The following is a 144,179-nucleotide window of genomic DNA, read 5'->3' on the forward strand; positions in this document are numbered from 1 at the left end:
GTCTCTCTCCGACCGGCTTATTTCACTCAGCATATCCAGTCCGGGTCCATCCAGGCTGTAGGACAGAATTCTTAAGGATGCCCCTCTCCCCATCTCAGCCCAAACACCTGCTCGTATCACGTCTTCATTAACCCAGTGGATCAGGCCTAAAAATTAGAAGTCTTATCTGACTTTTCCTTCTTCCCTCTACCTGACATCTAATGTTAGCAGTCCTGTTTGCTCTACCTGCAAAACATATCCCAAATACCCCCTTACTTTTACCATGTCACCGCTGCCATCGTAATCTAAACTGTCACGGTCTCTTTTTTGGAGACAGCAAAATGCTCCCAGTGAGTTTCCCCTGCTTTTGAGTCTCTGCCTCCAACAGGCCAATTTCCTCACAGCAGCCGGAGCAGCTCAACTATACACCAGATCATATCAATTCCCTGCTTAACACCTTCCAGAGGCTTCCCAATACAATTAGAATAAAATCTGAACTACTGAACTCAGGATTATATATGATCTGCCCTGCTGACTTTCCAACCTTAACTCCTACTGTTTTCCCCATCACTCTCTCCACTCCAGGCAAGCTGGCCTTTTTCAGACACACCAAATTCACTTACAAGCTGTTCCCCGACTGGGTATCTCTTTCCCCAGATTTTAGCAAGGCTAGTCAGGACATGTTGCCACCTCAGAGAAACCCATCCATCTAAGGCATCCATCCACCTAGTTTTATTCCAGTGACTTTCAACCTTGTTCATCTCATGGCACAGGTGAATTACTAAAATTCTGTGGCACACCAAAAATATTTTTGCCAATCTGACAAAAAAATAGGTATAATTGTGATTCATTCACACGGGATGGCTATTGTGTTGGCTGTTGTCATTTTTTTATTTGACAAACTAAGGGAAACGAGGTCGGTGCCCCTAAGTAGTCAGGTAGTGCATGTTTTAACAATTCTCGAGGCACAGCGGTTGAAAAATCCCTGGTTTATCCCAATGCCGTTTTATTTCCTTTACAGCACATACAGCCAAATAAATAGTTTACATGTTCAATATCTGTTTGCTATCAGTCAAAGAAGATCCCATGAGGCAGCACGGACCCTCTCTTATTCACAGCATCTAGAGTACTAACTAGTGCTTAGTAGGTATTCAAGAAATATTTATTGAATCAATTTGAAGAAAATAAAAACAATGTATTCATTTTTTACTGTTGGAGGTAAATGAAAGTCTACCCTAAGCAGACAAGTTAACTTGTTTTTGGTGTATCATCAGTCAAGGTTGGCACGTTAACCAAAGTCAGTTATGTAAATCAATTATTGCTAAAAAGAATATTTGTACATCTTATCAGAACTACCATTATATAAAAAAGAAACAATTTTGCCTTTCTAGGTACTTTCCCCAGGATAAGTTTCTAAATTAGATAAGGTACTGAACACTGAAAACAACTGAGGCATCTCCTAGATAAGCAGACACGAAGCTAGGACTCAAACACAGACTTGGGTCTATAATACTTGTGTCCTTTCTATTGGATCATGAATTTGATGACACTATAGGTTACCAAGATATTTCAGAGCAGTTCCTATCAAAGTAGTAGCAGAAGTCAAAAAGATAGTTTAAAAACCACAACAGAAATTTCAAATGTTGTAATGTACTGTAGTTTGTAATGCCTAACATATCAAGTATATTGACTTCAAGGAAAATTGATTCAGGTTAAAAACACTAATATCATGGTAATCAGGTATGTTGACTGGTTTGAAGAAAAATGAGATTTTAATAATAGATGAAGTTTGGTAGTCAAAATCTTTTAAAAATGTCTCATTGGTGTAGCAAGCAGGACCTCACAAGCCCACAGGACCAAGTCTGATTCTGCAGCACACAGAGCCTCTTCACTTTGACCCCGGCTTCATTCCCAGCTACCTTCCACCACGTGTCCGTGAGTATGGTCAGCCTCATAACCATCTAGAAAATTCCTCCATAACTTTCACCAGCTCTAATGTAACCTCCTTTGTAGCCTTTCTTAACCCATTCATAGCTGAATCTATGTTCCCATATGAACTCCGAACATAATTTTAAGCATAGTATATTATAGCATTTATTCTGCTGTTTTCCTGGCTAGGCTGTAAATGTTTGCTCAATTAAAGAAATATATAATTTAAATTCCTAAATCAATATGCAAAATATCTGTCACAGAGTAAATGTTCAATTAATATTGGTTCTAAGTCATTAATTATTGATTGAATGGAAAGTCTTATTAGGATGATGTTTATGGCTAAAAGGTGCCTAAATGACTTAATCTACTGTGTGAATGGAAGGTTTCTTAGAGATGGTAGCTATATCTAAAACCCCAGGAATTCAGGTCTATGCACACTATGTTCCTGACATAAGTTTATTGCTACGTTGGCAAGTTCTTCACTCTCTCTCTATAGGTAAATTTACTCAAGTAGAATGATCATCTGTAAGTTTCACTGCATCTAAGAGGTTCTGAGAAAAATGGTCAGGCCTCTAAATCTCACCAATATTTTGGTCGAACAAACTCTACTGACTCCTCCCTAACTTTCTCTGCTTAGAATTTTCCTAGATTTCTGATGACATGAATACTCTCCAAAGATCCCATTGCTGTTTTCTTGCACTGATCACCACCATCGCAGGTTAATCACAAGAAACTTGGCAAATGACTGAAATAGCAGAAACGTAGAATATATTCTAAATAGGAATCACTTTTGAATGAACTTACTGACTTTATATTGCCACAACAAATTTTCATTTCTTGACGATCCCCTAAAAAAGATACAGACTTTTAAAATTTAATAGAAAGTGCTGAGTACTATTTTACTAATCCTTTGTACTACTATCCTTAACATTTATTAATAAGATCTATGATCTCAACTTCAGTAAAATATCACTTAACATTAGTATTAAAATACAAGAGACTGATAATCCTAAATTTCAAAATTAACAACCTAACTAATCACAATATATAAGTATTTGTACAAAGTACAAAATAATATCAGTGTCTCAAGATTACTAACATCTAAGATCTAGAGCACAAAATGTTTTTAAATTTCCTTTCAAAATCACAATCCTCATTTTGTTATAAAACATGCCTTCAGATATTTGTTTAAAAATATTTACATAGAGAAGAGAGATCAAACAAGACAGCTTTTGATTACTGTAAGATTCTAACTCACTCAGATTCTTCTAAGAGTTATCTTGAACATGCCATTTAGAAGTGCTTGTTTGAATGATTTAATCTTAATCTTATGTTTATAAGTGTAAATACAAATAAATAGCATAGAGTATGAAAGAACACAGGAAAAATTGTTGGTTTTATTGGTATCACAGTGGTTTTAATACAAGCTAAACACAAACACAATTGTTAGATATTCAGTCACTTATCCTTCAAAACAATATGCCAAGATCAAACTTGAAGCATTTAAAAAGTGAAAATGTATAAAATATCTTCCTTAATAAACTCTAAGTACTCCATATATAAATGCAAAAATTTGAACTTGTCAATAATCACATCAAATGCTGAGCTACCGACTGAGCAGTAAAAAAACAATTTCTGATTTTAAAGTTAAATATCTATAGGTAAAAGCATGCAATTTCCCATGTCTACTATCTTTGTATTCTGCAGAGAGTTCCAAGGCAAAGGTTGCTTCTGGCTTTATGGATTACCAGAGATGAAGACCTGTGTGGCTGACTTATCACAGGCCGTTTAGTCTTCTTTCCTGGTAGATCCTTAGCTTCTTTGGGAGGAGGCATATGAATTGGTTTCCAGGGAATTGGATTATAAAAGGCTGGTTCTGGATAAGAATTTCCACTGTAAAAACCTAAAATCATTTAAAAAATCAGAACAAAACAAAACAAGAAAAAAACTTGAGATCAAAGAAACTAGTTATTTTTAAATTCCTAAAAAATGTTAAAATATCAAAAGGTCAAAAATATCAACTGATAAGCCAATTTGACTCATTGAAAAGGAACTCCTGAATACTTTCAAACACGTAATACTTCACAAATACAGTAAAGATTGCAGTAAAAATTAACATGTAAATGATAGAAATTCTAACAGTCCAAAGAAATGTTAATGTTATAATCTACATGAAAGCTCATATAAAAAATGTTACTAAGAATTTGTTTAGAACCCTTAAATTGAACAAAATCTTAATTTTCTTAACTAAATCTGGAAAATCATTGACTATATACTAGTTTCTCCTAGTCACACACTGAAAAATTCACATTGCATAGGTAGCTAAAGTGAGTCAAGACTCTTATTCAGAATCACTGAAATTCTAAAGTACCGGCACTCAAATTACTAAGATTTCATAATATCATTGTAATTTTGATTGCTAATTATGGAATGTGCTCCTGGTAGAATGTATATGAAGTGTTTAGTGAGTTGTGATGTCCAATATCTAATAATTCTGAAGGAGGAACATTTTGCGAATAATAGGCAAATCCTCCAGTCACTATATGCACATAAACTCCTTTATGCCATAATTTGTAAAAATGATTCAGGCAAAGAATAGCGACTTAAGAGCATTTGCAGACAACCATGATGCTTATTAGAATAAAACTCATTAAATGTAAAAAAGTAAGATATAAGAATTCATTATTTTAGCAATTAACTTCTAGTCAATATGTATAGTCCCTCTGAAGTTTTATCTTAACTACCCAATCGTTTGGTTAAAACCACTGCTTACTGCATTTTTTTCAAAGGAGAAAGAAAGAAAATGGAGCAGCCAATGCTCAGTAGCTGTGGGGGCTGACCTCTGTGACATGCAGGAGGCCTAAAGCCTGACAGCAGGAATGTGTCATTCAGACACTGGCAGCCCACTTTGCCTGCACAGATATGTCAACACACACTTCACCAAGATGGTCAAAACAAAGTCTGGAATATGTTCTATTGTGTGAACAAAACAGAATGGGAGTATTTTTAATAATAAATCACTTAAACAAGTGAAGGCAGCTGTCAGCAAGGTATGAGCTTCCAACATGAAGCACAAAGGAAAACATGCAGCACCGTTTATAATCGGACCGGCCGGTTTTGCGGCTGGCTCGTGTGGTGCCTCGTATTCCACCCTGCAAAAAGAATGTGTCAGACACTGGGAGCTCTGCCTTGGAGAGGGTTAGAAGGGGAGGAAAAATCACCCCTTAAATATGTCCCACTTAAGGCTTTAAAATCCAAAGAATATAAGAAAATATAACTAGTTTCTTAATGTTAGAAATCTTACTTTGCAGGTTTGCAACTATTGCCTTTCAAATATATCTAATTTATAGAGAATGACAATAAATTTGTAGTATCTCCATAGGAACATAGTATATTATAATATAATCTTCCAGAAAATAGTGATTTGAAAGAAAAATGATTTTTACACATTTCTATTTCTGTCAAGAGAAGACATAATGTATAATATTCATTTCTGAAAGCCATATTTATGTAAGCCACATAACATAAAAACCAACCTGTAAGTTTTCCATTGGCATAACCGTAGCTTTTTGCAGCTGGACGAGGTTTATTTTTTGCATTTTCCAACCATTCCTTAAACTTTTTTTCTGCTATTTCTTTTTTTTCCTGTAATTCAGCTTGACGTTGTTTTTCTTTTTCCTTAAAATGACAAGACCAAAGAATCCCCAGGGATATTCTGTAACTAAAAGTTCTACTGACTTTTCCCCAGCAGCTCCCCACCCCAGTGGCTTACTGATAATAATTACTGAATCATATTTCTCTAATTTGAGAGCAAATTTTAACATGATCAGGGATGTGATATGAAGGTGGCTGCCTCTGTACAAGACATCAAACCGAAGAAGAAAAAAGCAATTTGCTGTTTTAAAACAGAATAGTAATTTACAATAATGTAATAAAAAGTACCACCGAAATTTAGCATTAACAGTGATAAAAAGTTTGAACCTAACTGTAAAAATATCAACAGGCTTGCTTATAGACATTTCTCAACCTAAGAAAACCACAAGTGCATAATCATTTCTGAAGCTTCAGCATAGTATAATAAGTAGAGACAGCTTCACGTGTTTTACGCTGAGACAGTGCCAATTTCCTGTTAGGAACTACTCAGGGCGTACAGCTGGTGCGTATGAACACCGAGGCTGTCTTCTAACTGCGCACTTTCAATACCTTTTCTTTCTTCTTCTTCTCACATTCTTCAGCATTTTTCTTCTTTAACCATTCTTGATATTTTTCTTTTGCTTTTTCTTGCAAATGTTCTTTCTCCAGTTCCTTTGCTGCTTTTTCCTCCATTTCTTTATTAATTTTTTGTTCCCTTTCTTTTCTTTTCTTAAATAAAAATAAAGGAATTTGAAGGAGTGTTATCTACAGTAATCTTCTAAACTTCAGTTATTTCTTAAAACAGGTGGAACCACAGCAGTTGACACAGTATGGTTTGTGAAAACACGTAACACGCCTGCAATTACCTGGTCAATTTTAGGCTACCAACTCGGCTCTAAGATTCGCAGGGCAATAATAAATACCTTATTCACCAACGTCTACTCAGAGCCTGAGACAGTGCTGAGTAAACAGCAGGTGCCCAATAAAGACTTGAATAAATTAGTGAACAGAAATTACAACCTGTTATCCTGAATCTGTGTTTCTTAATGGATGTTTATCCTCTAAAATAGGAGCCATATATGTACACATTTCTTGGAAGGTCTGACAATATGAATACTTGGATAAATCTTCACCATCAGTGAGTTACAGAGGACAAATAAGTAACATTTTGGCCCACTGGCTATTGCTATAAGGGCACATACAGACAGATTTTTAGTTATGTAATTCTTTTAAGTCTTACACAGAGCACAGGTTGGCAAACTATGGCCTTCAGGCCAAATACGGTCCACCTACCACCTGTCACCTGTATTTTTAAATAAAGTTTTATTGAAATGTGGCCATACCCATTTATTCTCATATTTATTGTCTATGGCTGCTTTTGCACAACAGCAAAGTTGAATAGTTGCAACACAGGTTGTATGGCCTGCAAAGCCCAAAATATTATCTGGCCCTTTACAGAAAAGAATTTGACACAGACTATAACTCAATGTTTTTTCCTTCCTCATTCAAAAGATAACCTACTAACATAGCTAAATTCTAAATGGATGGCGTGGCTAGCTCTCTGTAGTAAAGGTTTAGAAAATAACCTACAAGGCATAAATTGTATGCAATACAAATACCATATACATCACCCATCATGGAGCAAAGACATATGAGCCAAGAAAATCAATTCTTCCCTTGAAACCATCTTCTAGAATATTTTAATATAAGTGATTCAATTAACCCCCAAGTAAAACACATCAGTTACCTACAATATATGTTCAGTGCTGTGCAGGAAAGGCAGGACTTAAAAAAAAATCAAAGCTCAAGTCATTCCCCAAGTTGCTATACAGTATTTCCTTCTTGCTGGGCAGCCAATAGCTGCAAAAAGGAATCCTTTCTGAGAACTCAATATCCACTGATTTTTAACCATTTTGCACTGTCAGAAAATCTACAAGGTTAAAAGGATGTTGGAGCATATCTCAATTAATCTCTGCCTGACTCATGAGTCTCCTCCATGACCTCATTAACAAGGAGTCATCCAGTCCCTCCATTGTTTTCAATTATAACAGCTAACATTTATGCAGTGCTAACTCTGCCTATTACTATTCTATACATTTTATACACATGCACTGTCAATTAATTTTTATAACCACAATATTAGGTAGGTACTTTTATGATCTCATCTTACAAATGAGGACACTAAGGGACAAAGATGCTAAGTAACTCGCCTAAGGTCACAGAGATGGTAACTGGCAGATTACTACTGAATTGAGAGATGTTAAAAACACTTTTATGCCAATAATTTCAATTTAAATAAAATGTCAAAATTGCTTAAATATGACACTGTCCAATACTGATTCAGGAAGAAATCAGTATTTGAGTAACATTAAGGAAGAAGTAACACCATTTACTAAAAAATTATTTTAGGAAACAGAAATACGTAAAGGGAACATATCCAAGTTCATTTTAAGAGCCCAATATTATTCAGATATCAAAACCAGACATAGAAATTATGAGATAACATCAGAAATATGACAAGATAACTATTTTCATCTTTGAAAACATGAACTACTTGGAGGTACAATTAACAGAAGGTGAGTAACACCCTGTACGCTAGAAGCTAAAATACATTACTCAGAGAAATTAAAGATGGTCTCAATAAGTAGAAAGAAAAGTTATGTTTACTGATTTAATATTTGATACTATTAAGATGGCAATTTTCTCCAAAAGGATCTATATATTTAATACAGTCCCAACAGTGTCAGGCACTATTCAAGAAAGCATGACTAGGAAAGTTGATAAGATGATTCTAAATTGCATATGGAAAGATGCAGAAAAACTAAAATAGAAGAAAAAAGAAGAAAGGATGGAGGATTTATACTGCCTGATTAAAAGAATTACACATTCAAGAATTATAAAACTATAGTAACAGGCTAGTGTGGTCCTGGCACAGAATATAGATCAACAGGACAGAAGAGAGTCCAGAAATAAACTCACATATGTGAGTCAACTGATTTCAAACAAAAATATCAAGGTAACTGAATAAGAAAAATATTACCTTTTCAACAGTGTTGCAACAACTGGATATCCATATACACAAAAAAATGAGCCTTAACTCTTAACTCTAACCATACATTAAAATTAATTCAAAATACACATACAGGTAAAAGCTAAAGTTACAGAACTTCTAAAAGAAAACAAAGAAAAATATTTTTACATCCTTGGCATTTTTAAAACAGGCCAACACTCCCACAAACTATAAAAGAAAAAATTTAAATATGAAACTTGATCAAACTTTAAAACTTTTGCTCTTTAAAAATTACCATTAAAATAAATGGGAGGGAATATCTGAAACACATATATGTGACAGGACTCAAAACTTAGTAAGACACACAATCCTTCCACAAAATGGGCAAAAACTTAAGGACAAAACAAGAAATATAGAAATGGTAGAGAACGCTATGGACTGAATTGTGACCTCACCCCCAATTTCTATGTTGAATCCCTAATCCTCAATGTGACTATATTGGGAGATAAAACCTTTAAGAAGTAATTCGTCCACTGAGGTTGTAAGTTCATAGGATTGGTGTCCTTATATGAGGAGAGACACACATCAGGGATGCCCATGCAAAGAGGAAAGGCCGTGTGAGGGTAGGAAGAGAGAGTGTACATCTGCAAGCCAAAGAGAGAGGCCTTAGAAACAACCAAACCTTGCTGACATCTTCATTTTGGACTTTGAGACTCCAAAACTCTAAGGAAATAAATTTCTGTTGTTTCATACCCAGCCTGTGGTATTTTGTTATGGCAGCCCTAGCAGACTAACACAGTGTATAAGCTTATGAAAAGATGGTAAATATCAAAAGATCTCAGGGAAATGAAAATCAAATGACAGTGACGTATCACTACACACTGACTGAAAAATGACTTAAAATCCAACAGATTGACAATGTAAGGTTTGGCAGGGATGTGATGCAATGGGAATTTTCATACAATAGTGGTGGGAATGTAAAATGATACAAGCACTTTTAAAAAGTTTGGCAATTTCTTATAAAGTTAAACACATACTTACTACACAACCCAGCAATTCAGTTCCTAGGCATTTACCCAATAGAAATGAAAAGAAATGCCTACAGAAAGACTAGTATATAAGTTGTCATAGAATTTTATTCATAATACCCCTAATCAGAAAAAACCCAATTGTACATAAACTAGTGCATGGATAAATGATCTGTGGTATTCCATAGAACAGAATACTACTTAGCAATAAAAAGGAACTATCTTAATACATGAAATAGGGAATTTTAAAAACTGAAGAATACATATTCCATGATTCCGTTTATATAAAACTCTAGAAAAGGCAAATCTAATCTACAAGGGCAGAAAGCAGACGAATGGCTTCCTTGGAGCTGGGGCTCATTGGGGTGGGAGCAGGAAATGTCCTGTATCTTGACTGTGCTGCTGGTTATGCAGGAACATGTTCATCAAACTTCAAATAGGTATATTCTGTTGTATATAAATTATAGCTCAAAAAAGTTGATTTTATAACATCAGACACGCTCTCCATAGGATTTAAACTAGAGAAGAGAGAATGGAATGCCTTTGGTTAGCAAAAGGAGAGCAGAGCCTGCACTCAGGGAAGTGCTGAGAGAGTAGCCAGCCACTAAGTGGCTTCAGGTTTTCTGGCATTCCAGTTCCATACCACACAGAGCACAACAATAAATCTTCCCTCTGTGAAGATGGTGCCCTGAGAGAACCTTTGTTTCTTCAAACTAAAGGAAACTAACAAAACAACTGGCTATGGTTTCTGAGTTTCTACTCTGGTTCCTCACTAGTACCCGGCACAGTAGAAGTGTAGAACACATGAAGGATACACTGATGACAGTGTTACCAGTCATATGCTTTGTTGACCCAAGTTTATTTTTTACATTAAAGAAAATCAGTTCCATGTTTTGAAAATTAAAAATATCTTTATGTTTAAATAAGTTTTATAAACAATAAAGGTAAAGCCCCTTTTCCAAAATATGTGATAACACATGCAAAAAACAAATCTAAAAAACAAAGTAGTATGGCGACACAAATATAAGGGTACCAGATGAGATAAGCCAACTTATTTGAAACAGATTTAACAATTTACAGCCATAGTATAAGAAACTAGCTTTGCTAATGGATACATAAATCCTTTTTGTCTGATTTTTTGATAGAACACAGTGAAATGACTTAGAGAAAATAAGGCCACAGATACAGCTAAAATGTGAATGAAGCTGGAGGCAGCGGAGGACCACACACCATGAAATGTAAACAGAGGAGAAAAAAGCTAGATGCCAGACAGAAAGAGAAGAACCAGGAAAGCAGTCTTTACATACAGAGGTAAATGTAACTAAGACTGAAATAAGAAATCTGATAGGTTTTAAAGAAGAAAAAAATTGAGTAATCAATTATTTCTTAACATGCACAAGACTCCTACAGAATAAGTAAACTTAATTTCTCATGGTTCCTTTGTGAACTACTCTCAACCTTGTGGAATCCTGCTTTCAATAATTAATGATTGATGTCAGGGCATGCCATTTCCCCCCAAAAGAAAAAAATTTTCTCAAATAATTGGATTAGATCTACTGCCACTAATTAAAACAGAGAATATATCATTTCTCAGTAGTATCTTACATTCTTAGACAAACAACAACTATGTTTGATTGGCATGGTAAAATGAGCTTAATGGAGTTAGAAGATAAGAAAAGCTTTTAGAGGAGAGAGCATGCTATTATTATGTACATGTAAAACTATTTTATTTTTCAGTTATTTCAAACAAGTATCACCCAAAGCTTGGTAATGGTCACAGACACTTTATTTTTATTTTGGCATTGATTCACAAAGAACTCTTTCTTGTTGAATTATGGGAGGATACTAAATTAATAATAGTAACAATGATAATAATAATAATATACTTCTGAAGTAAAGAACAAATTATAGTTATAGCACACATATGTCTTGCTAATGTCCATCTTACAATACCTGGAAGAAGAAAGCTATGTCATCTTCAATTTATTGAAATGATTTACTAGGCACTCTTACTAATATCACTGGGCATTAAATATAATAGTTAAGTATAAAAATTTAGAATTTAAAATTTTGTCCTACAATTTAAATATTTGACTAAATTCATAAAATTGGATTATAATAAAAAACAGTATCATTCTAAATATGTAAAAATCATTACAGATAACAAACTGACAAGTATTTTAAAATTTTTAAATTTGTGATCTAATACAAGAATATGTTAAAAAGCTTCTGCACAGCAAAAGAAACCATCAATAAAATGACAAGGGAGCCCACTGTATGGGAGAACATATTTGCCAGTGATACATCTGCTAAGGGGTTAATTTCCAAAATATATAAAGAACTCATACAACTTAACAAAAGGAAGGCAAACAATCCAATTAAAAAATGGGCAAAGAGCCCAGCCAGCATGGCTCAGTGGTTGACCATAGACCTATGATCCCAGGAGATCTCGGTTTGACTCCTGGTCTGGGCACATGGAGGGGGGGGCTTGATTCCCAGCAGGGGGCATGCAGGAGGCAGAAGATCAATCACTTTCTCATCACTGATGTATCTATCTCTCTCTCTCTCCCTCTCCCTGAAATCAATAAAAATATATTATATTTTTAAATGGGCAAAGGACCTAAATAGACCCTTCTCCAAAGAGGACATACAGATGGCTAAGAGACATATGAAAAAATGCTCAAAGTCACTAATCATCAGAGATATAAATTAAAACGAGGTATCACCTCACACCTGTCAGCATGGCTCCCTCAACAAATCGAAAACAACAAGTGCTAGCCAGGATGTGGAGAAAAAGGAACCCTGGTACACTGCTGGTGGGAATGCAGACTGGTGCAGCCACTGTGGAAAACAGTATGGAGTTTCCTCAAAAAATTAAAAATGGAGCTGCCATTTGATCCAGTGATCCCACTTCTAGGAATATGTCCTAAAAATCCTGAAACATCATTCAGAAAGAACATATGCACCCCTATGTTCACAGCAGCATTATTATAAATAATCTGGAAACAGCCCAAGTGCCCATCAGTAGATGAGTGGATAAAAAAGCTGTGATACATTTACACCATGGAATACTATGCAGCTGTAAAAAAGAAGGATCTCTTACCCTTTGAGACAGCATGGAGGGTCCTGAAGAGTATAATGCTAAGTGAAATAAGCCAGGCAGAGAAAGACAAGTATCACATGGTCTCACTTATATGTGGAATCTAATGAACAAAATAAACTGATGAACAAAATAGGTCCAGAGACACAGAAGCATGGAACAGACTGATGAATCTCAGAGGGCAGGCAGGGGAGTGGGGAGGAGGTGGGAGTGGGAAGAGATTAACCAAAGGATTTATATGCATATATGCATAACCCATGGACACAGACAATAGTGTGGTGAAGGCCGGGGGTGGGGTGGGGGTGGGGGATGGGTGCGGGGTGAAGGGGGTCAATGGTGAAAAAAGAGAGGGATATCTGTAATTCAACAATAAAGATACATTTTATAAAAAGAATACATTAAAATTGAAAGGAATACCATTCATTCATTCATTCATTCCAACAACAAAAGGTTATTGTATTATAAAGCATTGTATTAAATATTATAATGAATTAAAAATATAAAAATTAATTCCTATCCTTAAGTCTTAAAATGACAAGGAAAGATATGTGCACAATACAAAATAGCAACAAAATATATACATAATACAAGGTAATACATTTGAACAAGGATTCAGGAAGGAAGGAGTTTCTAGCATGTGATCAGGGAACGCCTCCTATAGGAGGAAATGCTTTGAGTTGGATAATAAAAGGTAAGGTGGAGGATCTAATGAGATTCCAGGCTGATAAAATAACATATAAAAAAATAAGGAAGTGAGAACAGAACAAAATGTTCTTAAAATTTCTCATGAACACATATCCCTGGGGCCTGGACAGTACCATCCAAAGCTCAAAATTTCTTTGAAATCTACTGTTTATCTTAAAAAGCATGTAAAATTTATGTTCTCCTCCATTAAATATCTGTGCTTGCTTTAACATAAAAATAACATTTTTCCTCTCAAAATTTTCCAGTAAAACTAATACTCCAAGAAGATGGGCCATGAGTATCCCATGTGTACTCCCAAAAGAACGCCAGCAAAAATCAACAGCACAGAATAAAGGAACCACAGGTAGAAGACATGGACGGAGGGCAGAAAGCCCGGCTAGAATTGTTAAAATGTTATCCAGAAGACACTGAGGAATCATGAAAAATATATTTTGAATTGGGAAATGACATTGGACTGTTTCAGCAAGATTAGTCTGGCAAGAACACAGAGGATGGATCCATCCATTCAACAAATACCTTGGGGCATCTATTAAGTGTCAGATGCTGATCTAGCTGCTGGAGAACTGAACAAAAAAAGCAAAAATTGATGCCCTTATGGAGCTTACATTCCAGTATGGGAAAACAAACAAAACAAACAAGTTGAAAGATGTAATGAGACCAGACAGGAAGAGATCACAACAGGAGAGTGGTGATTACAAAGGAAAGAAAGGGATGCAGCTGAATTCTGATTATGCCGAGGTGACAGATAACAGTGCAAATAACAGTAATCGAGAAGTTAGGAGAAGTTCTATCGAGAGAATGGGCAAAAATGGGCTGTTTTAGATGTGCAGGCTCAGAGGTGGCAGCCAACCTTAAAGTTGGGAATCCAAGACTCCAGAAGTGAGGCGTAGAAGGTACAGGCCTCATGATTACCTGTAGTCAGATACAAGTGGAAGCCACAAGAGGGGAAAGGAAGACGAGCAGAGAGCAAAGGGCAGAAGACAGAAACTCCATAAATGTTCATGAGGGTAGAAAAAATAAATCAGGCCAGGGAAGAAAGAATCTAAGAGAAAACAAAAAAAATCCAGGTAATGAGGAGTAACAGGGAGAACACTTTGTAAAAGAGATGTCAGTGTGTGTATATGCACATTTTTTTCTCCTTACCTGTTCATTCTTTTTCTGAACCCATTCCTTGTGCTTTTCTTCAGCAATTATCTTTCTTTTTTCACGTTCTTCCTTTTCTTTTCTTTTTTCTAGCTCCTGATTTAATTCCTGTGAATTTTATTCAAACAAAAGGCAACATTTAACAGAAGTACTCAAATCACATATTTTTTAAAAGGCTGAGGTTAACCAAATTAAACAAGAACATAGTTTCCTTTATAGAAAATATACCATTGGTAACAATAACTTACTTAAGTAACTAGACTATGATGAAAAGAAAGCATTGGTAAAAAGTATAAGTCATTTTTCAGAAATGCAAATAATTGCTTGGCAGCAAAACACTAGTTTCTTAGACTAAACTTCAGCTAAATTACCCTCATTGAAATCAACTTTCCCACACATAAATTTTGGCATCACTGTACACTCTTGGCAGAAGCTCAAGGGAATTGCAACTTTTTTTACAGTTATAAAAAGCTTCCAGATTCTTGAGGAAGATAAAGGATAGGAATTAAATAATCCCTAAATTTAAAATTTTAATTCAGAGTCATACCAAAGAAGAGATGTACAGAAACCATTCAATTTTCTTTAGGGAAAAAAAATAAATCCAGATTTTTCTTCACTTATTTTATATCTGCTGGAGTGTAAAACAAAACCACATTCATATCCCATAGGCCTTGCTGTCACTGGAATCTACACGTTTGGGCATTTCCTCAGGAGAAAGAATGTGGAAGGTATGGCCAAATAAAACTACAAGCTCAATGCCACCACTCTGTCACTCATCGGTTAAATTACTGCATTAGTTGAAAATGCTGTTCAAACTGGACTCCTAGGATTCTACTACCATAATTACTAGTTATTTCTCTTCTCTCTCCTTAGATACTAATAATCCGGTACTTCTACATATCTTCCCCTGGACCTCACTCCTCCTTCCCTCCCCTCCCTTTCCCAAAGACCTACCAACCTGAGCATGGTTGGCAGTGGAAAGGACAACTTTTCAATTCTCAGATACTCCTGGTGTGTTAATGAAATGAAGATAAAACTTGACACCAAGAAAATATCTTTTGCACTTTACAACAAGTGACGCACAGGATACCTGTGGTCCAGGCCCCCTCATCCCAAAATTCCGCTGCACAGAAAATAACTGCCCTCACTCATTCATGAAGTCTTCCAACCTTTAAGCATTATACTCCCCACCAGCCTGAGCAAAGAGCCATCTTGGTTTTAACATTCTTCATTACCTCTGCAGCTGCTCTTCCTTGATTATTTGCTTAATACTTTTTTTACGGAGTGCCTACTACAAAGATAGCATGAACTGAGACACGGGGATGAAATTCCAGAAGCCTCTGATCTAATCTGCTTCTACACACACAGAAGAATTCAGTGCTACATTGTGAAGTATTACGTATAATATCAGCTAAGAAAAGGGAAAAGAAGGGAAGGGAGGGTGAGAAGAGAAACAGTGTGGACAAGGGTGGTCAACAAGGAGAAAAATGAGCACCGTGAGAGGAACAGTGAGCAAAGGGCTTGACTAGAAAGGAGAGATTGGGGGTGATGGGCTGGTGTGGTAATGAGGTGGAAAAGGGACTTTTGAGACAGGCAGAGTAAAGGAACACTATGAAGCAGGAACACATGGCACAGGGATGCTTTAGAACTCAATGATAAAGGTCCAAGACTGCATGAAAGGGACCAGAGCTACTGTGAGGGAGACTGGCTAGGAGGTTGCCACAGCATATGAGTTGTAAGGGGAAGAAGGTCTGGACTTGTGCCAGGAAACAAAAAGGAGGAATACATGTACGTATGTGTGTGTGTGCATGTGTATGCACACGTGCACGACAGGCTAGATACAGATCTAACAATCATAGATCCAAAATTTCCCTATACAGTCCTCAATTTTATTTTCAAGAAAAGTCATCATTTAAATAGACAACTAAAGATATGACTGATTACACTTATGTAACCTTTTAACATTCTTCATATAATTAAACTCAAAAATCAGAAAAAGAAATCAGACTTTGTGTTCCTATTTTATGGCTCACAAATTTAAGTTCATGTTGACATAAGAGTTAAAGATAAAGGAAGGGTCAAAAGCATGTAGAAAATACTACCACTGACCCAGACAGTGCTCTAATCTCAGGATGTCTGTTCAAGTAATTTGCCACCCCAGAATATACATCACATTCCGAGACGTCACCCTCCCTTTCCAAGGCTGGCCCTCTCAGCATTTCCCACCCTGAATGCCTCCATCTGTTCGCCACCAAGGCAAGCCTCTTCCGACACAGCTGGAGCCTTCTCTCACAAGGCCCCTATGTCGTCTTCTGGTACACCACTGAATTTCAACAGGATTACAGCTATTTTCCCACAGAGAAAACACTTGATTATAGAAAACCAAAATCCAAAGAGGATCCAAAACAGCACTTTTATTTCAATAGCTTTTGTCAACTTTCAAAGAACGGTGTTTACCGCTGGAGGTAACAATCACAAAAACTGACAGTTTTGAGTTTTACCAACTCTATATCCTGCCCTATTCCTTCATTAAGGGCTGATGAATGAAATGGCCAAAGGCAAGATGATGAGGGGGAAAAGCACTTGGATTATTCACAAACTAGGTAATTTCTATAATTTAGAACAGATTGTACTAAAATGTTAAAGCAAGTAAAAAAATTAGAATTAACAAAGGCCACAGAGAATTCAGGGCAGTCTGTTAAAGCATTATTTTTAATAACAAAAATTTAAATAAAATTTATATGACCTACAAGTCTTTCATAATACTAACATTCAACATTTATCATATTTATCATTTTAATGTAATTAAAAATTTTAAACACTTTATAAGGGGGTAATTTTGATGGGTTAAAATAAATTCTTAACTCAATCTTATAGAGATGTCTGAAACAAGCCTAAATTCCTATTACTGAAATCAAATTTATAAGAAGGGGTGAATTTTTAATGACCAACTATCCTTTAGATTTTCCTTTAAGTTTTTAAGAAAGAAAATAAGAAAGCCAGGAGTGCAAAATTAAACACTAAGTCTGACCCATTTACTTCTAAAATACATCTTGGTATTATGGAAAAAACACTTATTAAATTGGAAGTCAAAAAACTAGGATCCAATTCCAGCTTAGCCACTAACTGAAAACCTTGGCAAAGTTACTTTCTGGCCCTCATGTTTATTAGGAATCTGAGATGAATTGTTCCTTATGGTTAAAATTCTGTACTTCTAATGATACTATTTATAAACAAATTACAGAATGCAATAAATAAGGACAAAAAATAAAGAAAGCCTAACTTATAAAGTAAAACAAAGAGAAAGGCATGAAAAGAATGGGAATGCCGCAGCAGCTCAAAACAGCTTGTAAAAGTGAGGAGTTGGCCTGCAAGTCATATCACTGGCATGACTAACACAATGAGATTCATGCTAAAATACTTTAATTGCTTCAGAGTTAAGTAATGATGCAGAAGTTATGATATAAGAAATGTCACACTACTAAATACATAAAATGGTTTTAATCTTTAAATGAATTATATTCTGCTACAAGTTTAATCACTGTGGTAGGGACTTTATATCCATTATTTTAGTCTGCTCTCAAAACAAATCTTTAGTAGTTTATTATCTCCTTTAACACAAAATAACAATTAACTTTCACTGAATGCTTCCTATATAGTGAGCTGTTTCCTGATGCTCACTTAGTCCCCACAACACAACGAAGTAAATACTGTTTCCCCACTTTCACTGGTGAAGAAATCAAGGTGGAAAGAGGTTAAGGATTTGCCCAAGGTTCAAGTTTTGAATCCAAGAAGTATGGCTCAAGCATTTACATTTTTAACCACTCTACTACTGTTGCCTCTCTAACATTTGGCTTACAGATGAAGAGACTGAGGCTCAGAGAAGTTCAGTAATTTTCTCAAGGCCACAGAGTTAGAATGGCAAGGCTAAAATTTCAGCCTTGTTCTCTGTCACTCCAAAGCCCAGGCTCCCTTTATGAATTTAATTTATTTTATTGTATGCTAACTCTAAAAATGAACTGAAGTGACCTTCCTTTTCTTAATGTCACAAGTGACTTCTAGTAAGGCTAGAGATAAACATCATAAACTGAACTCCACTTTCCACTGACTCACTAGATCAGTGTTTTCTAAACTGTGACTCTAAAACCAGTTTAATGGGTTATGACCGCCTTTAAAAAAAAAAAAAATACCAGATTTTGCAAAAATTAAGATATTATTTCAAATATGTGTGTGAGACAGAGAGAGAGAAAGAGAGGCATGAAGCAAAGTAGATTTCTCACCATGGACAAATATTTTGAAAGCTACGGAACCAAGTAATGGAGGGTCTGGGGTCTCAATAATACAAACTAAGTCTGAAAATAAGTGAAAAAGCTTTAGTGAGGCTGTGAATAGCATATCAATAGCAATTAAACACCACCAGCCATCTTTATACTTTGTCTCATTTAATCCCCGTAAAGCTCCTGTGACACATACATGGTTTTATCCTTACTATACAAATGAGAAAACTGAATGGAGCATCAAGTTTAAATAAGCCTGCCTTATATCAAACCTTAGGGTCTTTCTCAGACTCCGTGACCTTCCAAGAGGAAACAAATATTACTGTGCACTTTTCCAGGAATATATCTTGTACTTTAGAATACCCAGTATCAGGCAATAGGGAAACAGCAGAAGGTATTGGTTTCTATAGTCATTTAAATCATGCCAAGCCTACTGAATATGGGACTGACTACCTGGCTAGTAACCCATTACAGAAATAACAACTGGTTTTAAAACTGATACGGAAAATTTATTCCAAAGATGAGGGAGGGCAAAGTTTTAGTTCCAAGAATTTTCATGACAACATGACTTAATAAACTTAAATATCCAACAATAGTGAACCCATTAACTATATTCTAATATATATTTAATACATTTTAAATGTATTTTAATAATCTTAGCCAGCCATTTAAAAATGACACTGTAAAAATATTTAATGGCCCTGGCCAGTGTTGCTCCGTGGTTAGAGCATTGGCCCGCGCACCCAAGGGTCCTGGGTTCAATTCCTGGTCAAGGGCATGTACCTGGGTTGCAGGTTCAATCCCCCTCCTCCAGTCAGGGTGCGTGTGGTAGGAAACCAATGGATATGTTTCTCTTTCTTTCTTTCTCTCCCCGGTCTTTTAAAAAAAAAATGCAAAAAATATCCTCAGGTGAGGATTAACAACAACAAAAAATATATTTAATGATACAAAAATATATTAATAAATGTAACTAGTAGAAAAAAGCAGGTTACAAAAGAGTTTGGTCCTATTTCATTAAAAACATGAAGTATCCCTCACCACTCAAAACTATTTGTTTTCTGTATTTGGAAAGGGAGACTTAAGATAATGAGTCTAGGTATGCGGGATGCCAAACTATCCAATCTATGTGGCTGCTAGGTTCTAAAGAGCAAATAGTAAGAGTTTAAAGAATGAGGGATTCTTGTGAAAATGTATCTCAAACTATTATTTGAGCCTGGAGAGTGAGAGTTCAGAAAGAAAATTATAAACAGAAATATCCACAAGCAAGGCAGGGAAGCGCAGAGAAACTGAAAAACCCCAAAAGTCCAGCAGATTCCAATCTCCCAGCACAAACTCACTCTAGGGCACATGCTTGCATGTGGGTAGATTCCTATCTATTTCAATTTTTGTTTCTCTCCTTTCTTAAAAATTTTACCAAGTATATGCAGTTGAATTTGCTTCAGTTAAATGCACCTATGGTGAAGCTCCTTTGTATGTGTCTGTATATATACACTTGTACATGTTTATTTTTTTAATTTACATGGAAGAAAATCTGGAAGGCTACACACCTTAATATTAACAGTGGTTATCTTCAAGTAGTGAGATTAAAGATGACTTTAATTTTCTTAATTATGCTTAGCTGTATTTTCCAAATGTCCTTATAATGACAATGTATTATTTCTACAATAAGAGTTACCGACACAAACAAATGCAAAAACTTTGTTTTGAGGGATAATATTAACATTTAATGGCCACGGCAGCTCTACTCTGAGCTCAGGGATTAAATAAAGAGAACGCTGTCTAGTTTTACCTCTAGAGCTTTGTGCTGCAGACGGTCACGTTCTTCTTTTTCTTTGCCAACAAACCACACTTCCCATGGTGTCAGGCTGCTCTCTGGTAAGCGCACCTGTTTCTGTTCTTCTTGGTTATCTTTGGACTCAACCACACTACTGCAAAAGACAGGACACTACAGCACTTGTACTCTTTGGCCTAACAGTCAAAATCACTTAGCTGCACAGTAAAAGCATAATGTTATAATATAGTTACAATACTGTGATTTTTATAAGTAAATATATATGAATTACATATAAATGTGCACTTGAAAAACCACAAAAAGGAACTCCAGTATTTGAATTAGTTTACCCATCAAACTGCCTTTGAATGCCTTTATCTTCTAAAATCACATTATTTTAAAAACCTATTGGGATAACACACACCCAGTTCATTTGCCTCAATGACAACAATATCTTATTCTTAAAAATCTCATATATGGACAACTAATTACAACACACGATCCTCAGCACTTCCCGGAGCAGACTTTTCCCTTCTCCTCCCTAAATAGTTAACAGAAAAGAATACATGTATATATGTAAAATATGTATATATAAGGCAAATGTGTTAACAATTAGGGATTATGGATGAAGGGTGAACAGAAATTCTTTAAATGCTCAATTTTTCTCTAAGTATAAAATTGTTTTGAAATAAAAAGTTACGTAAAAGGATTCAGCCATTGTATTCTTTAACACTCTGGTTGACGCCCTCTTGCCAATTATCAGACAGGGTGTGCATGACGACTCTCCAGTTTTGTTACCCCCACCATGCTCACCATCTCCACCATGTACCTCTCTCATTGTCTTTTCTGGGGATGGGGAAAGAGAAGGGGGGAGGGGAAATACAAGTAAATAAAGAACACAGGGGTTTGGCAAAATACACAAGCTTCTTAAAACAGGAAAAGCTGATCAGCACCCACGGAAAGAAAGGCTGTTCAGAACCCAAGGCGGCTCTAGAGACTCGATTATACAGACTCAGCGCCTCTTCTTTCCTACTTCAGCAACTAACTGCCTAACCAGCTGCAATGCACACCTTTTTCTACTTCATAGCTTCAGTTGTTTGTTTTGTTCTGCTGCTATTCCTCATTTCACCCGTGGGCCGATGGAATTTTTTGCTAGAAGGAAAGAGATACTAGATGTGTTATTTCTTATAAGCATCTTCCCTTCTCAGTCTTGAGGACAACCTCACCTGCATTAGTTTCAACTATCGCTACATGCTGACAATGTGCACAACAGTCATTCCAGACCAGATCTCTCTCCAATGCTCCAGGCCTTTATTTCCAAACATCTGACAGAGACTCCACTTAAATATCAAACTCAATCAGTCCCAAATAAGTCTAATCATCTTCCACCATGCACCCACTACCCTCTCTCCACACCAAGAAAAATTCTGCTCTTCTTCTAAACCACCCCAGTGAAGGGTACCGCCATCTACCCAGGGAGCCAAGCCAGGAGCCCGGACCTTTGACTTCCTCCTCCCTGTCCGCATCTGATCCCCTCCCCCACACTCATATAACCACCAGCCACGTCTACCCCACTTCTTTCTGTTTTCTCAAGCCATTCTCCTCTCCTCCAACCTTACGGCCAATGTCTGGACATAACTGGCCTTTCTCCCTTTTTCAACTCATCCTCCGCCCTGCTGCCACATTCATCCTTCAAATGCATCAATCTACCGTGTCACCACCCATCTCAAAGTTCTTCAGTGGCTCCTCTGCCCACAAGATGAAACAGAAACTCCCGACCCATGAACGGGCCCTTGCCTATTTTTCAGCCTCCTCTTTCACCAATGGCTGATCCAGACTCTGCATTTCAGTCTTGTTTGAACTTAGGCAGACTGATGAATGTGCCATGTCCTTGGTGCCCTGCAGCTTTGCCTAAAACTCTGAAGTCCTCTCCTCCACCTCCGCACATGGCCAAAGTAAGGGCTTATGTACAGGAGTAAAACATTTGAGGTGAATCCCTACTTACTTCTTCTTAGTGTAATTTTTAAACCTCTTTAAGCCTCCATTTCTCATCTGTAAGATGGAGATAACAGCAGTGGCTACCTCAGTTACTGCTGGGTGAGACAGTCCATGCTAAAACACTGAGTACAGTTCCCAGCACGCAGTAAACATCTGGTACATGTCATTTAGAAGTAGGAGGAGGAGGAGCATGGCTAATTCCTACTCTCCCTTCAAGATGCAACTCAGGCATTATCTTGTTGCCTCATACTGAAACTCTCTGCAAAAAATCTGGACTAAGCACCTTGGGCTTTCTGTCACTTGTCCATCTCTGCCATAGGCTGTGAATTCCTAACATGTCTTAACCCATTCTTTATTTCAAGAGTCTACCTTAGGGCCTAGAATATAGTAGGCTCCTAAGAAATGTTTGTTGAGAGAAGAAATTAGTGAGATCAATGTTTTTTGGAAAACGACACTTTAAAATATTAAATTTCTTGCCTTAACGTTTTTAATAAATGTGTTCAAAATGTTTGGCATATACACAATAGCTCTATCCATAATTAAGAGAGGCTTGATAAGCAGCTGTTTATGACCAAAACATTTATTAAGACATGGGTTTCCTAATGGATAGAGTGATATAAAAACCAGGATAAAGCTCAATAAACAGCAGGCCCAAAACATATTATAAAAGACTCCAGGAAAATACTTCTCATTATCTTGTCTGAAGTCAACTGTGAGCTTTACCTCAGTCCACTGGAAGGTCAACATATCCTCTAAGCATGGCCCTATTTACACCTAACATACTGTGAGTTCACATCCATCATGTGCAGCTGATGCCTGAGTCTAGCTCAAAAAAGCCTTACCCTATAAGTTTTACAGTCAGATCACCGTAGCAGGTGAAGGATGGGAAAAGGCATCAAGTCCCAGGCAGCTCTACGTTTACTCCCTGGTCCACAGAGAAGATATTCATGACCCAGAACTATGGCTGGACTATGACTCACGATGCCTGCTCTCACCCCATCACCCCCAAACTATCCAGGGCACCAACTTAAGGTTAGAAGTAGGGAGAAGAGATGAGGAAATTTTTTCAACATTTATCCTTCCTGAAAAGAAGTGCTAGGTTGTCTGAAGCATTTGAAAACAATCACAGCATCTATCTGTTCTCCAGTAAGTGGGAAATAACCATGCAGTCAGCACACATTTACTGAGCACCAAAATAAGCATCTCACACGTGCCACATACGAGGCCTGACAACTCCTGTGTTCTTTCCAGACCACGTCCCACCCATTCCTTTGAATCACAGGGAATGAACTGTGGTAAGGAAGGCAGCCTTAGCCCTAGAATGCCACCAGCTCATTCAGGCTTTGGCTAAGGGGTGACATAAATCTGTCCAGCTCCTCTAGTAAGCTACATCTGGTCAGGGCTTTGGAAAGGTCTCAGTAGCTAAGCTGTGGTTTTGACCCCCAGCAGCCCTTAGGCTGCTAAGCTGTGTCTACATTGTCTTGTTGATTAGGCTCCGAAAGTATTTTCCAAAGCCTTGAAATTTATTTTAAAAATCTTTGGAACCAACTCAGTGCAGAAGAATCCTTACAAAGGCCCTCATGAAAATGAATTCCGGAACGTCTCATTCTACCATTAGTTCTACCATCAGGTTGATCAAAGGCTGCTTCTTGTTGCTACAACCAGTCTGGACAAGTGGCTTAATGGTTCTTCTTACTGATTTCCATTCCCACCAATGTACTTCTCATCCTTAAGAGTCTCACTGCTGTAACTGTGTATCAGAGTCACTTCATGTGGTTCCCTGTTCTATGCCCTCTGGTTATGAATGCCGTATATGAAGAGGACTATCCTGCTGATTAAACATAAAGCATGGGTCTTCTGGTCTGTGTTTCTTAGATCTCCTGTACGCCTTACACAGATGGACAATCAGAAACTTGTAAATGTTTTCTGAACATGACAAAATGAGCCTGCCCCAGACTAGACGTGCACCACTATGCCTGCCTCAGAAAAATATATTCAGGGATAGGCCCCTTGCTCCTATTCCCATATATCCAGTAACAGGCATCTAGAACAAGGGAGAGAGAACACAATCACTACAGCTTGGTGCGAGGCCCACCCAGCTCTGCAAATAACCGGGTGTATGCCTTTGAATCAGACTTATTGGTATTCTGAGCCAGTTTTATTATCTGTAAAATGAGCAACTTGATCTAGGCTTAAATTCCATGAGAGCAGAGACCATGCTTTATCTTGTTTATAGTCCTCCGGGATGCAGACTGACGTGTGACACAAGCTAAATGTTTGCCGAAAGCATAACTGCAGAAACAAACAAGTTACGGTGCTTTTAATAGTCTCTTCGGTTCTGACAGTCTCTAATTCAACGACTTCTGTTCCGCTGCTCAGTGCTCAGACCTGACCCAACGTGGTCTCTGTATGACGAGGTTGACACTGTTAACCTCTCTGCTTCATCTCCTTATTTGTGACATAAAAACCATACTGCTCATGACAACCTACTTCACTGGCAATCAGATTTTTTTTTTTTTTAATTTTTCCAAAATAACTACAGGTACTACTGAGGTGCCGTAGGGTTTGGACAAGCGCTCCGGTGCCCACAGTAAGACTTCTGAGTATTCATACAGCTCCTGAAACGGTGGCAAAATGCTGTGTTTGAGACTTGGGTACGTTTTTCTGGGGGGGTGACACTGTAGCCATCATCATGTTCTCTGTGTGAAAGGGGATTAGGGATCATAGAAAACGTGAGGTCGTTTGTAAGAACTGGCCCAGGACTCTGCAAAAAAAAAAAAAAAAGGCGCCCCCCCCCCCCCCGCCCCAAGAGGGTGCCCCCAGCCTCGGGGCGGAAGAGGCGAGGGCGTCGGGCCGGCGGGAGGTCCGTGCGAGGGCCTGCGGGGTCCTGGGCGCGGCTTTACCTGGCGCACGCCGGCGACTGCACTCCTCCCGGGCTCGGCCCCGGGGCCGCCGAGTCGTGCGCATCCTCGGACACTTCCCCTTCATCCTCCCCGTCGGCGTCGGCGTCGTCAACCCGGAAGCTCTGGTGGTGGAGGGGCGACAGCAGCGACCTGGTGGAATTGCTGCAGCTCACCGGCGGGGACGGCGACCACGCCGCCACCGCCTTCGGCCCCGGCCCGCGGTCATCCGCCGTGAGGACGGAGAAGGTGCCCGAGGAAGGCCGAGACCCGGGCGTGCCGTCAACCCGGAGCCGGGCGTCGGAAAGGACCCAGGCAGCCCCCCACCGCCCCGCCGCCCACATCGGGCCCGCCAGGTTCAAACCGGCCGAGCGGCGGCGGCGACGTGCTCTCCCAGCAGCCCCCGCGCGCGCCGCGCCTGGCCAATCCGGGCGGGAGCAGACCCCGCGTTGCCGTGGCGACGCGTGGCCTCGGCGCCGGCTTTGTGCGGCCTGCGGAGCGCGGCTTCCTGCGCCCGGGGCCGGCCTGGGCCGGCCCTTCCTCCCGCGGCCCGCGGCCCGCGGCCCGGTCGACTGCGCTTCCGCCCGGGGGCCAGGGCCGGCCGGCTCCCCGCGGGCACCTCCGGGGGCCTGACCTTTGTCGGCGCTCGCGTCGCAGGTCACTTTTCACGTGAACCGGGCTGCACTTTTCAAGTAGGAGGCAGAAGCCCAAACTAGCCCCGTATCCTTGCCAGGCCAGGAGTATAAGCCTCAGTCGTGGTTTCTTTCCATACAAGGCCGTGCTTTACCCGGGCAGGGGGCTTCATCCAGCTGCACGCGAGCTCAGGAATGCACTCTTTAGGGTAATCTTTTGCATTTTGGTTAGCATCCCCTCTGCCTGCCGATCCGTGTGAATTCGGGCCTCCGAGCCCCCCGTGCGCTGGGGCCTGTGCCGGGCACTGGCTGCTCGAGTCAGATAAACCTGCTTACAAGTGCCTCGGGCCCCTGTGGCGAAAACCGTGCCACTGTTCTGTGGTGCATTTTATGAGGAAAGAGAACATGGAGGGCCTCCGAAAGAACACTCTTAGGGACTGGGGACGGGAATGGCAGCAGCAAGAGGGAGGGGACAGCAGTAAATCTTCCCGCTGGCAAAACCATGCGCACGTCTCAGTCCACTGGTGAGCGCACTGCTCGGGAAACATCCCGGAGCGAGACCTCACGGTGGCCGGAACAGCACACCCGCGATTCGTTACCGCCCAAAGGAGGGCACCGTCTGGGATGAAACAGATCTGCAGCGTCTGACAGAGGAGAACTGGAAACGGCAGGAACAGCAGCAGCCGCGGGCAATTCAGGAGGCAGCGGCTGCAATTAGTAAAATGTGACACGGCTAAACGGTTTCAGTGGATGCTAATTTTGTTTCATTCTTCAGCAAAAACAATAAAAGTGCAAAAGAAAATAGGAGCAACTTAAATAAGGGATAAAATGAACCAAGGAATAAAACTTCACGGAGTTTTCATTCTCTACCCCAATTATCCAATATTGGCATATTTGTTTAAAACCTTTTATGAGAACATCTCTACGATCAATAACAGCATCATCCAAAGGCCCGGGGCCACGGTGGGGCGTCAGAAGGAGGTCAACTTGAAAAGCTATTCACAACAGACATGATCCGACATAACTGAAGCCCAGTAGAAAATCCCATTTTAGTATGAAAGGGACCTGGGTTAGAATCAGTGGTTTCCTCTCACTAGGTTTCAGGTTTCCTTAAACAAGTTGCTTAGCCTTTCCAAGTCCTTATTCCTCTACACAATAAGGACGCAATCTACCTCCCCGTTATATTAATCCCCAAAGCTGCTGGCACAGGACCTGACGGAGAAAATGGTAGATGGTCAGTTATGTCCCTTAAGCTCCAAGGTTTTTCCACTTTCATCTCTTGGGATGGGGATCTAAAAAGCCATATACTTCTCTGCCTCCTGAAAATGTTTTACTCAACAAATTACACCCTTTCCTTGATGCCTCAGAATCGTGGTAATGACCAGCTGTGGCATTAGGCTGTTGCAGCACTGCAGCTACGAGGCGAAGAGCCGCACGGCGCTGGTCGCTGAGCATCATCGAGCCCTGTGGTCTCCTCTCTCTCAGTGCCTTTTCATTACCAGGACTGAGAAGCCGTAATCAAGTTTTGTAGAATTATATATAAATGTATAAATAAGCTCAAAAGATGGCCTCTCCCCTTATGTTTTAGGGTATTGACTTAGCATCTTTGCTTCTTACTACTCGTTTATTTTCACTTTCATGATATAGGGGGGGTTTTTTTGTTGTTTTTTTGCTGGCTTTGTAACCTGTAAGTAGAGTGACTTTTGCTTAAAAATCTCTTATGAAAATAACGTCATTACCATTTAGCCGTGTGGCAATCCATGATGCAACTTTAAAAATGTATCCCTAGTCATATTGAAATTTTACAGATGAAACAATAGGATGTCTGAGATTTGCTTCAAAATAATCTAAGGGCCAAGGGATTGGAAAGGGTCAGTGAATGGGACGAAAATGAAACAAGAGTTACCATGTGCCCTTGATAATTGCCTAAGTTGGGTGGGTGATGGGTACTGGAGGTGAGGAGTGAGGGCTGAGGGAATGGGAAGAGGGGTAATTACATGATTCTACTTTTCGTTATGGGAATTCCAAAGCCATACTCAGGTTTAAATCAAAACAAAATACTAGGGCTCAAATTAAGATTAACTGGGTGCTGGTTTGGGTTCTAATTTGCTGTGTGGCTCAGGTATTAAATTTCATTAAGCCCTGTATTTTCTCATCTGCAACATGAGAACTTGATGATTGTGAACACTGAGTTATTTCTAAGAATTTGGGCAACTGGTATTATGCAGGTTTTTAATCATTTGCTTTTAAATAAAGACCTAACTGATGGTATTCTCATAAATTTCACTTTGTTTTCTCTTAACTTTCTCTTAAATTTCAATTTGTTTTCCACCAGTATGGTACAGACAGAATAAAATCTTATAAATTTCAGCAAAGTGTTCTAACATTTCTTCTAACACTCTTAAGAAATATTTCACTTTACTTTAACACAAAGCAAATTCATTATACCTACTTATATACTAAAGCAAAGCAAATTGCTTTGTGGAAGCTTTTAATAATTCAAAACACTGGGTATAATATTGTATTTTTGACCATATGTATAGCACAATTTACCACATATGTTATATATCTGCTATTCCATTTTTAAATGAATGCAACAAAGTGTTCAGTAACTTGAATTTTGAAGGAAATAACTTTTAGCTATATTTTTACCAAGTTATGATTTAATATTTATCAATGTGTAAATATACAAACATGATAGCAATTTTAAAAACTTGTGAATAGTTGGCCTTACAAAATTACAACACACTGTAAATAAATCCCTCCCACATTTTATACAAATTACATGATTTTGATATACAAAGATTCTGTTTTTATTACACTGACAATGTACAACCAAGACTATTTACAATGCAAAAAAGTATATAAACCACAATTTAACATCCTGCTACTGGCAGCCACTATAGTTTAGGAGGTAGCTTTAATTAAACGAAATGAACAGAAGCCACATTTCCCAACTTGTGTTCTAAAAATAATTTACATAAGATAAAAATTCATTATATGCACAGTATATACAGTTTAATTATTAAACTGCAATCTAGCTTAATGTTTTTTAGTATATCCTGAAAAACTAATATGGCAGTGGGTTTGCTATTGATTTAGCATATTGTTCAAAAAAACATACTGAACATTTATAACTTTAAGACCCCACCTCATGACATGTCAAACGTCCATACGTGAGAATCAAGTAAAATTTTTCATTTTTAAAGACATAGGCCTAAGCTTTATTCCTGTTTTTATTCTTTCTTCTTCATCATCATCTTCTCCTTTTTTAATGACACGTGTCCTATTTTATGAAAACACAGTATCTGAACTGTTGTTGCGCAGGCTCTTTTGTAAATTACAGTAAGGGGAAAACGTGCGGAAATGTCCATGAAATAGCCTAAGTTCAGGGGAATCCAGCTCACTAAGAAACAAATGTAAGTGCTCTGTATCATAATTACTCCTGATTTCTTCCAATTAAATGCAATTACTTACCACAGTCTACTTTCTGTATAATTCAAACTATAAGTAGATAACATACCAACGAAACTAGGAAATACCAGTAAAGCAATGATATTAGGAAGTATTCATTAATGGGAAGATTACAGAGCCATCAAATCCCTCAGATACTATGAAAATCTGATGTTAGTTAGTAGTTTAGCCAAATCTACTAAACCCACCCAGCAATTAGCCCTTTACTTTTTCCTAGAAGTGTGATGACAAAACACTGAAGGGAAAAATGATTGCGCCAAAGCGATGTAAAATGACTAAGAACAAATGTTCATGCTATTCTTGTAAAATCTAACAGTTGTTAATATTGTTTTAAAAACATCTTCAGGTTTTATGATTTACAAATCTCTTCAAGAAAATTTATGATTCTATTATGCCAAAGATGGAAAACAGAAAAATGCTACATTTACTCTCACAGTCCTACCTGGGAGACGATCCCCTTTTTTTTTTGGCCCTGAAGTAAGTTGTCCTGAGATTAATGATCAAACATTAGGTAAAATTAGCAAGACTTTCTTCAGTTGTGTGAAATCCCATTGTAAAATATTCTTAAAAAAAATATTAACAGCTGTTCTTTTATCTGGTGCTTAATTCAGAAACAGGTAAAATTTTGCTTCTTATGGATCAGAAAAAGCTAATGTTATAATGCCAGAATATACATAAGAGCTTTTCAAGTTACAGAGTGGTTCCAAATTGACCGCATATCGCTTGGACACTGTGTTTTTTCACCAATTGATAGTTTAGGCACTTGTTCTTTGAAAATGTCTGGTTTAAGAAATAAACTGCCACCTTCTCCTCCTTCAAAGTGACACCAGGCAGTGATCACAGAAGTGCTTCCCAGATGAGAGCTCAGACTAGGGTTCACTACAAACACCGCCCTCTGGGTTGATGGGGGAGACCATCAGACACGTTCATTCAGTCTTTAACTCTTGGCAGGTTGTAAGCATAGCGCACCAGAGGGAACCCCCGGCTCTGATAGAAGCAGGCCCGTCCGCAGGCCTGCACCTGGTCCGAGCTGTCCGAGACGAAGGAATCTTCCTCGTCGGCATAATCGGAGTGGGCCGACTGCGTGCCACAGTCAGACCAGTAGCCCTCTGGTCTCTGGCAAGACCCCACTGCCAAGGCGGGACAGCTGTGTGATTTTATCAAGTGTTTGCATGACACTGGCTTTGTCAGGAGGAAGGATTCGCAGCAGTCGCACACGGCCAGGTTCCCCTGCAAATGCGAGTACATGCCGCAGTCGTAGTAGAAGTCCTGCTCCACGCAGCCCGCCTGGCTACTGATGGAAACCGAAACCGAGCCGCTTTTCTTGGTCATGTGTCGCTTCAGCAACTTCCAGTCTTCTTTAAACTTCGGGTTGAAGAACACGTACAGGACGGGGTTCAGGCAGGCGGGCAGTGGGAAGAATATGAGGGTGACGGACTTCATTATCTCGGGGCTGATGGAGATGGCGGTGATCAGAGGCGCGAACGAGAAAAACGCGACAGGGCAGAAGAAGATGCAGTTGGTGAAGATGAGCCAGGCAACGTGCTTAATCATGCTAGAGTGGGCGTTCTCGGAAAGGTCCTCCTTCTCCAAGTTGCAGTAGAGTTTAGTGTAGATGATGGCCATTAGTAAAAACGCCAGCGAGTTTAAGAGCACTAAGGTGACCGTAAATCCCAACGACGGCGTTTCTCCCGTGGGGAAGGGCAAGCACAGGGGGGACGCAGAGTAGTCCCCTCCGTGGAAAAGTGGGAAGCAGCCTGCCACTGAGGCCCCCACGAAGGCAAAAAGGGCAGCGGCCCGGAACTGCCTGAGATGATTGCTTTTCCCATTTTTCATGATCTCTTTTGCAGATAAGCTTCTTTCGACAGCCGCTAACATTAATAAAAAGATGGCACTTTCTGAGGAGAAAACGGCAAGAAACCCAGCTAGTTTGCAGCCACTGCCGATCTCCCACCAAATGCCAAATTCAGCAAATCTGCCCCAGGACACGGCATCCAGAAAAGTTAAGATGCCAGTATAGGCTCCCATGAGTAAGTTAGACACAGAAATCAGGCCTATGAACAATTTGGAGGCAGGCAGTGGTGTACAAGGCGCAAATGTTGTTACAATGACAAGCAGGTTGAAAAACAGTGCAACCAAGAAAATGAACCACACAGTAAGACGGATCATCCAACTTCCCAGTAAATATTCGCAGGGCTTAAAAGCACCTGAAATGCAAGAGAGAGAAAAATAAACATCCAGAGATAATTTAGGAAACATCCCATCCCATGCGCTATGGCTTAAGACACCAAAGATAATTAATTTAGAACAATTAAATTTGCTACCAAATTGAATTGAACCAAAATGAAAAGATAACTATTTCTTAGATATTTTAGTCATTGCACTAGACTATTTAAAAAAACAAAAAAACCTAATTTTTATTAAATATTTGGTAAATACATATAGTGATATCTAAAAGAAAAATCTCACTTTTTCTTCTACCTAAGTTAATACACATAGCACACTGTGTCTACCACATGCAAGGTACTTGATATACTAAGAGTCTGGAATTGGATAAACTATGGTTTCAATTTAGGGTTAACTTGCTACTCTTTTTCTTGAGAAAGCCACTTAAACCTCTCTAAATTTCACTTTCTCACTTGTGAATAATAATGCCCACTGCATAGAGCTGTGGGGCTTAAGTACAATTGCATACATAAGGTACCTAAGCAGGCTACTGGGCACATCATTGGACTCAATAAATATCAGGTCCTCTTCTTCTTCCTTCCTATTCCTAGTATACTTAATAATAATCATATATATATACACACACACACGTATGTATGTATACATATATTTTTTACACTTCTTATGGCTTTCAAAGACAATCTGATGAGGCAGAATAAGACAGGTATAATTATCTCCCTTTCTCATGCAAAGAAACTGAGATTTCAAAGTGTTCAATTGACCTGACAAAGGTTATTCAGTAAGACAGTCCAGGGAGGACTTAAACTACACTGATGTTAACTATTCGCACAAAGCCATGTCCACTAAAACCCTACGTAACTTAAAGTAGGATTGCAAGAACTAATTTAGTAGCTGAATTGTATGTTCCAGTAACTGACTTTGACATGCTGGGTATACCACAAATGACAACTGTTTTATCTGAAAATCAGTAAAGAAAAACAAAATTTTGTCTACAAAGCGTAAGAAAGTGATATATTACAATTGCCTAAAAGACGTGTTGTGACTTAACTTCCTGAACTGGCATGAAGTTTAATACATCCTATGAAGCGTTTTAATCACCGAGGTATTCACCAACTTAACCAACCAGGGCTGCACCATTGACATCCGACTTCCAAATAACACAACAAACTTTTAAAACTTGAATTTAATTAATCATTTAATTTTTAAAATTTTCCCCTCAGGAAAGTGTTAACAGGAAACTTTCACTTTTATCTTTGTATCTGAAGTCATCCTTCTTCAAGGGGGAACAGCTGAGCTGACCTGGGAGAACTGGACTCACCTTGGGACATGTTTGACTAGTGGGTGGAGTTGCGTTCCCTCAAAAGCCTGGGAAGCAGACCCCACCCAGTCTCTGTCTTTGGAAACCTGCCTCCTCCATTTCTAACAGAAGGTTCCAGCTCTCCTCCACTTCCAGCTTCTAAGTGAGCACACAGGTATCCATGTGTTACTACAACTGAGTGGGGGAGACAGGCCTGCAGTCCATCCCTACTGCAGCCAAGGAAGGTGAGCTGGCCTACTCCTGGTTGACCCCAATGTTCAAATTCAGTGTGAAGGACGTGGAACCTCAGCATGATCGGATCTGGTCTCCCCTTTAATAAAGCTGGTCCCTTCTCATTGGGCTGTCAGTTCCCAACGTACATTCTCCAACACAAGAATCCGAGGGGGGCAAGTGAGTGAGCTGCACCCCTTAACTTCCCACAATTCAAAAACTAGATAAATTAAAAGAAACATACATAGCTGCCTCAAGAAGCTCACAATTCAGCAGTAACTAGAAAATCATAATACGTGATCTGAGTTATAAAATTAATGTCCAGATTGACCTGTGTCAATATGCTAATAAAGGAATCTACTTCACAGCCTACGATTTAGTCAATTATTTAATTTTTTCTTTTATAGTAAAATTTGAAATCCATCTTCTCTGATAGATCAGGCAGAATATGATAGTACAGTCACAATGGTCAGTTTAGTGATTTTCCCAAGTCTACGAAGTTCAATGAAACAAAATACAGCAAAAAGGAAAGACTGCATAAAAAAAAACAAAAAAACGCACGCACACACCAAAAAAAACCAAAAAAACCCCTTATAGACCTGTAAGTAACTTAGAGAACTAGTCTGAGTGTTAAAGGAGCATTAAGAAAGTGCCTCTCAATCTTTAATGTTCATAAATAACCCTCATCCCGGGAGCTGGTCAACATAAAGATCCTGACTCAGTGGGTCTGGACTGGAGATTCTGCAAGAGATGCCTCAGCTTCTCACACAGAGACCACACACCGGGTCAGCAGGCTTGATGAGATCTACTCCCACCCCCATTCCAGAAATCACATCTATCCCCATAGGTTTCAGACACAGTTGCCTCATGTGTGTTTAAAGCAAGACTCTGCAGCAAACTCTGTTAGGCATACCTGTTGAGGGTGTACAGTGGATAATTATCTGACTGTGCTCTTCATTCTCAGCACTGCTAGTGACCCCTGCTGCATCAGCGGGACCTGAAGATAAAACATCAGTTGTGTTTAATTCAAGCTTTATGCGACTCAGAAGAACCAGAGTTTCCTGTGATCTCCTCTCTTGTACATGACGTACATTCAGCTTGTTCTGAGGCTTGCTAACATATTACAGATGCCAGGAACACAGTAAATGCCATTTTTCTCACAGATTTTGTACTGATCCTTCACAAACTGATGACAATAGGCACTTTGATTAATACCAGGAAGAGTGTTCTGTTTTACCAAGTACATGCACTTGCCTTTATCCTTTGCGACACTGTGCTCTTGGAGGCTTTTATCTTCTGTGTTTGAATGTGTGTAAGAGTCGCAACCCCAAAATGCACAGCACTGATAAGCATATGGTACAGATAACGACCTGGAAAATAATTGCAAAATCTACATTGAACAGCAACTTCACAGACATTCTTTTGTTTTGTACAAAATATTTTAGTCATTGAAAGCCCCAGCCTAGGAGTTGGGGAGACCTGACTGTCACATGCTTTCAGCTGGTCAGTGTCCTCTCCAGGCCTCAGTTTCCTCATCTGTAAAAAGAGCTCTGGTATCAGATGACACCATGAGTTTCTCCATTTATATAAGATATGCTTTTAAAAATTGGATTTAAATCAAACCAGGTTTAAAATGTAATAGCAATGCTACAATTTAAAGTAAAATTTTATCAGGCTCCTTTTATAAATGAATTAACCATACCCAATCTATCGTATGAAACTGGTAGTTTCACTTAAAATTAATGTCTCAAGTCATTTATGAATTTAGTTTGTTTATACAGTATAATGAAAATATTTATTCTCCTCTCCCACAATAATATCCCCACGCCCTCTATTATATCTAATGAGGTCCCCACTCTAATAGTTCATGTCTGCATGAAGTACTATAGCATTTAAAGCAATTTTCTATATAGGCTCCCACTTCTGTGGTTTCTGTCATCTTGTTGCTAATGACAAATCTACTATATAAAAAAAATTAATGAACAGCTATATTATCTCTTCAACAGCATCAAGGGATCCAATTCATGTTCTGAAAAACTATGGAATAATGTTCATGTTCTGTTTTTTACCAAATCTGTGAGGATTGAGGTAGAAAATACTCTTAAATTATAGCCTCCAAGAAAATCTGGGAACCACAGCAAAACACAGACACACACACACAAAGTAACACACTCTATAATTTAGGGGCGCACCCTAACTTCAACAAAAAAGAAAAATAAGCGAAAACACACCTGAGATTAACAAAGTCTTTTGCTGCTAAAGCTTCTTTCAGTTGAAAGTTGCCCACAAGTTTCAGCTGATTTAGCCCACTCAGGCCTTCCGTAGGAAATGAAGTTAATTCATTGAAACTTACATCTCTAAAACATGAATGAGATTTCGAATTAACTCCTAAGATGCAAATCACACAAAAACATCTGCCCATGTGTTAACGGCATAGATATTAGAGCTCCAGGAGGAATCTGAGTTGTGGTAAATGATAGATCTAGCATGCATCTTGCCATATTAGAAGCCGTTATTATATCCATGCAGCTTAGCATTTATACAAGGAAACAACTAAACAGAAAGATATTTTGATGGGTCCATGCTCAAACACGAGTTTCTGTAAAATATTCATTACTTTCATGATATTATTGCATAAAGTCATCAACTTACAGGTTAGTGATTGACCCAAGCTTGGCAAAAGCTCTGTCGTGAATTTCATGGATCAGGTTTCTACTCAGATCTCTACAATTATAAGAAGAACGTGTTAATCTTTTCAAATAAACTCAAATGGCAGTTAACTCTGAGGGTACTTTAGAGTCAGAGGAAGTCACAATACCCCTGGTAACAAAGACCTTTAATCTTGTCCAACAACATTTTCATTTGCACGCTGAATGCCTCTCCTTCACAAAATCCTACATCTTGGAATGTGTTCCATGGAGCAGTAATTGTACTTGGCATCTGTTTCAAAACAGTTGTGAATTTTCTCTACCTTATCATTCTGGTACCAGTTCAAAAATATAAATGATATGATATAACCTTTGGTACTATTAACTAGGTGAGAAAAAGCTCAGCTCCTGACAAAGCTGGAAATAAAAGCAGGTTTCATATTATTTGCCTTCTCAAAGGTCAGTGATAAGGCCCTGAGAGAAGACAAATAATCAATATGCAAACAAGAGCATTCCAGAAGGGCTTCAGATATCTTTTTTTCTTCCCAAGCAGGAAATAAAAATCCTATCAACGGCAGAAACATACTGCATTGAGAAACACACCCTGAGGAATTCTGATATTACAGAAATAGTAAAACAAATAATCTCCAACCACACTTAAACTGAGCCTTACTGGAAATTCAGAGATTGGATAAATTCATTCATTCCATGACACATCTCCTAGATAACAGGAAAACTCAACAAACTTAGTTTTGAATCATAAAGAAAAGGCCAGTTTTTCATTGTTGTCGCTTATCAGTGCTGCAGAAGTGATGGCAGCTAGGAGCCAGTCCCCTTCCTCCTGGTGCCCAGACCCACAATACGCCTGTCAGCAACAAGGAAAGATCCGGCGGCCCAACCGCCAATAAAATATTTTCTAGTAGGATGTATTTCTCATTTCTTAATGAGGATCTACTAAAAAACAGGACGCAATATATGTAAGTTCACTTCACTGTGAATTTTTCAAATTTAGTCTGCATCTCAAAAAACGTTCACTAACTTAGTGATTCGTGTTTTCTGCACTGAGGTTCCAGGAAGGCAATGACCAAGCTTGTCCTTGTCAGCTTTATATTCCCAAGTGCTTAATAGAGTAGTTGGCACAAATATACGCTCAAATACACATCATTTTTTTAACGAGTGCTTCTGCTGCACATTAGCTCTATTTGTCATGATAGATACAACAGGGCAGGGATCAAACAAACTTCTTCTTAGAAGGGCAGATGGTAAATATTTGTCACCTCTGGGGGTCCTGCGGTCTGTACTGCAAGCATTCGACTCCGCCACAGTACAGTGAAATGAGCTTCAGAAAATACTTCAACAAGAGGAGCATGGCTGTGTGCCAGCAAATCTTAATTTACAAAAACAGGAGGCAGGCTGGATCTGGCCCACAATTACAGTTCGCCAGCCCTGGCCTAATGAATTGCAAAGCTCGTTACCATGCATGACTTGAAAACAGACAAACGCATCTCTCAGGTTGTACATATTTTTCTCTTTTAATCACCAATGTACAACATCAGAGGTGAGTGGAAGTGAAAAATACCGAAAATCCATTATTTGTAAAGAACCGTGTGGTAAAGTTTGAAGGACAATATTTACACGTAATAAATCAGCTCTTTAAGTACATCTATTATAATAATAGGAATTGTACTGATAGATTTAAATTACAGCTTGACAAACATTTTACTTGTCTCTAAGAATCAGAGAGAAACTTACAGTATCCTTAGGGATACGAGGCCTTGAAAAGTGCCTTCTTTTATTTGGCGGATCTGATTACGTTGCAAAGAACTAGAAGAAGGCGGGTGGGGGTCCGGGGGGTGGGGAGAGTTGGGGAGGAAGGAGAAGAAATGAGGAGGAGAAAGGGAAAAAAGAGAAAAAATTACTTTCTATTGAAAAATAACATTTTTTAATTAAACTTTTTCTAAGCTTAAATAATCCTAAGTAACACTCATTGATCTTGTTGAAAGTCAAGGAAACTGTTTCCTTATCTTTGCAACGGAAATGGTTAGACTAATTGGTATTCCACCCAGCCCAAATTATCCTGGGTGTGTACATATATTATCTAAACGCCTCACCAACCCTGCTCAGGAGTGAGAGCAGAAACACAGGAGGATCAAAACTGGGAGTTAATGCCTCCCTCTCCCCACCTCCCTACCGATTTCCATCAGAGTTGTCCTATGTAGGTACACAGTAGATACCTTGTCTGGTTTCCCTCAACAGGCAGGGCCAGTTTTGTGGGGTTTTTTGTAGACACCACCTACCCCCTCATAGTGTCTCATAGAATTCCTGATGGGCAGATGTCTAAAAAATACTGCCTGCATGCACACGCCTGGTACAACTGGACATTTACTCATAAGGACACCTGATTATATGAATCTCTAATTTCTTAATAGTAAAGCCATTTATTTAAAATAGGAAATGCTCAAAGAATTAACAATACACCACAGCAAGAAGAGTACGACAAAGAACAACTTACATTTCTTCCAGAGCGTGGCAACCGTCAAAGCTTGGAAGGTCCTTTATATTGTTGTAAGATAAGTCCCTTAAAACAATGGAAATGAATACATCAATGTATGTTATCCAAAAACTATATTAAAAGAGCTGTGCTCAGAAGCATTGAAAGCAGCACTAAGATCTGTAATAAAGGGATATGGCTGAACAAGAAAAGCCTAAGACTTGTAAGCTTCTAGAGCTGCAAACTTCAAGTACATAATGCTGACTACAGATAGTATAAAATATATTTTAAAATGTTAAGTATATAAAATAAACATAAAATTAAAAATAAAGAAATAATATGGAATATATAAAAATCATATTTAAGTCATAGTTACGGGTTTTTTAATTTATATTTTACAATATTGTTTACACCATAAATAATTTCTATGTTGTTATTTCATTAAAAAGCTATAAAAAGAGTAGTACTCATATTTTTTAAGCATTTATATTAAATCAAATATTGGGATTACTTAACTCTCAGTTAATCCCACTGCAGTTTTTTTCTCAGTGGTAATTGTCAGGTTTCATACTCCACGACACCATTTAATTACTTGCTTAATCAATCACTTATTGGGTTACTATCTCTCTCCACTGAATACTTATTAACGACTTAGTAACTTAATTATTTGTTCTTGTGACATTTTTACATCCTTTATTTACTTTTAATTTCCAGGTCAGTTTAAAGTTTTTGGAAAGCTCCATGCTTAGCTGGTTCCTGATCTAAGACAGATTTGGGCTCTGCTTAGGTTACAGATGACAGAGAAGGATATGGAGAGCTGACTCTCTGGGGAAACCAGAATAAAAACAGGAGTCAGGAGAAGAAAAAATCAAGGAAGAACCTAGCTTGGTTTTTGTTTGTTCAATGTAAAGTCACAAGACGTATGAAAGGCATATAAGGGTGTCCCAAAAAAATGTATACACACGTTAACAGCTAATAGGGCAACTGACGTTTCTTTCTTTTCAGATTTAACCCATGGGATGACTAATTATTAAAAGTGTGTATACATTTTTTGGGACACTATATATATATGTATATATATCTCCCTAATACTATATATATATATCTCCCTAAAACTAAATTAAAATGCACATTACCTACTCTGGGGCTACTAAAATGATTGCCCATTTCCATGAAGGGAATAAGAAATCATTATACTTTAAAATCACCTAATGAAACTAGTTCGTTAAAACCGAAACTCAACACGTGTGAAATACATGAAAGAAAGGTATGGGAAGGAAAGAAGAATCCAACTCACAAAGTCCGAAGCATCTTCTGTTCCTGGCACAGATTACTGGATATACTGCTTATCTTTGTGCCTGTCAAGGTCCTGTGGGAAAACGTGGTGCTCTAATAAATGATTCAAGCCGAGATGGTAAACAAAATGCTATTCTCACAGAGACAAGCAAGTACTCACATATTTGCATATGGACTAGAGTCCATGCACCCCACTGCCTGACTGCTCCCTAACGTCAGGCACGTGGGAAGACGAATTAACCCTCCCTGCTGGTATCATTTCCATATCATCCAGAAAAGCTCATGATGCTAGATGTTAATATTGTCCAGACAACAAGCTTGATTTCTTACATGGACCATCAGAAAAATACTAACCCACAGTCATAGCCAGAACATGACACCTGCAAGTTCTGTCACCCCGCCCCCCCCCCCCAAAAATTTGAAACTTACCTGGTATCCTGCTTCTTTTCTTTCAGTCAACCTGACTCAATAGTCTCAAATTTTCTCTTACTACCCTCTCTTTCTCTGTTCCCATTTGCATTCAATCACCAACTCCTGTTCCTTCTTCCTCTGTAGTATCCCCAGCATCTGACCCTCTATTTCCATTTTTACTGCTACAATACAGATTGAAGGTGAGGTGACACAGAAAAGGGTGGAGGAATCTCAGGCCACAGGGAAGAGCCCCAGTGACGGATGGCAGACACAGAACTCTCCTGGTTCAATGCCTTTATTTAGCCAAGTGGATCATTCCCACGGCTTCCTCACCATTCTCCCTATCTCTGGTCTTTCTTAACCCATTTACAGACCATTAGGAAGCTTTGCCAAAACCAAATGTTCAGTGTTCAGGCTTGCCATTTCAAAACTGTGACCCAATCAATTTTCCAAATATCTCTGTATCACTCCCCATTTAGTTCTAGCTATGTCTGATCATATGTACACCATCCCTTTCCTAAATCCTGCCTTTCTAAATAAAAGACCCAGCTCTGAGAAACCTGCCAGTATTTAAATTTGAAACTTTCACCTCCTCTATGAAGCCTTCTCTGATAGCTCCATTGATTGCTCCGCGTCTGAATCCTGAATCACTGCTTCTAATTTGGCACTTGATTACTGCCCTATGTTTTCAGTGACCTTTTCAGATCTTATCTCCACATAGTAGGCAATACTCTGCCTGAGCTGACTGACCTCAAACCCAATATCCATTTCCATGCGTGATATTCACAAAGGGAGATTGTAGGAATCAACATAAAGTCTTCATCATCACCAAAAAGCACTGACACACAACTAGCAGGCTAGCATGCTATCTTTATGCAACTCCAAAGGGCCACACTTACAGACTCTCCAGATGGACAGTCCCGGTCAGAATGGGGAACTCCTGCACCATGCTGGCACCACGAATGACTCTAAGAAATTGGGAGAGAAAAAGTAATTTAAAATAAAAAATTCTCAAATAACATTTTATTTTAAACAGTTTAAAATTATAGCACTACAATACCTAAAAAATAAAATTGCTTTCATCTCTTGAATGTACCTGAAAGTAGGAATATCTGTCCAAATGTTCACATAAGTAAAAAAGTATCATAAATTTTCAGAATTATCCTTTGGACTTCTGCCCAAGGAATAGACACTAAAAGATTTTGTTTTCTGGAGCTACAATAATAAAGTCTAGTTTTCTATTAAAGCAACTGTATAAATATTAAGGTTTGTTTCAGAATTTATATACTACTTACAAGGAATGCAGATCAGATAAATTGTGAAATGCTGAGTTCCCCACAAAAGATAGAGGATTATCATACAAATGTCTGTAAAAATAACCAAAACAAAAAAAAATCAAAGTTTTCATAAGTTCATAAGCGCTCCGAAACTAAATCTATGTCCATAAAGTTCATATATCTAAAGGCCTGACATCATCTTCAGTCAGATGTCTGTTTGCCATCACACAGAGATAGCTATACATGGTTATACGTTAGAAGAAACTTTCAAAACTACTTACATAGTTCTTAAGAGTGGATTACCATCAAATGCTCCATCAGGGATAACAGAAATAGAATTACTATGAAATAACCTAAAAAAGATAGGAGAAAAATATTTTGAAATGCACATGTCCTTGTGAAATAAGTTAAACCCCAAGTATCTTCTCCTGTTCTGTACTGAATAGCATACAACTGATAACAACGACATGAAAGCTTAAAAACTGTGGGGAAACTGAACTTCTAGCTCATCTTTTTCAGGACCCTAGATAATTCTTTTTAAACCCACCGCCTAGCCTACTATCAATCAGGTCCCTCACATACACTTAGCTGTACCTTCATCATCAAAGAATTTTAGATCACAAGAATCTTATGTTCTGACCCCCAAATCTCTCTCACTATATCCTGCATTCAGACTTTAAGCAATTCATCCTAGAGTTTTAGCCTTCAACTCGTGATGCACAGTCCCTGTTACGCCATATACATTCCTATCGCTGCCCTTGACAAATCCAACATCTAAAATGCTCCGCTGTCCCTTCCATTTATTTAAGTATTTCCGTTGTTTCAAGTCCAGTGGAATTTCTCCTCTTTAGTGATGCCTTTTCCAATGACCTCAAGCCTCAATGAAGTCTTTTTCTAGAATGATTTCTTGATCCTACTCATGCAGCACTTATTTCTACCTAGAAACTGACCTCTGTCTTGTATGGCCAGCCTCCCCAATGACACTAAGACCACAAGCTCCTAAAAGGCAGAGCCCATATGTTACAGCTCTTCTTTCACCAGAATCTAGCTCTATATGGTAATCTATGCTCAGAACTATCCATGCAGCTAACATAGTCCAACCTGTATGATCATGTGTGTATGTGTTTTATGGTGTATGTAATGGAGCAAAAATGTCCTAAAAATCTCATTGTTGGAACATTCAATGGTGAGTTCTAGGGATATTAAGGCTAAAGAGAGCAAAGCAATACTTACAGCTCTTTTAGGCTGGGAAGGGCTTTAATGGCCTCAGGAAACTCCCCCAAGTTGTTATAATTCAAGTCCCTAGAAAAAAAATGGGGGGAATACGTAAGAATATTGAAGAGCGGTCATAATTTATAGGGCATTTTGGTACAAGTGTATTATTTAAATATCACATCCTCTGGATGATAATCTTTCTTTACCAACCATATTGCCATTCAAAACCCTGTAGGTTAATTCATTGAATTAACACCTTTTCTTAGAGTACTGAATAGAAAAAAAAAAAAGAATCGTAATCCTTCTAGGATGCTTTTAAATTAATTTTAAAGAATTCTCAGAATCACATACTAAATAAACAAATCATCTGAATGTCATGTCTCTGAAAACACACCATAAAATAAAATTTATTAAATTACCCATTATAAGTGACCATAACCTGCAATAGATGCTTCACCTGGGATTTAGAGTGGCTTCCAGAAATTCTGGCCTGAGGACAGCTGACTTCAGCCCTACCATCAGCAAGAAAGAACCAGGAAGAGTTCACATAACTACCGTCCTCTAGTAGGTTATGAATTGTTGAAAATGTTGCATTCGTTGGGAGAAAGATATGCCACAGTGATCTGTATTACAAAATCTTCATTCTGAGTATGTTTATATTTTAATTCTTTTAACCTACAAAGCATGGTGGCCTATGATTAGCATGGTGATTTCAGAATAAGAGTAAAACAAAATCAAATACCCAGTTCATCAGAGACCTATTTTGTTTTCCTTTTCTACTTAGAAAGAAAAGTGACAAATGAAAATTCAACCAGGAAGAAGAGGTTCAATTTTAATATAACTGCAGTAGTACAGTGTCCAGGCTTTAGGACACATTTAGCCTCCTGTTACACTGGTATTTACACAGAAAAGGAGAACTGAGTTTGGAACTGTCTTCTTCAAGAGCTTCAGCTTTCAAATATCCGTTGACGTTCACCATCCTTTAGTCGTTCAGACAGGAAAGTAGGTTGACAAAGCACTAAAATCTTCTCATTAACTGAGAGTTAATGAGAAAATTCAGTTAAACAAAATATTACAAACCCTAAGCATTTCAACCAGCTGCGACTCACCCATCTAATTGGATACACTCTGAATCGTTTAGTGCACCTCAATGGCGAATACTATAAATCTCCACATAAAGTCAACTAATATGAAGTAAAACGACAAAAATCAAGGTCCTACTCTCAATAATACACAGCTGCACAATGAATTTGGCTCACAGTATTGCCATATACAGTTGAAACAGCCAGAACTCCCAACAACTTCAACTAGTGGAGACAACAAAAGTGTCCTCAGCAAACTGGAAAACCTTATCACACTTAGCATATTAAAAGATAATATTCAATCCCAGGGTTAACCATTAACCGGCCCGTCAACTGAGTTCAAGGAAAAAACAAACAAACAAAAAACTTTTTCCAGAATTAATTTGATAAGGCTCAAAACGCCATAATTATCTACCATACATTTTAACAAAACCAAAAGCTGGGAAAGGTAATACAGTTTGACAGACTGAGCTGCTTTTAACATGTACTTTCGTAAGAAATATCAAGTTCAAACTTGTGCACCATTTTTAACCATACACTGAGATTAGAATTCATAACTGTGTTATTTGATGGCAAGAATTTAGTCATGTATTATAGCAAATTAATAATGAGCTGAACTCAAGACCTCTGTTTTTCCCTTTCTCTGCAATGAAATGCAAAATTGCACCCTTGAAGTGACAATGTGATCATCTGAAATATGAATTTACTTACAAAGTCTCCAGGTTATCTAGTCCATCAAAACAGTGTCGACCCAGGCTTTTAATTTTATTGTTATGAAGATGCCTATGGAAAAAAAGCATCAAAATGACTTTTACATCACCCAGTAGCAACTATTACAATGTTTTATACGTTTAAATTCGTATAGCTTAGAGAAATGGTATAGCAACAGACAGACAGCTGTTAGAGGGGAGGGAGGGAGGGGGCTGGGTGAAAATAGTGGAGAGATTAAGAAAAACACACACACACAACCACCAGACAAGAGTATGGTAATACCAGAGGGAAAGGGGGTGGGGGGAGGTAGGTGAGGGTAAGAGGGGGATAAATGGTGATGGAAGGAAACTTGACTTTGGGTGGTGAACACACAATACAATATAGAGATGATGTGTTATAGAGTGGTACACCTGAAAACTCTAAGTTTATTAACCAACATGACCCCAATAAATTCAATAAAAATAAAAAGGGAAAGAAAAGAAATAGTAGAGCTAAACATTTCAACACTCGACTAATGGAAAACAAACAGCACTGGGTAGTTTTTTCGATACACTTCAGACTCTGATTCCCTGGACAGAACACCAATGAAGAGGAAAATGTGTAGCGGGAAAGGGGTGCGCACATTAAAGATCCCTTCACATTCACCCCTATCAAAGCAAAAGCTCTGATGAGCTTTTAATGATACGAAGGGAAACCTGGATGAGTTCTCTTTTGGGGAAGTCGGGGAAATGACCTGGAAGGAAGCGAGTGAGCTTCCATCAAGAATTGGTGTGGGACATGGTGGAATGGGTCACTGGGGAGAAAAAGGGGCATCTGTAATATTTTAAACAAAAATAAAAATAATAATAAAAAAAAGAATTGTTACCAGATTTTTCAAAAAAAGCCATTTTATTATACCCAAGTTTTCAAAGATTAAAAACACACAAAAATCATACACAGTTCGAATAGGCAAGTTGGGAAAAGCATAAAAATCCCTGCAACTCTTCTATGAGCATCTCAAAACAATTCTGCTTCTTTCAGCGCTGAATAAATACATCGCTGATACACAAGCAAAAGCCACACAAGTGCGTGCTGAGTCACCCAGTTTCTTCTCATGATTACAAATGGCCACGTACTTTAGAGCGATTCAATAGTTATCCTCAGACGTGAATGTTTAAAATGATCGTGATGTTTTGCATTTTTAAAAAGTCATCACGTTTAGTTTTGCAAAAAAAAAAAAAAAAGGAAGTCCCCCCCCAAACCCTGGCTCTTCAGGAGCATAATCAGTAAGATACTTTTCATAATAACTTGTCCCCAGACACCTGTTTTTGCTCCCAAATGAACCTAAACGCATGGTATCGAATGGGGTGGGTACTTACAGAACCACCAGGCTGGACAGGTTGGTGAACGCGAAGTCGGGGATGCTGGAGATTTTGTTGAGGGCCAAGGTCAGCGCCTGCAGAGTCGGCAGGTTGCTGAGGGGGTGCACCGGCACCTCCGCCAGGCTGTTGTCATCCAGCCACAGGTGTCGCAGCTGAGTGAGCCCCTCGAAGCTGTCCTCGGGGACTGAGGTAATGTGGTTGGCATCCAGACGCCTGGCAAACAAACAGCCGGGGTCACTAATGAGTCCTAGTGGAACGAGTCAGTCCATGTCACAGGACTCGGAGTTATCAAAACAAACAGGAGTTATAAAACGACCGGGCGGCGACACCCTGATTTATTTAAGTCCGCTAGAAGTTCTCATCAAGTCTAAGGACTTTTCCAAGATCGGTTCTTTCCCTTCCCTCATAACAAAGAAATGAATCTAGATCTGAATCCTTTAAGAATCTTTGGCTGAAAGTAATTTAAGAGCAAAAAGATTTTTAAAAAACCCAAAAAACAAAACCTCACAAGACTTAAGTCAGAATGTTATGTTTCAAAATATATCAAAAGTACAGAAAAACAAGAAACTAAGATAAGCAAATAAAGCTACGATTTTACATCATAACTAATATTTTATATTAAATTTAATTGTTATTCTAACTTGGTACCAAAGGGGGGAAAATAAGAAAATATTTTTTTTAAATATTTTTTACAGTAACCAACCATTTTAATAGATTCTTAATCCTTATGACCACCAGCCAAGTTAAAAATATAGGTGTCAGATCCTAGCTAAGCAGCCTTGTCCTGTTCTCTTAGCACTGAGTACTTTTTTAAAAGTTAGTTTGTCAATATAAACAGTTATTAAGAAAAGGGCAGACTGTCCACAGAAAAAGTTAAACAGCTACTCTGATCAATGTTACTGTGGTTTTAAAGTTTCTTTGATTTTTCCAAATTCTTTTGAATTAAGGGCACCTTACTAATAGGATTTACTCATACTTAAAATTAAGTCTCCATCTGGAAATCTGGGAAACGAAGTCCTAAGTGCTATTGTTGGCACAGCCAGGTGTAACTGTTGGAATGATGGCTTTTCAACACCAAGACAACCTGGTATTAACATGATAAGGGACAGTCTGTGCCCAGCAAATCACAACTTTCTTCACAAATCCCTCATTGATATATCTTCACTACTTAAAGTCATACCGGACAGGGTTGGACCTCCCTGGTGAAAATTAGGGAACTATAACAACAAAAAACTGGTGAAAAGTAAAAATGGCAGCGTATTTTAAAAGAAACCAACTGTGACAGCGTTCCAGTTCAGGAAATTCTGATTTATAGGGTGGTTTTTGTGCCTCCTGTTTCCCTAGGCTGCTTAGCTGCAGGTCCTGCCTGAACTGTCCCTTTCCCCTCCAGGCAAGGACCAACTAACTGCAGTCTCCTTCCCAGAGGCAGATGGATTAGCAGGGGGTAAAGACCCTTGGTCCTGGGGAGGATCAGATAGAAGCTTTCTTTTGGACAAAGTCAAGATAACCAAAAGGACACTGAAAATGGGAGAGCTCAGGAAACCGAGTGGCTGCCTTAAGAATCCACTTAGAAACAAACACTTTTAGGCTTGTTCATTCCCTGGGATTTCTAGAACCTGCCTCTGAGAAGAGACAGGCATCCTTTATATAACAGACTGGCAAAGACCTGGCTAAGGAGCTGCTTAGGAGATGTGCTTTCATGAGATAGGAGTGTGTTCAATCACACGCACACTTTGCAACCTCCAGGAACTTCCATTTAGGGAGACAGAGACAATGAACATATAATCACACAGTTAACCATGTAATGTAACTAAACAGTCAATGCAATTAAATTCTATTTGTAGCTAATTTAATTATCTGCAATTCATTCAACACATTTGAATGGAGCATCTTGTCAGGCACAAAAGATCAAATGGTGAAGCCTGTCCTCGGGAGACTGACATTCTAGTGGGAAGATACACAATATGATAAATTAAAAATGACAGAGTGCTCAAAAAGTGCTATAAAGTAAATAAACTGAATACTGGATTAACAGGGGTTCAGAAAGAAGGGTTCAGAGAAAGAGCAAGAGGGTGTAAGAGCAAGTGGCAGAGGGAGTCGGGCAAGAAGTGTTAGAGGCAAAGGAAACATCAAGGGCTTAGGCAGTAACAGAAACGAGCCGGGTGTGGGCCCAGCTTCTCCCAGAAAGACAGAGTGATTAACACGGGAGAGGGAGGTAGAGAAGGGTCCACAGACACTCAGACAGGGATACAAATGGGGACCAGGTTACGTGGACCCCTGTAGGCCAGGTAAGGGGTTCAGGTTGTATTTCAAGTCCCTTCCTAGTTTCTCAGTGTTACAGCAGTTTAAAAGTTAAAATTGTTTATGTTAGCATATTGATGATAACATGCATTCATATTCAACAAAACAATGTTCCCCCACATACATACAGAAATCGTCACTTAAATGTCCTGTTGAGATGTGATCAATACCCTAACAAGGACAGTTGTCAGCACCTTTTTAACTAAGCCCACCGGGTATCACAGACACCAGTCGCGCTCCCGCAGAATTCTGTGCCATATATCATCAGAGGAATGGGACAGACTTTACCTAAAGCCACATAACCCGGTGAGTTTGGAGCTAAGACAGTAATGAAACTATATTCCGGGCAAAATAATAATACGACATTAAATACACAGACATAATTTCCTTCGTGCTAAAATTTTCCCCAAATTGTAAAAGTCGTACGTAAGCTGAGATCAAGGAGAAGGACTCTGGAAAATGAAACCCAGAACTTAAATGAGAAAAAGGGTTCGTGGTGATTCAAATGGTTAATCCTTCTACCTCAATTCACATGTGGGTGTTGGAGGCACACCCATAAATACAAAGAGCTGCACTTACACTGAGATTAATGTTTCACAGATAATTCGTCTTAGAGCTGTGGCTTTGTACCAAGGACCTACATTATTAATATTTATCCAACAGTCAAAGAAAAGACTATAATTGATTCATTCAGTAGATGCAGTAAATGGCATCAGATATCTCCCAAAGTTGGGAGATGATGTAGCCTTGGTTAAGGTATTCTGCCTAAGGTAAACTCCGTACAAACATGATTTTATTTAAGGGTACTTTAGTTGTCAACAGGTTAGCAATGTATTAACTGAATTCCCTTACTATTTGTCTTTAAAATATGTGTCTATGCCCTAGTTTCAAAAGCCTTTTTAAATCTCATCAAGATTCGCATACTGCCCGGCCGGGCGTGGCTCGGCGGTTGAGCGTCGACCTAGGATCCAGGCGATCGGGGTTCGATTCCCGGTCAGGGCACATGCCCAAGTTGCGGGCTCGCAGCCGATCAATGACTCTCTCATCATTGATGTTTCTACTTCTCTCTCTCCCTCTCCCTTCTTCTCTCTGAAGTCAATAAAGATATATATTAAAAAAAAAAAGACTCGCATACTTTTTCTGTCGTCTTAAATGAAATTACAATACCAAATAATTTTGTGTGATGAATGTCTACGATGTCAGTAAACTCCTTTATCATCAAAAGCTCTCCCTTCTTCTCTCTACTTTTAACTTACCAATAATGTAAACATTATCGTATTATAGTTTGTCAGCAGGTTCTAGTTTAAAGTAGTTATGAAATTCTGCTATTATGGAAAACCCAGAAAACTTCACCTTTGAAATCCTTTTGTAGTCAATGTAAGTGTGATCTAACGTAAAGAAAAAAAAATCCAGTGGGGCAAATTCTGACATGTCATTTTAATCTCCCGCTCAGGCCACGCGTTAGCTGTCCTCACGGCTTTGGGAAGGCTGTTCAAGCCCCTTTTCTACTAGTATCAACAATGCACTTTCAGATGCTATGGTCATCGTCACATATTTACATCAAACCATTTCTGTTCCATTTCAGCCCCTAGTGAACTTTGCTCCTTGTAAAGCACTACTTCAAAACCACAAGGAAATCCTTCGTGTAATTCTGGTCTAAAGATCGGATTTTCAAACTGACTCAAGTGCTGATAAGACTGTTATACCATTCTGACAGAATTTCAATTGCAGCCAACTTGACCACTACACCCACTATGCTAACAAACCCAAGAACGTTTCCTTCTCAAATGAAACAGGCCTGACACATAGTTCCTTGAGTTTCTAAAACATGTAAAAACTTCCCAATGCCTTTTTAATTTATTTATTTATTTTTAGTCTCTCCTTACTCCCACCCTCCCAATTTTGGACATAATTTAAACTAAGCAACTCACTCCATGAATGGTGAGCACAGTAGACTTGTCAGAAACATTCTTTTAGAGGGAAAAAACCAACGATTTCTGTGAAAAACACTTTAAAGCATCTAAGTTGCCAATAAATGTCATGTACACATTGATATACTTATTGACCACAAATGAGAAAGACTCTATTTGCACATTTTCTTGATAATTTTTCTGTTCTAAAGTTCAAAGATATCAGTCTTCTCTTTTTGAGCCTTCAAACCAGACAAAAATGATTAAATATTTTGATTGTCAAGTCTTGTGAGATAAGAACAATTATGTATGAAGGTCTTAAAGTAAAATGAATTCTGAAGAAGCAAAAGACACTAAGGAACTATTTAAAATGTCTAATAAATCCAGGTCTGAGGTGGGAAAGACGGCTCCCTCTGTGCACATCCGTCCAAGGCTGGGAAGGGAGGAGAGGCGGCAAAGTCACATTTCTGCAAAGGAGCTCCTTCCAATCAACTCACTGCAAGTTTACTCGGAGTCTACTCAATTAGCTATGGTGAAAATCAAATCCTTATATTCCATAACTTGGCCTTTTGGTGAAATGAGCTACTTAACCAACATTTCTACCTTGAACTGCTATTTAAACTAGACATTAAATGACCGGTATCCCAGATACTCCTCTTTTATGACATTAGATACTCTTTTTTATATCTATGACATTAGATTCATTGTAAAGTTTAACTGTTACAGCATAAGATATGCTTTATTAGTACATATCTTTATTTTCGCATTCACTTTCCATTAACTACTAGAATATCTAATCTAAAATCAAAAGGTAATCTACAATTTACAATTTCCTGTGATGTGTTTTGGGTGTGGTTAAAAATGGTTTTATAGTAGCAAGTGGATGGGACAAGCAGCTCAACCACTTTTGCCTAAGTCTTCCATTCTATACCTCACACGAATTCCCTCCAAAAGCTTCCGTTTATAGTTATTTTAAAGGGCGAGCAATTAAAAAAAGGAACAGATTAGTATATAAATACGTTAAAATCTAACTTTATAACCTATAACAGATAAATGTGGTTACTATTACAATTTTTTATTTGGAGTAAATCTCAAAACTTCCGTGTAAATGAGAATTACCTGGACAAATTATTTGAAATATAGCTTCCTGGATCCCACCTTTAAACAGAAAATAACATTACTTCTAGGGATCTGTATTTTAGGGACATTTCCCCCTAGTGATTCTGTGGCAGATGGTCAAAGAGCCAGACTTTGAGAAACCATGGCCTAGTCCCACTGTATATAGTATTAGGAGATGAACTAAAACCATGAACGTTCGTATTTGTGCTTCCAGTAGAGTAGCAAATTAACAAAGTTCCTTGTTTTGAAGAATACTTTTTCATCAAAGATGTTCCCTTTCCTTGTTATGAAAATTGGGTAATGAAAGAAATGAAAGAAAGGAACTAATAAAATATATCATCACTGTTCGTATTAAAAGATTCTGCCGTGTTTATTGAGCACTTGCTCCATCAGATATCGTCGTCAGTCCTTTTTACCCATTCAAGTACGTGGTGATAAGCAAACTACTGTACGGAGAGTTTTAAATAACTTGGCCAACATCACACAGCCGGTAAATAGCAAAGTGGGGATTCAAAACCGAACAGAATTCCAATAAATCTGAACCTGCCTGGATTTCTTTTCGAAAGCGATGCAAACATTCTGACATAAACATGCTTTTCTTAATCTTGGCACGAGTCATATTACAATAAACACACCCTTCAGCTGAGTGCTTCTCACCTCTCTCCTTTCAAGTGCCCCACAAGGAACTTGATTTTCTACCCCAGGGATAGAGACCGAAAGGTGTAGCCCTAACACTAGTCCGTAACAGGCATTCTAGTCACTAACAACTATCTGGTTATTCAATATGAAAACAGCTGTTTCTTCAAAGTCTTCTGCAGATGTGCAAGGTCCCTGATCCACACACTAGAGGCAGAAGAGGGCTGTGCACACCCAAACCACAGCAGCAGGGATTGCCATTCTCCAGGTTCACGCACGTACACATACGCACACACACACATAAGGGAAAGAACGCAGAAAACCAGAGGAGAAGATAAATCTCCCTCTCTCCCTGGAATCCCAGGTCTCCACACGTGTAGCAGCCACATGGCCTAAGGATTCAAGAATGCAGAAAACCAGAGAGCTACTTACAAAGACTGCAGAGCACTCAGTCCTCCAATGGCTTCACTGGGTACCGTTTTCAGCTGATTGTTCTGGAGGGTTCTGGAAGGAAATTTTTGGTTAGTGAACAAGCAATTGTTACCATTTTTTCTTAGAAGAATTCAGAGTCATTTCTTTCCAAAAAAAAAAAATATATATATATATATTTCCAATGGCAGGAAAGGGGAGAGGTCAAGGTAGAAAGCACCCAAGACAACAGAATTGCAAAAAAAAAAAAAATAGCAAGAAACATTTGTTGTGAAGCCAGAAACGAAACCCAAGTCATCCCCTCATGCACACATGCTGGGTTATCTACATTTCCAGGGGCTGTTTCACTCTCAGGAATTAAGGCACTTAATTAACCTTCATCACCCCAGTTCACGTTAACTGGGAGGTACAAGTTAACTGTGAGCAATAATAGCAACCCCACTGGGATCCTTAAGGCCTTTTCAAATTGGAATAAAGCAGAGCACAGAATCATGGACATTAGGTAAAGCCAATTTTGATAAGAGGATAGGAGACCCTGAGCTCTTGGGGGGGAGCAGCTACGTCCTCAGTGAACACAGGGCATGGACAGCAACCAAGCTTTAATCATCTGAGAGTGACGGCCTGAAGCTTGAAGGCAATGGTCAGAACCAAAACTGAAGTCCTTCTAGTTTTCATTCCTAGGCACATTAATACCATAATTGCCTGACATGAGTCATAACCACAGGACGGGATGGTAAAGGGCCCGCTGAACCAGAGAGGTCTAGTGGCTTGCAGATGGTCACCCAGGACTGCAGCAGTAGAAGTGGGGCTGTAGAAGTGGGGCTGTCAGTCAGTTTCCTGGCTCCCCAGTCTGCCACACTCTGAACTCCTGACCACTGCCAGGTATTTATGTTCTGATCCCTCACAGGCTCACAGACGTCACCAGCATCTCAATTCCCTTTAGCTCTAAAATGATTTTTACATTTGGAACTCTTGTAAGCCTTTTTCCCTTGAGGGTCAGCTAATTCAATGTTCTTATAGCTATAAAATAGGCAGAAACAAAACCCAAACAGTGAAGCTTAAATATGAATTTGATTCAGTGCATCAGCCACATAAAAAGTCTAGCATTCAACTATAATGCACTAGAGGTCAGAAGACCTATTATTTAGATTTTAACTTATGTTATCTGGACCTGAGTTTGCCTAAATCAACCCCTAAGCCTCCCAACACTAGCCCACTAGCCACTCCTTAAATCTTTTAATCCTGAGCTAAAAGAAACTGTGCTTAACCCAGCTCCAAGCATGTTGACTATGCAGAAAGAAAATACACAGCCAGCTGCGAAACTCTAAAATTGCATTACTTACAGAACTTTGAGTTCTTTCAACCCAGACAAGGCCTTTGGGTGGATAAAAGAAAGGTCGTTGCCAGCCAATCGTCTAGAAAAAGAAAAGTAGCAAGAGGGGGGAAAAATTGTAATTCAGACTCTTAAAATTCAGGACTCACAATAACCTAATCTGTGATTAAAGCTCTATGTTCAACATTTCTCAAGTCTATCTGACATTAAACATGGACTTAAACGCGATCCCAAGATTCTTCCAATGAGACAAACGTCTCTAGATTTTTTTTAAAACTCCCAATACAATCATTTAAGCAGGAACATTTTTATTCTGGGGAGGTCAAGCAAGCCAAAACACATTAAACCAAATTAAGTTTGCTTTTCATGGTCACTCTCCGCAGCCTGCGCTGTTTTCCAAGCGCCTCGTAAACGCAGACTGCTGGCCAGTAGGCAGGAGTGTCTGTTCGGATCAGAGCAAACCCGTCTGTCAGCGGAAGGCCTTCTGCAGGCAAGTCGCCTGTCATCTCTCCATAACCCAGGGCAGCATATTCCATGCAAAAGAGAGGCAAAAAGCAAAAGTCACTGCAAGCATAACTTTCCCAAAAACGGCCTATATATTTTTTTAAATAAGCATTGTTCTAAATAATTTTGAAGTGATAAATTTAAGTGGGAGTAAGCGTGGAATAAGAAAGAACAGAATTAGTGGGTCATTTTGTAAAAAAATCTGAGCACGCCATTCATACTGAGCTCCACTTTCCCATTTTCCCAGGCACACAGAAATGGGAGGAAAAGTTGAAGAGAGGCCTTTACAGAGAAGCAGGAAATGGGACCGCAACTCATAGAAGCACCTTACAAAGAGGTGAACTGAAGGAGCTTTCCACGTCCTGGCTTAAAACGATAGCTGTGCGCCCACAGGATTACACGCAGCACGGTCCCAGCTTCCTGGTTCCGTCAGAGGTACTTTTCCCAAGCAATGAGATTCTATATCCATTTTTTTTTTTTTTAATTCTCTCTCCTCCCCATGTCTTAGGATCACATAATCACCAAATCACATTAATTCCTCCTAAATGGCCTATTTCCATCATTCTTCCTCTTTTCTCCGCAGCAACCTGCACCCCTGAGTTTTATTCGCCGATTCATTTATTCCCTAAAAAGTTTCACTCATTAACAGATATAAGTGCCTACTAAGCGCCAGGCACACAACATTCTTTTCTTAGACTTCACATGTCCCCTTGCTTCCAATCTGTTCCTCTTACGCACCTTGACTTGTTTCCGAACAATAGGATGCTTTTGGCATTGAAAAGGCTAACACTTGATTCTGACCTAGTGTTAACATAGAAACGTGCACTGAAGATGTGTGTGTGATGGGTGTGGGTGTGGGTGTGGGTGTGGGTGGAGGAGTGAACCGTAAAATAATCTGAGGGCTCGGAAACCAAGAGCAAGTGTGTCACTTATTCAACAGCAAGGATAACAATGCTGGATTTTCAGGCAACACCACAGTTGTAAAACAGGATTTAACACATGGTGGCCAAGACATGGAAAGAACTAAAGTGTCCCTCCATAGATGACGGGGTAAAGAAGACATGGTACATATATATACACCATGGAATCCTACCCAGCCCTGAGAAAAGAGGAAATGCTGCCATTTGCGACAACATGGATGGACCTTGAGAATATCAAGAGAAGTGAATAAGTCAGTAAGAAAAAGCTAAGAACCATATGATTTCGCTTATAGGTAGACTATAAAACTGAAACTCACAGACACAGGCAACAGGAGGATGGTTACCAGTGGGAAGGTGGGGGGTAAATATATGGTGACGGAAGATGATCTGACTTTGCGTGGTGGGCACACACTGCAATATACAGATCATGGATCACAGAATTGGGCACTTGAAACCTATCTAATCTTATTAACCAATGTCACCCCAATAAAGTTAATTTTTAAAAGGGACAGGATTTAACGCAGTTTGAACACATGCCTCTAAACTAAATTCTTCCTAAATAGCCCTCTCACCATGCCCTTGGTTTCTCACAAGGCCCCCCAGCACCTAAGCTCTAAACTGCCTGCCTTTTGAGGTCCCCACAATCCAGGCTCATGACCTTTTAGCTCTTAGAGGTCACCCTATGTGCAATGACAGCTTGCCGATGAAGGCCTCCTCAGTGCTTCCATTTTAAAATGTTCCTCCTCAGCAAATCCTCTTGATTCTAGACCACCATTTTCACCACTCTGTCTCCCAATGCATCACCTCTCAACCTCATCATCACCCTTAAATACCCAACTCCAGTTCCTTCCTGTGAAAATTTCAGTTCTAATGAACACGCCTGGTGTAGGAATTCTTAGAACTCAGCTGAACCTGGTCACAGGCTACCTTCTAAGGTTATTCTGTCAACAGTAAGCTTGTAGGCCAAGTACAAACACTTCCAAGAACAGGGCATGCATCTCACCCCTCTGTTACCACCCACCAACATGCCAACTCAACAGTAAACAACTGCTTTCTCAGAATTTGTTCCTCAAAAATGCTTCCATTCCAATGCCATAGCATCCCACAGTCTACACCGCTGTGCAGGCTTGCTGCAGGCCCCTCTCAGGGGCTTTCTCCCCCCATCTCCCCCCCCCCCCCCCCCCCCCCCGCCAGGCTCACTAATCCAATTCAATTGATAATGCTCACAGCTGTAATGCAGTGTTTAAAAGATCAAATTGAACATAAGGACCATAAGGGGCAGTAGCCTCCTTCCCCCCAGGGCTGTAAGTAATCCCATGTCTACCTCCATGTTATCTGAAAGACTAGCCTTCAATAGTCAAGTCTGCCAAAAAACAAACACGTAAACACACTGAGGCTGTTACAGGATTCTTACTCTTCTGTCTCTAATATTAGCTTTGAATGTCCCCATATCTACGGACTTTCCTTGAGGAGTTCGGTCTATTGCATTGGAGCTCATGAAAAAGAGCATTTTACAATTTAACAAAGATGGCAAAATGCAGAGAACCTGATTACCTTTACTTGTCAACAGAAGAGAGTGCTTAACCACATGAGCCAAAATATTTGCCTCCTTTTTCCAAACCTCTGCCCTTTTATGAGCCATGGGAAAACTAAAGTAAGCCAACTTCAAAAAGCACCCTTTCTTTCTCCGCGATTTATCGTTCATGGAAATGACCGAACGAGCTCTCTGTGTGTGGTTTATCCTGAAATGCAAGCCCACTATCTAGAGAAATCAACACCACTAGGATGTGGTAGATGGCGATAATGCTGAGATGGGGGCGCACTGCCTCACACCACCTCGGATTACTTCTTTCTTCCCGGGGTAAACATATCATGGGGAGCCTTCTGGAATGCCTCTACCCACATTTACCGAGCTGCTGCTAATGAATAACAAACTTGTTGAGGGCTTGGTGAGGGCTCTGCAGCTTCAGCAGCTGCACCCTCTGAAGCCTCTTTGCTTATTTTATGGGCCAGTAATTCCTACAGCAGACCCTGGGGATGCTTCATGTTCAAAAATCTCAGATCCAGCCCTGCCGGGTGTGGCTCAGCAGTTGAACATTGACCTAGGATCTAGGCAATCGGGGTTCAATTCCCGGTCAGAGCACATGCCAGGGTTGCAGGCTCGATCCCCACTTGGGGGCATGCTGGAGGCAGCGATCAATGACTCTCTCATCATTGATGTTTCTATCTCTCTCTGAAATCAATAAAGATACATTAAAAAAAAAAATCTCACATCCAGAAAGAGCAAAGTGAGTGCATAACAGGGTTGGGGACAAAGTCCCCAAATCTCTGGAAGGAAACACCTACTCTGTAACAAGCCCACAGTGGTCACAAGCACAGTGATAGTGGTTTACAGACACTCCTTTTCATTTCAATCATCTCATGACAATAGCCACGCTTCTCTGAGTCCCTAAGAGGTTAGCTGACTTGGCTTAAGTCACATGCTGGTAAGCGGAGGAGCCAGCATTCCTGGCTGGCTCCAAAGCTTATCTACTTTCTCTGCACCTCAGTGATGCCTCTGGTGTGTCACCAAGAGATTGGGAAACAATTCCCAGAGAGGTGGAACACAATGGACTTGGGCAGTAGCCTTGAGTTGCAACAGTTCTCACCCAGCTGACCAGAGCTCACAAGCAGGGACTGTGGCATTAGGAGCTCAGACCTGCAATTTTATAGAGGAGTTACCAACAGGCTAACAGTACTATCCTTCTTGTAGCCAAAGATGATGGGAGGGCAGGGATCCCTGGATGCCCGACGGTGCAGGGCATGCCCTAAACCAACTGGGGCTCTACTGGGACATAGAACATTCTCTGCTGTGCTTTTTCAGCAACTCCCAAGGAAAAACAGGTGGCTGATCTTGAGGAAGAATTTGTCACCATGGGCCCTTTCCAGGCAAAGACCAGCTACTTCCCATTCCGTGCCTGGTGTTGTCTCTGCAGGACCCAACAGTGTTCTCAGCCTCTCTCCTCATGAGGACCTATGGGCTGGCTCCAGAAAACCTTTCTCATTTGGTAAATGATGCTATTTATATATTTTGCTTATTTTTCCAATGGCCCTGAAGCCCTAAAGAAAAAAACTGAGGGAGAGAACAGAAGGCTGAAGGTGGTATGGTCTTCTGTGTCCTAAGGGTATACGATCTCAGGCAACACATTCTTTTTTCCCCTCTGCACCCTGAACCTTCTGTCTCCAGAGACCACAGAGAGCCTGGCTGCAAGGTGTCAGCCAGTCCGTCTACTCTTACTCTTCTCACTGTCACCTTCGTCTAGGCCATCATTTTTTCTTCTCCTGTATTATTGTTGTGAACTTCCACGAGACTCCAGCCTCAAAAGGCTTAAGTATACCACAAGATCTAAACCTTAAAAAGCACAGCTCTGAGCATTTTCTCTGCTGAATGAGCCAGGCCTTCAGCATGACCCTTTCTTTCTCCGGTGACCCTTGTATCTGCAACTTAGCACGCTCTGCTTTTCCACCCCCAACTCTCTCCTCATGACACTTCCTTCACCTGAAATACCCTCAACTCCAGCCTCTGCCCATCAACCTCACTGTCCAAGTTGGATACCACCAACAATGTGATCCCATTACGCTATCACCTTCCTTGGATTCCACAGGCATCTGTAGAGCCAACGTTCTCTCTGGTTATTTTCCTCTGGTTACTACGAACTTGTCGTATCTCCTTCAATTGTATCACACGTCCCTTAGGGAGCAGGGACCAGGTTATATTCATTCCGCACCCTCTTGCGTGGAACCTGGCATGTAGCAGGCCCTTGGTATTGGCTGGGATGCTTCAGCCAAGCCCCAGCCTAAGGCTCCGGGTTGGAGAGGTAGCACTGCTACTTGACGAGCGGCAGAGCTTACTGATTATCTCCCGTTCCTGCATGTTTGCGCCTCGATTCATTTCAACTCCCCTCTGCTGTCCTAGCAGGAAAGAACTATTTGGCTAGATTTTAGAGTGCTATGGCAACAATTTTCTTTCTTAACATATTCTGGGAGGATATTTTCTTAAGGGGAGGAGGGTGGACTTTAAACATGGCAACACCAGTCCATTGGTCAACAGTATTATCTCCACACGCTCCGGGTCGTGCACATGATCACGCAGATTGAGCACAGGTCCAGCAGGACTTCAAATGGGACCCAGGCTACCTGGAGGCAACTCCTGTTTATTCTGCTTGTTGCAACAGTCCCGGAAGCAGAGAGAGTAGAGCTGGAGGGGGGGGGCCGAGGAAGGGTGGAGCGATCCCCTAGACTTCCGCCCTCCCACTGCACTTGGAGCCCTTCCAGGAGGCAGGATACAAGTGGCTCAGTGTGTAATGCCTTTACGAGCTGGTTTTGGGTGTATTTATTATTCATAAGGTCCATGGATTCACATTAGGGGCTCCTTTCAGGGGAAGCTGGAGTTTTCAGTCATATCCTCTATGCTTAATGCACAGGCTACATGATCTTTTCCATCTGGCACCCCTCCCAGGAGAGGGGAGGCAGGCACAGTGCTGGCTGAACGGGCACTGGTCAGTGGGGTGTATGAACGAGCAGGCCAGTGGCAGAAGGTAATCTGTGCGCTGAATTCGACGGGGGTTTCTTCACTTGGGAAGCCATTGAAAGAAACAAGAGGGGCAAGTGTGAGACAGAGAGTAAGCCAATGAGTGTTTATTTCTCTGAGAAATGCCTGGATTTAGGTTTCTTCTAGCCTGTTAAAAAAATAATAAAAATATTTCATTGTAGCCATTTGGCTGGAATCCTAGCCAAGCACAGTAGAGTAAGGACGACAATATACACTGACTAGACATATGCACAGAGCTGGGGGAAGAGCAGATGAGGGTTAGTAACTCCCAGCAGCTGTTGTGAGGAGCCTGGGGTGGAACAGGCGGAGGGAGGCGAGACAACTGTAGCAGTAAGGCCCAAGCACGCTCTCCACACAAACCATAGAGAGCTTTACTCACGGCAATTTCTCCACCACATTATGGAGAGGTTGGGGGATAGGTGACCAAGTCAGAAAGAGTGGCCACGGCCTCCCATTCATTCACATGACGACCTTCATTCTGCAGAGGTGGTTTACCAGATGGCCCAGCATTGTGCTATTATCAAGTCCTGACAGAAGAGTATTCGAGCACCGCCCCTCCCTACTGAGCTACATTTATCTCCCCTCGGCAATGCCTTCCCTCCTCCCCCACCATTTCTTTCTACACCTACATTTCCCCACCCAGAAGATCTTACTTTGAAGCCACATGTATGAACTATCACAGATTGTACCCAAACACGTCCGAGCTGCATCTCCTGCAATGCCGTTCAATTTTCTCAAGTAAGTGGATCAGCACCACATCATGCCATGTGCAAAGCACAACAGACACAAGCACTAGCCCATGACACTGCCCTCAGAGAAGGTATTTCCAGGTCAACACTGAATGGGGCAAATATTGCCACAGGAAAGGTGAGTGACATTATCTTATTCAATGTTATTTGAAACCAGCAGTATCCAAAATTTGGACAACCTTTTAAAGTAGTTATAATACATACTTCTAATATAAGTCCTTCATCATATATTGATTTACATGTTAAGGCCCTACTATGGGCTCAGAACTCTGCCGCCTCCCATGAAAAATAAAGACCTCAAGAGGTGTACTGGTTCCCATTTAGGGATGTTGGGTACCATAGTAACAAAAACATAACACTTCTATAGCACTTTTTATTTTCGTAATCCTACTACATTGGCCCTTAAAACAACCCTGGGTAGTGGGCCAGGCAGGCTTAGTGTCATCACATCCCCTCCTGTTTTGTTTTGTTTTTAAACAGATGAGGAAAGTGAGCCTCTGTTTCCTCCACACCCTGCCCAAGGCCCTACAGCCCAGCTAAAAAACAAAGCCTAGAAATAAAGCAAGGTAAATAAAATAATGGAAATTCTAGAAATGGAACAATGTCATCTTATGTTGTTTTCTATGAATGACTTTAAGAGAACCAAAGAATGCGGTTAGTTTCTTAATGAACACAGGGGGCTAACAATTAAATAGTGTACTGTACAGTTCCCCTTGGACATTCTTTGATTATCAGCATTAAATAACCCTCATCTGGTACAGTATACCAGAAAGTTCTCAACCAATAATGTTTTACTTCCCTATTTCTTCACATACCAGGAAGAGTTTTACATCTTCATATAACTTTTATGTAAGTATATGTGAAAACTAAATATGTGTTATGCAACATACATGTATTAAGAATCTCCATTACAGAAATTCTCAAGGTTTTAAAAGTAGTCTTCCTTCACAGAGGACAATTATTTCATACACACACACACAGACACACACGTATATCATATTACATATTTCTGTTTAAATGCACAAAACTATAGCAGTAATGCTTATCAAAAGTAAGCCTGTTCCTGCTAACAGTCTGTCTACAGGCCATCTAGAACTCGTGTACATACTAAAAGAGCTTATTCAAGTCAAAGAAACTTAAGTTCCACCTGCACCAACTGGCCTTTGTATCTTCCACTTCCTCTTATAGTAACCCACAGAAGACTTATTTTATGGGTAGATCAATAAAAACCCTGGCAATAGTTACATTTCCTGAGCAAAGTTATCCTGACAATCCAGTCATTTACTCTTGCAATAAATACATGCAATACCCACCCATATGAGGAAATAGAGCTTTAAAAAATTTTTTTTACAGCTTTAAAAAATTTTTACAACCAACATCAACCAACAAAATTGACCTTTTACTACAGGCCAAAGCACCACGGGTATGGCAAAGTAGGTACTGAGTTTTACTATGACATTTCTCATTTCTTATAAATGACGATGATTCATTGAACATGAAACTTCAATGGAATTTAGTTTTTATATAGTCTGATAAGGTTTCTCACTTCAATAAATTCAAAATAAATCCTTCATCTTACCCCCTCCTTCAATTTCAAGTTCAAAAATGTGGTCACTATCGCCAAAGGTCATACAGGAAAGTGAGGGGACAGGCTCTGGTCTTAGAAAAAAGTCAGTGGAGTTGAAGAAACAAGTACATACTGACACACCTACAGCACAGAATAACAAGGCCCTTCACCCAGCGTTAAGGTGAGCAGCAGAGAAAGCGTAAGAGGGATTTGCGAAAGAAAAAACAGGGAAGGCTTCCTATGGCAGAAAGGGCTCAAATGGACTGTATAGAATGGGTAAGGCGTGAATGGGACAGGAACAGTAGCAGGCACTGTTGGATGCCTACCAAATCTCCACTCACGTCTCCTGGCAGAGCCTGCATTTGTTCAAATACCTCCTCCTTCACAAGACTCAGCTCCGTGATTCAGCTCCAACTGGCCTTCGCCAGTCACGCTGGTTCCATCCCAGTGACTAGTTTAGGGATGGACCTGGGACTCCAGTTCTGGTTACAGAAAGTCTGCTGGGGGTTTCTGGGAAAAGTAGCTTTCTTCCTAAACAGACATACACTGGAAGGATGACCCTCTTCTCTTCCTGGACGCCATCAAGTCTGAATACAGCATGTGGAGCGGCTGCAGGCTCGGTGCTGGCCTTACAGGGGGGAGCAGACTAAGATGGACAGACCTGTGTTCTTCAGGAGACCTAACAGCTCCACTGACCAATCCTGGAAGAGTCCTATCACCTTGTTACGGGTTTTTTTCTTGTTATGCAAGATGATACATTTCCTCACTGTTTAAACTACTTTGAATTGAGTTTTGTTACTTGCAGCCAAAAGTATCTTAATTGCCTAACTGGTTGATAACCATTTTTACCTTCTTACTTAGTAATAGTGCCCTGATTTTAGTCCAGCCAACAATATGCCCAGCTCAAAGGTCGTATTTCCCAGCATCACACTGTTGACTGTGGCATGTGACTACATTCTAGCCAATGAGATGGAAGTGGAGTATTGAATGGTATATTCAGGCGGCTGGTTGACTCTGGAAAATATCCACCTCTGTCTTTATTCCTTCACTCTCCCTGCTGCTGAGAACCGGCTCGTGATGGCTGAAGCTCCAGCAGACAGTTATTTTTTTTATCATGATACGGTAGCTATACACTGAGAACTGCAGGGCAAAGTATCGTGGCCTAGTCCCTGCTGACTTTGTGATGCACCACAGTGGCTGTGTGTGTGTTGTGTGTGACCTAATGTGCTTAAGTCACTGTTATTTTGAGTTTTTGGTTATATACAGATACGAGGCCGTGGGGAAACTGCCCATCCGATGTTGGTGAAAGCAGCACAAAGTGCATTTAATACACAAAGATAGGCAGAATAAGAACGTTTCTAAAACTGCTGTTCATAATGACACAGAGTAAACAAACACTTGATCAGTATGAGATCAGTTACATAAAACGTGAAGCATCCAAATGATGAAATACTATACACTCATGATGGCAAAACTAGATTTATTAATATGGAAACATTATAAAATGTGAAACAATAAATACAGTACAAATAATCTATATGGTAGAATTCCATTTAAAAAAAGAAATTGCACACATGTACTCAGCAAAGTCTGGAAGGATATACACCCACAGGTGTCTCTCCGTGGTGAGATAATGGGTGGGTTTTTTTACTCTCTTCTCCTTATCTGAGTCCAGATTTTAAAAACTGAATATCCATTTAATCTTATAATCATTTCCTTAGTAAGAAAAGTATGTCTTTGATACAAATATTTCTAGCATCTCCAACATAATATTCTGTGATAGACCCAACATAATATCAAAGAATATATCATACATCAAAGAGTATTGTTACATATATATATATTCACATATATATATATACACACATATATATATATATATGAAACTAATAAGTAGTGAACGGGAAATAATGAACAAATTCTGAGTTAAAGGTTCTACTAAAGAGCATAATACTGTGTTAAATGAGCATGGCCTGGCTTAGAATGAACAATTCATGAAAGAAATGACTTAGCCTATTTCCTTGCTGGAAAATTCAAACTTGCTACTAGAAAATCAAATATGTTTTCATTTACTTGTAGTCACTACTATTTTTAGTCAAAGGACAAGTCGTTAGCTTTGGTTAAAGTAAATAAATGAATGAGCCAGCAAGCTCAGTTTTCCTCTCCACGCTTTCTGAATCCCATGTCAAGCACTTTAACGATGAATTGCTTGACTCTCCTGCTTGATTTCTCGTTTCCTATGAAATCCTGACTTTCCCAACCCAAATTCTGAGCACACCACATCTTTCATCGCCTCCACATCTAGGCTACTAATCACCAGAGGACAGTTACAGAGCCCTCTGGTTCAACTCTACATTTAAATTAACTGGGCTTCAATGGGACATTTCTATTCTTGCCATCCTTTATTCATTTTAGATTGACCCAGTTAAACAGATAACCACAGTGTGTCTAGTCACTAGATTCTAGTGAGGTGTCATAACTAGAATTTCTTTCTCCCAGGCATGTCTTCTTTCCCCCTTCTGCTTCCTTTGGGGGAGGAAGGGGGACTTCTCCATCCGAGTAATTCTAGTGCGGATGAGTCCATGACCCCGGTTGGCCCATACCACCCTGAACACAGTAGAGAGACTGGTTCAAGGACAGGCATGTGACGCAAGTCTGGACAACCAGAGTCCTCCCAGGAGTTTTCTGCTGAAAGCAGGGAGGAAGACAGTAGGTATTCATTTTGGATTTTAAGATGCAACAATGTGCTTGGAGCTACCAAAGGCTGTGTTTCCCACTATGAGGAGAGAGGCCTAAAGCCAAAATACAAAAGTAGAGACAAACCGAAGCGAAGAAATGTAGAGCATGAGAAAAACTCATAACTTTTAAACCCTGAGAGCCAGGACCAGCTGAAGTCAACCCCACCTCTGGACTTCCTAGTTCTATGTGAAACAATCAATCCTCTTGTACATTTCAGTGGGGTTTCTAGCTCTTAAAATAACCTGTGGACTCCTGTCAAATGCAGTCTAGATTCCAGCCTTTATCTTTTCTCCAAAAACCAGAAACCACCTACTAGCAGTCCCCAAATGCCTGCTTCCTGATGAACTTCTTTTACCCCGAAGTCTCTCTCACAACCCTACTGAATGGTTCTTTAAAAACTTAAATTCCAGGCCTTTCCTCAATATCTGGCCACGGGCCCCTCTCTCCGGCGCGCTAATGCTGATTCTTCCTTTCTTGTGAAAAGCCTCCCCTCCCACAGCTCCCGGGGCACAGCTCTGCCCTGATTCTCCCGCTTCTCTGGCGCTTGTTCTTACCACACCCTGAGTCAAGTGTTTCCCAAGGAGTTGTCTTTGGCCTCCTTCCCTTTTCATCTAGCCTCTCTCCCTTGGCAAGCTCTTCTAATCTAATGTTTCCAGTAATCGCCTCAAAAGAAAGACTCCACCATCTATACCCATGACACTATTCTGTGGCCTATCCCCATGAATCCCCACTGTCAGCTTCACACCCGATTTCCAGATGCCCCTACCCAGATCTGACCTAAAGCCAATAGGTACGTTCAAAAATACACGCAACATCTTCTCTCCTGAAACAATTCCTCTTTCTGCATTGGCTTTAACTTTGTCAAAGCACCACCAGACTCTCTGAATTACCACCTTAAAGTTAAGTGCTATCGATGACACCCGCCATCCCCGCTGAGACGTCCTCCTGATGCTCTTTCCACAGCCTCTTTTCCACGGGCCCTTCCTCCCTCCTCCCGCCTCTCCCCTGCCCTCGTAAAGACTCTCGTCACCCTCACCTGCCCACTGCCCTCAGCATCTTCCTCTGGCCCCTGCGCTCTCTCAGTTCCCACTGCCCTGCTCTCTGCTATGGGATGACACTGATTGAAGGCCAGACGTGATCAAGTCATTTCCCAGCTCAGAAACTTCCAATAACCACGAAAACGTTGACATTCCTCGTTAGCGTGCCCAGAAACGCCCTCAGTCTGGCCCCAAGCTCCTTCCTAGTTTCTTCCCCCCAACTTCCTTTGACAAATTCAGTGCTAAAACAAACCAAGCCCCACACCATTCCTATCGCCTATCCCAGTTGTCTCCGTATCTCTGCTCATGCCTGTTTGCCTTCTTTCCACATGAATAACCCCCACCACCCCTCGGGGCTCTCCAGAAATGCCAACTCTTAGATGAGGTTAATCTGTCCTGCTAGAAGCTATTTCCCTGCTCTTATGAGCTCCCACAACTCCAGGACACCCTTCACCTCTCTTGAAGGCAAGAATCCCATTTAATTCAACACGGAACACGCTGTTTTACCTAACAAAAAGCTGCTGAATTAATGAACTGTCTAATAAGTCATTCCACATCTACAGGAGCCCAGTCAGACCTGGAACTGAAACCAGGTCCCTTACTAACAAGCCACGTGGCCTTGGAAAAGTTCCGTAACCTCACTGAGGAAAAACTCAGCCTCCCATAAGTAAAGTGGGAGCCAATATAGCTCCCAGAGGTTATGAGTTAAAACAAAACAATGTTTGTTCTAGGAGGCCCTATCTGGTACATAGTAGGTCACTTAGTTCAAGGTTTCTTCCTATTTCTCTCTTTTCACCCTTACTCCCTAATCTGAGAAGTCCCCAAAGGACACATAGAAAATGGTATGAATCAGACAGTTTACACTCCTCCGTGGGCTCCTGTGTACTCCCGACAGTAAGGGCGGTGATCTGCGCTGCCCTGTCATCTTACCAAAGCACTGTGAAGTGGAATAAGAGAATGCTTCCGAGAGCACAATGTTTTTAACTGTCAAGTATCGCTAGAGCAACTGAGGAACTCTTGCTTTTTCTGGGAAATTACTGCAGTTGGTAGAGCTTATTATCTGAGAAGCCTTCATCAAGGGAGTGTTGAGCAAGTCCAACTTGTCTAGTCTAGAGGCAGAAGAAATTCCTTGTAAATATTAGAAGAGAACAATCCTGTAAGGCTATTTGAGACCATGTAAACACTGCAGAGACTGAGAGGGTACAGCAGAAACGACACTGAACTCTACAGGTCTCATTCCGGCTCAGTTACATGCTCACCGCGGCGCTTCAGGCAAGCCACTCACCTAATCTTGGGCCTTGATAGTTTCATCAAAAAAAGTGGTATGGCTGGACAAGAAGATCCATTCGAGGAACAACTCTTTGTTAATAAATTTTGGGTTCAATGACCTGACTCAAGAAGTGTTGGGCAGCCAAACCACCTTTGATAGTTAGCTATGGACATACTTAGAGTAGTGAGTGGCTGGTCTCCTAAGTTTCCTTCCAGTCCTGTGCCTCTTGAGGCAATATTATGGCTTAGAAATTACAAAGACTTGAATCACATCAATATATATTTAAATCCTAGCTCTGCTATCTACTATAGGACCACAGTGCGTTTTTACCCTCTCTAAAGCCTCCATGCTCTCATCTATAAATGGGGGTAATAATAAATTCTAGCTACCTCATAGCGAAAGGGCCCTTATGAGCATGAAATCAGGAAGTATGTATTACGTTTTTAGCACATAATAAACTCTCAATAATTACTGGCTGCCATTATTATTTCTCTTGCACCCTAAAATAATTTCCCTTTGCCTGGCTTGACCAATTTTAATTATATGCATTAACTCAGATAGAGACCACAAAAAAACAGTTATAGAAATTTAAAACAAATTATTAAGACAGTAACCAGAGGCAACTTGTGGATGTATACTGCATCTTCAACCAGAAATTTGTTGCTTTTGCTAAAAAACAACAACAAAACATTGGTGAAAAAGTTGCTGAATTTGAATAAGAATTACAGATCAAATTTTAAAAAAAGAAAATATGTATCGGTGCTAGTTTTCTGAGTTTGACAAATGTACTGAAGTTATTTAAGCAAAAATCCTTATATTTTTGGGATAAATAAAATATTTAGAGGTTAGGGAGCAGTATGACAGCAACTTACTCTCAAATGGTTCAGAAAAAAATGTACATATATTTTACATTTTATAGCATGTGTGTAGAGAGAAAGAGAGAATGTTAACATTTGTGTAATCTGAGTAAATGGTATGTGCGAAAATTCTTTATGCTTACAAAATTTTGTAGTGAATTTTTATACATGTGTGTATGTATGTGAGTGCACATATATATTATGTATATGTATGTATTAGCTAATACCTATATATCACTAGTTTTGACCCACTGTTTGTATTTTATTTGAAATCTCCCTGTTGAAATTATTTGCTAGTCCTCTTGTAAAAGAATGCCTCCATTTAGAATTAATTGACCTACAGATGGGAAAAAAAACCCAATGATCTTGATTAATATTCAAAGACCCAAGTTTCACTCAAGCATTGTGAAGAGTTCCAAAGTCAAAGTACATTTTGAAACAAATGAAATTATCCTAGTCTTGTAGTGCGCATCAAACAATAGCTGTACAAGTGCCAAAGCTGGCAACGGCTTCTATTGCTGTTGCAACATCCAAGCTCAAAGTAACATCCACAGATTTTTTAGTGGTCGCCTATGGGAACGCAGTTGGATACGCCTTCTACTGGTTCTAATTAAATCAATTCCACAACGCCACACTTCAGCCATTCCCCAACTGTCTACCAAGGCCCTGACAGGTCTCAAGGAGGGCCGGACATAGTTGTGGCCGCGTGACATCAGACAACAGAGCCTGTCCACGCTAAACAAGCGTTTTCCAAGGATTCTGACTTTCCTTTCACATCACTAACAGAAACCTATATTGGCCCACTCCAACGCCCATCCCCACACAAAACAACCTCTCCGCCAAATGCGTTAAGAAAAAGAAAGACTGCGACGTTTAAGAGGTAGAGTGGACATAGCATTTTATGGTCACAAAGCACTGTGACAAAAATTACCCCATCTTCCATAAGGAGTCCCATTTTATAGAGTATAAAACTGAGGTGCAAAAATCAAGGCTGTCCCAAGATTTCACACTTTGTGTGTAGAATTTAGAGCCAGAACCTATGTTTCTGTATCCTCTGGGAGACGGGGGGTGGTAATCATTAGGTGATGATGTTTATAAACTATAAAACTTTCAAAAGTAGGTTAAATGTGTTCATTCCACCCCTTCCTCCAGACCAGTGATTTCCAACCTGTGTGCCACAAGCATCTCTAAAACTTGCAATACCTACCTGCCCATTTAGTCGGGGGCACTGGCCTCTTTCCCCTTAGATTGTCAAATATAAAAATGACAACAGTCAGCACAACAACAGTCGTCAGTGTGAACGAATCAAAATCATACCTGTTTTTTCTTGTCAGATCTGCAAAAAATATATTTTTTGGTATGCTGCAGAATTTTAGTAATTAGCTTATGTGAGCCGTGAGATGACAAAGGCTGAAAATCGCTGCCCTAGACCATTATTGTCCAGTCGAACTTTTTGCAATATTGAAAATGTTCTGCATCTGTACTGTCCAATACAATAGCCACTAGCCATTTGAAAGACGGCTAGTTCGATTAAGGAAATGTTAAGTTTTATTTAATTTAATTATTTCAAATCTAAATTTAAAAAGCCACCTGTGGCTTGTGGCTGTGGTGTTGGACAGCACAGCTCTACATAGACTGTCAACTCCAAGGACAAAGACCACACTGGCTTGTGTTGGTATCCCCGGCACCACCACGGGATCTGACACACAGCAGGATTCAGTGTTCGTCACTGAATGTGTAAATATCTATAAACACTTCTTATCTGTAGCTGGGAACTGATTCCACCCAGTATTTAAAGCATTCTGGATTATCATAAAATTTGGCCAAACTGATCACATCTTGTAAGGCTCACCTCATTATCATGAAAAAAAATAAAAAATAAAAAAGCCTTCAGTGAACCATTCATTTCTACAGACACAGGGACTTCAGCTTCACAATGACTCTTAAATGACTTCCAGATGACTCCTTGACTAATGGCTGTTTATGAAATATTACAATAGTCATGGAAGCATCATTTTGGAATGTCGAAATCAACTACAATATTTTATAAAGAAAATACATGGGCTTTTTACCATGCTTATATTAACACGGAAAAAAAATTCCCTTTAATGCCTGAAGTATTCCCAGAGTCTGAAAGACCACTCTGACCTAGTCTTGGAAATTAACCATTGGCTCTCCTAACTGAGTGTGTTTTTAAATCCCGTGCAATATTTGGAGAAGGCGTACCGGCTTGAGCTGATGGGCTCCCACCACTGCGACAGCAGAATCCAGGGAAAATAAGACCTTGCTAACAAAGAACTAGTGGTCACATTCAATTTGGTTCCAATTAAAAGTCTCGGTTGACAGCATTCATGGGCTTGACATGAGCTTGGTCATTTGAGATTTTAAGAAACCTAAGATGTGAACCTCACAAAGCACAGCTTAAGCAGGTTAGACTCCACACCCAGGTCCTACTACAAACCCCTCAGAGTGGAGCTGGCAGTCGAAGGCCTCAACAAAGGCGGTCTGCACACAACCACCCACCCAAAGAAAGGAGAGCTTCTCCAGGCCCCGCCCGGTGGGTGACACATCCCACCTGTTAACGTCCTTTCATTGCATCATAACTTCTGTAAAGGGAGACTAATCCTAAATCTAAAGCTATGTGTGAAACATAAAGGAACAGGTAAAGGCCCTGGCCAGGTGGCTCAGTTGGTCATCCCGTACACTAAGAGGTTGTACACTCGATCCCCAGTCAGGGCACATGCCTAGGTTGCGGGTTCGATCTCCAGCCGGGGTACGTGCAGGAGGCTACTGATTAATGTTTCTCTCTCACATCAATTTCTCTCTCTCTAAAATCAATAAAAACATCCTCAGGTAAGGATATTAAAAAAGAAATAGGTAAAGCATCGTAAAGCTTGAGTCAAAGTAAGGACTGGGGCTTCAAATACATAGTTCACTCCTTTTATTATCTTTTTTTTGTGACTTTTTTTTTTTTTTTAATATATCTTTATTGATTTCAGAGAGAGGAAGGGAGAGGGAGAGAGATAAAAACATCAATGATGAGAGAGTCATTGATCAGCTGCCTCCTGCATGTCCCCGACTGGGGATCGAGCCCACAACCTGGGCATGTGCCCTGACCGGGAATCGAACCCCAATCGCCTGGATCCTAGGTCAATGCTCAACCACTGAGCCACGCCCGGCCGGGTTAGTTCACTCCTTTTAAATTCAATTAAAACTTTTAATTAAAAATAAATATTACAAAATAATTAATGTTCACTAAAAAAATATATAAAGGCTAGAATAAAACATACATTTAATCTTTCTACCCAAAGATAACATTTGGTATATATGCCACTGCTTTTTCTTTTCTTTTAATGCCCTTTTAAAATAGTAAAATAAGTACTAGCCAGCCTTTCCATAACCCACTCTTTGTTTCATGGACTGTCCTAAGCGTTTAACATCTATTAATTCATTCTGTCTTCACCACAATACTATGAGGGAGGGGCTGTTGATATCTGTACCTTATAGACAAAGAAGCTGAGCAGAGGGAAGTTAAGTAACTTGACCCAGTTCACAAGCTTGGAAGTGTAAATAATCCCTGCTCAGTTTGGGCTGTGGGAACAGTATGTTCAACTAAGTAGTGTGGGAAGAAAACTTTCTCCTTAACTTTATTAAATCCTTAACTGCTATTTCACTACTCGGTCAGAGGCAGGGAGCACAACCTGCCTGTGTTGCACTCGATTCCTGAGCCCTGGCTGGGGGAAGGGCCATCTAAGACAGGAGGCACTCACTGACTTGCATCTAATACGCAACAGCTGGGCTCGAGGACTCCCTCTGCAACATGAATTTAGATTCCTTCAGGGCTGCATCTCTTTGATGTTCTTGGTATCAAACTGTCATCTTCCTACCTCCACCCACTACATAATCAATTAGCTTGGTCATTTAGAAGTCTATATTTAACTTGATTCAAGTCTGATTTTACTTTTTTCACCTGGCTTCTTAAAATATGACAGAGTTCCCAATTCCTTTAAAATCGAAACATGCCTATTTTAACGAGGAACTGCAAAAAAATGGGGAGAGCAAAACAAAATGGAAGTAAAAACAAGTGGAAAGAAATTTTCCCCAATGTAAACGGTTAAACTGGAAACGTGACATGCAACTGACATTCTCCACATTAAAGGTGTTCTCAGAGACCCAGAAGGTGTTCCATGTCTTCACCCGTCCCCAAAGGTCGCCTGCGCGTGTCCAAAGGGACCCACACTCACTCCTCTGCTCGCTTGCGTCAATATTGTCCCTGACATGCCTTGTATTATTTTTTATGGCTGCGTTACCCATCCATACAGCAACTCCTTTGGCAACAATGGTAATTACACAGCAGCCTTGTTATCTCAAAATAACACTGTAATTAACTTGTGTCACTACAGCCTTCATGATTATAATAATTGCAGCCAAAAAAAAAAAAAAAGCCTCACAGAAGTAGCATTTTTAGTCAGGCTTTCAAAAGTAACTTCAACAATGACACTGCTTTAAAAATCAAGTTTGTGCCTGGCCTGCATGGCTCAGCGGTTGAGCATCGACCTAGGATCCAGGAGATCACAGTTTGATTCCCGGTCAGGGCACATGCCCGGGTTGCGGGCTGGATCCCCAGTAGGGGGCATGCAGGAGGCAGCCGATCAATGACTCTCTCATCATTGATGTTTCTCTCTCTCCCTCTCCCTTCCTCTCTCTGAAATCAATAAAGATATATATATATTTTTAAATCAAGTTTGTTTCGTCCCCAAAAAGCATGGTTTCCTCTGCACAAAGCCCACTGAAGCATCTGTATGTCCCCTAACAGGACACTCTCTCTGTTGTAAGCTTCCAAAGATAAGAGAAAAAACAAACAACAGTTCTCAAAGTGATACTTACAGCTCCTCCAGAAAAGGGAAGTTCTTAAACGCATCCTCTGGTAATTGAGTAATGTTGTTCATACTGATATCCCTGGAAAACAAAGTTAAGGAGGTTGTTAACTCAGTGATACCAGACTTGAAGCATTTAATTGAACAGAAAAATTATTAGGTGCTGAGTGTTTGCAAAGAAGCAAGGAAAACAAGCCTGGAAGACAGGCACAGGCCTCGTCACAACTTGGCTTCAGAATGCGGAAAGCAGAGAGAAGTTAAATCTTTCAGCGTAAGTTATGTCCCATAATTTAGAAACATACCCAAATCCTGGATTCCCCCCCCCCTTTATGGATCCCTGGGGGAAATGTCTCAAACTACATACAATGAGGGGGTCGGTGTGGTTTCCCAGTGGTATGAAAAGTGCTACATCTGATTAAAAATAAACAAATAAGCAAATAAATACCCGAGGACTTGATATAAACACACACACACACACACAGATCTGCTGGCAAGGGCGGCTTCTCAAGCCACTGTCAGGAACAATAAAACAGGCCCTAGCTGTACCCTCGTCGTACTTCTGCGAAACCTATAAAAGTCCTCCAGGTAATAGCTGTAAGCGGGTTTCATTTTCAGCCCATGCACAGACGCAGGCCAGGGACAAGTGCACACATGACAGGTATGCAGTCCGTTCCGTTTTCCCTTCGAGAGGCAGCAGAAAGGACAGAATTCACCTGACAGTGTGACTCAAGAATTCACTACTCAAGCAGCAAACACACACTGGATTAACCATTTCCTTCTGCCCTGGCAGCTGCCTGTTAAGCTGGCGTTCTCCTTCCATACGCCACTTATCATCGACGCCGTGAACGACAGGCTAAGGCAGCCTCCCGGGGGACAGTCCCAACACGCATGCAATGGGTCGGTTGCCTCCCTCGGGTTCCTCTGCCTCCGGCCTTGTGATAAAGCCTGTGGCTGAGCCCTCAGGTCTCTCCTTTCCGCAATTCACCATGAAAATCCACACCCGTGGCCTTCCCTTTACCAGATTAGGCATGCTGGCGTAAGAAGGTGGAAGAGAAACGGAGCACACAAAAATCAGATCACAGTGACACTTCGGGCGGGTACAATTCTCTTTTCAAGGAGGTGGCCCCTTCAGTGCCGTGGTAGGTGAGTGCCTTCTCCCCATCTTTCCTCCCACTGGAATTGAGAAACGGAACTGGCATCCCTTCTAGGTCCTAGCTCTCCCCAAGACAGGTTTGGAAAACTTTGGGAACAACAATAATCGTGGCAGCAAAAACGGCAACCACAGTAGGAGGTACCATGAGGCTACACATAAAATCTCCCTTTACAAAGGGGGACGCTGAGGCTTACTGACCTAGTCATCTCCCCAAGGCCACCCAACACGTGGTGTAACAACAGAGCCATGATCTTAGCTGCAACTCCAAGCCCTCCTAAGCAGCATCTGAATCCTCCCGTTGTAGTCCAAATATAAAGCAAACCCTCTGTCCCATCAAGACTTTTTTTTTTTAAAAGGAGGGACACTGCCCCCCCGAATCTCAAGAAGAGCACTTTTGTTTGACAATTAGAAAAAGGACCCTCAACAGCTTTAGCAATTCAGGAACCAAAGGTCATATCAATTTCCTAGAACACGAAAGTTCTCTGAGATGAATCTGATGACCAGCGAGATTCACACGCATTCCAAAATTTTATCATCACTGAAAACGACTCATTCTATTAAAGGGAACTTCTAAGAAAGACAAAATTAAAATACTTCCCCAAGAATATTTCTCCTCCATATTTACAAACTAGTACATGTTAAAGTAACACATGTTAAATCATTCTGCTCAAACGGGCTTCGACACGACTTTAGCCAGCCACCTTTATCCCTGGAGAAGGGAAGGAGAACCACTTGTTGCTTTTTTCCGTGGACACTCAAGCAAGATTCTGGAGCAATGGCACCAAAATAGGGGGCGGGACAAGCAGGCTCGCCTCCCGGCGCTGCTGCGAATACATCAGGCTCGTAAGCCAGGCCTCAGTTTGCTCATCTCCGAGGGGAGGGAGTTGACTGATTGGCTGGGTGGCTTCCACGCCTGACATTATATACTTCCATGATTCACCTTTTTTTTCTGTAATTTCATGGAGGGGCACACCCTTCCCGATGAAAATACATGAGAGCTTCATTTTATGGAAAGGGCATGTTTTTGAAAAGTTTACCATAATACAAAATGTAAAGGCTATGAATTCGGCATTATAAAACTGAGGGACTCCCAATGTAAGCACGTTTGGCCTTCACCAATAAAATCGTTCTTAAGGATACAACGAAACTTTTAAGCATAGGGAAAGGCAAACCGACAGCCTGAGTAAGAAATGATTCTATAAAATATCACGCAATTTCAGTGCTCTTGAGTCATTCCAGTAAAAGGAGAAAGGACAGCCATAATTTATTACTGTGCAAAAGGAGGCCCTGCCTACAGCTGCCTGTAAGTGTGGCACACCTGAATTCAGGTGCGTATCCCAGTAACAGAAAAACTGATTAATTGCCTCACCAGAAAAAGACACATAATTGGAGAGAATTTACACCACAGTGTTCTCTGCATTCCAATTTTTTAAAACACATGCACCTATATTAAGTCTCTCATGCCCCCCCCCCCCCAGAGCAACAAGACATAACAGGCCGTTTTGCTGTGAGCTATAAGTGCAATTAGTGGGGACTCCATATTTACAAACTAATGTATGTTAAACAGGACATGAAGTTTTGTTTCAAAGCTTCGAATTCAGGAGCAACACTTGTTTTCAAATAGTTCTGAGTTTCACACACCCAGAGAGGTTCTCTCTTTATGTGTTTTCTCTCATACTTTTTAGGCTTCAGTTACAAAACATTTGTGAGTAAGGTTGGGGGGGGGGGGGTTGCTACAAGATATTATCTCCAAAGAAGCTCTGGAAACATGTGGTTACAGAGTATAAGGTGGGTGGGTACTCATTTAAAATAATGAGGGCTAATGGTGATAAACAGCCGACAGACAGCCTGCAGAGTCGATCCCAGACCTGACATCATCACCACCACTGAGGGAGCTCGGAGGTTGGAAGGAATGCTGGCGGAGATGAGGTAACTGCAACAACTTACAAATGGAAGCCCTATGCCCCTAATTACAAATACATTAGGCTCGTAAGCCATAAAAATTATGAAAATACATAAATAAAAGAAAGCCGTATAGAAAATTTTCAACTAGAAGATACACCTCCAGATCCATGCCTGACACTCATTCACATGAGCATCAGTCTTACCAATAACAATCTGAAATTAAACCAGTGATTTGCCATCCCGGGTTCCATTAAGAAAAGAAATCTAACATAAAAACCAAAAAAGCATACAAGGCCAGAGCACCATCAACTCATAAACACCTCCGAAGGGTAATGTCAAGAGAGCTGACGGCCTTATTTGAAGGTAGGCAGCCTGGTGTAGCTGGGAGTGTACAGGCGTGGGAGCCAGACAGACCAGGGTTCACCTGTGGATTCAGTACCTTGGGCAAGCTGTTCATCTTTTCTGAGCCCCATTTGGAAAAAGAGAAGCAGTCATAACTAAGCCTTGCAGATTGCTGTGAAGATCAGAAAATGCCAAGTCACATATAAGAAGCCAAGGCGTAGGTATTATCTTATCAACATCCATGTTTTTTAATCCAAGGGACTAAGAGTCAGTCAAACATCACACCACCTTAGGCGGCTGTCATTCCCAAAAGAAACCCCTTTACACAAGGCACACACTAAATCATGTGGAAGACCTAGAACCTGGAGTTGTTCCTACCTACTCTGAAGTCCACATCACCAATTTACAAAGATTTTAAGCCAGAAGAGCCCTTCAAGATCAAATACTTTTTTTTTTTAATTTTAAGGAAAAAGTTAAGGCTAAATTGTTGACAGAGTCAAGCACTCTTTTTTAAATAAAAAGAAATTACATTTTTATAGGAGATTTTTGAAAGTATATGGGAACAGGAGAGCCATTTAAAAAAAGATCAGGATAATTTCAAGCAGGTTAGTGATATAGCAGGGGATAGAACCTAAAATTTTAACTTAGTGGGGAGGAAAATTCTTGAATGTATCTTTTTTATATATTGTTTGAATGTATCTTTTCTATACATAGTTGTTTGAATGTATCTTTTCCATATACAATTGCTTGAATGCATCTTTTCTATACATATTTGTTTTGTAACAAAGTTATTCTAGTTAGGTCCCTCAAGGTACACTAACTGGAACAGAGCATGCGTCTGTGTATTACACCCACACAATGCAACACTCCCACAGTTTTACCACAGAGATCAGAAATACAAAAACACGTCACCCCCACTAGAAAAATAAAGCTGAACACCAGTAGTCACTGGCTTCAAAATTAAAATTTAAAGGTGCAATTGTTTAATTGAAACTGCTAAATCTCCCCAGTGGTTAAACTCTCATCTTTCTTCCCTCATAAAATTCACTAATGCTAAAGTATCCAGAGTCTAGAGTAAAGAGGAACATCATGTTTCAACAAGGTGCCTTTTAAAATCCCTGTAAAAGGCTCCCTAAGCGAGCCTAACCTGTTTGCTGATGGCCAAGCATGTACCACTGTGGGCTCCGCCATTGCATGCTTGCCGGGTCTGGGCCTTTTGCCACAGAATTATTTAGTTTTAAATATACTGTGACTGACCCAATGACATCTAAATTTGAACAAGCTCTCCTATTGATATTAGATAAAATTATACTGCTGCTGCCATATTGTTGATTATATCTCAAATATCATTCAGCAGTTTAAAAAGTCAGTTAATTATATATACGTCCTAGAGAACACGGTGTTCTCTAATATGTTCTCTGGAAAAGGCTGCTGATGTCTTCAAACTCAACACACACAAGTTGATAATGACTTTTCTAGGGTCTTTTGTAATCAGCCAACAATTTCAGGCCAGTCTCCAGTTAATGGATGTCTACAGTATGAACAAAAATGAAAACTAAATTTGAAAACTGCCTCTGGTGGGACAAACTGGAAGGGAAGATCTCTCTTGTCCACACGCAGTAGAGACACACATACAACATCAGAGCTCTAGTCAAAGATTATGAAGAGATTAATTTCTTTTCTGACACTCTGCCAAATCTTTGGGCAGGTAATCTCTTTTTCTCCTCCCCTTGTTATAGCAACAAAAGTAACTCATGTTAATTGTTCTTAAAAAACTGAAATACAGAGAAAACCATCTGCAATATCAATACCCAGAAATAACCACTGTCATATTTCCTGGGTGTCACTGCAGATTCTTTTTCTATGTATGGTATATTCTTTTTATAAATATGAAACCCCATAGTTCTGAACACATTTATCTCTTTGACACTTAAGATTCATTTGCAAAATTTAAAAAAAATCATCTTATATCCTTTAACAAAAGTGTAAATAGTGAAGTCTAATACATCTCAATGCCCTTTTTGGCAGGCCATGGACGGGAACATCTTTGCTACTGGAAGCCGCCGTGCCCAAAGGAAAAGAGGCCAATTAAGGATTTTCCTTTACAAGGGAAAAGGAGATACACTGTCACCCATTTAACAAACATTTACAAAGTATCCATTATCCACTTACATGCCAGGCACTGTGCTAGAATGATGAGGCCTTTATATCAAAAGGAAAGTCCACAGTTCCTTTAAAAAATGTTTTATTAAAATCCATCAGTCCACTGTATTCTTAACTTGTTATTAAGCCATTGTTGCAATGTTCAGTTAGGTTTAACCTTTTAAAAATGCATTATTGCATTCTTAAAGCAATAGGTACTGCTGCATATATGTAAAGAATTTGCTCTTTACACTGCAGGAGTAGGGCCAAAACGCTATATATGCTGCTCTAGTCGGAGTGTGCTCCAGAGACATTTTTCTGACCTTACATGTTTTGGTACTGCTGGAATCCAACCCGATGTCACAAGAGATAGCCTTTTCTAACCCTGTGAGCAACATTTCTATCAGTTTCAGGCAGCAGGATACACTGGCTCCATGCTATCTGGCATCTCCTCCGGTGTTTCAAGCACAAAGGCTCATGCTTCCCAGCAGAAAGAATTCAAAACTTGCTTCTCTGCAGCCTTGCAATCCTTAGGAGGGTAGCTGCTATAATCACCACAGCAACACTTAAAAATAAATGTTGATTACCACAGAGCAAAGTTACCACCTTGCAAAGTCATTAGCTAGCTAAGGTACTTGAACATCCTAGTGTATAATCTTCCTAACAACACAGAAAGTCTAGAGAAAATGCCAGCTTCCAATCTTAAAAGAATAATGAAAATAAAAGCGTTTTGCTATAGGAGACGTAGAGAAGAATGTTTAATTCATTTATCTACTTTCATGGATTAAAACCTCTATTTTTAGGGCCTTTTAGCAGTTTCGTATTCAAAGCTGTGCTCCCTTTTGTTAAGAAAATGGAGAAAATATTTTCGAAGCATATATCAGATAGAGGATTTGCATCTATAATATAGAAAGAACTCTCGAAATTCAATGAGACCTGATTTTAAAACAGGTAAAATAATCTGCAGACGCTTCACCAAAGAAGATGACACGAATGACAATAAGCACATAAAAAGATGTTCAACAACAGTCAGTAGGAAAATTCAATCACAATGAGATACCACACTACTATTAGAACCGCTAAAATGTAAGAAAGAAAAAAAAAGCTGACAATACCAAGTGCTGACGAGGATATGGAACAACTGGAACTCTCACACTGCCGGTGGGAATGCAAAATGGTACGAATGCTTCGCAAAACAGTTTGGCAGTTTCTTATAAGACTAAACATAGGCTTATGACCAACTGACCCAGCAGTGCTACTTATAAATAATCTCATTGCCCAAAACTAGAAATAACCTGAATATCCTTCACTGGCAGGTGGATAGTAAAACTTGGGTGTACCTATAAATGAAATACTAGCAATGAGAAGACTGACTATTGATGAAAACAGCAGCAAGGATGAACCTCAAATACCTTGTGCTAAGTCAAGGAGGCCAAACCCAAAAGGCTACCTATTACGTAATTCCATTTACATGGCATTCTGCAAGAGGCAAACTTTTAAGGACTGAGAACAGATCAGTGGCGGCCAACAGCTGGGACAGTGGGCTGGGAGAAAGGTGAATTACAAAGGGGCACGAGAGACCTTTTTGGAGTGATGACACTGTTCCACATCTTGATTTTGATGGTGGTAAAAGGATTGCACACATTTATCAAAACTCTTAAAACTGTAATTAAAAAGTGCAAATGTTGCCGCACGTAAATTAAACCTTAATACGTGTGTTAGCCTTTTAGAAATAAGAGCATGTGTGATATCACCTCCTCACATTTGTCCCACAGGAAAAAACAATTCGTCTTCGGCTAGAGGGCGTCGTTCCCAGCTATACCTAAAACCAAATAGTTGGAGGCAGTGCTGGCTTGAGTTAGGATAAAGGCAGTGGGGTTTGTTTTTGTTTGTTTTTGATTTTTCTTTTTTTTTTGGTTTGGTTTTTCTAACCTCTCTTGTACACTTGCAGCAGGACACTGGGCCAAGCCTCTTCTCTATTTATTGAGCACCTATTAGGTTTGTGCCTGTGTGCAGGGCAACGGGTATAAAAGTAAGACAGAGTATCTACCCTCAAGAGCACCCTGAGGCCGTGGACCAGGCTGTAATAGATCAACAAGTGCTGTGACCCATGCGGCACATCAGGGGAAGATGCTCGACCAAACTCGCGGCTGGAGAAAGGCTTCCCCAGGTAGGGCTGCTGTGCTGATTACTTCACAGAGCTGCAGTTTCAACCTGTGGTCTCACCCCTGAGGCTGGCACTGTCTCTCTGCAGAGGCGCAACTGAGCAGCATAATTCTTCACAAGGCAACGTCTTGCTCACTCTAGGGTGCCTGGCACCCCCGCCTCCCTGGCACACTAAGAAGCGCAACCAAAAACAGATCCCCCAAACACTTCCAACCTTCCCTTAGGAAGCTGCTAGCACAGACGGGGGCATGAAATCTATCTGGTGGGTGGCAAACGGCATTTTTAAAAAAGAAATATAATGTACAGTTAACATCAAAGTTAAAGAGCATCACATAAAAAGGAGTAAGTATTGTCATACGGTAATTACTTAGATTTTGTGTGTGTACGCGTGTTGGGGGGGTATAAAATGAAGTCCTTTCACTGGGTTCATAGAAAAAAAATTTTTTTAAAGCTCTGAACTAGATAACTTGTTTATTTGGGTAGAAGGTGCCTTCCCGGTACAGGGACGATCATGCATGAAAGCATGGCCAAACGAGATAAAACCAGAGAGGTAAAGGAAATAAAACTATCCAGAAATTTGACATTTACACGCAGTATGGCTACAAGTGGCCAGTGAAGCTACTAAGACAAGCAGAAAGTACGTCCCCAAAGGCCTTATGTGGACTTCCAGAAATCAGAACTTCATCCTAAGAGCATGGAAAGCTGCCCGGCCGGGCGTGGCTCAGTGGCTGAGCATGGACCCAGGATCCGGGAGATCGGGGTTCGATTCCCGGTCAGAGCACATGCCGGGGTTGCGGGCTCGATCCCCAGTACGGGGCGTGCAGGAGGCGGCTGATCAATGACTCTCATCATTGATGTTTCTCTCTCTCGCCCTCTCCCTTCCTCTCTCTGAAATCAATAAAGATATATTAAAATAGAAAGAAAGAGAGAGAGAGAGAGAGAAAGGAAGAAAAGCATGGAGAGCTGGCAGAGGAAGTTCACTTCTACTGCAGTCAAGTTCATGTACAATGATCCCTCCAGCCATACACTACCACGGGACATAAAGGGGGAGAAGAAACCCAGCCCCTCTGGACCTCAGCTTCCTCTACTGTAACGTATTTTGTGCTCGCTCCTAAGGTCCTTTCCAAATCTATCATTATGACTCCTACTTTGGCATCGCTGCTCCTGCACATTCCACGCATAATTACTGGAAAATAAGAAACCCTTAGGTTCCTGTTTTTCCTATCAGTGTAGGCACATCTGCTTGTGTTAGCAAGTGTGTGAATGAGCACAGACTTAAACATACCCCCTTCAGAATTACAAGGGCTCGGCAGGTAAGGAAGACGCATGACATCACCTCCAAAGGTGGTATTTTACGCTGTAATTGTTTGTGCTCTCGGTGAAGCAACACGGGCCTCGGAGACACTGAAGGGTGTGCCCTTCAAGGGGACGCTAACCCAACAAGTTAGAAATGAGAGACAACGAAACACCGGCGTGTAAATATCAGACCGCGAACGAAAGGTGTGTACGGCTTCAGTTGCACAGAACTTTAAAAAATAAAACTAGCTAGGTTAATAGCAGTATTTTCCTACCATTGAAACAAGTTCCTCTCGCTTGGGGGGCTTTTTTTTTTGTTTTGTCGTTTTAAACGGAGCCTCGTTTTCAAGTGTGGGATATATTCTAAAGAGAAAAATATCAAATATTCTAAATCACGAGCCATGTTTACTAAACAGCAAAGGAAAATGAATGCCAAAGAGAAAAAGGGCATTAATTTCCTTTCTATAGTGTGATCCCAGGGCCCCAGCATCTGGAATCACATGGAACAGTGAAGGGTTAAACTAGAACATTCCTTGTTTTCTTGCTCCTTAACGGGTGTTCTCAGACATTCTTTGGGCGTCAACAGCTGTCCTGGTAACCCTAACGATGACAAAAACAGTGCTTATTAGCAGCCAAGACACACAGACAAAATGCTATTTCAATAGTCCATTTAACATCAACAAGAAGTATTGTAAGGATTGTCGTCTGGGCAGATTAGAAACACTCAATTACTTCATGCCAGCAGACAAAATGCACTATTCATAAAGGAATCAATCCCACAGCATTTATTATGGTAAATATTCTAATTAACTGAACGGTTTAGGTTTTACTATGGCTACACTTATTAACACCACCGACAGGAAAACATTACTTCATGGCCCTGCCTTCAAACGAGCACTCCCACGACAACTTCTGTTGCGACGGTTATTTTTTTCAGACTACAGCTCACAACCAATTAATGGGTTGTGAAATTGTCTTCATGGGTCATAGCCAACTCTTTTAAAAAATTGAAAGGAGAAAGAACAGAATAAAACAGAAAAATGTCAGAATGCATCCACGTGGTAAAAGTGAGCTTGTTTTAGGAAACTCTGTTTCAGCACTGTGTGCGCTTCTGTCTTCCCAATGGCAGCCTCAGGTTCGCACACTCTGTCGCTTAGTCTCAAGTTCATACATACAGTCTGTGAAATATAGTCAGGATCATGAGTTCAAGGACTTGGCTGTTGGAGCCAAATGTTTTTCATCCCTTAATTCACATGGGAGTCAAAACTACAGCTGCTTTCCTAGCACCCCAAGGTTGGCCCAATGGATTCAGGAACCTTTCAAGTCTTCCTTCATCTTGGCCACGCCCCAGGACTGCATGTTTTAGCGACATCGGCTCTAAAACCGCCAGTAACTGTATGGAAGGATGTCAAACGGGCTACCCCGAAATTTCTTTATTAAAAATAAAGAGAGAGAGAGATGCATACACACGCATTTAAAAGACTTCAGCACGCTACTATTTTCAACAGTTTCAACAGAATTGGCAATAAATAAGCTGAGTTAGTCAAACTTGTACTTGGCTACCCTGGGTTCTACTGGGGTTTTTAGAAGTTTATGATAACATCATGGCATTTTTCACTTGCTGTGCATAAAATGCTTACAAATAACATGACAAAACCTTCCTTAGATAATGTAATGATTTAAGGGTTAAGAAAAAGACCAAAAACCAACCAAACAAACAACAACAAAACCCCCCACTACACTCCAGTAAATCCCTTCTAATGCCCCACATCCGAAAGGGGCCTCCCAATCCACACTGATTGGACATCCAATCATAATCCCAAGCAAGAAGAGCTTCAACCTCCAAGACACGGAGGCAATGACCTCAGTATGTTGAGGCAAGAGGAAAACTCTAGATGACCCAGTCTGTACCCTGAAGGCCTACCAAAGGTCAAGGCCTCCACCCAGAGGCAGGCTCTTTGGGATTTCACCATCCCTGTCATGCGGATGTATGGGGCAATCACTAGCCTTCGGACCATGAGGCAGGCAATACTCCTCCCAAACACACACAGCACGCTTATTCCTCCCTTCCTGTTCTGAGGGCCATTTTTTAAAAGGTTTATAAAATGCATTCTATCTTTAAAAAAATGACTCAAAATCGTAATTGGGATGATTCAATCATTTCTGACTATAAGACAACAGACATTGATAATGATGGTTTATAAAAAGTCATTGAACATATTCTCTTGGGAATGACTTACAACTCATTAAAGTCACTAATGATTTATTATTCTACACAGAGGAGGCTATGCAATTAAATCTGAGACGATCCTGAATCTTTGGGAGCAAAGATTCTCAAATCTGGGTTTGTAATACACCTGAACAAGCTCCATTAGTTCTAAAAAGTCCCCAAACAAAAAAACTTCAATTCCTTTGGATTTTTGTAATAAATATGGGTGATATGGGCCTTTGGCTTCTTACCCTGGACAGAAAGCAATAGGCTACCCTGAAATTTGTTTATTAACAAGTAAGAGACACACACACACACGCTAGGAACTCCGAGTTACGGCCTTAGGATGTTCATCTACTAAAATCTCTGACTTATAATACTTTGTTGAAGCAGTTTTGTTACTAAATTGATACACAGAGAAGAAATAATGTGTTAGAAAAGAATTTCCTATTAGGAAGAGCATATTTAATTCTCCCAACCCCGAGTGAGACCAGATGCGCACTTCTGATTCATTCATACCCATTCATATTCTCTCTCCCCTCCTTCTCCTCCCCACCCCCTTTCTCTCTCACCACAGTTAAAGAATGTAAAATTAGAAGCTCAACTCAGATACCAATAAGTCGGATGACAGCACACCTGGGACAACCCCAGTTCACATCTACTGTCTCTGTGTGATTATGAACAGCCCTCTTCTTTGCTCTCAAAAGGATGGTCATGTGGATAATAAATGACGGGGCCCTCTAACAGCCGCAGGTATGACTGAATCACAATGGATGAGCTGAGATGGAGTGAAGTAGAAATCGTGGTTTGGATCGCCTTGGGGGGTCCTGAATAAATAGCTAATTCCTCGCCTGTATAATACAATGATGATAATAATATCAAAAACAACATATCAAGCATTTGTACAGTTTATAAATATCACTGATTAATTTCCTGCTCTGTCACCTGGTCCCTGTGCTCCGTGAGGGCAGGTCTGTGTTTTGCTCACTACTATGGCCCAAGCCTCTGGCACAATGTGTGGCCACAGTTGAATGAATGACACACCAGACACTGTGCTAAATGCTTTAATAGTCACAGTAACAAGTCCTTACTTAGCTTTTCTAAAAAAATAAGTTTTAGCCCGGCAGGGCGTGGCTCAGTGGTTGAGCATCGACCTAGGATCCAGGCGATCAGGGTTCGATTCTCAGTCAGGGCACATGCCTGGGCTGTGGGCTCCATCCCCAGTTGGGGGCGTGCAAGAGGCGGCCGATCAATGACTCTCTCATCATTGATGTTTCTATCTCTCTCTCTCTCTCCCTCCCCTTTCCTCTCTCTGAAATCAATACATATATTTTTTTAAAAATAAAAATAAAAAAATAAATTTTAAAAAAGGCTTACTTTTCCCAACCATCTTTTTAAAAAGTGAAAGGCCTAGGTGCAGGAGAAGAGAAAGGCAAGACATACAAAACACTCCCAATCTTTACAAGTGACACCCAAGCTGCTCTGGGACCATCAAGAACATATTTCTTCTGGGCAGCAAAGAGCGTTAATGGCAGATTTCCTCCCAAAGTCTATGGCTATAACCAAATAATAATCTCCCATATACACACATTTGGGAAAACGCAAAAAAGAGAGCAAAGCTTCCAGTTAAATACAAGTTCCTGGATTTAAAAATAACTTGGGAGGAATGATATAAAATTGAATTTCAGTAAAACTAATTTTTCTTCCTCAAAATTTCAAAATATAGGCTTTGCCCTATAAATAGCATCTCACAAAACCACTGAACTAGAAAGCAGAGTGGTTAAAAGTTCCTCCCAAAAGCCAGACCAAGCGCACCGGGTTTGAATACAGCCCTGCTCGCTCACCAGCTGCAAGCCCCTCCGTCTCTCTGTGCCTCAGTCTTCTCAGCGTAAATGGGGACAACACTCCTGACTTCAGAATATCCCCATGGGATTAGATGACGTGACCTCCGGCCAGTGCCTACCTAGCCCGTAGCACACACTCAATCAAATGATGATGATGATTATCAGCACCACCCGATCACCATCTACTCCAACCATCTCATTTGAATAATGAGGCGACGCAGGCCCAGAGGGGTTCGATAATTACATCAGAGCACCAAGATCCGAATCAAAAAGACAAATGCCAGCCCAGGATTCTTTTCTACTACCTTAAACCGGAGTGCGGGGCAGCCACGTTTCAGCAATACGCTTTGGTACTCGGCAACACATCTTGCCCAGAAGCGACGTGTTAAATGGTGCTTAGACTCTGGGGTTAATGGGCAAGAGCTGGCTGAGCCCCTCACAGCAGCTCAGCCGACAAACAAGTGTTAGAAGCAAGTCATGGAAACAAACTAACCACATGCTACCTGTACTTGGCCAAGGAAGTACATGAAAGGCCTCTTCTTCCTTATAAAGAATTCTGGTCCTTGAAGAAGTGGTATGTTGAAAATGGGGCAAAACTGCTAAGCTGGAATTCTGGATACCTTTAAAAGGGGTTGACGTATTGGTTGTAATATGTTCAATTTTACTGGAAGAACTCATAGCTTTTGCTGTTGTTCAACAAATCTTTAACTGCATGGTGAGTAAACACTGCCACTGGTCTTTAAAAAATAAAAGACAAAAGCACCTGTTCGCAAGCCAGGTAAAAAGGTAGCGAGAGAGAAAGGCCCTTGATGCTAAAGGAACAGCCTGCGTAAAGGTGGGCTCCAGAGGACAGAACACTTCAGGAGACAGCAAAGCAGGCGGGCCTGGCAGGGAGGTGAGGGTCAGGGGTCAGGGGTCAGGGGTCAGGGACAAACCCCGAAAGATAACACAGGCTCTGGTCACAGAGAATACGGAATGTCCTAAAATAAAGAGGGCCAGGACAGGGACCGGAGAGTATTATGCTAAGCGAAATAAACCAGTCAGAGAAAGACAAGTATCACATGACCTCACTCATATGTGGAATCTCATGAACAAAATAAACTGATGAACAAAATAGATCCAGAGACATAGAAGCAGGGAACAGACTGATGAATCTCAGAGGGAAGGTGGGAGGAGAGATTAACCAAAGAACTTATATGAATATATGCACAACCCATGGACACAGGCAATAGTGTGGTGAAGGCCTGGAGGGGGTGCTGCAGGGTGGAGGGGCTCAATGGGGGGGAAAAGGGGGACACCTGTAATACTTTCAACAATAAAGATACATTTAAAAAATTTAAAAAGCAGCTATGAAAGATTCTGTAAGGAATCTAAAGAAGGCTGCTTTAGGAAATCCTGGTGGACGGGCGCGATTAGGGCATTCCCCACACCTTCACAACAGCCGCTATGGAAAGGACGCATGGGCACCCGCGGCGGGCGGGCTGAGGGACGCGAGAGCAGCAGCTCCGTGAAGCTGAGTGCTCTGGGTGTCGCAATGAGAGGAGGCCACGATTCACGCAGCCACACCGTCCTCCCTCTCCCAGAGCCCTTGGGGGAAAGCTCTCTCTGATCTCGGTACCCAGAGCAGCTGTGTTCCTCCTGCACAACGTGTCCTTTTTGTTTTACGGACAATGTGGAATCACAGACGCGGATTCTCTCTCCCTCCTCCTACTGCCTGAGATCCTCTGAGCCAAAACTGTCGGTCCCTTTCCCAAATGTAGGCATCGGGAGGGTAGCTCCAGCCACTCTGCCTTCAGCTGACCCTTTCTTGTCCGATGTAAGGGGGGGAGGCAGTCCCGGTCTTCTCCTCTACTTACCTGACATTTTATCTTAGGCATTTGTTGTAAGCTGTCGCGAGTTCTTTCTGGACTAAGGGGGACCATCTTAGGATTCTGCGAGGACTCCCTGTGTGCCTGGCACACGTAAGCCAACAAAAACACAAACACATTTTGGTGGTCACGTAAAAGGGAGACGGTAGAGGCAGGAAGGTTAAGGTGGAGAAATGTACTGTGAAGGGTGATCAGACGGGGAACCAACACAGGGACACGAGGGGCAGAGAGGGTAAGAAAGGTTAAGAGGCCTCTCGAGCCAGGGCCAGGGATCAGAGGCTGGGGAAAAGGAGAGGTGACTCTTGAGGACGACACGGTGGTTTTCTGTCCACACAGTCGGAGGCCGATGCCGCCTTCAGCTGGGGTCAGCGCAGGAGGGGAATGTGTGTTGGGCCTGCTTAGGTCAGGTGGTGTCGCCAGCAGGTGGTTGTCAATTCAAGCCCAGGGCCTGAAGAAACGTCAGGGAGCCGGCAAGAGTGTGGGAGTTGGCAACGTGGGCAATTAAAACTGCAGAACCGGGCGGCACCACCCAGAGAGGACGTGCAGAAAAGGAGAGAAAACGGCTGAGAAAACAATGTTAGAAATAACTCAACTTGAGGAACAGACACGGGAAGGGGATGGCCAGAAGGGCGAGGGGAGAATGGGATGGAAAAGCTTCAAGGAGATAGGTGCTGTCGGGCGCTGCCAAGGAATCGTAGCTGCGTAGCTGCCGCAGGACTCGGTAACGAGATCGTTTGTCAATAGGTTTATTGCAGCATGAATCCCCTGAATATTAACCAGGAATAGAATCTTTTTTTTCTTTCTTATTTTGGCTCCAGGAATAGAACAAAGAAAGGAAGAAATTTTCCTGAGGTAACTGGGCAAGATTTAAAAGGGTAAAGGAAAAGAAACTCAGGGTTTAAAGAGGATGTGTGTAAACATGTGAGGAAGAGCCTGCCCGGGGTGGAACTGACTGGGCTGGGATCCTCAGGCAAGGAGAGAGGGACCTACAGGGCGACTCCTCCTGCAGGGAACAGAAAGGGCAGGAGGGGGGAAGGGCAGCACAGGACGGTGGGAGCCCCGTCCGCGAGCAGGTGGGCTACGAGCGGACCACAGCTCCTACGGGTGCCGCGTCCACGGGGCCCCAGATGCCTGCGAGCACTTGGCATCTGTTCCCGTCTTCTCTGAGTCCGGCGGCATTTACTCCAGGCTCACTCTCACCCGGAGCATGTTCATCTCACTCCCACATCACATCACAACTCTCTCTTTTTTCCCCCTCATGTATTTTCCCAGCTCTTTCTCAGCTACAGTAATTAATTCGAATACACCATCACTTAAGTGCCAATCAAAGCTCCATCGAGATCTAAGAAGAACAATAGTGTGCTTATATGCACAGTCTATTAATTTAAATTGCCAGTTGAGTCACTACATGCCAACAATTAAGCAATGACTGACACACACACACACACACACACACACACACACAAAACACAGGTTATATTCCACATTAACGTAGCTGAACCAGAGATCTCAGACAACACGCTAGCCTGGATGGCCAGGTTTTCCAGATCGCTGAAGGTTCGCCCTCAGGGGAACAGGGTGCAGGCACTCAAATAACTTTTGATAACAACTACTTCTCTAAAATGTTCTTTCTGAAACAGCACATATAAAATGTAATTTCGCTGTTTTATGGGCCTCCGCGATGAGCACCCAACGCTGTGATAAACCGCCACACGCAACAGCAGAGGTGTTCGTCCAGCTCAGCTCCACCCAGTTCCTCCCCCACCCTAATCCAGGCCCATCACCAGCTCTCCCTGGATCACTACAGTGGCCTCCAATCTGGTCCCCCTGCCCCATGCTTGTCCAACTCAACCTGCACTGAGCAGCCAAAGTCATCCTTAAAATAAGACACAGCCCAGGCCTTCCTCCTCTCCTTAGAACGATCTGCTCTCTATCCGTCTCAAATGTCACCTGGTTCAGGGAGTCCTTCCTTAGTCCCCTCACAGTGGCTCCCAGTTAACCCTCTCTTACCATCCAGCTTTTTCCCTCTTCCTAGCTCTTAACATTTGAATTACCTTATGTCACTTTTTCATTTACTTTTAAAACTCTCCCATGACACCTACTATGTGCCAGTGCCAAACACTCGACCAGGGGATCTCCAGGGGGTCCTGCGTCCCCTGGGAACTTGAGAGAAATGCCCAATCTTGGGTCCTACCCCAGGCCTACTAATGGGACACTCCATGGGTGTTAAGGTGCTCTCTGGGTGACTCTGAAGCACAAACGTGAGAGTCACTGCCGTTCACTGTGCTGCCTCCTTATGTATCACTAAGGGTCTTCCCAGCAGAAAAGAACATTTACAAAGATCGATTTTGTCTTGCTGACAACCGATAGTTTCTAACTCCGGGTCCAGGATGAAACACGTAGGTATTTTGGAGGAAGAGGCATCTCGTGCCACAACCAACATCCAGGCTACTCAACTGAAACGACACAAATCTCATGGCTGCCTAAATGGCCTGTCGCTATTTGTCATCCTCCAAAAACACTGCTGGCCTTGGGGATGCTCTTCCTTCTGAATCTCTCCCTCCTTGACCCTTAGGTCACTTCTTCCCCATATTTCTCAGCGCTCAGGAGAAAAGGGCTATCTTTTCACACAGGAGGCCAAGCCTCACGGTAGGACTGTATCAGGGTAGAGCGGGCATTGCAGCAAGGCCCCTGGGTTCACTCCAAGCTCCACCAAGGACCTGTGTGATCATCTCCTCTGCTTTAGCTCATCGAAAAATAATGAACAATGGCACCTGCCCCACCAGGGGGCTGTGAGAATATAATAAGGCAACGCACGTGAAGTGCTCTGGTCACGGCCCCCACACGGAGAGCACTCCCCACACGCTGGCTGCTCCCCCTCGCTTCCTGTTGGTTTTCAGCCCCCTAGGTCTCTGGTAAATTCTTGGCCATGGTAGCTCAGGACCAAAATACTGGTCCTACACCGCAGAACACAGCCACTCCCTCACAGGCAAAAGGTAAAAAGACATTCCACACATCCGGAGCGGCGATCCTACTCAAGATGGGCTACCTTTATGGCTCCCCAATTGCCCCTTCCCACTGTTCCCACTGTACTCCAGCAGCCTCCTCCACCTAAACTTCCGTCCCCGACCCCCATCTTTTTTTTTTTTTAATATATTTTTATTGATTTCAGAGAGAGGAAGGGAGAGGGAGAGAGAGACAGAAACATCAATGATGACAGACAGTCATTGATCAGCTGCCTCCTGCACACCCCCTGCTGGGGGTCGAGCCCACAACCCGGGCATGTGCCCTGACCGGGAATCGAACCGGGATCTCCTGGATCCTCGGTGGACGCTCAACCGCTGAGTCATTACGTCCAGACCCCAACCCCCATCTTGACCTTGCTTTCAAAACGCCCAGAAACATAAATAACTGTTTAAAAAATTATAAAGTTTCTGGAAGACGACTGCAGTTGAGTGAAACTGCACAGAGGGGGTGAAGCAGCAGGAGAGGGAGCGCGAAGGACAGGTGGACCTACTCTAGACCGAAGCACCCATCCAGCCCAGAGCGGGGCCAATGGCAACCTTCCCGGAGGAAGCTGCAAAAGCAGCCCACTGCTGCTCTTCGAATGATACGGATGGAGGAAAATGAAGAGGGGAGAAATCATGGGAGAGTGGCAGGCAACAAAGGCGTTTCGTAGAGTGTACGTGGACCTTACAGGCCGCAGCAAATATCTTAGAGTCACTGGGAATATCCGAGACTATCTTATAGCATAGCAATGACAAGCCAGTTCCCTGGCTTGAGAACTTGCAGAGGCTCCCCGTGGCTCACAGTGAAAAACTGAAACTCCCCTCTCCCCCCTCGAAGCTGAGATGGTCGATCAGCTAACAGCACCCTAACTTTCTTTTTCTTCCCACACTTTGCCTGCACTCTCCAGCCCGGCCTAGGCCCTCCTCGAGACCCCTGTGCCCTGTCCCCACCCAGCCACCTCAGGCTGCTACGTCCCCGCTTCTGTTCTCAGGAGACCCGTGCTACTCAGAACGTGGGGCCGGCCTGTAGACTGCTAACAGGCCTCCGGGAGACCAGCAGATATGGAAAGTTCACATCGGAGCAACTTGACAAAGTGATTTTATGTCGTAAATAATAAAAACGTGGGACTTGTGTTTTTCAGTTTTATTTTATTTATTTTTTCTAAAAATTAATCTTCATTGCATGTTACAAAAACATCAAGCCATACTAGATCAGAAATTAAATAGTCACCACAATAGTTTAAGGAACACTGTACCAGACGCCCCTCCACACACACACACACACACACACACACACGCATATGCACACATGGGACACCCACCTACTCTTTTCTCCATAACCTAATCTAATTTGTTTCAAGGTCTACTACAGAATATCCTCCCTGAACAATCCCACTCAACATGGACTTTCTTCCCAAAGTGTGTTCCCATCATTACGTGGGCTGCTGAAATACTCTTTAAGGAACTAAACAAAGGCAAAACCAATCACGGGCCTTATTCCCATGCAAGTTGCCTGCGTCGAGGAGCACTGTTTTGTTTGCTTTAGGCATCTCTTCATCCACTGGCACTACACAGAGGCAGCGCAGCGCAGTGTTTCCACTTCTGGACTAAAACCAGACTTCCCAGTGGAGTCCAATTCCCCGGGGCCATAGCCAAACTCTGGCCATGCGGCCTGAGACAAGTCCCTTAACTCTTCCAAGCGTCCAGTTTCTCTTCTGGGATGTGAGGCTGGCATTGTATGCAAAGCCTTCCCAACTCCAAAATTAAATGATGTCTGTCTGTTCTTAGAAAGGCTCTCAGGTTCCTCGTGGGCAATGGGAAAACATCTGCCCTGCCTCATAGCCGGAGAGACAGGAAAGCATTTTTAAAACTGTAGAGCCCTTTTATGAACCTGAGGCATCATCATTACTCCTCTGCACAGACGAGGTGCCCATGCAGAATGCATGAACCGAGTACAGAAACTTAGTCTGCCCCCAAAACTGAAGGCTGGGATAGTGAAGCTCTGCCTAGGGAGCCACTGAAGACACAGGAGATCTGGTCCGGAGAAGATGAGTGTGAGAGAGGAACTGAAGAGCTCTCGTGGAGATCAGAGAAGACACATCTCTGTTGATGTAGATGAGAGAATTGGGTGCAATGAACAGATGCTACAGATGGGAAAGGAAGAAGAAAAGGAACTGACAATTTCCAAGTGCCTCATATATGCTAATGTTTACATCTCTGCCCCCTTTTGTTTAGTCATAACTCTAGCCTCGAGTACTCAGAGTAAAATAATATTTGCGGTAGAAGCCTATGGTCTTTCCACTATACTGAACTGGGAGGCAGAATATATCACAAAATACAACAGGCAGGAACACTGTTTGTGCCTTAGAGCTGGTCAGTAACAGAAGTCGCTGCCTTCACACTAGAGATACTTGGGCAGTGGCTGGAAGACCACTTGTCAAGGACACGAGAGAGGATTCTTATCAGGGATGCGACTCCCAGAATTCTGGTACCTTAAATCAACAGAGCACCCAACCCCCAAATCCCACACAACTGGGGAGAGCAACTGTTTGACATATGAGAACATTCACAGTACATTCATCAACCCATTTTAAAAGGGAGCGGGTGGTTGAATACCAAAATAAGCCAAAAGGGCACACTCTTGAAATAAAAGATGGCCCTTTAAGATGACAAAAAGTACTCTTATTCAAAAATCATAACATTACATCTAGTTTTCCTGTTTCACCGTGCAACTCGTCACACAGGCAGGTGGGAACCAACCGCAGGACATCATATGGCCTTTCTGACTACTTATGATTTTAAAACTCAGAGATTATGATATGATACTACAACTGGAAGCAGGCTCTTTCAGTTTCTCTTAAAGACTCTAATTCCAATAACAGCATTATCTTTTCCAGGTAATATTTATTTGAACAAGTTCCACATCCACTAATCGACACTAATTTCAATAATAAAAAGAGCCGGCACTTAGTGCCAGGCACTGTGGCAAATGATTCTCATACCTGATCCTCACGACAGTCCTAAGAGGCAAGATGCCACGGCCATCCCCATTTCACAGACCTGGCAATGGAACTGCCCGAAACTGTCTGACGGGGGCGCCGCACCCAGATTCCAACACCAAGCAGCCTGTCTCCATAATCACTACACTGTAATACTTTAAAAAATAAAAATGCCAGGCACTAACAAATTATTGTAAGAAATGCTCTAGGACCATCCACTTATCCAGGAAATTGACCCTATACGAATGGGAATGTCCTTTGGTTTGGTGGAAAGTGAAGCCACTTGTGTAACTAAAACATCCACGGCATAGCTTTTCCACCATAGCTTTTCATCATGTGCGTGGAGAAGGGGGAAAAAAAGAAAGAAAAATCTCAGGAAAATAAATCATGATAGCCATCAAGATGTTTTCTAAGAGCCCTGCAATTTTCGTAATTACAGTTTACAGTGTGGTAGTAAAAAATCGTTACTAGACCGCTTGCCTTTGTCACAGGTGTCAACTTAAAATATTATTTGTTCATAATGTTATCATGCAACTATCACACACTCGCAAGTAAGTCTAGGCCTAAATACCATGTGTTTGCAAACCCTGTGTCTGTATTATGGGCCTCTCACTTGCCTGGACCATAAATAGTCTTCGTTCTAAAACCAGGAGAAGGGGTGGGGTGGAGTGGCGTGTTGAAAGGAGTCTGAGAGAGTGACAGGACGCAACACTAAGAACCTGGCATCCATCAGCCAGTTTGGTTTGGTTACCAACTAATTTTAATTTCAAATAATCCCTCCCCCCCATTTTATTTTGGTTCTTCTCTCGTTTCCACCCAATATTTAGACAGCAACAGAAGCCATAAAAATTGGGATGGGTCTAAAATTTGGGGGATGGCAAGGCTGCATGCTTGGCCCAGAGTGCAAACTGCCACTTATGTGGCTGCTCCAGGACAACCAATGTAAACATGTCAGTCGGTCCAAATATACACATGCTCGTTTTTATTTTAAAACTTATTTTGCATCTTAGTAATTTCTTCCTTAAAAATAGCCAAGGAACCCTACTGTTTTGGCCACTTTTTTTTTTATTTTTTATAAATTGCTATTTTGAAAAGAAATAATTATCCATGTGTGGCGGATAGGCCGATGATATGCTATTTTCTAGTGTTGAAAAAAAGTTTCAAAGTGGTACCTAGGAGCAAGCATTAAAACCAATGTATCTCCATAAAGTGCACTTTTTACAAAGTGCTTTATAAGTAAACAGTGAGTTAAAATTGGGAAAGAGTGGCAATGTTTACTGAATGCCACCCGGTCAGGTATTTCCTGCAAGAACAGGGACTAGACCTGTCCTTCGAATCCCTGTCCTCCTGGGCATGGAAAGAAGATGGTTCTACTTCTAAAGTCCTTACAGATTTTACCTGACTCTCGTCTAAAGAACTAGTGGTTGTGTGTGTGTGTGTTTATGCTAAAAGAAGCCACAGAGATGACGTAGCTCACCCAACACCACGCCCCCACCCCACACCGTGTACTGATGACTTCATCGAAGGCCCCAAATGGGACAATTTCTTTTCTCCAAGCTATACAACCAGAAATAAAACCAACATCTAGGTCTCTGCATTTCCTACGTTCCTCCCAATTCAAACTGGTAATTAACGTGTATTACATAAAAACATCAAAATCTGAAAACACACGAGAAGAGAGCAAAGCAAACGCAAGTCTAGAAAGAATATCGACTGAGCCGAAACTCTAGGGGCAGGGCAGCCCTGGGAGCTGTACACAGCCTTCCCAGTGACGTGAATATGCATTAAAATGGCACAGTTGAGGAGAGGAGCCTGGAACCTTGCAAAGCACTGATAGGCTCCTGATACTATCTGGACTTCACTACAACCCTGTGAGGCTGGCAGGCCTGGGGCAGTGTCCCTTTGTACCAAAGGAGAAACTGAGGCCTGGAGCAGACACTTGACTTACCTAAAGTGACAGAACTAAGGAAACTGACCATTAGAACAAATTAGTTTAGTATCATGTAATATGAAGGGCTAGAAAAAAACCGGGGCTCACATAGCCAAGGAGTCTTGTACAGATCAGAACCCAGGTTACACAATCTGAAGACTACACAGCATCTTAATGGAAAGACTCTCTATCAGAACATTCCATCTGCGCAGTGAGCCTCTGATACCACCGACCTCCTCAAAAGATGAGTTGCCTTTTCCGCCTTAGGCTCCATGTGATAGGTATTTTGTTTGGGACCTGCTATGTATTTTACAAAAAAAGCAGCAAAGATGACTAGATTAGACCACACTCGTCAGTAAACAAGTCACCTCTGATTAGACAACCAGATAAGTCAGTTAAGGATACTGGTGAGGGAGACTGAAGGAATGGACAGTGGACCAGGAAAAGAAATGAATAAATGATAGTGGGAACTTGAAAAGTTCGAGGGACTAGAGGACTTCAGGAAGTTGAAAATTTGTGTAGTGACAGTCATAGGAAAACCAAGCTCATCATCATCATCATAACAACAGAAAAAACAATAGGAAGTAGTCCGGAGGTATTTAGCAACCAGAAGGCTGCAGGGAAGCAGTGTCCTCAGCTCAGGGAAGAACCAGTAAAGCAGCTGAGGATGCAGGAAAGTGTATCAACCTAAGGAGAGTTTCAAAGAACATGAGGCCAGGGTTTGGGATGGAGAAGAGCAGTGGGAAATCAAATCAGGGGAGAAGAGACACAAAACCCAGCTCCAACAGGACCTCTTCTGGGAAGTCTACAATCAGCAGGATTACGCCCTTTCCCATGGGAATGCACACGCTGTCAAAAGACCTCTGTAGCTAACAAATTGAACACTTGTTCAAATGAAACTTAATCCCAAGCAGCTACACAACTAGGTTCCCTAGCTTGCCTTGCCACAGAATTTTATACTGTTTTGTTTTACAATTTGGGGGACCTCGCCCTTCCATTTTAATGCAGTGATTTCTACAGAGTTCTTTAAAACCGCCTATGATGTAATCATCTTGAAAACATACCTACAAAGTGGATAGTGAGTTAAGTGTTATTAGCACTCACTGTGTTGCCAATAAAGGAATACAGACCAGGGTTACAGGGCAAGGGAGCCAGGCCTGAGAAGACTCGTAAATGAAGTATGACAATGGTTCTCAAAAGTCCAAGTCCATACTCCAGGCTGTTACAGATGGTCTAGAAGGCATGGAGGGGTCATGATGGTTCTGTCCCAGGACAATGAAGAGGAAAGAGCTGCAAAGGGAAGCCATTTATTGTCCCTAAATTACCCCTGGAAACTCAACCCTCTGCTACCTGAAAATCTGGTAAGAAAAAAAACCAATTGGGTAAGAAGCCAGGGTACTGGACTCTTGCCCCCTGGCTTCAGATTTTTGTTTGAGGAGCCACCCAGCAAGAGAAAGGGAACTAGCGCAGTTCAAACACTTCTCGTGTGCCAGGCACTGTGCTAGACACATAACATGCTTAACTCATTTAACCCGCACAACCACTGTTGTGAAAGACAGATATTGTTAACTCCAACCAAGGTAATAAACTGAGGCTCAGAGAAGTTAAGAAACTTGTCCAAGGAGACAGGACAGTGTGCTTTGTCCACTGTGCCAGACACCTCAGAGATAAACAAAGGAAGACCCAGAGTCTTCCTGAAGGAAATCATGGCTGACCCTCTTCTCCCGAGCTCCATTTCCTGCCCCATTACCTAAGACCATGTCAGAGTAGGGTGAACCCTGAGAGCTGACCCCTGTGTCCCTCCCAGAGCCATACCCCATTATTCCACATTCATTTAATATCGAGACCGGATGGGGGATTCCTCCCATGTTACATCCCTACCATGAATGCTGGAGAGGCCAGAAGTCTGAACTAAGGGCTAGGTGGTCTCTAAGACTCATCTGTCCCAATTAAGCAGTCTATATATCAAAATAGCTTGAGACTCAAGCAACACCACTCTGCCTGCCACTAATCACTCTGCAATTTGAAGTAATGGAGGGAGGGTGCTATTAAAATTAAAATAGGGAAGCTGAATGTTACAGATGTACACATTTACAAATATATAACTTTAATGTTGGAATCCCAACATAAGCTGTTGAAAAAATGTGTACATGTACATATTACATGCACGCACACGTAAATGTTATTTTTAAAAAGGGAACTGTGGGGCAGCTAGAACGTTAAAATCATCCTTCACAAATTCCAGGGCATATTCATAACAGGAGTCAGACAGATTTTGTTTTCTACCACACAGTTCTATAAAAATAAACTGTCATCACAACATCCTTGTGGTAGTAAAAGGCCATATTTGCCTGCAGTTAAATCCAACAGCAGCTGCTCTATGGAAAAAGACGGCCCAATAATTGGCTTCTTTCACCTCTGTTAATCACGAACAAAAGTGTCATTCAGTTTCAAAATGGACAAAATGCTCCAATGGATGGTCAGCTAGCTGAGCCAATGGGGTGGAATAACAATAACCCTGTAGCATTTTCCCTTTTCCTTTTGTTTGGTCTTTCAAAGCCCTTAATTAAGACCTGCACAAAGCACCCCTACAGGCTTTTTTCAATGAGGCATTACACGCCTGTTTTCTTGTATTTAAAGAAAAAAAAAAAAATAGCAGGGATTTTCTGAAACACATTAAACAGAATACACAATTTCCATTTATTTGCAACTGAAATACTGTTAAAATTTTAGAGCTTAAATATTATCATGAGTAACAAAGCAAGTTCTTTCCATTTCAGGCTTGGAGACTGGAGGGTGAATGAGGGGTTGTTTAGAAGGGAGGTGGGGGAAGCCGGAGCCTGGGTAGGAAAGGATAGTGCCTAAACGAAGAAGAATCATGGAACCATTTCTCCAGAAATAAAACTGTGGTTGGACATCATTTAGCAAGATCTGGATTGATTTCCTAAACCTTTCAATAGCTTAATATACACCCATGGGGGGGGGGGGGGAACAGCAAAACTTAAGATACTCTTAAAGCAAACCACTAGACAACAGAGACGAAGGGTTAAAGTTGAAGTTGAATCTGCTACTTACAAACTCCTTTAAAAACTGCATAGAAAAAGATAAAGTGGTTTTACAATTAAACAGTCTGCATAAGAACTCTGTGCAGTCCTATAATTGATTTCTGCCTCTAAGTTTTTTTTCTCTCTTGGCCTGAACAAAGCCTCGTGTAATTATGGTGGATAAGAATCAGAATGCCTTGCTTTAAAAATACCCAGAGCCTCATTCATTTTTCATTATTCCATTTTCTTTTTGCACAGCTTAAGAAAGGCTGTTGTGCTCATTTTTTAAACGCTCTGAAATATAATCTTTCCCGGTTTCAGGCTGTTCCGAAAATACCTAGTTCTGCCCATAATTTGTTCTTCCCTCCCCCTCTCGCAAATATCCTGAGTGACAGCTTAATGTGACAGCTTTCTTGCCACAATTCACCAAAGGGGAGTGGCAGGTAGGGTTCTAAGAGAACAAATACCTAACAAAGCCATCATTCTGGGGAGTTACTTCCAAACTGTCAATCCAATCCATCACGTGGAATGCGCTCCACTATTCTCTTGTAAATGTGCTTATTTCAAACCGGGCAGAGCTGGGCAGCTGCCCCCAAGAAGACTAAATGACCCAGCTCAAATGTCACCTCTGCTGCGAAGCCTCCCAACTCCCCAAGGCCGAGCGGGTCTTTCCTCTCTGCTCCCACGGCTCTTTGTTCCTCTCTCCTTATGGCACTCCCACGCTGTATTTTATTTGTGTTTATGTCTGTCTTCTCCACCAAACCAGATCACCCATGGACGCTTGGGAGCCAGCACGATCGGGTGGAGGAGTGGAGGAGGGGACAGGCTCCGGGGTAAAACCACGTGGCTGGTCAGAGATCCTATCACGACCTTGGACATGTTACTTGTGCCTCTGCCGGCGTTCTCAGCTGAAAATAGGGGTAAAGAATACCTTTCTCCCACAGTTGTTGTGAGGATCAAGTCAACTAAAGAATGGAAAGCCCTTCCCACAATGCCTGGCACGCACCCAGAGCTCGGCCGGAATTAAACAGGGAGCGGGGTCAGCATCTTCCACCTCCCCGGGGAAGAGGGGACCACAGCTGGACGATGGCCCGGCGCACACGCTGGGCACGGCATAAACTTGTGCTGAGCAAGTTAATTTGCTAATAAAATGTCATTAGTTAAAATACAATTTCAAAAAGCAACCTTTCCACATCCTTCAAGATACACAACAGTGAAAAGGATGTTATGTGCAAGGCAGGCAAGGGAAGAGCTAAGAAGACACCGAGTGAGACCGGATTCCTGCTCTCAGAGAGCTTACACGCAATTCTGAGCGCCTGGAAATACACTGCGTTCACGGCTGGTGATACCTTTCACAATATATTTGACTAATGTGCATTCTCTCCACAGTGTTTTAAATCGTCAAGTATTTAAAAGGTTTAGGAACAACCAATTTGTCTCATTTTGCTAAGGGAAGGGAAAGTAAGAGTTTCAGGATGTTATGTTCCATGTACTTCAATACACCTTGTAATTCTTGCTAATGCTCCACGTCAACAGAGCACATGCATTGGTCCCATGTCCATACGCTGTGGTCCTATGACACCGGTATTGTGCTACGGAGCACTGAAGAGTTAACACTACTTATGCATGAAATGAAAAGAATTTGGATCATGGGGAAAAAAAAAAAAAAGTAGCAAAATCATTTTGTTTCCATTCTCTTTTCCAAAACTGTACCATTACAGATAGGATCCCTTGTTTAAATGGAGCAATTCTAGTAAGACCTACTTCAATGAAATCACTACTAATTTAAAACCATTATTAGATTAAAATAAATCACCCAGGATCTTAGTTGTTTAGTTGGAAAGAATGGTAAAAACAAAGTGATTTTGCTACATGTTTGTTTATGACCCAAATTATTTTATCATAAAACAATAATTTTATGAGAGTCTAAATAATTCATAAAAGCTACAAATATATATTTCTGTTTGACAACTCCAGGCAGATTTACTGCATCACTGCTCTTTAGAAAGTAATAGGACTAATAGAAATGAGCTCCTTAAATCTACCACTGCACAAGCCCCCCGAGGGGTTCTGCCTCTTACCAGAGCAGATCATCAAAGGTCTTTTCCCACTTACTCACGGGTATTTCAAATTCACGTAATACAACAAAAAATGCACACCATGATGAACGTTGGTGGTTTTCTTATTTTTCCATAGAAGTATGCAAATGGACGGGGGGATTCACCTAGTTGATAATATTTAACTATCGTAAGTTAACTAAGCTGTAATAACAAATCAAACTTGGTCAAGAGTCTTACTATCTTCATCCAAGAGAAAGTGGTGTCCACCATCTTAAAACAGTCCAGATATTTATTGGTTGTTTGTAAAATCAATACTTACTTCAATATAACAAATCCTTAAAAACATCCCTCAGAATTCAAAGATATTGAATTTATTATAGTAGCAATTTTCAACCAGTGCACCGCGAGAATTTTTAAAACACGTGATACCTGACTATTTAGTCAGGGGCGTTGACCTCTTTTCCGTTAGATCGTCAAATAAAAAAATGACAACAGCCAACACAACAATAGCTGTCTGGTGTGAATGAATCAAAATAATACCTATTTTCTTTGTCAGATTGGCAAAAAAATATGAAAATCGCTGCATTATAGTATCAGTATAATTAAATAACAAATCTTCAATCTTGTGAAATTTTGAAAATATCTCTTATAGACAAAATTCTGTTGCTTGAGATGCTACTTACAGAAATCCAACAGCAAATGTCTGTACTATGAGGAATATATTAAATTCCAAGAATACCCCAGGAAATAGCCTATAGGAAGGCTTCTGTTGTTTCTGCTCTGCTTCCCAGCCAATCCTGTAACAATTGAACTGCTTTATTAGCTACGTCTCTTTAGTACGTGTTCCCTTCCTTTTACGTTTATGTCAGCAAAATGAGTTGGTTCCCCCAAAAACTAATACTCTACTGCACATATGTCTTATAAGTAGAAATTGAAAGGTGGGACCTGGCTCCACAGAGCACTTCTCTTTAAAACATTTTAAATTAGTATAATACATGTGATACTCTGCTTTCTAACAGTGTAGCTATACCCCCAACAATAGATTGACATGCAAGTATTTTTAATGTAGACTATCCAGTTACCCTATGATGCCAATGCTATTCTAGACCTTCTCTGAGAGAAATGGAGCAGTTAATGTTGTTTAAGGAAATAGAAAGAGAGAATTTTGAAGCTGGTTGAATGAAAGAGGCCTCAGGAATAAAGCTCTAAAACTGTTGCCAAAAAAAGTAATGTTAAACAAGCCTTGTAAGTTGTCTGGAGAGCCATGGGCCTATTATTCTACTTGAAACAAAACCTTAGGTAGAATTAATCTTTTCAGTCCCTCCTGGGAGAAAACAGACATTTTCAATTCCACAAATTTCCATGATGAAAATGGAAGAACTCCCCATAATGTTGCTGTGAGATTTAAAAAAAAGATACTCAGGTGGAAAAATTAAATTTTTTATTGATTTTAGAGACAGAGGAAGGGAGAGAGAAAGAGAGAGAGAACCACTGATGTGAGAGAGAAGCACTGCTCGGCTGCCTCCAGCAGGCGCCCTGGCCGGGGGCTGAACCCGTAGCCTCTTCTTGTTTGGGGGTATGGGGTGACGCTCCAACCAACCGACCCACCTGGCCAGGGCTCACGTGGAAAATTTTGCTCTCATCTCCATTCCCTGCTTCAAGGCTCTAGATGCAACCATAACTATAGTAAAAACTAAACAAAATAAAACAAAGCCATCCCCCCCTTTGCCATCACTGCATAAACCTCTGTTTCCCCCAGCAAGCCTGACCCTCAGTGTTGACAGTGGCATGTTACGTAATGATCTCTTCTACACTACATGTGACTGCCTTAAAAAAATACTTCTTAAAAATACTAAAGTTTAAGGGTCTTGATTTGCAGAAGTTAATTTGCAGAAGTCTGCATAATTTTTCACTTATGATAAGAAAATGTTCAATCAAAAGAGAGAGACCAGAAGAGAACTATTTAGTACCATTAGGTCATGAGCTTTTTCTTCCCGAAACTTCAGACAAACACATCACACCACCCCTCTGATGCAGAACAACCACCAATCACATCACTCAAGCGCTGAGGCCTAAGTCAGTAGTCAGAGGGATAAATTATGGTCCAAGGACAGCTCCAGGCACCGCTGAGCTTGGATTTGCTTACTGAGCAACCATGTTGTTCCAAACAAACTAAATGCTTAAGAGGCTAAAGGGCAGTGGAGGCAATTATTGGAAGGAAATTTCTCACTAGGCCAGAAAGGAATAATTAAGCCTTTGCATGCTAAATCACATCACTGGGGTTAACAATGAAGTAATCAAGTGTAAATGGTGACAAAGCCCATCCATAGGACTCATGAAAGGAAATTAAGGTTGTGGGTAATCTAGACTATTGTTGCTTAAATACCACAAAAATTAGTCCCTAAAACTTCATTCATTTATCCCCTCTTTATACAAATGTGTGTGCTCTTTGTGGGAGGCAAGAAATTGGTTAATCCAGCAATTAAGGCAAATATACTGAATCATCAGAAGTAAAACACCACTCAGCTACTAATTCACAGGCAGAGATCCAACCCCACTCCCCATACGACTTAGACTGTACCAAGCACTCGCTAAGGAAATACATCCATAATAGGAGATGCATATGGGTTTTACTCAAATATATGGCTAAAACCATTTAAATGATAAATGCAATGCATACTTTATATGGGCCACTTTTTATGTTGCAGGACATAGAAGAGAATTCACACACACACACACACACACACACACACACACACAGAGCTGCAAGGGATTTGGGGAGGGAAATGGGAGAAAGATGGAGGGCACCCACACAATCTCCCAACAACTGCTCGGCAGCAATTAAAACCGGTTATTATCTAAGGGAGCAAGACAATGTTGACCTGAGCGTTAAAAGGTCTAGAGTCAGACTTTGGCTCCTTCAGACCTCGGGTTATCATCTTACCTCAGAGACTCAGTTTCCTCATTTTATTTAGGGAGTGAGGCCAAGACTAGGATTTCTCAAGACTCTAAACTGATCTGGTGTAACTGTCGTTGGAATAATTTAAGACCCCCCAGAGTTCCTATGTAAGCTGCACCCAGCTTTTCCCAATGGCAACGTCTTACATAACCGTAATATACTAGCTAACCCAGGAAATCTGCGTATTAACTAAACTACAGACCCTGCTCATATCCCACTTCCTTTTATATGCGCTCATTTCTGCGATCACATGTGCGGATTCATGCAGTCACCACGACAATCACAAGGAACTGCTCCATCACCACCAAACAGCAGCAGCAACAAAAACCCGCGGGCATATTACTCCACTTGAAACAAAGCACTGGGTAGAATTAACACTTTTAGCTCCTCCTGTCAGGACATTTTCAATTCTTTGCAAAAAATAGGCACTTCCGAGTCCATAAACTTCCACATAGAAAATGAAACAGAACTCCCCATGGTGTTGTTGCTGTGAAATAAAAATATGCTCTCCAAAAAACATTTGCTCTCATCTCTGTTCCTTGCTTTAGGGCTCTAGATGCAACTACACCTACGACAAAATAAAACAAGGGCATCCTTTCTCCCCCGACCCCTTTCCTCCCATCTCTAACCCTAGCAACCACTGACCTGATCTCTGTCCCTATCGTTGCCCCTTCTCGAGTGTTCTAACTGGAATCATCTGCTATAAACCTCCTGAGGTTCGCTTTTTCACTCAGCATAACGCCCTTGCGATCGACCCAGGCTGTTGCCTGTATCAGTAGTTTGTTCTTTTATTGCTGTAGGTGTGATTGCACTGCATTGATGTATCAGTTTCTTACGGCATACTGATTTTATTCTTCTTATGTTTTAATTAAGTTATATTATGGGGTCAGGAGAAACTTTGTAAATCTCGTTTTGCCATTGCTTAAGCTGAATTCATATTCCAATAGATACTGACTGATAACCTTAATCAGTAATTCCCTTCATCACTCCATTCAAGCCTCCCCGACCACCCTGCTTAAGTCAACCACCCCTTCGCCTTGCTTTATTTTTCTTCACACTCCTTAACGTCGCCTGACCTTATATCTTCGTTGCGTCTATGCTTTCTATTGTCCACCACCGCACCTCCCCCCCTCCATGCCAGGCAAGCTGCACCAGGGCAGGGATGCTCAGGTATCATTAAATATCTGTATCCCCAGCACTGAGAACAGTTCCTAACACATAAAGCACCTAATAGAAATATGTGAAACAAATTAGCTTAGTACTGACATTATCTCAATGAGGAGTTATGACTTTGAAGTTGAAAGATTATTGATTCCGTGGGCTACTATACAAATATTGTAGTATTTGTAGCTCTCGAAAAACAGTTTGAACTTATCAAATTATTTGCATGAAACCTTTTAATTCACCTCCACAAATTAAATACTTCCTACAATTTCAATAAAGTGCTGAGCCCATGAGAAACTGGACAAAAGACAAAGAAGCCGCACTGGAAATATTACCATCAGACAAGCAATGCAAGCCAGAAGTTTTATTAAATGTTAAAGGGTTTGCCTGGTCCAAGAAAAGACCATCTATTCAGGTAATGAGCTTCCTTCTGCTTTGTTTTGTTTTTAAGCTACTCTGGAGGGCCAGCAATGGTTCTGGGCAAGTCATACAACTAAAGGTAACTGGTTTTGTCCCCTGCTGAATGGAAAATTTCACCAGAAATCACTGTTTTCTACCAGTTCTTAAAAGAAGTAGACTCAGAAGGGAGGGAAGGTCTGAACGATATGAGCAGGAATTTGGTGTTAGAATTTATGTCATTAAAGGGTTTAGCAAATAATAAACAGATATCAGGTTTATAAACACATAAATGTAAATACATGTCCTCTGGGAAAATGGACTTTTTGTTTCCCCCATGGAAAGACCTAGCCTTTCTGATGAGTGACCAGTTACACACACAAGAGATTTAAGATCACTGCACCAGGTGACCTTTAAGATTTAGAAGAGTCCAAATCTACATTCTAAGGAGCTGAGAACACTTCAAGCAAAAGACAAAACAGATGTAACCTCCCCAGAACTAATTCTTCGTCTACAAAATGAGCAGTTCATGATGTCCACAGCGTACAAGACAGATGAGCACCTACATCTAGAAGGAGCATTAAAGGACAGTAACACAACCCACTCAGCCACATAACCCTGTCTGAAAAACCAAGATCCAACATCTACAAACCTCCTTTGTCACCTGTGTGCTCTCACCACCTACGGTTTCTCCATCTCTAAAATGGAGAAAATCACAGTATGTGCTTTGAGGGCTGTTGGGAGTATTACAGAGATAATGCATGTAAAGCACTTCACATATTGCCTGGTACTCAATAATTTTATTACAATTGGCATCTAAGTTAGTAACAAGATGCTGCTGCTGTTTTACGTGAGATGGCAAAACAGACCTTGAAGAAGGTCTTCGTGACAAAGAACACAACATAAGTGAAACAAAGGAGCAAAATGCTTCCAAAAGAAGACAACCTTTGAGTCACCAAGTCAGTGACTGTCCAGGATGGAGCTGGCTGTCACCGGACATTCAAAATCAAAACTGTGCCCACAGATTCGATCATGAGCAGCCCTACTGCTAAAGGAAGGAACACATAGATCCAACAGGAACCCATCTAGTCTGTAAAATATTAACAGTTTAATAAACATCAGCTCACACAATCAACACAGTGTTCAAATCAACTAAAGAGTACCAACTAAATTAATACCAAGTTGACCAAATGAAATGCCTTGGGGGGAAAAAGGCTCATGGGTGATTCACTTTTATGCTGACTTCCCTATAAAAACATCTTCAACAGGAGAGGCAGGAAATTCCAGTGAGTGAGGCAGTGAGCTATATGGAAACCATCACACTGCACACTTGGCTTTTTAATTGACTTCAGGGTTTTGGTTTAAAGAAGCACATTCAGAAATCTGCTCCTTAAGAAACAGAAAAGTGAGTGTGCAAACGGGCCTGATCCTCACACACCATCTACGTGACTTCCACCGAGGAAAGAAAAACCAAGGCAAACGCAGGCTGGGTATTTTCCTGACGCAGAAAGGCGCTATGAACATGGAAAACGATAGGAAAGCCTTTAAGCGAAGATGTACAGAAAGAAAAGAGTCTAAGTGAGAGATACTTTAAAACTGTGCTATAAAAGACAATTTTACACAGCGGATGGATTTTTACACATAGGTTACTCCCCAGTCAGGTCAGTCTCTCACTGTATGTACATACGCGTGCGCTTCTTCAGGACGTTTTCTTTTCAGTTCTGTTCCCCCCACACCCCCTGTAATAACCTGTGGCTTCTCACCATTTTGTTTCTCATTTTACCTTTTCCTCTTGTGATAAACTCTGTCAACTACCCAAGCAAACTACAAAGAAACTGAATTCCTGAGTTTTACAGACCAACTGCCACCCGCTAACCCTGGGACCAGTGAGCAAGCTACCTAAGCCTTTCAAATCTCAGTTTGCTCAGCTGTAAAATGAGGACCATGCCGGAGACCCAGAATGGCTCCTGGTGGAGAGTAGTGTTAAAACATGTAACATGCCTAATACACACAAGTAAGCCTAGCAATTCCTCACCAAATTTCCTTTTTTAAATTTAATTTATTGATTTTAGAGGGGAGGGGGGAGAGAGAAGCATCGATTTGTTGTTCCGCTTATTTACATATTCATTGGTTGACTATTTTATGGGTCCTGACCAGGAATTGAACCTGCACCTTTGGCATATAAGGGCAATACTCTAACCAGCTGAGCTACCTGGCCAGGGCGAAATTTCCATTTTTTTGAATCAGACTTTCCAAATATGGCTACATTAATAACTCAAAGTTTTTTTCATTACAAGCAAAATGCTCCACACACTGAGATTACTTTTACATGATTCCTTGGGGGCACCAAAGTAATTGCTGGGTACCCAAAAGGGGGCTAAGAATTCTAGTCTTTTAAAAGTGCAGACATTTTTGCCCTGGCCTGTTAGAGCACCGTCCTGATATGCCAAGGTTGCAGGTTCCATCCCCTCATGGCACATACAGGAATCAATCAATGAATGCATCAATAACTGGAACAACAAGTTGATCTCTCTCTGTCTCTGTCTCTCTCCCCTGCCCCTCAAATAAATAAATAAATATTTTTAAAAGGACATACATTTAAACAAAATCAGTATTAACAGCTTTTGCTAATACCTACATATGTACCATCCTAACAGTATATTGAGGCTATAATTAGTGATCAAATCTCACTACCACTCTAAAACATTAAAATCTAGACCAACACTTCTTTATTAACATGTACTTAGCATACGACCCAGTGTCTCCCTCCCAGGGATTTACCCAAGTGAAATGAACACCTATGTTCACACAAAAACCTCTATGTGAATATTTGTATTGGCTCTATTTGTAATTGCCTAAAACTGGACACTAGGCAAATGCCTCTTGTGGCACAGTCATACAATGAAATACTCCTCAGCAATAAAAGCGAATATTATGCAGTGACATATGCAACATCATGGTAGACTCTTCAATGTATAAGTAACAGAAACCAGGCACAAAACTACATTCTGTTCCATTCCATTTATAGGACACCCTGACACATGCAAGACAATATAAAATGAGAGACCCAAGGCAGAAAATAGATCATCAGTTGCCAGGAGTGGGGAGAGGGGTTGACCACAAAGGACACAAGGAAAGCAATGGAAATAGTCCAGACCTTGGCAGTGGTGGTGATTATATTACTCTTACATTTCAAAACTCACAGAACTATATACTAAAAAGGGTGATTTTTAAGATTGACAGGTTTGGGGGAGTTTTCCCCATAACTACATAGCTATGAAGGTCGGTTAAGTAGTCAGTGAAAGGAGGAAGATGAAACATCAAAGATTAAACTAGTTAATTTAGGATAAAAGTATGAAAGTACGAAAAGAAAGGGGGGAACCTCAAATAGACATAAAACCTAAACTTTTAAAAATTCAACCTCCAAGAGTCAACACATTTGATGGAAATCTATTATAATCAAGACCTGCAAAAGGAATCACTCTTAAGAGAAAACGTGAAAGGCAGTAATTTCTCTTGGCACATTGTTTTACAGCTAATGCGCAGTAACGATACCAAGAACCATCAAAAATACTTTCTAGATGAGATGCATCTATACATTTAAATATCTGGCTGTATCTGGAACAAAACAGGAGCTTACTTCCTTTTAGATAAATCATCAACTCCTGTCAAACAAGCCCATGTGCCTAGGAAACAATGAAACTAGAAATTCAGGCTGGGGTGACGAGGGTTGGAAAGGACCCTGATGAAATGTCTGTCATTCCTTCTTCGGCCAAAGTCATGAATCTTCTCATCTTCGGATGTCGTAGGGTTTTGTTTTGGGTTTTTTCTCCTCTTAGAATGCCACCTGAGCCAGGGGCAAATTCTTTTAACACAGAAGATCTGAAAATGACAGCAATGGATTGACCTCCGTCTTCCACATTCTCAGTCCTCTCGCGTCACACCTGCTCACAGGCCTCCACACTGTGGACTCAGAGGCCACAAAGCTGAGTGATTAAGGCTGGTTCCAGGCAACAAAAACCTTGAAAGGTCAGTGCAGCAGTGCCCGGCTGGGCTGGGAAGGATCAATTGATGTCTTTCCATGAACTGACAAGAAGATACACAGTAAGGCAAACAGTCCTCAACACACCACATCTCGAACCCTTGGGAAATAGCATCCAAACGTCCTGCACAACACACACACGCCCTTTGGTGCAATAAATAATTAGGTAGAAAACGCCACAGTGGAAGCAGGTCACACAAACTTAATTCAATCTGGTATTAGAAATGCATTTATCCAGGACACAAGATTCCCCTCCCACAGAACGCAATGGGGCTCTGGAAAACAGTCTGATTGCTAACAGCAGGGCCTGTGGTTAGCGCACAAACTTGCCAGCCTACCATGGAGTAGGAAGCCTTCTGCCGCCTGCCCTCCCAGCCTCAGACTGTTTGCAAAGGACAGGAATGAAATATTCCATATGTTTTCTTTGTCGGTGACATGGCAATTGAAAGCAAGGCCACGGTAGTCTCCCTGCTGAGGGACTGGGTCAAGCCATTCATGTGTAACCAGGCAGATGTCAAGACGGTAATGGGAAAAACATCTCAACCTTTTTTTTTTTTTAAAGAAAGAGACCCCGGGGTAGAAAATGCACAACTGTATTTGGAACACTCGGCCAATCTAAACAGGGTGTGAGCCCTGCTGCATACATTAGCTGCTGCCCTGGCTGTACAATTCATTTTCCAATCAGGCCCGAATCAAAACCCACAGGAGTTTTTCAAGACTCTGAGAAATATTTAACTGTACTTAACACAAATGCCGTATAACTTTTTAGAAATGAAAGATTTTAAAGAAAGGACTTTCATTCTAAAATTACTTTTAAGATAATAAGCTTTTCTTTATCCACAAGGCACAAGCATTAGTTGCAAATGTAAAAGAAGAAAAGAAACACACAGGCATCCAATAACAACTAGTAAAATATCATTTTCAAAGTACTTAAAAAGAAAAAGTTCTCTCTAATCTGTGTATTCCTAGAAACAAAAACACAGCTAAACTGTCAGTCCTGAGTAGACCTTAGCCATCCCCGACATGGGAAGTGGCCTGAGAACCCACAGGGAGCTCTCATTGGCACGAGGGTTCCCTAAGAGTGAGTGTGTTGCGCGGCCGGGCGTGGCTCAGCGGTTGAGCGTCGACCTAGGGTCCAGGCGATCGGGGTTCGATTCCCGGTCAGGGCACATGCCCGAGTTGCGGGCTCGATCCCCAGTCAGGGGCGTGCAGGAGGCAGCTGATCAATGACTTTCATCATTGATGTTTCTATCTCTCTCTCTCCCTCTCCTTTCCTCTCTGAAATCAATAAGGATATATTAAAACAAAACCAAAAAAAAAAGAGTGAGTGTGTTTAATGAAAATCCTCAGTGTTCCCAAGTCTGGAAGCAGGAAATCAGTCTCTAAAGCTCACACTAACACAGTCTAAGGTCCTTTGCCTTTATGATGTGAGAAGAAACACTGTCCCCCTGTGAGGACAGCACCATGCTAGTTGACCAGCCATCTCAGGAAAGCAGTGCCAAGTCACAGAGACCCAGGCGAGAAAAGACAGTTTCCCCTGAGCGAGACACTTAACTCCCCACCATCAGGCTTTCTTGTTAGAAGGGGAGCCACGCCGCCTATAAGAAGGAATCTTGAGAAAAACGTACGTCTTACTCTTTCCACACCAGCATCTTTATGGTTTTCCAAATGAAAAAAAAGCACCAGATGAGTAGCCTCTTTGTCATTAACACAGTGGCTCACCTGTGTCATCTACAACAGGATTTGAATCTGATATACATTAAAAAAACCAGAGAAATGGGGTTTAGGATTTTAAATCACAAGATGATAACCCACATATACAACTGCTGGGTGACTCCCAAAAGAAATGACACAAAAAATTGGGTGCTCACTGTCACTCAAAGAGATCATGCTTTAGAGTTTCCTACATGTGACCCTTGAAGGTAAAAATCAAGCTATCTTTTTGCTGATGGGAAAGCCAATACCCTAAGTGGTTAAGTAAAATGTCTAAGCTCACAGATTTAGGAACTCAGGGGTCTTGATTCCTTGTGTCACACTCTCAAAAACAAAACCATTTTTGAAGGCCTCTTCATGAAAATATGCCTATAAAAAGAAGACTGGAGAGTAGACAGTGACATAAATAGCTGGACTACATGACCATGGACTCGAAATGACCTTGGAGACAACAGAAGGCCAACAAGAAAATTTTTCTTTGCTACAAAGATAGCAAAATATTAAGATTTTTTTCTAAAAACCTAATCAAATGAGATGAACTAGAAGTAGCTCGGCAAAGATGAAGACTAGTATTAAGTAAGATAAACTACCCAATATCAGTTAGTAAACACATAAGGTGTAATTTTTAAAACAGGATACTAAAATATGTGAGGTGTATTAAATTTATTTACTATTCCCTTCTTAACTTGGATCAAATTATACGAGAATTCTGCCTATGCTTCAGATGATGTGAGATATGGAGAGCTTGAGGAGGACCCAAGGGGCCATTATCACACTCAGAAATGCAAGGCCCAGATTAATGTAGTGCCTAGAACAGGAGTGCACGTGAAGAGTCTCCGAAAACACGAAGCCTAAAGGTTAGTCCGCGTTCTTTGTTTTCTCTCCCACCGCTATAGAAAAGAGTTGATAGACTTTAGAGTACTGAGTACCTAAGGTGTAGACTATTCCAGACAGTGTGCTCGCTTTCTCTGGAGAATTCTGCAAGAAAGCAGCTAAGATGGCCCACATACAGGAAGGGTGACAACCTGGAACAGAGCGGCAGCCATGGGGGTCTTCTATGCCCCTGGGGAAATCTGTAGTCTGCCAAGCCCTTCATGCATAATCCATAGAGTTTCCTCTAAACATGAACCTCACCCCTTAAGGAAAATGGGAAAAACCAGGCAATGAATTAACACCCCAGCCCAGTGAGTTTGAGAAAAGACTGCTGACTTGGAAGCATCCCTCCTGTCCTGCACCTTCAAAACAAGAGGCATGAAGAGAGTGAGAATTAATAACATCTGCCTTCCTAGGAAAACAGCTCTAATCAAGCACTTCAGGGAGTTCTGATGTCACCACTTGTACTAAGTTACTCTGCGGTCTACGCTGAGAGCCTCCGAGAGAACCCCACAGCCCGAGGGGAATGGAGAAGTGACCCGGGGCCAACCCAGGCACATTCCTGGGCCCTGCCCAGCGCAGCTCCAAGGTAAAGGCGCCATCTCCCTGCCAACTGGATGTCACTCTTCTCAGGAGGAAAAATGTCCCCAAATAAAACTTTTAAAATGTACTGGAATGGGGAGAATCTGACTTGGGATTTTTCTCGATAGCGGGTTCTAAAATCAGATTTAAAATTCAAAACTAGTTTGTTGTTAGAGGGCGTTGAGATTTCATTCTTTCAACGGTCAACTTTATATTTAAAACTGTTGCTGTTGTTTTTAAGGCTACATTCTTGCAGTGAAAAAAAGAGAGGGGAGAAACACTACCTAAAGGGGCTTATAGAACCTTTACTTATATTGACTCAGAACACGTAAATACAAATTAAACATCAAGGATAAAAGGTCAGTAAATATCTTGTAATATATTAGATATGCTTCCTCCACACATGTCACCAGCACAGACAGCAGGCCAGCCTGGGATCAAAACGTATACCCACTCTTGGCCCAGCTGCCTCCCAAAATATCTATGGTTTACATTTCCTTACAAGGATATTCTCATATTCCAACGGGCCAACAAGTCGCCACAGGGGGTAGGCCAGTGCTTTCCCCATAACACCTTTCAGTACAGAAAAGCTAGGAAGACTACAAATATGTATATATATATATATATACATATTTTTTAAATGTTCATTTCCTGGACTATTAGAAGGACATTCCTGAACTTTAACTACTTGCATCTAAAATAAGAAATGCGTAATGCCAAATTTTGTTAGTGTGCTTTTTTGACAATTAAAATATGTAGTGTTATGAAAACATGCCTTAGAGGCTAAAAACCACCACCCCGAACATTCAGTTTTAATTGCTTGTACATGACACAGAATACTTCAGAATGCTTTAAGGATCTTGCTAAAAATAGTCCCAGCCATATACACAGTTTAATAACAAATATTTGTCCATGGGTGGGTGAATCAGAGTATACACTGCCACATAACTCCACCTTGCCGTTTAAAGGGGCTATCTCAGTCCTGACTTGCTACCGTCCTTAGAAGGTTGCAGAGTTAGTAAATGTACATGAACTGTAAGAACATGATCTGTCTCCTGCAAAAACTGATTTCTAAAGTCGATTTTGAACTGACCCAATTTCAGACAACACAGCTGATTTCCTCGCCTACAGTTTGACCATCAGGCGCTTAAAAACACACATGGAAAAAAAAGTCAAGAAAGGCAGACAAATCAGCCATTGCGCAAGGGGACTGATTTGCTAAATGCCCTAGATTTTTCTTCTTCACTGACAGAATTTTAAAACAGAGCATTTTATTACCCTCAATGAAGCTTTTAAAAAACTACACTTCACTGGACACAATTGGGGAGAAAAGAAAAAAATGTATCATATTCTTTTACATATAGGAAAACAAGCTTTTGGCATTGCTAAAAACATGAAGGCTGAGACAAGCAGATAAAGGACGAGCTGTATAATATATTTCTAAAGCCAAAGCCTTGAGATCTAGTTTAAAATTTTTAAAGCGCTAAGCTGTCTTATCAAGAACACTCTAAGTTATATTAGTTACTTTTCAGGGTGAAGGGCACACTTGGCAGGGTTTAACTTTTAATTTAGGTATACCAACAAATACTATGCTTTACGTAAAGTGGTATGTTTTTATACAGAAAAAGTGAGAGACGGTCTTAGAAAAATTTTAGTAAGTCACTAAAGCATTCTTAAAACTTTACTTTGCTTAATATTCTACACAGACTCAGAGAAACTCAAAGCAGTGAAAGACATTAGCAATCATCTACTCCAATATCCATTTTCTATCGATAATGAAAATACAAGGACAGACACAACCAAAGAGACCAGAAACTAAAATCCAAACTTGCAGGCTGTCAGTACTTTCACTATTATAAAGATGACTAAAATAAGAACTTGAGAGATAGACTAACAGAGGCCAAGAAAATGCCTAAACTTGCCTGGATCCACCTACTAGTGCAGAACTTTGATCTTGCCTAAGAGATTAAGTTGTCAATGTTACCTTACATCTCTAATGCTGAGAGCCAAGTGCCTGGGCAGTAAATGCTGGTGATACCACGAGTGTCATCAGCATTCAGTTCGACTGGAAATCATACAATATTAGTGGTTACCACAAGACTTAAGGAGCCCAGAGTGAGAGAATTTACTGGTTTAAATCCTAGGAATTGCTCAGACCACACCCAGTACATTGTTGCCCTGTGAGGCAGTGAGTTCCCCATTCAATGGAAATACTCCTCCAACAGAGCTGGACAACTGGAGGTTTCCTTGGTGGGTGAGAGTCCATGACTTAGGCACCTATACTTCACTTAACACAGAGAGGATCCTAGAAATGTATTTTAAAAAATCAAATTACATAGAAATAAAACTCTTGGCAATGAGAGCTGATAACTTCCTGTTTTAAGGTGAAGAAAACAAGGTCCTGAAGGGTGAGGTAAGTGACACTCTCAAGGTCACTCATGTGATTTATTGAGAGCTCTGGAAACTAGCTCTCCACATGCCCAGCAGGATGCTCTTTCCTCTCTTATAGTTAAAGAGAACCCGTAATTCACTAGTTTGTAAAATAAAGGATCTATACGTAAAGATCTTCATATACTGGCCTTGTTTAGAACCAAGTTCACTTGTATGTAATTCTAATACATCTCTAGAAAGACGCACCACACAAACTAAACTAACAGTGACATTTCCGGATGGTAATTCAGAAATCAAGAAATATCAAAACTCTACCATCAAAAAAGGTGTAAATATTTCATCACTAATTACTGACCTGTCAGGAAGACATCAGGCATTGGAAGGAACATAAAAAAAGACTTTTATGTTTTTTAAAAGAAATGACCTTTTAATGAAGGATCTTTTAATGATATTATTAAAAGAGAGGTGTTTGGTGTAATGAAAAAACACACCTTGGGGAAGAATCTGCAATGATGCTTGCAAAAGGAGAAGAAAAGGCAACAGATTGTTTTTAAAAACATTTCAAAGTCCCTCAGGTAACCATCAACTTTATACAGAAAGCTCGATAACCTGCCCATGTACAGGATACACACACTGTGAAGGTTAAAGAGATTATGACTAATTATACGGAAGTGAGGACATTGAGTAACTTTTTGTACAGTATCCAAATTACTGAAACAGGGTGATTTTATTTTCCAAGTGTTAAGCCATAGCCACAGGAAACAAGCAGGGCTATTCTGCCCTAGCAAAGCGCCTTAGCTAGTCATGCATTCTGCAACAAGTCTCCATGGCAAATTTCCTAACACACGCTTCTAAACACAAAGAGCTCCTCCTCCAAGAGAGCGCTAATAAACGGGCTTGTGCAACTTCAGCTAGAAGGATATTCTGCTACTCCTGGGATCTTTTCATGAGAGGATCAGGACATTATCCTCACCTTGCCATCCTAAAATTGTGTAAGATTTAGAGCCATCGAACTTCAGGAAGTTACAAGCAGCCTTAGATATAATCTAGTAAATCCAATTACTTCATTTTTCAGATGAGGAAATTCTCTCTCTCTCTCTCTCTCTCTCTCTCTCTCTCTCTCTCACACACACACACACACACACACACACACGTAGAATGACTTGCCCAAGGCCACACAATTACTTAGTAGCATGGTCCAGAAAACAATCCAGGGCTCAGACCCGCCACTGTCTCCATGAAGCCACAGAAACCACCTTTATATTCTTAAAACTGTGAGCCAGACATACTCCAGGATGTGGAAATTTGTGCTCCAGGTCTACAGTTCTCAAGCTTTGGGGCAATCACACACATACCAGAGGACAACCATGCGCAATCCCCTCCCTACCACCCTTGGGCCTTCATTTGTCTCCCCCAATCAAGAATCCCAGAATGCAGGCGATGGAGTGACCTTATCACCGTAAAACAGGAATAACTTTCCACCCTTTTCATAAAATAAACTTTTAAGTGTTAATACTAATAAGAGTACTTCCTTTAAAACACCTTCAGGGGAACTGTGACAAGCCGGTGCCCTGTGACACAGGCTTGAGAACTGCCGTTGCAAAATCTACGTAATCACTACAGGTGCAGCAAGTGGTGGGGACACGGGAATCCCACCAACAATACTGAGGATTAGGATGGACTCTGCCCCCAGCCTCAGATAAAGCAGCTTTCAGCAGGAAACAGACACTGCTGGACTGAACAAGTTCGAACGAGCCCCAAGGAGCAGGGGCCGGTATCCTCTCTTGGGCCTTCTCAGATCTGGACAAAAGACTACATGGGGAGAAGGCTGAATCTGGCAATCACCTGTGGGAATGGCGTCAGCATTCCTTTTCCCGATTCTGCCCCTCGGGGTGGCCTTGGGTCCTCCATTTACCCTACTGCAACACTTTTAAGTGCCTCCCATGTGCCGGGCTCTGTGGACTCTGAGTGGGGGGAAAAATAAAACCCCGGCTCTCTGTCAGTCCTGGGCTCTCCAGATGCGCACACCCCTGGGGGGCGGGGGGGGTGAAGGTACACACCCTTGAGGAGTGAGACGAAAATAAAAGAACTCTGATTACCAAGTACAGTCTCATCTTTTTAAATTCCATTTTTGTGTGTGAAATTTTATGTATAACGAACCTGGCCTTGGTGCACATGCTCCACAGATTAGGAATCTGTGAACTAAAGTTTGGGAACCACGGACCTGGTCCCTTGGTGTGTAACTGCAGCTCCCTAAAGCTGTGAGGGGAGAGCAGATTTGGAAAGAGACCGCAGATGAACCCAAGGTGTCCTGTAAGATGCCCTGGAGTGTGCAGATGCTCAGCACCTGCCCCTCCTCTCAATTTGGCTTTTGAGATTCACTGGACTAGCTGGTTGCCCAAAAGGCAAACCTACTGCCCTTGAAACGCCCTTTAGATGGGGTGGTCATATAATATACCCTTCTGAAGGTGAAATGAAGAGTATTGCGGTAAAATGAGGAGTTATCAGGGTGTACAGTCACTATATAGGTCAAGTGGAAGGAGAAAATACAACGCACTTGTTCACCACTGCAGCTCAGAAAGATGCCAGTTTAGGCAATTTAATCTGGATGGGTGCCAATTATTTTTCTGTCTCCCAAGCCACGAACCACACATTCTGAAGTGCTCAGGGTTGAGAACATGGCCTTTCACCACCTTCAGGGAGCTCTAAAGGAAGCTGCCCGATGCTCTACAGAGAGGAGTGTGCTCTCATAAAAATGTGATATTTCTTGTGGTTTTAGGTACTAATGTAAAACAGCCCTGATCCTTATAGGGCAAGCCTACTCATTAAAACTCGAGGAATCTGCTAAATAAGGTCTTTACAACGGCCAAAACAGTAAAATTATGCTTTTTCTATTATAGAGGCTTACAGAGGGTTCAGGTAAAGGCAGCTCTCCCGAGTGAATTACCTGAAAGTTTCAAGAAGCCCTGGGGGGGATAGCCCATGCTCTCCACCCAGGTCTTCTTTCCCTCACTCTGTCCACTCCCACTTTCCCACTTAACGTGCCTTTGTGGGCAAACGGGTCTTCACTGCCAAGCTAACTTTTTTCACTGAGACGTTACGTTTCACCATACTGAAGGAAAATGGCTGCAAATGCATAACTAATACCTGAGACGGGGGGGGGGGGAAAAAAACGGAGACGGGGGCTGAAGGCCAAAGACGAAGACAGGTTCCAAGGCCTGTCAATAAAACCCCATTCCCAGAGGGCAAGCACCCCAGCGCCCAGCGCCCAGCGCCCACCTGGAAGGACTGCAACTGCTCTGGCCGCAGAGAAAGGATTCCTTCTACTCCTTTAAAACTGCCTGTTTCTAAGAGGTCCCTTTCGGTAGCTATAAGGTAAAAGGAAATTCCCTTTACCCAAGGGCCTCTCCGAATTGCTCTCTGTCTCGTACAGTTCTTTCACTGCTCTCGATTTAATCACCCCACTGGAACAAGAGCTGCAGCCAAGCCCTGCACTCAGTAACCCGTTCCTCCTCGATGGGTGGCACCTGCCCAGGCCACCTCCAAGACAGGTTTCAGGGACCACCTCTTTTCTGAAGGCAGTGTCTAGGCTCTCTGGTCCCGGGGTGAGGAGGGAGACTTGAAGTCAGGACCAATGTGAGTGGTTTCCCAGCCGCAGGCAGCTGAGCAGGAGAAACCCACGCAGCAGAAACCTGCCGCCTGCCTTTACCACTGGGCACAGCACACGCTCGGGAACTTTTTCTTCCAAAATCCTGTCCTTCGGGTTAGAATTCCTTCTTTAAAAGGCCTTGTTGGGTAAGGAGAGTATTTCCACCAAGAGCAACCTGCAAGCCCCCCCCCCCCCCTTGCTTTGGCCTGGCTCCCCGGCCGCTCCAGAGCCCTGGCGCTCGTTGGTGAGGCCGGAGTGGAACTGGACGGAGCTGCCAGAGCCCAACTGGAAAGAGGTGCGACCTGAGGTGCAGGTGTTTCTTCTCCCCACATGCTGGAACCCAGGAGGCTCCAGGTGCTTCCCCAAGAAACGTGCCTGGGTCTGCACACTCCGGCCAAGTTCTGGGCGCCCTCACCCCGCCGATTGCAAACCTCTTGCCAGCGAGCAGGGGCCCGCGCGAAAAGGCTGCCAGGGGCAAGTGTTTCCAGATTCCTCCCTCCTCCTTCGCCCCAGGTCCCTAGATGCACTTGGGAGTTGGGGGGGGAGGTAGTGACTGTGCCCGAAAAGTCTGCAAAAAAGAGCTACTGCACGCCTCGCACACAGACTGGCCACGTTTGGAAAGCCCGCGGCGCCTGAGTGGGTGCCAAGCACCCCCATACACAGGTGACCCGCGGCCCCCTCCTGGAGACTTGGGGGGAGGGTGGAACTGAGCACTGGCCCCGCCCCGCCGTCCTCCGGCCCCCTCCCCGACCCCTTCCCCCGCCCGGCCGCCGTACTCACAGCGCGAGGGTGAAGGCGCTGAGCCCCTCGGGCACGGCCGTCAGCCCCTTCCCGGAGCAGTCCACCCGACGGTCGCCGTCGCAGCTGCAGGGCGCCGCGCACAGAGGCGGCGCCGCGCCGCTGGGCTCGGCGGAGCCGCGCAGCCCCAGGGCGAGGAGGCAGAGCAGCCCCAGCGGGCCCGGCATTGCTGCGGCCGCCCGCGCCGGCCTCCCCCGCGGCGCCGCTCGCTCGGCGCGCCCCCGCCGCCCTCCGCCGCCCCCGCCGCGCCCGGGCGGCCGGCCGGCCTGCGGGTTGGAGCCGCGGCTCTCGGGTCTGGGCGGTCGCGCGGGCTCGGCCCCTTCAGCAGTCGTGGGCGGCAGCGCAGGGACGCGGCGCTGCGGAGTTTCGCCCTCCCCGCTGCTCCATGGACGCGCAGAGGCAGCTGCGGCTCCAGCGGCTCAGGCCAGCCGGCCCGGCCGGGCGCCCCCGCGGAGACCGCGCTCTGCCATCGCCCGCGCCCCCGGCCCCGGCCTCCCGCTGCGGCCGCTCTTCAAGGTTGCGGGGCGCAGCCGTCAGCCATGCCGGCCCCTCGCCCCCGCCCCCGCCCGGCTCTCGCACAAACACCCGGCTCGCGCTCGCCGCCGCCGCGGCTCAACCTCCTCCCGTCCTTTCCCTTCTAGGGTTGCGCGCTCGGGTTCCCAAGCCCCCAGCCGCCGGGTTATGCAAATCACTTAGGTACATGCAAAACGAACCCTTCTCCCGGAGCGCCATTGGCCCGGGGAGGTCTCCGGCTCATTACTATGCAAGACGGGCAGCCGCCATTGGTCAGGCGCGAGACCAGAGGGGCGTGTCCACCGGGCGTGAGTGACGGGCCGTGGCGCCGGTGGGGTGGTTCTGCGCGAAAGCCCTGACTTGGCTCTGTCTGCGGGCCAGGTTGCGCGCTGGAGGTAGCGCGAGCGCAGGACGTGGAGCCTGCTTTTTCCCTCCCCCGCCCGTCGTCTTCTGCAGAAATTGGATCTTCTAAATTGGATGACCTGAAAAAATAGAAGTTGCCTCCAGCATTCAGTTAAGTTTCAAATGACTCTCTCCACTGTTCAACGGGCTAGGACTTTGGGAGCTATGCACATGGGAAAAAAAAAAAAAAGATTTTGAAAAGGAGAGAGAAAGTCTCCCTTAACCTGACATACATATTTGGGTTTTAGCTGTATTCCAAATTAAAACGGCACACCTCCACAAGCCTCTCCCTTCCCCTGAGGTTTTCCTGCTTATCTTGATATGCACTAGGTAGCTAAATCTTGGCAATTAACCATGGACGACACAGAATGTCGGTGACCAAAACGTAGACTGCTTTCTCACATACTTTAAAAAAATCCTAAAACGCGGGGTATTCTGTAAGGACCAAAGGACGTGATGTTTCTGAGTACTGGATAGTTTCTCCAGATAACAAAAGTTTGTGCTAAGTGGCTGCCCTTGAGAAACCAGCAGCAACTTTGATGTTAGGTAATTATGAGCATTCCTTCCCCTTCTGGACTTTTGTGGCTTAATAGACCCCACGGAATCATTATTTGTACCAAATCCCGCTTTATGGGCGCCTCTTTTCTTGATCTTTACTATGCCTTTGGGTTGTTTTACTCTGTATCAGAGGCATTTCTCATGAATAAGGGAGGCAAGGTTAAAAATGTCACTGTCATAAAGTTGACTGCTCATGTCACGTAAGTAAAGAAAATGAAAACAAGCTGATGCAGACCTAAACCAAAACATTTTCATCTTTGCATTCAGGCGTCGATCTTTAAAAATAATGTCTGGTTGGGCACATGGCTGACATACAATACATTTATTTACATGCTAGAGAGTCAATGTATAATGCTGTTCCTTGACTTCAAGTTTTAGGGATTACATATGTTCTCTAATTGAAGGTGTGAAAGAGAGCTTAAAGATAGATGGACAACCCTCCGGTTTTATAAATAAAAAATCCGAAGCTCTTAGATACTGTTCTCAGCCAGAGATTATCACATAAAAACTCCCACGCTTTTAGCTTCTTGTCTGGTGCCCTTGGAGCCAACCCTACATTGGCTACAATGATTATCTAAATCATTTCCATTATTTTGTAGCAACTCTCATAAGAAGGTGAAGTGAAAAAAATTTGTAAATTTGGGTTCTTTAATTTATTCCTTTCAGACCTCTCTTTTACAACATTGAAAGATGAGAGCATTTCTCTTGCCAAGATACCACTTTTTTCTGCTGTTTTTAAATTACAATTTTACATTGTAACGATTGATTTTATCTTGCCAATTCACTCATTTCCTTTAACGTAGTGGGTTTCAGACTTTAGTAAGCATGAGAATCACCTGCAAAGCTTGATGAAAAATGTAGTGATTTAATAGGGCTGGAGTGTAGCATCAGCATTTTGATGCACATCTCATGAAAGTGATACCTGTGGTCCATGAACCCCACTTGGGAATTTTATTTTTTCTCCCATGGGATAAAATCTTCGGGCTGGCAACGTAGGTGAAAGAGAACATTAGATTTTGGAGAAAGGAGAGATGTAGATTTTATTGAAGAATAAATTGTTGTTGCCCATCAGATGCAGGTAAGAAAGGAGGATTCAAATTTGCAACTTGTGCGAGACAAAATATCAGGAACAAAGGACTTGGGTAGAAAAGAAAAGAGGTAATTTCTATCAAAGCGTTAGTGTTTCTTCTAGTTGCTACATTGCGTGTGCTTTGCATGAAAGACAAATTGGACATTAGTCTTCACTTTTTAGATAAGATGCCCTAAGAGAGCAAAACAAGCTAACTTTTAAGATATACTCCCAGATAACTAGGAAAAAAAATTATCAGCTCTTACATAAACCATAAGAACCTAGAAAGATATCAGGATGAACCAAAAGTTGATGGCAAATAAAAAAGAAACTTAATGGAGACTCTGCCTCCCGAACGGTTCCTCTTCCTAGTTTTTCATGACTCTGGATGGGAATTTTATGTAAAGGACACAAGTCTTGTTGCCTAGAGAACAAGCTGGCTTTGGTCCCACTCACCCCCTCACCCAAGCACTCTTGTAAATATAGAGCCTGCCTAAGTGAATGCAGAGGCCCTACCTGCGGGGGAAATGGGCCCAAGGTGCTCCACTAAGGAAACAAAAACTTGGGAGATTGGGGGGGGGCAGTGTCTCTGGCAGTGCTATAATGATTAACTGGATTGAAAGTCCTCAAACATTGAGAATTTTGCTTTTTATGAAATATTTCCAACTTACAAAAATAACAAACATCTGAGTTTACAGCAACCAGCTTAAGGGAAAAAAAAATGTTACAAATGTAATTGAAGCTCCCTTGTACCCCTCCCCAGTCTATTCCTTTCCTTCTTCCTCTCCTTGGGATACAATACATAGTACTGTGTCGCGTATACAAAGAATATCATTCTGCACTCTTCTGCAACGTGTTTTTCACTCAACCTGTGAGCTTTTTTCATGTTTGTAAAAAAATGTGGCTACTGTTAATTCATTTTCATTATTACATAGTATTCCATTTAAAGAATATACCCAGTATTTATTTATCCATTTCTCATTAATATTTAATTTCTATTTTTTCTAACAGTGCTACCATGAGTATTCTTGTACGAGTTTCCTTGTTCATTCATGTATCCAAGAATTTCTGTAAAATGTATTTTCTCTCTCTCTCCTCCTCCCACCCCCTGTGTGTGTGTGTGTGTGTGTGTGTGTGTGTGTGTGTCTAAGAGTGGAATGGCTGGGTCATAAATTATGTGGGATATTGTCAGATTACTCTCAAAAGTGACGACGCTTGTTTGTGCCTCCTGCAGCGGAGAATAAGAAACCTCATTATTCTACAGCCTACCAGCGCCTGCTATTGTAAGACCTAAATATTTGCAAATCTGATACATCTGAAATGGAATCAAAGTGCAGTTTAAATTTGGATTTTCCTGATTCCAACCGCACCTTCTCATGTATTTATTGGATATTCGGTGTGCTCTCCTTTGCACTGCCTGTTTGTTCTCTGTCAAGTTGTTCGTATTGTGTTTATTGTATAGGGCCAGGTGGTAAATATTTGGGGCTTTATGGGCCATATGATCTCTATCACAACTATTCAACTCTGCCACTGTACCATGAAAGCAACCATAAATGACACAAAAACAAATATATGTGGCTGTGTTCCAACAAAACTGTTTTGGGCAAAAACACATGCTGTACTAGTTCTGACCCATGGATTATAGTTTCCCAACCCTGTTTTATACGTGCTGATGCTTTAATGAAATCTGATTATTTTTAAAAACCATTTTCAGGATTATGTAAAACCAGAGAATGTACCCATAGGTGAATACCTTTTCTCTTTTCTTTTCTTTTTTCTTTTCTTTTCTTTTCTTTTCTTTTCTTTTCTTTTCTTTTCTTTTCTTTTCTTTTCTTTTCTTTTCTTTCTTTTCTTTTCTTTCTTTTCTTTTCTTTTCTTTCTTTTCTTTTTTCTTTTCTTTTCTTTTCTTTCCTTTTCCTTTTTTCTTTTCTTTTTTCTTTTCCTTTTCATTTCCCTTCCTTCCTCCCTTCCTTCCTTCCTTCCTTCCTTCCTTTTTTTTTTTTTCAAGTTAAAATCAAGCACTTTCAAACTTCTGGTCTTCATGGTGAGCTCATGTTGAAAATTATATTGGAGAATGGGCCAAAAAGAGCATATTACAAGCAAGACGTTCACCCAAGACTATTATTTCAAAGAGCTACATGCAAAATCTGTGCATCCCCCACAAAAAAAGTGCATGCGGAAAAGCAGCCCCAGGGGTGGGGTGGAGGGTGATTCTGCTGCTGCTGGAATGTTCTCAAAAGTTCTTCTTTATCTATAGGAACATGTTTGAAAAGAAATCTAGAAGAGAAGGCAAGAAGAGACTTTAGACTCAAAGAGAAGCTGTGGGTGTGGAGAGAAGACTTCACGTTCTGTAAATTGTCTTTCTTTTCCTGACCTAGGCACCTCATGTCTCAAAAAAGACCCCATAACCCTTCTGTCTAGTGATGGCTACCACGGCTCCCTTCGAAATAAGAGGAGTGACAATCAGAACGAAACTTTTAACAATCCTATGGCTTTTGGAAATGTCTTTAAAATCATACTCAAAATAAATTCAAAAACCTGAGGCAAGGCAATGCTTTTTAAAAAACGAGCAAACTACCCACCGTCTGTCACTTTCTTTTTTTTAAATCTTCACTCAAGGATTTTTTTTGCATTGCTTTTTAGAGAGTAAAAGAGAGAGAGAAACATCAATATGAAAGAGACACATCAATTGGTTGCCTCCCACACACACCCCAACCTGGGCAGGGATGGAACCTGCAACCGAGGTAGGTGCCCTTGGCTGGAATCGAACCCCAGACCCTTCCGTCTGTGGGCTGACACTCTGCCCACTGAGCCAAACCGGCCAGGGCATGTCACTGTCAAACATCAGCTTGGAAAAAGGCAAAGCAAAGAGCTGTGATTAGATCAGTGGTGCTGGATGTTAGGACGATGCCCAAAATGCCATTCTTGGGGGCTGGCTGGCAAAATCTGATACTATTTATTAAACTCTTCTTTTTGGCCTCGTGTTAGTGTTAAAATATATGTATCCGTTTCCTAGAACACTATGAGGAATTCTTTTAAATTTCAATATGAAAGGAAAAATGGAGAACCCTGAGATGACAGAGAAACACATAACAACTTGGGCAGTTTGTTCCCTTTGTTTCAAAGTAACACACACTTGTCAAGCTTTTCTACTTTATTATTTTTCTTTCAAGGCATATTGGCCATGCATCTACTCCTCAGAATCTACTCTTGCTGGCGACTGAAGAGTTCAGAGTAATGCAGGCCAGTCTACATGTAAATCGCCCGGGAAGATTTTTAAAAGACATTCCATCTCCATCGATTCTGATATAGTAGGTCTGGGGTGGGGCCCTGGATCCTAAATATCCTGATTCTGATGTAGCACCTCCCTATCCTCCCCCCCCCCCCCCCCGCCAAAGTATGACTCTGCTAGAAGATGGCCCAAGTGTGGGCCCTTGGAGAAGCAGACTCCAGCAGGGATTGCTCATGCAAGAGATTTGTTAAGGGAAATGGGGAGGGAGCCAAGAGAGACTTGTAGAACCATGAGACCACGGTGCAGTTTTGACTCCACGCCAGGGAGAGGGGAAGGAGAAAAGGTCAGGTGAGTTTGGACTGCGGAGCAGGTCTGTCAAGAGTCCAGCAAGAGGCAGCCAGCCCTTGTCCCCCCAGTAGGCCTGCCTTACACCCCTGCTGTGCTCAGTGACTGGGACCAGCCTGTGGGAAATGTGTTGAAGGATTTCTCAGCAGGACTCTTAGTCTCCCTACAGTCGGAAATTTGAGAGACACGTTTTCATGGCAGCCTCAGGATATATGGTATGACATGGGGTCCCTCCCTTCAAGCAGCTTACAATTCAATTTAACTTATGGAATTTAGAAACTTAGGGTGAGAAAGGACCTGAAGACTAGTTTTGTCATCGACCTAAGATTTAAGCATCAGTATCCCTGTTGCTCTCAGATACATTGAGGGCTTTTTAAAAAATATATCTTCATTGATTTCAGAGAGAGGAACGGAGAGGGAGAGAGAGATAGAAACATCAATGATGAGAGAGTCATTGATCAGCTGTCTCCTGCACGCCCCCAACTGGGGATCGAGCCCGCAACCTGGGCACGTGCCCTGACCGGGAATCGAACCTCGATCTCCTGGATCTTAGGTCGATGCTGAACTGCTGAGCCACGCCCGGCCGGGCTCCACGATACTTTTAAAATCCTCAGAAATGAAGGAACTTTGGAGATCATGTGTTAAACCTCATTTACCAGCGAGAAATGAGACACAGGATAGCTAAATCACCCAAGGCAAAACACCTAGTTACTGGCAGAACTGGAGCTCATATCTGGGTCAATTGCTCTTTCTACTCTATACTTAGCTTAATTTGTATCTTTAATTTTTATGGAAAAGAGAAAAAATTTGACAAATTTAATGTCAAAGAGAGTTCACTGGTCTTTAGGTAAAGGAATTTGTCATATCCCCTCTTAAGTGACTTTTCTCTTGACCAAACATTGTATGTGAGCTTGGGTGAAGATATCTAAGAGTTATAAAGCCAAAAACAATTTCCAGTCAACTAAAGCTGTTCATACTTAGTAGAAGGACCAAAACAATACTAAATCGACCTTTCTCTCCACCCCCAAAACTTATACACTGAGTGGTAGATAGATACTTGTGTAATTTGGTAATTTACATAGGTTTGTTTTGTTTTCTTTTAGGGTATGTTTGCAAAGAATTTTATTTCCACATTTACAAAGCTTTGAATTTCATAAAATACATTTAAATATTAATTTTGAGTTTAAAAGAAAAAATGGGTACATTTTTAACGTTAAGCCTGATCTTTAGCAGAAACTCCTAGACAATTCTAAAACAGAAACAACGGCAATGTAGCGCCACCTCGTGGTGAAATATAAGAGGTAATTATACAGCGTGCGATCAATCTGGAAGGGTCTATGTGTTTACAGAAGGCAGTGGGGGGAAAGTGTGTGCCTCTGTTGCTGACTCCTTTCCTCCTCAATCAGCTTTAAAGGAAAAATATTCATAGTATATAATAAGTCACATTTGGCTTTCTTAATCTAATTCAGCCAACAGTTGCAAATTTAAAAAATGGTTTAAATGGTGGTTTAAAAACTTATGTTTTAATTTTGTTAATAACCACTGTGCTCACAAAGTTACTTGCATGTTCATATTTTAACCTGGCTGCTGGGACACCACACTTCCCAGGTTCTACTTCGACCTCCGAGGCTGCTCCTAATTGGAAGAAGCTCTCGGTGGGAGCTGGGCTGAGGATCTGATGGGCAGATCTGGGAAGGCGGGAGAGGCGTTTGTGTCTCTTGTCTGCCTTGTCCACGGAGGGAGTGGGCAAGCTTTGCCCCTGCAGTCTGGGGATGCTGGGAGTTCAGTCATGGTCCAGAGTAGGTGGGCCAGTCTGGCGGATTTGAGGAAGCACATTTTCTCCTCAGGCCTGCCCAGCCTTTACTGCGACCTGAGTCCCACGAGGCAAGGGCTCCTTCTGTGCCCTACTCTTCCCTCCTCCCCCAGAACACGACGGCAGGTGGGCCACACTCAACAGACACCGGTAGTATGAATGAATGAATAATACAGATGAGATTTGGGTCCCCGTCTGCCAACCCGTTTGTTTTATTTCCCGCTGTTTTCAGAACCATAGTGGGGAAGAGAGATGCTATTTATTGAGCTGTCAGGAACTTCAGTCTCCTAGATCCTCAGTTGGGCGGCTTCAGTCCCACCATCCAGCTTTCTCTCCACTGTCACCTCCCCAGAGAGACCTTTCTGTTCTCCCTAAAACACCACCCCTTCATTCTTTCGTTTGTCCTCTCAAAGCATCGTCTGTGATGCGCCAGCCCATGTTCTGGGCTCTGGACAGAGCACAGGGAGCAAAGCGGGGTCCTGCCTGCCCTCAGGAAGTCTGTCATCTTGGGGGAGAAGCAGGCTCACAGGACAAATACTTATCCGCAGAGGGAGCGGCTTGTGTAACAGCCTGTGTCAGACAGTGAGGAGCAGACGGGTAGGGAAGGAGTGAGAGCCAGAGACAGAAGCTGGGCCACGCGGGGCTTGGTGGGTCAGGGTGAGGCGCTTCGATTTTTATTCTAACTGGGGGGTGTGGGGGCAATGGACACAATGAGGACAATGATGGAAAGGGATCGTCAGCACAAATAGTGCAGGTATTTAGTAAGCCCTGCAAACATTACAGGAAGCGCCACCGATGCTGCAGAGGTCCCACGGAAAACCACAAAGCTAGCTGCTCAGGTGTGGCAGACCGGTGTCCCTGAGCCCAGCTCAGCCCAGGAGGACGAAGGGCTGTGGACCGTGATGGGGACTTAATGTTCCTGAGTTTCTCTTTCCGATGGCTCTCTAGCCTCCTACCCTGTTGGACTTCCTAACTCACCGCCACCTGAAAGTACATTGTTTTCTTGTCCCTCCGGCTCTCCCACCAGAATATGAGCCCCTTTATCAGACTTTGTCTTGTTTAAAGCTGTATCCTAAGCACATTACCCAGTACATAAGAGATGCTCAATAAATACAGGTTGAGTGAATTAATAGATTTTATTATTTCTACCCATTGAGAAGACAGTAAGAATCAAGTTCATTTAATTGAAACTAACACCATAGCCAATAACTTTCTTCTTCCACCTTTCCTGTTATGTCTTTAGTTAGTTCCTTCTAACCATTTTTAAGCAGTTATTAAAATGCTATTTTAATTTTTTTCTTTTTTTCTTTTTGCTATGGCTATAATTCACTTAAATTGATGCCATTTCTATAGCATTCATAGCTTAGAATTTTAAAATTGCTACAATCTACCTGTTATTTTTAATTTGGTGATAGAAAGTAACCCAGTAGGTAGAAAGTGATATTTTCAATGTGCTGATGCAATTTAATGGGGTACCAACTTGAAAATGCCCAAGTGAACACTGACATAATACACTGGTTAAATTTATTCTGCTTTCTTAGTATATGAGCGTAGGACTCTAGCTTAGAAAAGAATACATATACAAAAAAGCGAAAAAACATTAAGATAAACAAGAGGAAAATGGTTAAAAGTGCACTGTGGCATTGGGAAAAAAGGATTTGGAAAGCAAATTTGAGATTGAATCTTGGCCATGGTGATCACTGACAGTGATTCTGGAAAAGTGATTTGGTCTGATTCTGTGTTAGTGGGATAATACCTATCACAATGGGTGTAGTTTTAGGGATTAAACTCAGTGCCTGGTAGACCCTTCATGAAAGGCAGCTGTTATCAATATTTGTGCATAGTTTGTCACGTAAAAATCATTCACATCAAACCAATAGCATTTTAGTATCATTGAACTTTTATAACAGAAATGGACTTTAGAGATCATGTAGGAACAGAGGACTGTGCTCACTGGAACTCCCAGGCTCTGAGGCATGGGGTCGGGTGTGTCAAGGGGGCAGCTCAGGGCACCCCAGACGGCTTGAACCAGAGTAGCTCTGGTCACCACATATTAGGCTTTGGCTAGAGAGAACTTCTGTAATGAATAAAGAAAACTTTTAAAAGATTGGAAACCACCTACCCTTCTAATAAGAATACAATCAAGGAAATTAGGACTCAAGGATCACGTGTTAAGTGGCAGAATTGTAACTTAAGTTCAGTGTTCCTGGCATCGCTGTAATTTCTAATTTAAAGTTACACAATAGACACTGTAAAAAAGCAGATGTTGGTCAGCAGTGCACAGTTCTTCATATAGTTCTAGTTGATGCAATATCTAACTAAAGAAAACATTCTTTTTAAAAATCAGACATTAGTTACTATACAAATTTCAGCTACTTTTAATATTATTAGACGAAAAAATTAATGTAACCTTCATTGTTGTCCTCCATAAATGGGACTCATCATTTTAAAGAGTGAGGTGATAAAAGACTGACAAAGGTATCACCCCTTCAGCATCTTGGTCCTTTCTCGGACACTTATTTTAACAAGATCAGCTGACATTCTGTGCGCCTAGCTTATGCGTGCGTTATTGTTGCTTTTACATGGTTCCAAAGCAAGTCTTGCTCTACCTGTGGAGCTACGGAAACTAAGCCAATTCGACAGCGTAACAAATCACCACACTAGGTTTTAGCCACTGTGTAGGCTGATGGGGGAACAGATGTGAAGAACACATTAGTGATCCTTCTTGCTGCCAAGGAACTTAAATTCTGATAGGGAAGACACAACAAAGCACACAATACACACAGGGTGCAGCCACGTTAACAGAGGCTGAGGAACCTACCTTTGGACGGGGTGGACAGAAGGCTGCAGAGGTGGTGGCCAGCTTACACCTGGATGGGAGCAGCCAGCCAGTGAAGAGCCAGAGGGAGAGGAATTCGGTGTGCAGCAGAGCAAGTGGGGCAGCGGGACGGGATGAGGCTTGAGAGGAAGTAGGGAACGGACCATGCAGAACCTTTCAAATCATGGCAAGCTATCTGGGGTTCATCCTAAACAATGGAGTCCTAAGGTTGGAGCAACATAATCGGTTCCAGCTGAATTAAATGCACACGGATCGTGAGGAGCCAGCACAAACCTGTACAGGGTGAAATACCCCGCCAAAGACAAATTCTCATCACATTCTAGTCGGAGCAAAGGCCGCTGCAGACGGCTCAGGGCTGAATCTTCTGCCACAGCTCCTGCCACGTCCCCGGCTGAGAAAGATGCAGCCGTGCAGTAACTGACAGCCTAAGGGGGGGCGTTCAGTTCCGGGGGGCTGTCGGGCCAAGGTGGCCACTTGGAGGCAGGAGCTCAATTCCACAGCTGCACATTTCAACCACAGGAAACAAAACCCAGCACCCCCTTCACCCCCAAAGGCCAGGAATCTTCATCCTTCTACCCAGACCACTTCCACTGAAAGCTCAGTGCTCAAGGGAGAAGCCGCCCCGCTTCTGATGATGCCACTGCAACGCCGATTCCTATGTGCTAGTTTCCTAGGGCTGCCGTAACGAAGTGCCACAAACTGGGTGGTTTAAATAAGAGAAATTTGTTTTCCAGTTTTATAGATACGTAAGTTTAAGATCAAGGTGTCCTCAGGGTTGGTTCCTCTTGAGGACTGAGGGAAAATCTGTCCACGCCGCTCTCATTTTTGGTGGTTTGCTGGTAATTCTGGCATCCCTTGTTTGTAGAAGCATCACCCCAATCTCTGTCTTCATCTTCCCCGTGTGTGTGTCCAAATTTCCTTTTAATAAGGACGCCAGCTATATTGGATTAATACATCACCCTAAAAAGCTCGGTTTAACTTCTCTCTGTAAAGATACTCTGAGGGGTTACGCCTCCAACACACCTTTTTTTGGGGGGGAAGGGGGGAATTCAGTCCATAACACCTTAAAACACAAAAGTCAAAAATTAAATATTATTTAAACTCTGGGCTCAAAGTATGTAAGAGATGCCAGAAATAAAAAATTTCCCTCGGCTATTTCACGCTTTCCGGTTACATTTCCTTGCCAAATAAAAAACAAGAACAAAATTAAATGTTTAGGTTTTTGTTACTCGCTGATGACTTTTAATAGTGCCATTTATAAAGGGAACTTACCCGCATCTAATGGCTACATTTTCTTTTTACCCAATTAGTTAGGACAATTCTGGACATTAAAACAAATTAGAATTCTTCCATACTTCCTCTCCTAAAGAAAACTTTATAAAAGGACCAGATCTTGACTGTGTTCAATATATACTTCCGTAGTTGATGAGAATGAGAGCTCTTACACACACCTTGACACGGAGCACTTGTTCTTTTGTTAAAAGTTTAAAATCAAAGGAATAAAAATGACAAGTGGGCTCTGTATGAATTTACCTTTTGCTCTTTATATAGTCTTAAAGACGCCATCAAGTGGAGGTTCTCTGCCACCATAGAAATATACAAGAACTTCAGTCACCACTCCATTATATTAAAACCAGAATAACCACCGATTGTGAGTACAACAAAACCAGAATGGAGAGATTTGTTTGAAGAAAATGAGGGCTAGCAATAAATGCTTTTGTTGTACCCCTGGTTGCTTGGTACATTTCATGCCTTTTAGAAATTCATGATGGTGAATTATGCCTTGTATTGTCTGACACCCATTCCAACAATCCATTGTCTCTAGAGCTAGGTCAGAGCCTCCCTACAAATTGCTTTTTTAAAAAAGTTCTTACTGATTTCAGAGAGAGGAAGGGAGAGGGAGAGGGAGACAGAACCATCAATGATGAGTCATCAATCAGTTGCCTCCCACACACACAGTACTAGAGATCGAGCCCATAACCTGGGCATGTGCCCTGACCAGGAAACGAACTGTGACCTCCTGGTTCATAAGTCAACCCTCAACCAGTGAGCCACACTGGCAGGGACAAATTGTTTTTCTGACTGAACAAATTCCTTAATGAGACTTATATTCTTACAGTTTTTCATTCTGCATGTGATTTCAACTCCCCACCCAACCTGCCCCAAACCCCACTAATTTTAGAATCCCAGGAGTTTGATCAGAGTGGACAGATATCTGAAAATTCCTTAGGAATCTTCCTCCTTTAAAGGTTTTCAAGCACAAATAAAAGTTTATCTTTTTAAAGTGTCAAAAATAAGAACTTGATAATATATTTGGCCACAAGGTATTCCTTTAGTTAATAAGATCCTGATGCTATTTTACATGAAAATAGCAAACACAAATAGCACTTACTATGCCAGGCACCTTTCTAAGGGCTTTAGAGGTAGTAACACTTTATAGGCATTGTCATTACACATGACAGCTGAGGGAGCAAAGGCTCAGGGAAGTTGCATAGCAACGGTGACCCTAGGATTTAAATCAGGCAGTCAGGCTCCACATTCTGTGCTCTTAATCACTTGCCATATTGCCTCTCTTAACATAACACGAGAACTTTTTTCTGTAGTTACATTTTGTGAAAGACAATGCAAAATATAGGAATTTGAAGTTTCATTCCAGTAACCTACATAGATTTTGCGTTTAATTCATTTAAAAGTTGTTTTAAATAGCCTTAGATCAGAATCGATAAATGAAGTCAGCTATTGAAAAAGTGTTAAATCCATTTTGAGTATTCTATCTCTTTACCTCAAACTACAGAATTAAAGTAGAAGGATGCTGCTTGCTAATATTTTTAAAAACCATGTCCAGATACAAATCAGTTTGGAAGTTCTTGAAAATCAGTGAGCATGCATTTGGTTTTTCCCCCACTATTTAACTGTTACAGAACTGCAATGACCTTTGAAAAAACACTATTAGTGAAATTTTGGACAATAAAAAGTATAAAACCAGCTTGTTAGCAGAGGAGACAACAAAATATAAGTTAGAAAATTCATAAACATACATTTATTCAGGAAATACAATGACTAGAGTCCTTGATATTTCAATGACCATTCCACATGATAAGGTATTCACAACATGGATTCTTTTACATCAACACCAAGTCATGCTGACCTTCTTCCCAGATCAGCCACGGCCATTTCTTCCACTAAATGCTATAATATCCATTTACATTGTAAACAAAGTACTTGAGGCAAACTATGCTAAGTACTTAAACAAAACAACTTGCAAAAATTTAGAAGACGGCAAAATTTTTTTTTAAAAACACATCTGAATTATCAAACCCCCCAAAACGAGGCCACTATAATCTAGTATATTGCTAATACATAAAGTGGCCATGTTAAGACAGCATGTAATCATCAAAAGACATTATTTCTCATCTGCAATTTTTAAACATGCTTTCTCAAATGATAAACATTTATCTTTGTAAGTTTTAAAAAGGCAAAGGGAGCAGAAAGATGGCAGACATTAAAAGTTTATGTTTAAACTACTGGAAGATTTTACTATTATTTTTAAAGGCTATTATTATTTTCCAAACAAAGAATGCCAAGTAGCTTTTATTCCTAAAGAAATTAAGAAATATAACCAATCATTATCTTTGCTGCTACTTAATAGTAGCTGTAAATTATTCTATTCTGATATTTCCAAACATAGTCCAGTGTAATTAGAGCATTTTATAAAGGGGAAAATTAGTAGTTCTCAACCCTACATGTCCTTCAGAACCACCGAGAAACTTTTAAAAATCCCTGGTCCCACCCTCAAGAGATTCTGGTTTAGTTGGTGTGGGATGGGACTCAGGTATTAATCTTTTTTAAAGTTCTGCAGGGTGTTCTAATACATGGCTAAGGTTTAGAATCACTAAGTCAACCCATCCTGAAATACCAAAAAAGTAAATGGAAACTGGGGAGAGGGGATAATTATATTTATAATTCACAAATCAAATACCTATTATATACTTACTATGTGCCTGGTTATGTTCATGAATCATACATTTATTTCTAAAATGAAAAATTCCTTCATTTCCTCACGATACCAAACTACTACTGTACATCTTTGCCTCTGGATGATTGAGTTTTCCTGTGGTCAGGATTTAAAATTCTGGGATACTATGAAAAACGTTTTAGCAAAAACAAACTGCTGCTACCCATGCTCAACAGTAGCAAGCAATACTACTGTATTTGGCTCTTGTAAGCTATCTTTATCTTAAGAATTATAAATAAGTGCCAACCCACACAAAGAACAGATTGTGGATTACTGTAGAAGAAAAAAAAATAGCTTACTCAACTTATTAAGTTTCAACACCAAAAAAGATTTAACTTGGCTGCACGTTCTGAAACAGCTGAGATACTGAACCAGGGAGCTATAATTTATAATGAAATGTTGACACGCCCTTAAAAGCTACCACAGCTGTAGCTATACCAAAATAAGGTTTCTTTAGGGTTTACTCTGTAATGCAAGAATACGAGCATAACAATATTACTGTTTTCATATGCACCAATACCTCTCTTTAATATATAAAGCTCTATAACAAATACCTCTAATAATTTTACAATTAAATTAAAGTAAGTCCATAATTCTACACTACTTTGGTCTCAACATTTTAAAAACACCAATTAATTTTGAAAATATACAATTTAACAACATTCCTATCAATAACAAGCACATTTTGTAGGGGACTAAATACACATTCAACCATGCAATCCAGTGTTCAATACCTAAATGATAAATAACAATGCCGATTGACTTTTATTCTGAAAAATCACTGAAAACTGGAATAATCTTTTAAGACTCACAGTGCTCACAAACATGCAGAAAAATGTATACATTTCCAGTCTTCCTGAAGGAATGTTTCAAAATGCCCACTTTTTACACAGGGTCTAAATTCCTTATATATTTCAAACCATTATCTTCCTTTTAGCATCTGTCACTTAAAAATCATACAAATGTTCCTAAGTTGTTGACTGAAAATGAACCTCAACTCTTTAATTTCAGCCTTTAAAAAGAGCTCAGTCACAGTCCTTCACCAATAGCTGCCTTTCGGTAAAATAGTGACATCCAGTGGACAACTGAAAGTATCTCTCACAACTTCCATCATCATATTTGAATCGTAAACAATCACATCTCTAAATCCAACCCCTTTAATGTAAGTTCCTACTCATTTTGACAGTCTGCAGATCCTTATGAATACATCACCTCAGAATATCTATATATCTTACATATAGCCTTCTATAATCGTCCTATTTAAAATCAATGCTTTACACTGAGCTAGTGAGAGCACGTAACTCTAGAGACTCATGAGGTTAAAGTGTTACTTTTTCTTCTTTGCTTCTGCTATTTCCCACCACAGACTAAATGGCTCATCTCTAGGAATGGAAGGACCAAAATATAAGAAATATATTTAAATAGAAATGAATAGGATTTAAAAAAATTTGCGAAAGATGAAACCTGAACCTGTTTTTGCATTTGTAGCTTGACATACTGTTGAATATAAATAGACCTAATCAGTAATGCTAACAAATTACATCCTCTTGCCCTGATGCTCAAATATTATGAAAGAATACACATTTTAGCAATGATTGTTTCAGTGTTTAAAAACTTACTTTTACAAATCAGTACAAATGAGTATTCAGTATACATTATGTTTAAATAAAAGTAAAAAACTTCCACTGTTATGATTTACCAATGATTATATATGTGTGTGTTCAAAGTACAAAATGCAGCAGTGATATTAACAGTGACTGTAATGAACTGCTGTAGCTGAAACTGTCATGTTTAATTTCTTGGAAAACTATAAAGAAATCTTACAAATTAAAAAAAAATAAAGCAAATGAACTAGAGAACTGTTATTTTTAAATAAGCAGCCAAAGGAAGAAAACTTTTTTCCTAAAAAAAGATTAAGAATGTAAAAGTACATCTTAATATTTAAAAAGCATTTTTAAAAATCTATAACAACTTTATGACAAAATCTGCATTTGAAAAAGGCCTGTATAAAGAGCAGGACAAAATTGCCCTCACCACCTTTTACTTTTTCTTGTCAGAAAAGTGTGTATGTGTCTCTGGAACCACAAATGATTTTAAAATAGGCTTTTATAAAATGGCAAGAAGCGTTTCACGGGAAGTTTCTGTTTGTTTTCTTTATAATCGTTGGCATTGCGGCCATCAGTAGGTCACAAGTAAAACTTCTCTAGCCAAAAGCAAAATGGAATAGAAAGTTTTGAACTGCATTAGGTCTGTTGCCTGCGTTTGGCTGATCTCATTTTTTCAAAACGTGACTCCATTTCTTCTAAGACTTTGGGTGTATATCGTACTACTAATTTAACCTTTCCTTGAGCTGCTTTTAGCAGTTCTACGGCTTTTTCATGATGTTCTCCTTCAACACTCTAGAAAAAAAAATACACACACAATTAATATCTAGGTTTTGTAATTCACTCAAAATGCAAAAATGTTTAAAATACATATAAGTAAAAAAGTTTTAATGTTATATCATTTCAACACTATGAACGTATGAAATAACCCAGCTTTACCATTTTAATCAGTGTGAAATCCTCTGCTAAATCATATTCTGTTTGTAGTCCAGGAACTGGTTTCTTAGATCCAAATAATTAGTTTAACAGTCTACATGCCCTATTAGTCGACTGAGCCAGAAGTAAATCAAGCAACTGCCTTTCTGTAAGACTACAATGAGGGGTAGACTTCTAACTTAATGCACTGCCTTAACTACTAAACAGCTTAATCACTTCATAAAAATCACACTAAGCATTTCTAATTTACATTGGAAAAAAGCAAAACACACTTCAAGTACTTTAAATTGTATCACTGCACTAAATAGTACTGACTGGATTCCCCCAAGGGATTTCTACACTAGTTTCTTTTCTCCCTACACCTTCTGTTTCTATAACTCATGTACACCCCCAAGTGGCCACAACAGGTTACTACAAATAGAAATAAAACATCCTTACCACTCCATTAACAGAAAGAAGTTGATCTCCTCGCTTGAGGCCCCCATGCCTATCAGCAATTCCTCCTGGAATTATTCGAGATATATAGATTGGAGAGTTTTGTTCTTTGCCTCCCATAATATTGAATCCAAGGCCCTCTTCTGTTTTTGGTAGCTCAACAACTCGAGGATGAGAATGTCCTTCGCTGGCAGCAAATGCAGCAACAGTAGCCTGAAAGAAAATTTTACTTATTTAAAAATATGACTTTAGTTTACTTCAGCTTTTTAGTCTCCTTTTAACTGCCTTTGAGGTGCATACTTTTGATGTTCAAATACCCAAAATTCACTGGCAGTTCTGAGGAGAAGGTAAGCTAAGAGAATGGTATTTTGAGAAGATGGCTAGAAAGCATATCCTGGGACTATGTAGGGGGTTTCTGGTCAGTCCATCCAGTGCCCAGAACTTCTGTCTGCACTTGGCAAGCAGGCTTGCTGGGCAAATGAACACTGACATTAAAAAGGAGACTCTTTCACCCAGCATGCTAGCAGTCTTGAACTTTGGGGCTGGATAGCCAAGCTCCTTTAAGGGCCCTTGCGCAGGACGTAGCCTATTTACATAATCTACAAGGAGATAGGTGTCCTCCTGCTAAATCATATTCTATTTGTAGTCCAGGAACTGGTACATTCTGGCTGCTCTATTATTTGTTCTTTATACTAAATAACTCACGAAGTAACTCAAGTCTCAAGAAAAAGAGTACATATAAACATGAACTTTTTTGTTGCTTTAGTTAAGTATCTAGTTACTACTAAAACTCCATAGAAGATGAAATAGAGCCGCATCTTTAACACTTTCAAATTTAGACTAATCTAGACTAATTCTAACACAAAGCTGAGATTTTTAGTTTCATTTTGCTTTCAAAGATATTCACGTAATCTGGTATAATTTTTTGTGTGATGCATCAGGGTACATGAGCAAAAATGGGAAGGGGGAAGGAAGGAAATAAAGATTTGTTGAATACCACTATGCTCAGTTCTGTAAGAGGTCTCATTTTACAGATAATGGATCTAAGGCTCAGATAATCAGTAAGCTGTGAAGGTCACATAAGTCAGGAATTAAAGACAAATTTCTATGTTTTTTCTCTACTCTGTCAAAATACACCCACATGTTTAAGTGTTTGCATTCAACAGAGAATCCAGTATTTCCTCTTGTGAACCAGTAACTATCAATGAAAAATTACCTAGTAACTAATTCTAATATAAATCACCTAATGATGACATTAACTTATTCTAACCATATACGGACATTGAGCTCAATGCCAAAAATTATTGAGGAGAACACCAGTATAGAAAGCACATAAAACCTGCCACCTGCAGCTCTGAAGAGATAACCTACCACTGACATTACCACATCTTTGCAGAGTTAAGGTGAAGAAAGCAAAGAGAAACCTGGGGGATCACCTCACCAATTATACCATTTACTATTTGTGTGGTCTGAAGCAGGTAACTTAATTTGATGCTTCTTCACCAATAAAATGAGGATAATTCACACATCAAAAGTTTGATGAAAATTTACATAACTGATATGATTAAATATGTATCCTGTATATTACTACGTATTACATGATATGTATATTACTATTTGTGTGCAATTGTATTTTAATACATTATCTAATCTGCATGACAGATTATCTTTTGTAAAGACAATAAAAAAGGTCCTACTTCTTAGTACTTGAGATGGTTTAGCACAGGCTGAAAGACACTGTTAGTTTTCAAAATAAGCCTATGATGAATCTAATAATTGCATATTTAAAACCTCTGATTTTTAAAGAATTCTCTCACTTTTAGTGAATGAAAAACTTACCTTTGCAGTCGCATTAGCTCTCACTTCAGGACTGCTGCTGATGTCCACAGTCTCATAGACATGTTCATATACCTGTAAAACCCAAAGTTTGTGATTTTAAATCTCAGAAAATACCATGTGTGAGTTCTATGAAGTTAATGAATGTGTTAAAATTTTAGGCAAAATTATGCATCTTTGTGAAATATCTAATAGAAATTCCAAAAATGAGAGAGACAGGTTTTAATGTTTTTCTAAAGTTCGTTTTCTTGAGAAATTCTGAGCCCAAATTTCACAGTATTATCTTACCTAATTAACTCAAGTTTTTATTAAATTTTAATCCCATGTACTCACCTCTCTTACAGCATTGCAGAATTCACTCTGAAGGACTCTTTGTAAAGCTTGAAGTTTCTGTGGTGGTACCTCTCCACTCCTTTGTAGTTTTTCCAACAATTCAATTGCTCTACAAATATCTAGAGTTAAACAAATACACACTGATAATATTCTCTGAATATTCTCTAAATACCTATGTAACTGTGTAGCAGTTATGATTCATTCAAGAATATGAAAAACATAGAGAAAAAAAGCATGAGTGACACCTTGTGTGTGTGTGTGTGTGTGTGTGTGTGTGAATACATGTGAGGATGGGAATGTAAAATCTGAGAATGCTAAATTCCACAGTAGATTAGGAAGGAACACTGATGTTACACATGTACAAAATCTGGGAAAAAGTATGAGAGACAGGAAAACTGAATGTAAAATATTAAATGTCACAAGAAAGAACTGAGGTTAAAAAATGTGATAGTCAAATAAATCTTGTCTATGCTTCAGAAAAGCTGACAGTATATCAGTAACTATTTAGTCAATAAAAATTTACCTATCGTTATAACTAATCAAAACACTGTGTGCTAGTAAAATCACTGTTAATTTTCCCAAGGAAAACACAATATATACGTAGAATGAATTATTCAATTACAGATACAGTTAGTGGCAGAGACACATTTATAACAATGGTAGAAATGAATAAAATTAACTGGTGTGTTTTCAACTTAGAATCAAAACAGTGTTTTAATTAAGACAAATACATGTTTACAAAATAGAAAAACAAAAACAATTAGTTTTGTCAATCTGGTCTCAATACTAGCTGGGTGATCTTGGGCAAGTTACTTAACCTCCCTGTGTCTCAGTTTCTCTACTATAAAATGGAAACAAGAGTATCTTCCTTATAAGAATTACTTGATGACTAAACCAAAAAAAATAGAAAAAGTCCTGGCATGTAGCAAGCATAAATGTTATGTTACATTTGACACCAATTAATCATAAGAAATATTAAGGGATGGTACACATTTATACAAATATATTAAGCATGTTAGACAATCCTCATTGGGAAGTGTGAGGATAGTGTTTTATGAATTAAGAAATTTTATGAGATTCAGAGTCATGTTACAACACTGTTAATAATTATCCTTACTTGGATTTTTTTCTCTTAACTGTTTTTGTACCCCAGGGGGCTAGAGTACCTATTATTCTACTGTTCCTTGCCTCCTTTTAAGTGGAAGGACTAGAGCTTTTTCTTTATAGAATATGGCCATCTTTGTGTTTGCAAATGGAAAACTAGTAACGACTGTAGTGAAGAAAAAACATTTTCCAACTTTAGGTAATAAAAGCTTAAGGTGATGTTGATAAATGCAATGGAAACAGACTTTCCTCATTTTGATATCCCACCACTTGAATGGCTGGTGAATGGGGACTGTTGGTTCATCAATTGTTTTAATTTACATTTACAATATGCAATTTAAAAACTGAAGAAAAAAAAATACTCTTTAATGAACTTACACTGTACCTAACATGTGCTTAAATGCGTTCCACTGAATCACGTTTTGATTATTTAGAAAGCATCCAGGGATCCTGATCATATGCACTGATTTTATACTGTAGGACTGTTGGGGATGTTTAATAGAGTCTGTTAAATAGAATTCTAAGTAAGAATCAGAGGTGATGTAGTATTGACTTTCTTAATCTGCTAAATGGTAACTACGAGTAATTCATCCTACTAAGGTGCTGAGCATTCTACTACGGAACTGAAAAGAACTCTGAAAGAGCAAAAACGAAAGCCATGACTACCAAAACTAAATGCCAGCAGTTAAGTTTCACATTTTGTGCTGCATAAAAACACAAAAGACTGCCAACATGTTAGAACCCTACAACAGGCTTTCAAAGAAAAACACCTACTCCCGTTAATACCAGACTTGTTCCCATCTACAAAGCACAGAGTGCCACTGTGCTCAGGAGGAAAATGTCACAGTCTCAGCCCTAACTTAGTAAGTCTTCCCAGGGCACCTACTCCTGTCTAAAATGATGCTTTAATTAACGGCCTGGTGGGCTGAAGGGAAACAATGTCATTTACAGAGAGGCTTACAAAAGTGAACCCCGTAAGGAATAAACAATGTTAAGTGCGCATTTGTTCGTGTGAATACGTGAGGAAAGAGGTTTCTTTAAATACAGTAATTCTAAAAACCGTATTCCCTTCTTAGAGCGGAATTTAATGGTCACTATAATTGCAAATGTTAACATTTGAAAGATATTTTCAAACTTCTTCTTAGTATTCAAAATGTTTAGTTTGTACTTCTTGACTCTTAACCAATGACTTATGCTACAGGTTTGCCAAAAGCATGCTTGAAACTGGTTGAAATAAAGGATCTGAGGAGGAAAGAGCGGAAAGTTGAAGATATGTAACAGGACTGGCTTTTGGGTTTCTAATTCCTCAGCAGGACAGGTTTTATTTTCCTTGACCATCTGCTCTCAACAGCAAGGAACCAGCCACGATCTGCATTTGGAGAGTTTGTAAAGACGGGGTAAGACTGAACTTTCAAATATTTTACAATTTACCACTATTCCTCCTAGTTCTGTAACCCTCCCAAGACCAAATCAGCAGGTAAGTTCTTCAGGCACCTTCTCTGTACCTGGGAGGGGCACCCAAACCAGGAAATACTCCAACACAAATAAAAGTGAGGTTGCGGTGAAAGCAGCGATGGGGTTTGTGCGCGTACGAGGAAGAGGGGTCCCGGGCAACGTGTCACGTGTGCGGGGTGAAGGTGCGGCCCCGGGTGTGCCCACCCGCAAGCACGGGCTGTGCGCGGAGCCGGTCGGAGCCGGGCGGCTGAGGTTTCTCGGGTCAACACGCCTCTGGTCGCCGCGCCTGCTGCGCGCGCCCAGGGAGCCCGAGTGCAGAGGGGGCCTGCGGACGCGGACAGGTGGGGGTCAACTGTGCAGCGCCCCGGGACAGTCCACGGAAACAGAGGGGTCTGGTTATCAGTCAAGAGACGGCAGGCGCCCACCCTGGGGCCGGGCGCAGCGACGGCGGCGGTGACGGGCGCGAGCGCGAGGGACAGCCCGGCTCCGGGTGTCGGAGCCTGGGTCTCTCCTCCTCCCCTGTTGCGACACCGCAGTCCTCCACCCCCTCCGCCCTCCTCAGCCCGGGCCTCCGCCGCACTCACCCCGCTCCAGCCGCACAGGTTCCCCCAGCGCCGCCATCTTGTCCCTTTGCCCGCAGACCCGCCGGAAATGACGACAGAAGATGCGGCGGTGAGGGGCGGGGCTTGGCGGGAGCGGTGGGGCGGGGCCGGCCGGTATCGCGAGAAGCGGGGCCGTGGGCGCGGGCTCGCCCGGGCCGGGGGGCGAGGCGCCTGAGCGGCTCCTGCCGCGCCTCCCGCGGTTCGAAGGCTCCCCGATGCCCTTGCCCCCCAAGGTTGAGAGGAGCCGCTCTCCCGGCCCCAGGTGCCTGCCTCAGAGCCGAGCCTTATTCCCAGCTCCACCATTGGTGGTTCCCCGCTCACGTGCCCGATTTCGGCCTCAGTTTCCCCCTCTGTGCGACAAGGACTCCGGTCCCCGCCACCCTCAAACCCTGGAATAGGGTGACACTCAGCTGTCACCCTATGGGGTAAGGTAAGCGGTGCTTTAATTTAAAAAACCCGGGGCGCCAACCTTCCCTACAGGTCTCTGAGAGAGGATGAAGACGCAGAAATCAGGCGCCCCCCGAGTGACCCCGGGACGAGGCGCCGCGGCGCAGCGCGAGGTGGATTTAGAAGCGGGCCTGGGGCCCGGCGGGCGCTCCGCGGCTGCGCGTGGACCCGGGACCCGGGAGACCCGGGTTCAATCCCCGGTAAGGGGGCCTGGGGCCCGGCGGGCGCTCCGCGGCTGCGCGTGGACCCGGGACCCGGGAGACCCGGGTTCAATCCCCGGTCCGGGCACAGGCCAGGCTGCGGCCGGGCAGCCGAGCAGTGCCTCGCTCCTCATTGGTGTTTCTCTCCCTCCCTCCCCTCCTTTCCTCTCTCTGAAATCAATAAAGGTATGTTTAAAAAACAAAAGTTGACCTGGAATCTTATATAAATGAAATACTATGAAGCAAGTAATATTCTCCATGCATTCCAGATTTTTTAGGGCCCCTTTTGAAAATTGCATGAACCAAGAAAATGTTTGGTCCTGCATTTAAATGAACTATTACTTTGCCCGGTATTTAAATTCCATGAACCTCTATTCAGGCCCTAGCCTGGGCAGATGTCAGGCGCCCTCACATGCAAGTTTTCAGTGCTTCAGGGCGGGATCGTTTTTAACAACCTCCTGGCCCCTGGCCCACCGGCTCCATTCAGCCTAAGATTTCCTTCCGACCCACCACCAATGTCACCGCTATACTCTGTTCCCTCCTTTGGATCCTGATTTCATCATCAAAGGTTTCTGTTCAGAAACTTTCAATGGGTTTCTACATTTTCTGTTTCTAAAGACTTCGTATTCTGACCCTAACTCACCCGTCTAACCTCATTCCTGGTATCCCTTAGGTGGTACAATAGCACCCCCCCCATCTGTGGTTTCACTTTCCCTGGTTTTGGTTATTTGCATCCAACCACTGTCCAAAAATATTAAATGGAAAATTCCAGAAATAAATAATTCATACATTTTCAATTGTGTGCTATTCTGAGGAGCATCATGAAATGGCGCTTGTCCTGCTCTGCCCGCTGGGGAGGGCACTCGTCCTCCCGTCCAGCATCTCCAGGCTGTGTATGCTCCTGCCCATTAGTCACGGTGTAGCCTTCTCGGCGACCCGGTCCACTGTCCTGGTGTCGAAGTGTTTGTGTTCAGGTCACCCTTATTTTACTTAATAATGGCCCCAAAGGGCAAGAGTAGTGATGCTGGCAATTCGGATATGCCCAAGAGAAGCCATAAAGTGCTTCCCTTAAGTGAGAAGGTGAAAGTTCTTGATTTAATATGGAAAGAAAATCTTGTGCTGAGGTCGCTAAGATCTGTGGTTAAGAACACATCTTTTTATCTGTGAAATTGTGAAGAAGGAAAAGAAAACGTGTGTGTTTGGCTGTCACACCTCAACCTACAAAAGCTACAGCCGCAGTGCGTGATAAGACGGAAAAGGCATTACGTTTGTGAGCAGAA

At 41.3% G+C, this 144,179-nt stretch overlaps 3 protein-coding genes across 7 annotated transcripts; all 3 read right to left on the reverse strand.

Moving 5' to 3' along the window:
- Positions 1-3,280: 3,280 nt before the first annotated feature.
- On the reverse strand, positions 3,281-25,884 carry CCDC34 (coiled-coil domain containing 34). 5 transcript variants are annotated; one of them, XM_081154609.1, is made up of 7 exons: positions 25,480-25,872; positions 20,597-20,735; positions 14,531-14,638; positions 12,686-12,708; positions 6,115-6,268; positions 5,448-5,589; positions 3,281-3,814 (listed from the first exon to the last, which is right to left on the reverse strand). In XM_081154609.1, the coding sequence occupies exons 1-7, from the start codon at positions 25,818-25,820 to the stop codon at positions 3,600-3,602; spliced, it is 1,122 nt and encodes a 373-aa protein (XP_081010735.1). In that variant the 5' UTR covers positions 25,821-25,872; the 3' UTR covers positions 3,281-3,599. The 5 variants fall into 5 exon arrangements, with proteins under 5 accessions (XP_081010735.1, XP_081010733.1, XP_081010734.1 ...); XM_081154607.1 differs by having other exon boundaries at positions 12,686-12,723; XM_081154608.1 differs by having other exon boundaries at positions 12,686-12,723; positions 20,597-20,732; positions 25,480-25,866.
- A 2,865-nt stretch (positions 25,885-28,749) lies between these two features.
- On the reverse strand, positions 28,750-119,379 carry LGR4 (leucine rich repeat containing G protein-coupled receptor 4). The gene is made up of 18 exons (XM_081154570.1): positions 119,144-119,379; positions 72,639-72,710; positions 53,528-53,599; positions 52,188-52,259; positions 45,787-46,002; positions 44,429-44,500; positions 42,654-42,722; positions 41,702-41,773; positions 41,439-41,510; positions 41,043-41,111; positions 39,734-39,805; positions 38,458-38,523; positions 37,698-37,769; positions 35,950-36,021; positions 35,529-35,654; positions 34,552-34,667; positions 34,211-34,294; positions 28,750-31,789 (listed from the first exon to the last, which is right to left on the reverse strand). Exons 1-18 carry the CDS (start codon positions 119,326-119,328, stop codon positions 30,513-30,515), a joined length of 2,856 nt encoding a protein of 951 aa, XP_081010696.1. The 5' UTR covers positions 119,329-119,379; the 3' UTR covers positions 28,750-30,512.
- Positions 119,380-132,945: 13,566 nt separating this feature from the next.
- LIN7C (lin-7 homolog C, crumbs cell polarity complex component) lies at positions 132,946-142,300 on the reverse strand. The gene is made up of 5 exons (XM_081155591.1): positions 142,235-142,300; positions 139,092-139,210; positions 138,762-138,833; positions 136,926-137,135; positions 132,946-136,346 (listed from the first exon to the last, which is right to left on the reverse strand). Exons 1-5 carry the CDS (start codon positions 142,269-142,271, stop codon positions 136,191-136,193), a joined length of 594 nt encoding a protein of 197 aa, XP_081011717.1. The 5' UTR covers positions 142,272-142,300; the 3' UTR covers positions 132,946-136,190.
- Positions 142,301-144,179: the final 1,879 nt, after the last annotated feature.

This window comes from Miniopterus schreibersii (genome assembly GCF_964146895.1).
Source record: "Miniopterus schreibersii genome assembly, chromosome: 12".
Classification (NCBI taxonomy): domain Eukaryota; kingdom Metazoa; phylum Chordata; class Mammalia; order Chiroptera; family Miniopteridae; genus Miniopterus; species Miniopterus schreibersii.

Bases quoted from the DNA above. Each gene is read 5' to 3' on its own strand.
- CCDC34 (XM_081154607.1), bottom strand. From the start codon at position 25,820: ATGTGGGCGGCGGGGCGGTGGGGGGCTGCCTGGGTCCTTTCCGACGCC. The intron at 20,736-25,479 runs GTAAAGCCGCGC...TGTCTTTTGCAG, and splicing joins CAGTCGCCGGCGTGCGCCAG to TAGTGTGGTTGAGTCCAAAG. The intron at 12,724-14,530 runs GTAAGGAGAAAA...TATTTCACTTAG, and splicing joins TTCAGAAAAAGAATGAACAG to CATTATACTCTTCAGGACCC.
- LIN7C (XM_081155591.1), bottom strand. From the start codon at position 142,271: ATGGCGGCGCTGGGGGAACCTGTGCGGCTGGAGCGGG. The intron at 139,211-142,234 runs GTGAGTGCGGCG...GTTTAACTCTAG, and splicing joins ACCTGTGCGGCTGGAGCGGG to ATATTTGTAGAGCAATTGAA. The intron at 138,834-139,091 runs GTGAGTACATGG...TGGGTTTTACAG, and splicing joins TCTGCAATGCTGTAAGAGAG to GTATATGAACATGTCTATGA.
- LGR4 (XM_081154570.1), bottom strand. From the start codon at position 119,328: ATGCCGGGCCCGCTGGGGCTGCTCTGCCTCCTCGCCCTGGGGCTGCGC. The intron at 42,723-44,428 runs GTAAGTAAATTC...TTTTTTTTCTAG, and splicing joins CTAGATAACCTGGAGACTTT to GGACTTGAATTATAACAACT. The intron at 34,295-34,551 runs GCAAGTGCATGT...TTTTATCTTCAG, and splicing joins CAGTGTCGCAAAGGATAAAG to GTCCCGCTGATGCAGCAGGG.